Here is a 144,179-nt window from a genome sequence, read left to right as displayed (position 1 = left end):
GATATAATAAAAGATAGAAACTACAAAATGAAGCACTATTCAAACATTTGCTGCATGAATTGCCAAGAATGTGATCAATTCTTTACACAGGAGAATATAAAATCTACCTAAATTTAGCCTCAATTGGGCCTCTTTTTTTCTTAGATGGACAAATTTTATACTGAAAATGCTTCTATTGTGACCAAATATTGCCTTACTCCATAAACAGAACAAACTTAACCAGACAATTTCCCAATTTAATAGATTATGTCTTGAGAAATACCCAAGGGATACATTTAGGGAATTACAAAGCAAAAAAGGCAAATATTTCAGTTAAAAATATTTGTCGCGACTTGAATTCTTGTGTTTCCAATTGAATTAATCATTGCGAAAGGTGAAAACAAATACAAAAGAACTAGAGTTAGGTGCATTTTATACAATATAGTTAATATTGAAATCCTAGAATGAAGTTTTATATCATTACCCATCAATTTGACTTATTATGATGACTCAGCACTTTTCTCAACACAGTATTGGTCTCAGTGAAAAATTTCTATTCTTGGTGATAAAAATCAAACGTATTAATCAAAAGCTTCAAAATAGTGTAATATAACTGAAGTCTGATTGATTTTGATTTCCCTTGCTATCTTCAGTATACTGTGACATAAGGATATAAAGAATTCTTATGACACCATTAATGCTATACTGGGTTATTGTGAAAACCTTGGCTATAATAAATTCTTGTATGTCCCCATTACCTAAAGAAACATGGACTATTTCATGTCCCCACCCCTATATGCTGGTTTACCTCTTTCTGTACTTCTTTCAGATAAGGCTTAATAAACAACCTGTATCCAATCATATCTTATCTTATTTAAAAAGAATAATAAACAGTACCATTCAAACAGATAAAAATGACAATTCCATTCAATTTGTATTCAATTTATCCAAAATTTACAACATAAGCACAAATTCAAGATTTTTCATACTAATCTCCATTCCATGCTTTAGTATATGCCATATTGTGGTTCAAAATTTCAGAACTTGTTATAAAATCCATTATTCTGTCTTGGGATGATAAAAACAAAGATATTAGACACTTATAACATTAAATATGCAAAATACTCAACTGTAAAGTTGCCTTTCTTGCCTGTATCAGTCTATGAAAAAGCTGAATTATGTCCCTTGGGAGTATTCATTTCCAACAAAAGTCTTTTCAAACAGTAGAAAATGAAAAATTATATATGCTTGATATAATAAAAGATAGAAACTACAAAATGAAGCACTATTCAAACATTTGCTGCATGAATTGCCAAGAATGTGATCAATTCTTTACACAGGAGAATATAAAATCTACCTAAATTTAGCCTCAATTGGGCCTCTTTTTTTCTTAGATGGACAAATTTTATACTGAAAATGCTTCTATTGTGACCAAATATTGCCTTACTCCATAAACAGAACAAACTTAACCAGACAATTTCCCAATTTAATAGATTATGTCTTGAGAAATACCCAAGGGATACATTTAGGGAATTACAAAGCAAAAAAGGCAAATATTTCAGTTAAAAATATTTGTCGCGACTTGAATTCTTGTGTTTCCAATTGAATTAATCATTGCGAAAGGTGAAAACAAATACAAAAGAACTAGAGTTAGGTGCATTTTATACAATATAGTTAATATTGAAATCCTAGAATGAAGTTTTATATCATTACCCATCAATTTGACTTATTATGATGACTCAGCACTTTTCTCAACACAGTATTGGTCTCAGTGAAAAATTTCTATTCTTGGTGATAAAAATCAAACGTATTAATCAAAAGCTTCAAAATAGTGTAATATAACTGAAGTCTGATTGATTTTGATTTCCCTTGCTATCTTCAGTATACTGTGACATAAGGATATAAAGAATTCTTATGACACCATTAATGCTATACTGGGTTATTGTGAAAACCTTGGCTATAATAAATTCTTGTATGTCCCCATTACCTAAAGAAACATGGACTATTTCATGTCCCCACCCCTATATGCTGGTTTACCTCTTTCTGTACTTCTTTCAGATAAGGCTTAATAAACAACCTGTATCCAATCATATCTTATCTTATTTAAAAAGAATAATAAACAGTACCATTCAAACAGATAAAAATGACAATTCCATTCAATTTGTATTCAATTTATCCAAAATTTACAACATAAGCACAAATTCAAGATTTTTCATACTAATCTCCATTCCATGCTTTAGTATATGCCATATTGTGGTTCAAAATTTCAGAACTTGTTATAAAATCCATTATTCTGTCTTGGGATGATAAAAACAAAGATATTAGACACTTATAACATTAAATATGCAAAATACTCAGCTGTAAAGTTGCCTTTCTTGCCTGTATCAGTCTATGAAAAAGCTGAATTATGTCCCTTGGGAGTATTCATTTCCAACAAAAGTCTTTTCAAACAGTAGAAAATGAAAAATTATATATGCTTGATATAATAAAAGATAGAAACTACAAAATGAAGCACTATTCAAACATTTGCTGCATGAATTGCCAAGAATGTGATCAATTCTTTACACAGGAGAATATAAAATCTACCTAAATTTAGCCTCAATTGGGCCTCTTTTTTTCTTAGATGGACAAATTTTATACTGAAAATGCTTCTATTGTGACCAAATATTGCCTTACTCCATAAACAGAACAAACTTAACCAGACAATTTCCCAATTTAATAGATTATGTCTTGAGAAATACCCAAGGGATACATTTAGGGAATTACAAAGCAAAAAAGGCAAATATTTCAGTTAAAAATATTTGTCGCGACTTGAATTCTTGTGTTTCCAATTGAATTAATCATTGCGAAAGGTGAAAACAAATACAAAAGAACTAGAGTTAGGTGCATTTTATACAATATAGTTAATATTGAAATCCTAGAATGAAGTTTTATATCATTACCCATCAATTTGACTTATTATGATGACTCAGCACTTTTCTCAACACAGTATTGGTCTCAGTGAAAAATTTCTATTCTTGGTGATAAAAATCAAACGTATTAATCAAAAGCTTCAAAATAGTGTAATATAACTGAAGTCTGATTGATTTTGATTTCCCTTGCTATCTTCAGTATAGGGAAAACGGTACTATTTATTTTGCCATAGTGGACAATACTAACGCTTTCTAAATTTACCCCTTTTTATAATAAAAACCTGGACAAAACAGTTATGTGTGGTGTTAGTACTTTATTACTCTGTTTTAAAAATTGAAGCCAAATAGTATCATGACCAACTTCCAACGGAGCTTGTTTATGTTATCCATGCCCACCGTCATTTTACATTAAATTTATGAAATTTTGGAAGTCTTTTCGAATAATTCTCTAGAAAATATTTCAATGGGTTTCAAAATTTATATTGTAAATATACACACTGCAGTTATTCATAGATAAATAAAAAAATATATTGTACCCTTACATCCAATCACAGCGCTCCTAAGCTGACTTCCTTCACCTGCCTTGGGTACACAAAAGGCCAACCTAATGCTAGGAAAATGTAATAGTACCGTTTTCCCTATACTGTGACATAAGGATATAAAGAATTCTTATGACACCATTAATGCTATACTGGGTTATTGTGAAAACCTTGGCTATAATAAATTCTTGTATGTCCCCATTACCTAAAGAAACATGGACTATTTCATGTCCCCACCCCTATATGCTGGTTTACCTCTTTCTGTACTTCTTTCAGATAAGGCTTAATAAACAACCTGTATCCAATCATATCTTATCTTATTTAAAAAGAATAATAAACAGTACCATTCAAACAGATAAAAATGACAATTCCATTCAATTTGTATTCAATTTATCCAAAATTTACAACATAAGCACAAATTCAAGATTTTTCATACTAATCTCCATTCCATGCTTTAGTATATGCCATATTGTGGTTCAAAATTTCAGAACTTGTTATAAAATCCATTATTCTGTCTTGGGATGATAAAAACAAAGATATTAGACACTTATAACATTAAATATGCAAAATACTCAGCTGTAAAGTTGCCTTTCTTGCCTGTATCAGTCTATGAAAAAGCTGAATTATGTCCCTTGGGAGTATTCATTTCCAACAAAAGTCTTTTCAAACAGTAGAAAATGAAAAATTATATATGCTTGATATAATAAAAGATAGAAACTACAAAATGAAGCACTATTCAAACATTTGCTGCATGAATTGCCAAGAATGTGATCAATTCTTTACACAGGAGAATATAAAATCTACCTAAATTTAGCCTCAATTGGGCCTCTTTTTTTCTTAGATGGACAAATTTTATACTGAAAATGCTTCTATTGTGACCAAATATTGCCTTACTCCATAAACAGAACAAACTTAACCAGACAATTTCCCAATTTAATAGATTATGTCTTGAGAAATACCCAAGGGATACATTTAGGGAATTACAAAGCAAAAAAGGCAAATATTTCAGTTAAAAATATTTGTCGCGACTTGAATTCTTGTGTTTCCAATTGAATTAATCATTGCGAAAGGTGAAAACAAATACAAAAGAACTAGAGTTAGGTGCATTTTATACAATATAGTTAATATTGAAATCCTAGAATGAAGTTTTATATCATTACCCATCAATTTGACTTATTATGATGACTCAGCACTTTTCTCAACACAGTATTGGTCTCAGTGAAAAATTTCTATTCTTGGTGATAAAAATCAAACGTATTTATCAAAAGCTTCAAAATAGTGTAATATAACTGAAGTCTGATTGATTTTGATTTCCCTTGCTATCTTCAGTATACTGTGACATAAGGATATAAAGAATTCTTATGACACCATTAATGCTATACTGGGTTATTGTGAAAACCTTGGCTATAATAAATTCTTGTATGTCCCCATTACCTAAAGAAACATGGACTATTTCATGTCCCCACCCCTATATGCTGGTTTACCTCTTTCTGTACTTCTTTCAGATAAGGCTTAATAAACAACCTGTATCCAATCATATCTTATCTTATTTAAAAAGAATAATAAACAGTACCATTCAAACAGATAAAAATGACAATTCCATTCAATTTGTATTCAATTTATCCAAAATTTACAACATAAGCACAAATTCAAGATTTTTCATACTAATCTCCATTCCATGCTTTAGTATATGCCATATTGTGGTTCAAAATTTCAGAACTTGTTATAAAATCCATTATTCTGTCTTGGGATGATAAAAACAAAGATATTAGACACTTATAACATTAAATATGCAAAATACTCAGCTGTAAAGTTGCCTTTCTTGCCTGTATCAGTCTATGAAAAAGCTGAATTATGTCCCTTGGGAGTATTCATTTCCAACAAAAGTCTTTTCAAACAGTAGAAAATGAAAAATTATATATGCTTGATATAATAAAAGATAGAAACTACAAAATGAAGCACTATTCAAACATTTGCTGCATGAATTGCCAAGAATGTGATCAATTCTTTACACAGGAGAATATAAAATCTACCTAAATTTAGCCTCAATTGGGCCTCTTTTTTTCTTAGATGGACAAATTTTATACTGAAAATGCTTCTATTGTGACCAAATATTGCCTTACTCCATAAACAGAATAAACTTAACCAGACAATTTCCCAATTTAATAGATTATGTCTTGAGAAATACCCAAGGGATACATTTAGGGAATTACAAAGCAAAAAAGGCAAATATTTCAGTTAAAAATATTTGTCGCGACTTGAATTCTTGTGTTTCCAATTGAATTAATCATTGCGAAAGGTGAAAACAAATACAAAAGAACTAGAGTTAGGTGCATTTTATACAATATAGTTAATATTGAAATCCTAGAATGAAGTTTTATATCATTACCCATCAATTTGACTTATTATGATGACTCAGCACTTTTCTCAACACAGTATTGGTCTCAGTGAAAAATTTCTATTCTTGGTGATAAAAATCAAACGTATTAATCAAAAGCTTCAAAATAGTGTAATATAACTGAAGTCTGATTGATTTTGATTTCCCTTGCTATCTTCAGTATACTGTGACATAAGGATATAAAGAATTCTTATGACACCATTAATGCTATACTGGGTTATTGTGAAAACCTTGGCTATAATAAATTCTTGTATGTCCCCATTACCTAAAGAAACATGGACTATTTCATGTCCCCACCCCTATATGCTGGTTTACCTCTTTCTGTACTTCTTTCAGATAAGGCTTAATAAACAACCTGTATCCAATCATATCTTATCTTATTTAAAAAGAATAATAAACAGTACCATTCAAACAGATAAAAATGACAATTCCATTCAATTTGTATTCAATTTATCCAAAATTTACAACATAAGCACAAATTCAAGATTTTTCATACTAATCTCCATTCCATGCTTTAGTATATGCCATATTGTGGTTCAAAATTTCAGAACTTGTTATAAAATCCATTATTCTGTCTTGGGATGATAAAAACAAAGATATTAGACACTTATAACATTAAATATGCAAAATACTCAGCTGTAAAGTTGCCTTTCTTGCCTGTATCAGTCTATGAAAAAGCTGAATTATGTCCCTTGGGAGTATTCATTTCCAACAAAAGTCTTTTCAAACAGTAGAAAATGAAAAATTATATATGCTTGATATAATAAAAGATAGAAACTACAAAATGAAGCACTATTCAAACATTTGCTGCATGAATTGCCAAGAATGTGATCAATTCTTTACACAGGAGAATATAAAATCTACCTAAATTTAGCCTCAATTGGGCCTCTTTTTTTCTTAGATGGACAAATTTTATACTGAAAATGCTTCTATTGTGACCAAATATTGCCTTACTCCATAAACAGAACAAACTTAACCAGACAATTTCCCAATTTAATAGATTATGTCTTGAGAAATACCCAAGGGATACATTTAGGGAATTACAAAGCAAAAAAGGCAAATATTTCAGTTAAAAATATTTGTCGCGACTTGAATTCTTGTGTTTCCAATTGAATTAATCATTGCGAAAGGTGAAAACAAATACAAAAGAACTAGAGTTAGGTGCATTTTATACAATATAGTTAATATTGAAATCCTAGAATGAAGTTTTATATCATTACCCATCAATTTGACTTATTATGATGACTCAGCACTTTTCTCAACACAGTATTGGTCTCAGTGAAAAATTTCTATTCTTGGTGATAAAAATCAAACGTATTAATCAAAAGCTTCAAAATAGTGTAATATAACTGAAGTCTGATTGATTTTGATTTCCCTTGCTATCTTCAGTATACTGTGACATAAGGATATAAAGAATTCTTATGACACCATTAATGCTATACTGGGTTATTGTGAAAACCTTGGCTATAATAAATTCTTGTATGTCCCCATTACCTAAAGAAACATGGACTATTTCATGTCCCCACCCCTATATGCTGGTTTACCTCTTTCTGTACTTCTTTCAGATAAGGCTTAATAAACAACCTGTATCCAATCATATCTTATCTTATTTAAAAAGAATAATAAACAGTACCATTCAAACAGATAAAAATGACAATTCCATTCAATTTGTATTCAATTTATCCAAAATTTACAACATAAGCACAAATTCAAGATTTTTCATACTAATCTCCATTCCATGCTTTAGTATATGCCATATTGTGGTTCAAAATTTCAGAACTTGTTATAAAATCCATTATTCTGTCTTGGGATGATAAAAACAAAGATATTAGACACTTATAACATTAAATATGCAAAATACTCAGCTGTAAAGTTGCCTTTCTTGCCTGTATCAGTCTATGAAAAAGCTGAATTATGTCCCTTGGGAGTATTCATTTCCAACAAAAGTCTTTTCAAACAGTAGAAAATGAAAAATTATATATGCTTGATATAATAAAAGATAGAAACTACAAAATGAAGCACTATTCAAACATTTGCTGCATGAATTGCCAAGAATGTGATCAATTCTTTACACAGGAGAATATAAAATCTACCTAAATTTAGCCTCAATTGGGCCTCTTTTTTTCTTAGATGGACAAATTTTATACTGAAAATGCTTCTATTGTGACCAAATATTGCCTTACTCCATAAACAGAACAAACTTAACCAGACAATTTCCCAATTTAATAGATTATGTCTTGAGAAATACCCAAGGGATACATTTAGGGAATTACAAAGCAAAAAAGGCAAATATTTCAGTTAAAAATATTTGTCGCGACTTGAATTCTTGTGTTTCCAATTGAATTAATCATTGCGAAAGGTGAAAACAAATACAAAAGAACTAGAGTTAGGTGCATTTTATACAATATAGTTAATATTGAAATCCTAGAATGAAGTTTTATATCATTACCCATCAATTTGACTTATTATGATGACTCAGCACTTTTCTCAACACAGTATTGGTCTCAGTGAAAAATTTCTATTCTTGGTGATAAAAATCAAACGTATTAATCAAAAGCTTCAAAATAGTGTAATATAACTGAAGTCTGATTGATTTTGATTTCCCTTGCTATCTTCAGTATACTGTGACATAAGGATATAAAGAATTCTTATGACACCATTAATGCTATACTGGGTTATTGTGAAAACCTTGGCTATAATAAATTCTTGTATGTCCCCATTACCTAAAGAAACATGGACTATTTCATGTCCCCACCCCTATATGCTGGTTTACCTCTTTCTGTACTTCTTTCAGATAAGGCTTAATAAACAACCTGTATCCAATCATATCTTATCTTATTTAAAAAGAATAATAAACAGTACCATTCAAACAGATAAAAATGACAATTCCATTCAATTTGTATTCAATTTATCCAAAATTTACAACATAAGCACAAATTCAAGATTTTTCATACTAATCTCCATTCCATGCTTTAGTATATGCCATATTGTGGTTCAAAATTTCAGAACTTGTTATAAAATCCATTATTCTGTCTTGGGATGATAAAAACAAAGATATTAGACACTTATAACATTAAATATGCAAAATACTCAGCTGTAAAGTTGCCTTTCTTGCCTGTATCAGTCTATGAAAAAGCTGAATTATGTCCCTTGGGAGTATTCATTTCCAACAAAAGTCTTTTCAAACAGTAGAAAATGAAAAATTATATATGCTTGATATAATAAAAGATAGAAACTACAAAATGAAGCACTATTCAAACATTTGCTGCATGAATTGCCAAGAATGTGATCAATTCTTTACACAGGAGAATATAAAATCTACCTAAATTTAGCCTCAATTGGGCCTCTTTTTTTCTTAGATGGACAAATTTTATACTGAAAATGCTTCTATTGTGACCAAATATTGCCTTACTCCATAAACAGAACAAACTTAACCAGACAATTTCCCAATTTAATAGATTATGTCTTGAGAAATACCCAAGGGATACATTTAGGGAATTACAAAGCAAAAAAGGCAAATATTTCAGTTAAAAATATTTGTCGCGACTTGAATTCTTGTGTTTCCAATTGAATTAATCATTGCGAAAGGTGAAAACAAATACAAAAGAACTAGAGTTAGGTGCATTTTATACAATATAGTTAATATTGAAATCCTAGAATGAAGTTTTATATCATTACCCATCAATTTGACTTATTATGATGACTCAGCACTTTTCTCAACACAGTATTGGTCTCAGTGAAAAATTTCTATTCTTGGTGATAAAAATCAAACGTATTAATCAAAAGCTTCAAAATAGTGTAATATAACTGAAGTCTGATTGATTTTGATTTCCCTTGCTATCTTCAGTATAGGGAAAACGGTACTATTTATTTTGCCATAGTCGACAATACTAACGCTTTCTAAATTTACCCCTTTTTATAATAAAAACCTGGACAAAACAGTTATGTGTGGTGTTAGTACTTTATTACTCTGTTTTAAAAATTGAAGCCAAATAGTATCATGACCAACTTCCAACGGAGCTTGTTTATGTTATCCATGCCCACCGTCATTTTACATTAAATTTATGAAATTTTGGAAGTCTTTTCGAATAATTCTCTAGAAAATATTTCAATGGGTTTCAAAATTTATATTGTAAATATACACACTGCAGTTATTCATAGATAAATAAAAAAATATATTGTACCCTTACATCCAATCACAGCGCTCCTAAGCTGACTTCCTTCACCTGCCTTGGGTACACAAAAGGCCAACCTAATGCTAGGAAAATGTAATAGTACCGTTTTCCCTATACTGTGACATAAGGATATAAAGAATTCTTATGACACCATTAATGCTAAACTGGGTTATTGTGAAAACCTTGGCTATAATAAATTCTTGTATGTCCCCATTACCTAAAGAAACATGGACTATTTCATGTCCCCACCCCTATATGCTGGTTTACCTCTTTCTGTACTTCTTTCAGATAAGGCTTAATAAACAACCTGTATCCAATCATATCTTATCTTATTTAAAAAGAATAATAAACAGTACCATTCAAACAGATAAAAATGACAATTCCATTCAATTTGTATTCAATTTATCCAAAATTTACAACATAAGCACAAATTCAAGATTTTTCATACTAATCTCCATTCCATGCTTTAGTATATGCCATATTGTGGTTCAAAATTTCAGAACTTGTTATAAAATCCATTATTCTGTCTTGGGATGATAAAAACAAAGATATTAGACACTTATAACATTAAATATGCAAAATACTCAGCTGTAAAGTTGCCTTTCTTGCCTGTATCAGTCTATGAAAAAGCTGAATTATGTCCCTTGGGAGTATTCATTTCCAACAAAAGTCTTTTCAAACAGTAGAAAATGAAAAATTATATATGCTTGATATAATAAAAGATAGAAACTACAAAATGAAGCACTATTCAAACATTTGCTGCATGAATTGCCAAGAATGTGATCAATTCTTTACACAGGAGAATATAAAATCTACCTAAATTTAGCCTCAATTGGGCCTCTTTTTTTCTTAGATGGACAAATTTTATACTGAAAATGCTTCTATTGTGACCAAATATTGCCTTACTCCATAAACAGAACAAACTTAACCAGACAATTTCCCAATTTAATAGATTATGTCTTGAGAAATACCCAAGGGATACATTTAGGGAATTACAAAGCAAAAAAGGCAAATATTTCAGTTAAAAATATTTGTCGCGACTTGAATTCTTGTGTTTCCAATTGAATTAATCATTGCGAAAGGTGAAAACAAATACAAAAGAACTAGAGTTAGGTGCATTTTATACAATATAGTTAATATTGAAATCCTAGAATGAAGTTTTATATCATTACCCATCAATTTGACTTATTATGATGACTCAGCACTTTTCTCAACACAGTATTGGTCTCAGTGAAAAATTTCTATTCTTGGTGATAAAAATCAAACGTATTAATCAAAAGCTTCAAAATAGTGTAATATAACTGAAGTCTGATTGATTTTGATTTCCCTTGCTATCTTCAGTATACTGTGACATAAGGATATAAAGAATTCTTATGACACCATTAATGCTATACTGGGTTATTGTGAAAACCTTGGCTATAATAAATTCTTGTATGTCCCCATTACCTAAAGAAACATGGACTATTTCATGTCCCCACCCCTATATGCTGGTTTACCTCTTTCTGTACTTCTTTCAGATAAGGCTTAATAAACAACCTGTATCCAATCATATCTTATCTTATTTAAAAAGAATAATAAACAGTACCATTCAAACAGATAAAAATGACAATTCCATTCAATTTGTATTCAATTTATCCAAAATTTACAACATAAGCACAAATTCAAGATTTTTCATACTAATCTCCATTCCATGCTTTAGTATATGCCATATTGTGGTTCAAAATTTCAGAACTTGTTATAAAATCCATTATTCTGTCTTGGGATGATAAAAACAAAGATATTAGACACTTATAACATTAAATATGCAAAATACTCAGCTGTAAAGTTGCCTTTCTTGCCTGTATCAGTCTATGAAAAAGCTGAATTATGTCCCTTGGGAGTATTCATTTCCAACAAAAGTCTTTTCAAACAGTAGAAAATGAAAAATTATATATGCTTGATATAATAAAAGATAGAAACTACAAAATGAAGCACTATTCAAACATTTGCTGCATGAATTGCCAAGAATGTGATCAATTCTTTACACAGGAGAATATAAAATCTACCTAAATTTAGCCTCAATTGGGCCTCTTTTTTTCTTAGATGGACAAATTTTATACTGAAAATGCTTCTATTGTGACCAAATATTGCCTTACTCCATAAACAGAACAAACTTAACCAGACAATTTCCCAATTTAATAGATTATGTCTTGAGAAATACCCAAGGGATACATTTAGGGAATTACAAAGCAAAAAAGGCAAATATTTCAGTTAAAAATATTTGTCGCGACTTGAATTCTTGTGTTTCCAATTGAATTAATCATTGCGAAAGGTGAAAACAAATACAAAAGAACTAGAGTTAGGTGCATTTTATACAATATAGTTAATATTGAAATCCTAGAATGAAGTTTTATATCATTACCCATCAATTTGACTTATTATGATGACTCAGCACTTTTCTCAACACAGTATTGGTCTCAGTGAAAAATTTCTATTCTTGGTGATAAAAATCAAACGTATTAATCAAAAGCTTCAAAATAGTGTAATATAACTGAAGTCTGATTGATTTTGATTTCCCTTGCTATCTTCAGTATACTGTGACATAAGGATATAAAGAATTCTTATGACACCATTAATGCTATACTGGGTTATTGTGAAAACCTTGGCTATAATAAATTCTTGTATGTCCCCATTACCTAAAGAAACATGGACTATTTCATGTCCCCACCCCTATATGCTGGTTTACCTCTTTCTGTACTTCTTTCAGATAAGGCTTAATAAACAACCTGTATCCAATCATATCTTATCTTATTTAAAAAGAATAATAAACAGTACCATTCAAACAGATAAAAATGACAATTCCATTCAATTTGTATTCAATTTATCCAAAATTTACAACATAAGCACAAATTCAAGATTTTTCATACTAATCTCCATTCCATGCTTTAGTATATGCCATATTGTGGTTCAAAATTTCAGAACTTGTTATAAAATCCATTATTCTGTCTTGGGATGATAAAAACAAAGATATTAGACACTTATAACATTAAATATGCAAAATACTCAGCTGTAAAGTTGCCTTTCTTGCCTGTATCAGTCTATGAAAAAGCTGAATTATGTCCCTTGGGAGTATTCATTTCCAACAAAAGTCTTTTCAAACAGTAGAAAATGAAAAATTATATATGCTTGATATAATAAAAGATAGAAACTACAAAATGAAGCACTATTCAAACATTTGCTGCATGAATTGCCAAGAATGTGATCAATTCTTTACACAGGAGAATATAAAATCTACCTAAATTTAGCCTCAATTGGGCCTCTTTTTTTCTTAGATGGACAAATTTTATACTGAAAATGCTTCTATTGTGACCAAATATTGCCTTACTCCATAAACAGAACAAACTTAACCAGACAATTTCCCAATTTAATAGATTATGTCTTGAGAAATACCCAAGGGATACATTTAGGGAATTACAAAGCAAAAAAGGCAAATATTTCAGTTAAAAATATTTGTCGCGACTTGAATTCTTGTGTTTCCAATTGAATTAATCATTGCGAAAGGTGAAAACAAATACAAAAGAACTAGAGTTAGGTGCATTTTATACAATATAGTTAATATTGAAATCCTAGAATGAAGTTTTATATCATTACCCATCAATTTGACTTATTATGATGACTCAGCACTTTTCTCAACACAGTATTGGTCTCAGTGAAAAATTTCTATTCTTGGTGATAAAAATCAAACGTATTAATCAAAAGCTTCAAAATAGTGTAATATAACTGAAGTCTGATTGATTTTGATTTCCCTTGCTATCTTCAGTATACTGTGACATAAGGATATAAAGAATTCTTATGACACCATTAATGCTATACTGGGTTATTGTGAAAACCTTGGCTATAATAAATTCTTGTATGTCCCCATTACCTAAAGAAACATGGACTATTTCATGTCCCCACCCCTATATGCTGGTTTACCTCTTTCTGTACTTCTTTCAGATAAGGCTTAATAAACAACCTGTATCCAATCATATCTTATCTTATTTAAAAAGAATAATAAACAGTACCATTCAAACAGATAAAAATGACAATTCCATTCAATTTGTATTCAATTTATCCAAAATTTACAACATAAGCACAAATTCAAGATTTTTCATACTAATCTCCATTCCATGCTTTAGTATATGCCATATTGTGGTTCAAAATTTCAGAACTTGTTATAAAATCCATTATTCTGTCTTGGGATGATAAAAACAAAGATATTAGACACTTATAACATTAAATATGCAAAATACTCAGCTGTAAAGTTGCCTTTCTTGCCTGTATCAGTCTATGAAAAAGCTGAATTATGTCCCTTGGGAGTATTCATTTCCAACAAAAGTCTTTTCAAACAGTAGAAAATGAAAAATTATATATGCTTGATATAATAAAAGATAGAAACTACAAAATGAAGCACTATTCAAACATTTGCTGCATGAATTGCCAAGAATGTGATCAATTCTTTACACAGGAGAATATAAAATCTACCTAAATTTAGCCTCAATTGGGCCTCTTTTTTTCTTAGATGGACAAATTTTATACTGAAAATGCTTCTATTGTGACCAAATATTGCCTTACTCCATAAACAGAACAAACTTAACCAGACAATTTCCCAATTTAATAGATTATGTCTTGAGAAATACCCAAGGGATACATTTAGGGAATTACAAAGCAAAAAAGGCAAATATTTCAGTTAAAAATATTTGTCGCGACTTGAATTCTTGTGTTTCCAATTGAATTAATCATTGCGAAAGGTGAAAACAAATACAAAAGAACTAGAGTTAGGTGCATTTTATACAATATAGTTAATATTGAAATCCTAGAATGAAGTTTTATATCATTACCCATCAATTTGACTTATTATGATGACTCAGCACTTTTCTCAACACAGTATTGGTCTCAGTGAAAAATTTCTATTCTTGGTGATAAAAATCAAACGTATTAATCAAAAGCTTCAAAATAGTGTAATATAACTGAAGTCTGATTGATTTTGATTTCCCTTGCTATCTTCAGTATACTGTGACATAAGGATATAAAGAATTCTTATGACACCATTAATGCTATACTGGGTTATTGTGAAAACCTTGGCTATAATAAATTCTTGTATGTCCCCATTACCTAAAGAAACATGGACTATTTCATGTCCCCACCCCTATATGCTGGTTTACCTCTTTCTGTACTTCTTTCAGATAAGGCTTAATAAACAACCTGTATCCAATCATATCTTATCTTATTTAAAAAGAATAATAAACAGTACCATTCAAACAGATAAAAATGACAATTCCATTCAATTTGTATTCAATTTATCCAAAATTTACAACATAAGCACAAATTCAAGATTTTTCATACTAATCTCCATTCCATGCTTTAGTATATGCCATATTGTGGTTCAAAATTTCAGAACTTGTTATAAAATCCATTATTCTGTCTTGGGATGATAAAAACAAAGATATTAGACACTTATAACATTAAATATGCAAAATACTCAGCTGTAAAGTTGCCTTTCTTGCCTGTATCAGTCTATGAAAAAGCTGAATTATGTCCCTTGGGAGTATTCATTTCCAACAAAAGTCTTTTCAAACAGTAGAAAATGAAAAATTATATATGCTTGATATAATAAAAGATAGAAACTACAAAATGAAGCACTATTCAAACATTTGCTGCATGCATTGCCAAGAATGTGATCAATTCTTTACACAGGAGAATATAAAATCTACCTAAATTTAGCCTCAATTGGGCCTCTTTTTTTCTTAGATGGACAAATTTTATACTGAAAATGCTTCTATTGTGACCAAATATTGCCTTACTCCATAAACAGAACAAACTTAACCAGACAATTTCCCAATTTAATAGATTATGTCTTGAGAAATACCCAAGGGATACATTTAGGGAATTACAAAGCAAAAAAGGCAAATATTTCAGTTAAAAATATTTGTCGCGACTTGAATTCTTGTGTTTCCAATTGAATTAATCATTGCGAAAGGTGAAAACAAATACAAAAGAACTAGAGTTAGGTGCATTTTATACAATATAGTTAATATTGAAATCCTAGAATGAAGTTTTATATCATTACCCATCAATTTGACTTATTATGATGACTCAGCACTTTTCTCAACACAGTATTGGTCTCAGTGAAAAATTTCTATTCTTGGTGATAAAAATCAAACGTATTAATCAAAAGCTTCAAAATAGTGTAATATAACTGAAGTCTGATTGATTTTGATTTCCCTTGCTATCTTCAGTATACTGTGACATAAGGATATAAAGAATTCTTATGACACCATTAATGCTATACTGGGTTATTGTGAAAACCTTGGCTATAATAAATTCTTGTATGTCCCCATTACCTAAAGAAACATGGACTATTTCATGTCCCCACCCCTATATGCTGGTTTACCTCTTTCTGTACTTCTTTCAGATAAGGCTTAATAAACAACCTGTATCCAATCATATCTTATCTTATTTAAAAAGAATAATAAACAGTACCATTCAAACAGATAAAAATGACAATTCCATTCAATTTGTATTCAATTTATCCAAAATTTACAACATAAGCACAAATTCAAGATTTTTCATACTAATCTCCATTCCAGGCTTTAGTATATGCCATATTGTGGTTCAAAATTTCAGAACTTGTTATAAAATCCATTATTCTGTCTTGGGATGATAAAAACAAAGATATTAGACACTTATAACATTAAATATGCAAAATACTCAGCTGTAAAGTTGCCTTTCTTGCCTGTATCAGTCTATGAAAAAGCTGAATTATGTCCCTTGGGAGTATTCATTTCCAACAAAAGTCTTTTCAAACAGTAGAAAATGAAAAATTATATATGCTTGATATAATAAAAGATAGAAACTACAAAATGAAGCACTATTCAAACATTTGCTGCATGAATTGCCAAGAATGTGATCAATTCTTTACACAGGAGAATATAAAATCTACCTAAATTTAGCCTCAATTGGGCCTCTTTTTTTCTTAGATGGACAAATTTTATACTGAAAATGCTTCTATTGTGACCAAATATTGCCTTACTCCATAAACAGAACAAACTTAACCAGACAATTTCCCAATTTAATAGATTATGTCTTGAGAAATACCCAAGGGATACATTTAGGGAATTACAAAGCAAAAAAGGCAAATATTTCAGTTAAAAATATTTGTCGCGACTTGAATTCTTGTGTTTCCAATTGAATTAATCATTGCGAAAGGTGAAAACAAATACAAAAGAACTAGAGTTAGGTGCATTTTATACAATATAGTTAATATTGAAATCCTAGAATGAAGTTTTATATCATTACCCATCAATTTGACTTATTATGATGACTCAGCACTTTTCTCAACACAGTATTGGTCTCAGTGAAAAATTTCTATTCTTGGTGATAAAAATCAAACGTATTAATCAAAAGCTTCAAAATAGTGTAATATAACTGAAGTCTGATTGATTTTGATTTCCCTTGCTATCTTCAGTATACTGTGACATAAGGATATAAAGAATTCTTATGACACCATTAATGCTATACTGGGTTATTGTGAAAACCTTGGCTATAATAAATTCTTGTATGTCCCCATTACCTAAAGAAACATGGACTATTTCATGTCCCCACCCCTATATGCTGGTTTACCTCTTTCTGTACTTCTTTCAGATAAGGCTTAATAAACAACCTGTATCCAATCATATCTTATCTTATTTAAAAAGAATAATAAACAGTACCATTCAAACAGATAAAAATGACAATTCCATTCAATTTGTATTCAATTTATCCAAAATTTACAACATAAGCACAAATTCAAGATTTTTCATACTAATCTCCATTCCATGCTTTAGTATATGCCATATTGTGGTTCAAAATTTCAGAACTTGTTATAAAATCCATTATTCTGTCTTGGGATGATAAAAACAAAGATATTAGACACTTATAACATTAAATATGCAAAATACTCAGCTGTAAAGTTGCCTTTCTTGCCTGTATCAGTCTATGAAAAAGCTGAATTATGTCCCTTGGGAGTATTCATTTCCAACAAAAGTCTTTTCAAACAGTAGAAAATGAAAAATTATATATGCTTGATATAATAAAAGATAGAAACTACAAAATGAAGCACTATTCAAACATTTGCTGCATGAATTGCCAAGAATGTGATCAATTCTTTACACAGGAGAATATAAAATCTACCTAAATTTAGCCTCAATTGGGCCTCTTTTTTTCTTAGATGGACAAATTTTATACTGAAAATGCTTCTATTGTGACCAAATATTGCCTTACTCCATAAACAGAACAAACTTAACCAGACAATTTCCCAATTTAATAGATTATGTCTTGAGAAATACCCAAGGGATACATTTAGGGAATTACAAAGCAAAAAAGGCAAATATTTCAGTTAAAAATATTTGTCGCGACTTGAATTCTTGTGTTTCCAATTGAATTAATCATTGCGAAAGGTGAAAACAAATACAAAAGAACTAGAGTTAGGTGCATTTTATACAATATAGTTAATATTGAAATCCTAGAATGAAGTTTTATATCATTACCCATCAATTTGACTTATTATGATGACTCAGCACTTTTCTCAACACAGTATTGGTCTCAGTGAAAAATTTCTATTCTTGGTGATAAAAATCAAACGTATTAATCAAAAGCTTCAAAATAGTGTAATATAACTGAAGTCTGATTGATTTTGATTTCCCTTGCTATCTTCAGTATACTGTGACATAAGGATATAAAGAATTCTTATGACACCATTAATGCTATACTGGGTTATTGTGAAAACCTTGGCTATAATAAATTCTTGTATGTCCCCATTACCTAAAGAAACATGGACTATTTCATGTCCCCACCCCTATATGCTGGTTTACCTCTTTCTGTACTTCTTTCAGATAAGGCTTAATAAACAACCTGTATCCAATCATATCTTATCTTATTTAAAAAGAATAATAAACAGTACCATTCAAACAGATAAAAATGACAATTCCATTCAATTTGTATTCAATTTATCCAAAATTTACAACATAAGCACAAATTCAAGATTTTTCATACTAATCTCCATTCCATGCTTTAGTATATGCCATATTGTGGTTCAAAATTTCAGAACTTGTTATAAAATCCATTATTCTGTCTTGGGATGATAAAAACAAAGATATTAGACACTTATAACATTAAATATGCAAAATACTCAGCTGTAAAGTTGCCTTTCTTGCCTGTATCAGTCTATGAAAAAGCTGAATTATGTCCCTTGGGAGTATTCATTTCCAACAAAAGTCTTTTCAAACAGTAGAAAATGAAAAATTATATATGCTTGATATAATAAAAGATAGAAACTACAAAATGAAGCACTATTCAAACATTTGCTGCATGAATTGCCAAGAATGTGATCAATTCTTTACACAGGAGAATATAAAATCTACCTAAATTTAGCCTCAATTGGGCCTCTTTTTTTCTTAGATGGACAAATTTTATACTGAAAATGCTTCTATTGTGACCAAATATTGCCTTACTCCATAAACAGAACAAACTTAACCAGACAATTTCCCAATTTAATAGATTATGTCTTGAGAAATACCCAAGGGATACATTTAGGGAATTACAAAGCAAAAAAGGCAAATATTTCAGTTAAAAATATTTGTCGCGACTTGAATTCTTGTGTTTCCAATTGAATTAATCATTGCGAAAGGTGAAAACAAATACAAAAGAACTAGAGTTAGGTGCATTTTATACAATATAGTTAATATTGAAATCCTAGAATGAAGTTTTATATCATTACCCATCAATTTGACTTATTATGATGACTCAGCACTTTTCTCAACACAGTATTGGTCTCAGTGAAAAATTTCTATTCTTGGTGATAAAAATCAAACGTATTAATCAAAAGCTTCAAAATAGTGTAATATAACTGAAGTCTGATTGATTTTGATTTCCCTTGCTATCTTCAGTATACTGTGACATAAGGATATAAAGAATTCTTATGACACCATTAATGCTATACTGGGTTATTGTGAAAACCTTGGCTATAATAAATTCTTGTATGTCCCCATTACCTAAAGAAACATGGACTATTTCATGTCCCCACCCCTATATGCTGGTTTACCTCTTTCTGTACTTCTTTCAGATAAGGCTTAATAAACAACCTGTATCCAATCATATCTTATCTTATTTAAAAAGAATAATAAACAGTACCATTCAAACAGATAAAAATGACAATTCCATTCAATTTGTATTCAATTTATCCAAAATTTACAACATAAGCACAAATTCAAGATTTTTCATACTAATCTCCATTCCAGGCTTTAGTATATGCCATATTGTGGTTCAAAATTTCAGAACTTGTTATAAAATCCATTATTCTGTCTTGGGATGATAAAAACAAAGATATTAGACACTTATAACATTAAATATGCAAAATACTCAGCTGTAAAGTTGCCTTTCTTGCCTGTATCAGTCTATGAAAAAGCTGAATTATGTCCCTTGGGAGTATTCATTTCCAACAAAAGTCTTTTCAAACAGTAGAAAATGAAAAATTATATATGCTTGATATAATAAAAGATAGAAACTACAAAATGAAGCACTATTCAAACATTTGCTGCATGAATTGCCAAGAATGTGATCAATTCTTTACACAGGAGAATATAAAATCTACCTAAATTTAGCCTCAATTGGGCCTCTTTTTTTCTTAGATGGACAAATTTTATACTGAAAATGCTTCTATTGTGACCAAATATTGCCTTACTCCATAAACAGAACAAACTTAACCAGACAATTTCCCAATTTAATAGATTATGTCTTGAGAAATACCCAAGGGATACATTTAGGGAATTACAAAGCAAAAAAGGCAAATATTTCAGTTAAAAATATTTGTCGCGACTTGAATTCTTGTGTTTCCAATTGAATTAATCATTGCGAAAGGTGAAAACAAATACAAAAGAACTAGAGTTAGGTGCATTTTATACAATATAGTTAATATTGAAATCCTAGAATGAAGTTTTATATCATTACCCATCAATTTGACTTATTATGATGACTCAGCACTTTTCTCAACACAGTATTGGTCTCAGTGAAAAATTTCTATTCTTGGTGATAAAAATCAAACGTATTAATCAAAAGCTTCAAAATAGTGTAATATAACTGAAGTCTGATTGATTTTGATTTCCCTTGCTATCTTCAGTATACTGTGACATAAGGATATAAAGAATTCTTATGACACCATTAATGCTATACTGGGTTATTGTGAAAACCTTGGCTATAATAAATTCTTGTATGTCCCCATTACCTAAAGAAACATGGACTATTTCATGTCCCCACCCCTATATGCTGGTTTACCTCTTTCTGTACTTCTTTCAGATAAGGCTTAATAAACAACCTGTATCCAATCATATCTTATCTTATTTAAAAAGAATAATAAACAGTACCATTCAAACAGATAAAAATGACAATTCCATTCAATTTGTATTCAATTTATCCAAAATTTACAACATAAGCACAAATTCAAGATTTTTCATACTAATCTCCATTCCATGCTTTAGTATATGCCATATTGTGGTTCAAAATTTCAGAACTTGTTATAAAATCCATTATTCTGTCTTGGGATGATAAAAACAAAGATATTAGACACTTATAACATTAAATATGCAAAATACTCAGCTGTAAAGTTGCCTTTCTTGCCTGTATCAGTCTATGAAAAAGCTGAATTATGTCCCTTGGGAGTATTCATTTCCAACAAAAGTCTTTTCAAACAGTAGAAAATGAAAAATTATATATGCTTGATATAATAAAAGATAGAAACTACAAAATGAAGCACTATTCAAACATTTGCTGCATGAATTGCCAAGAATGTGATCAATTCTTTACACAGGAGAATATAAAATCTACCTAAATTTAGCCTCAATTGGGCCTCTTTTTTTCTTAGATGGACAAATTTTATACTGAAAATGCTTCTATTGTGACCAAATATTGCCTTACTCCATAAACAGAACAAACTTAACCAGACAATTTCCCAATTTAATAGATTATGTCTTGAGAAATACCCAAGGGATACATTTAGGGAATTACAAAGCAAAAAAGGCAAATATTTCAGTTAAAAATATTTGTCGCGACTTGAATTCTTGTGTTTCCAATTGAATTAATCATTGCGAAAGGTGAAAACAAATACAAAAGAACTAGAGTTAGGTGCATTTTATACAATATAGTTAATATTGAAATCCTAGAATGAAGTTTTATATCATTACCCATCAATTTGACTTATTATGATGACTCAGCACTTTTCTCAACACAGTATTGGTCTCAGTGAAAAATTTCTATTCTTGGTGATAAAAATCAAACGTATTAATCAAAAGCTTCAAAATAGTGTAATATAACTGAAGTCTGATTGATTTTGATTTCCCTTGCTATCTTCAGTATACTGTGACATAAGGATATAAAGAATTCTTATGACACCATTAATGCTATACTGGGTTATTGTGAAAACCTTGGCTATAATAAATTCTTGTATGTCCCCATTACCTAAAGAAACATGGACTATTTCATGTCCCCACCCCTATATGCTGGTTTACCTCTTTCTGTACTTCTTTCAGATAAGGCTTAATAAACAACCTGTATCCAATCATATCTTATCTTATTTAAAAAGAATAATAAACAGTACCATTCAAACAGATAAAAATGACAATTCCATTCAATTTGTATTCAATTTATCCAAAATTTACAACATAAGCACAAATTCAAGATTTTTCATACTAATCTCCATTCCATGCTTTAGTATATGCCATATTGTGGTTCAAAATTTCAGAACTTGTTATAAAATCCATTATTCTGTCTTGGGATGATAAAAACAAAGATATTAGACACTTATAACATTAAATATGCAAAATACTCAGCTGTAAAGTTGCCTTTCTTGCCTGTATCAGTCTATGAAAAAGCTGAATTATGTCCCTTGGGAGTATTCATTTCCAACAAAAGTCTTTTCAAACAGTAGAAAATGAAAAATTATATATGCTTGATATAATAAAAGATAGAAACTACAAAATGAAGCACTATTCAAACATTTGCTGCATGCATTGCCAAGAATGTGATCAATTCTTTACACAGGAGAATATAAAATCTACCTAAATTTAGCCTCAATTGGGCCTCTTTTTTTCTTAGATGGACAAATTTTATACTGAAAATGCTTCTATTGTGACCAAATATTGCCTTACTCCATAAACAGAACAAACTTAACCAGACAATTTCCCAATTTAATAGATTATGTCTTGAGAAATACCCAAGGGATACATTTAGGGAATTACAAAGCAAAAAAGGCAAATATTTCAGTTAAAAATATTTGTCGCGACTTGAATTCTTGTGTTTCCAATTGAATTAATCATTGCGAAAGGTGAAAACAAATACAAAAGAACTAGAGTTAGGTGCATTTTATACAATATAGTTAATATTGAAATCCTAGAATGAAGTTTTATATCATTACCCATCAATTTGACTTATTATGATGACTCAGCACTTTTCTCAACACAGTATTGGTCTCAGTGAAAAATTTCTATTCTTGGTGATAAAAATCAAACGTATTAATCAAAAGCTTCAAAATAGTGTAATATAACTGAAGTCTGATTGATTTTGATTTCCCTTGCTATCTTCAGTATACTGTGACATAAGGATATAAAGAATTCTTATGACACCATTAATGCTATACTGGGTTATTGTGAAAACCTTGGCTATAATAAATTCTTGTATGTCCCCATTACCTAAAGAAACATGGACTATTTCATGTCCCCACCCCTATATGCTGGTTTACCTCTTTCTGTACTTCTTTCAGATAAGGCTTAATAAACAACCTGTATCCAATCATATCTTATCTTATTTAAAAAGAATAATAAACAGTACCATTCAAACAGATAAAAATGACAATTCCATTCAATTTGTATTCAATTTATCCAAAATTTACAACATAAGCACAAATTCAAGATTTTTCATACTAATCTCCATTCCATGCTTTAGTATATGCCATATTGTGGTTCAAAATTTCAGAACTTGTTATAAAATCCATTATTCTGTCTTGGGATGATAAAAACAAAGATATTAGACACTTATAACATTAAATATGCAAAATACTCAGCTGTAAAGTTGCCTTTCTTGCCTGTATCAGTCTATGAAAAAGCTGAATTATGTCCCTTGGGAGTATTCATTTCCAACAAAAGTCTTTTCAAACAGTAGAAAATGAAAAATTATATATGCTTGATATAATAAAAGATAGAAACTACAAAATGAAGCACTATTCAAACATTTGCTGCATGAATTGCCAAGAATGTGATCAATTCTTTACACAGGAGAATATAAAATCTACCTAAATTTAGCCTCAATTGGGCCTCTTTTTTTCTTAGATGGACAAATTTTATACTGAAAATGCTTCTATTGTGACCAAATATTGCCTTACTCCATAAACAGAACAAACTTAACCAGACAATTTCCCAATTTAATAGATTATGTCTTGAGAAATACCCAAGGGATACATTTAGGGAATTACAAAGCAAAAAAGGCAAATATTTCAGTTAAAAATATTTGTCGCGACTTGAATTCTTGTGTTTCCAATTGAATTAATCATTGCGAAAGGTGAAAACAAATACAAAAGAACTAGAGTTAGGTGCATTTTATACAATATAGTTAATATTGAAATCCTAGAATGAAGTTTTATATCATTACCCATCAATTTGACTTATTATGATGACTCAGCACTTTTCTCAACACAGTATTGGTCTCAGTGAAAAATTTCTATTCTTGGTGATAAAAATCAAACGTATTAATCAAAAGCTTCAAAATAGTGTAATATAACTGAAGTCTGATTGATTTTGATTTCCCTTGCTATCTTCAGTATACTGTGACATAAGGATATAAAGAATTCTTATGACACCATTAATGCTATACTGGGTTATTGTGAAAACCTTGGCTATAATAAATTCTTGTATGTCCCCATTACCTAAAGAAACATGGACTATTTCATGTCCCCACCCCTATATGCTGGTTTACCTCTTTCTGTACTTCTTTCAGATAAGGCTTAATAAACAACCTGTATCCAATCATATCTTATCTTATTTAAAAAGAATAATAAACAGTACCATTCAAACAGATAAAAATGACAATTCCATTCAATTTGTATTCAATTTATCCAAAATTTACAACATAAGCACAAATTCAAGATTTTTCATACTAATCTCCATTCCATGCTTTAGTATATGCCATATTGTGGTTCAAAATTTCAGAACTTGTTATAAAATCCATTATTCTGTCTTGGGATGATAAAAACAAAGATATTAGACACTTATAACATTAAATATGCAAAATACTCAGCTGTAAAGTTGCCTTTCTTGCCTGTATCAGTCTATGAAAAAGCTGAATTATGTCCCTTGGGAGTATTCATTTCCAACAAAAGTCTTTTCAAACAGTAGAAAATGAAAAATTATATATGCTTGATATAATAAAAGATAGAAACTACAAAATGAAGCACTATTCAAACATTTGCTGCATGAATTGCCAAGAATGTGATCAATTCTTTACACAGGAGAATATAAAATCTACCTAAATTTAGCCTCAATTGGGCCTCTTTTTTTCTTAGATGGACAAATTTTATACTGAAAATGCTTCTATTGTGACCAAATATTGCCTTACTCCATAAACAGAACAAACTTAACCAGACAATTTCCCAATTTAATAGATTATGTCTTGAGAAATACCCAAGGGATACATTTAGGGAATTACAAAGCAAAAAAGGCAAATATTTCAGTTAAAAATATTTGTCGCGACTTGAATTCTTGTGTTTCCAATTGAATTAATCATTGCGAAAGGTGAAAACAAATACAAAAGAACTAGAGTTAGGTGCATTTTATACAATATAGTTAATATTGAAATCCTAGAATGAAGTTTTATATCATTATCCATCAATTTGACTTATTATGATGACTCAGCACTTTTCTCAACACAGTATTGGTCTCAGTGAAAAATTTCTATTCTTGGTGATAAAAATCAAACGTATTAATCAAAAGCTTCAAAATAGTGTAATATAACTGAAGTCTGATTGATTTTGATTTCCCTTGCTATCTTCAGTATACTGTGACATAAGGATATAAAGAATTCTTATGACACCATTAATGCTATACTGGGTTATTGTGAAAACCTTGGCTATAATAAATTCTTGTATGTCCCCATTACCTAAAGAAACATGGACTATTTCATGTCCCCACCCCTATATGCTGGTTTACCTCTTTCTGTACTTCTTTCAGATAAGGCTTAATAAACAACCTGTATCCAATCATATCTTATCTTATTTAAAAAGAATAATAAACAGTACCATTCAAACAGATAAAAATGACAATTCCATTCAATTTGTATTCAATTTATCCAAAATTTACAACATAAGCACAAATTCAAGATTTTTCATACTAATCTCCATTCCATGCTTTAGTATATGCCATATTGTGGTTCAAAATTTCAGAACTTGTTATAAAATCCATTATTCTGTCTTGGGATGATAAAAACAAAGATATTAGACACTTATAACATTAAATATGCAAAATACTCAGCTGTAAAGTTGCCTTTCTTGCCTGTATCAGTCTATGAAAAAGCTGAATTATGTCCCTTGGGAGTATTCATTTCCAACAAAAGTCTTTTCAAATAGTAGAAAATGAAAAATTATATATGCTTGATATAATAAAAGATAGAAACTACAAAATGAAGCACTATTCAAACATTTGCTGCATGAATTGCCAAGAATGTGATCAATTCTTTACACAGGAGAATATAAAATCTACCTAAATTTAGCCTCAATTGGGCCTCTTTTTTTCTTAGATGGACAAATTTTATACTGAAAATGCTTCTATTGTGACCAAATATTGCCTTACTCCATAAACAGAACAAACTTAACCAGACAATTTCCCAATTTAATAGATTATGTCTTGAGAAATACCCAAGGGATACATTTAGGGAATTACAAAGCAAAAAAGGCAAATATTTCAGTTAAAAATATTTGTCGCGACTTGAATTCTTGTGTTTCCAATTGAATTAATCATTGCGAAAGGTGAAAACAAATACAAAAGAACTAGAGTTAGGTGCATTTTATACAATATAGTTAATATTGAAATCCTAGAATGAAGTTTTATATCATTACCCATCAATTTGACTTATTATGATGACTCAGCACTTTTCTCAACACAGTATTGGTCTCAGTGAAAAATTTCTATTCTTGGTGATAAAAATCAAACGTATTAATCAAAAGCTTCAAAATAGTGTAATATAACTGAAGTCTGATTGATTTTGATTTCCCTTGCTATCTTCAGTATACTGTGACATAAGGATATAAAGAATTCTTATGACACCATTAATGCTATACTGGGTTATTGTGAAAACCTTGGCTATAATAAATTCTTGTATGTCCCCATTACCTAAAGAAACATGGACTATTTCATGTCCCCACCCCTATATGCTGGTTTACCTCTTTCTGTACTTCTTTCAGATAAGGCTTAATAAACAACCTGTATCCAATCATATCTTATCTTATTTAAAAAGAATAATAAACAGTACCATTCAAACAGATAAAAATGACAATTCCATTCAATTTGTATTCAATTTATCCAAAATTTACAACATAAGCACAAATTCAAGATTTTTCATACTAATCTCCATTCCATGCTTTAGTATATGCCATATTGTGGTTCAAAATTTCAGAACTTGTTATAAAATCCATTATTCTGTCTTGGGATGATAAAAACAAAGATATTAGACACTTATAACATTAAATATGCAAAATACTCAGCTGTAAAGTTGCCTTTCTTGCCTGTATCAGTCTATGAAAAAGCTGAATTATGTCCCTTGGGAGTATTCATTTCCAACAAAAGTCTTTTCAAACAGTAGAAAATGAAAAATTATATATGCTTGATATAATAAAAGATAGAAACTACAAAATGAAGCACTATTCAAACATTTGCTGCATGAATTGCCAAGAATGTGATCAATTCTTTACACAGGAGAATATAAAATCTACCTAAATTTAGCCTCAATTGGGCCTCTTTTTTTCTTAGATGGACAAATTTTATACTGAAAATGCTTCTATTGTGACCAAATATTGCCTTACTCCATAAACAGAACAAACTTAACCAGACAATTTCCCAATTTAATAGATTATGTCTTGAGAAATACCCAAGGGATACATTTAGGGAATTACAAAGCAAAAAAGGCAAATATTTCAGTTAAAAATATTTGTCGCGACTTGAATTCTTGTGTTTCCAATTGAATTAATCATTGCGAAAGGTGAAAACAAATACAAAAGAACTAGAGTTAGGTGCATTTTATACAATATAGTTAATATTGAAATCCTAGAATGAAGTTTTATATCATTACCCATCAATTTGACTTATTATGATGACTCAGCACTTTTCTCAACACAGTATTGGTCTCAGTGAAAAATTTCTATTCTTGGTGATAAAAATCAAACGTATTAATCAAAAGCTTCAAAATAGTGTAATATAACTGAAGTCTGATTGATTTTGATTTCCCTTGCTATCTTCAGTATACTGTGACATAAGGATATAAAGAATTCTTATGACACCATTAATGCTATACTGGGTTATTGTGAAAACCTTGGCTATAATAAATTCTTGTATGTCCCCATTACCTAAAGAAACATGGACTATTTCATGTCCCCACCCCTATATGCTGGTTTACCTCTTTCTGTACTTCTTTCAGATAAGGCTTAATAAACAACCTGTATCCAATCATATCTTATCTTATTTAAAAAGAATAATAAACAGTACCATTCAAACAGATAAAAATGACAATTCCATTCAATTTGTATTCAATTTATCCAAAATTTACAACATAAGCACAAATTCAAGATTTTTCATACTAATCTCCATTCCATGCTTTAGTATATGCCATATTGTGGTTCAAAATTTCAGAACTTGTTATAAAATCCATTATTCTGTCTTGGGATGATAAAAACAAAGATATTAGACACTTATAACATTAAATATGCAAAATACTCAGCTGTAAAGTTGCCTTTCTTGCCTGTATCAGTCTATGAAAAAGCTGAATTATGTCCCTTGGGAGTATTCATTTCCAACAAAAGTCTTTTCAAACAGTAGAAAATGAAAAATTATATATGCTTGATATAATAAAAGATAGAAACTACAAAATGAAGCACTATTCAAACATTTGCTGCATGAATTGCCAAGAATGTGATCAATTCTTTACACAGGAGAATATAAAATCTACCTAAATTTAGCCTCAATTGGGCCTCTTTTTTTCTTAGATGGACAAATTTTATACTGAAAATGCTTCTATTGTGACCAAATATTGCCTTACTCCATAAACAGAACAAACTTAACCAGACAATTTCCCAATTTAATAGATTATGTCTTGAGAAATACCCAAGGGATACATTTAGGGAATTACAAAGCAAAAAAGGCAAATATTTCAGTTAAAAATATTTGTCGCGACTTGAATTCTTGTGTTTCCAATTGAATTAATCATTGCGAAAGGTGAAAACAAATACAAAAGAACTAGAGTTAGGTGCATTTTATACAATATAGTTAATATTGAAATCCTAGAATGAAGTTTTATATCATTACCCATCAATTTGACTTATTATGATGACTCAGCACTTTTCTCAACACAGTATTGGTCTCAGTGAAAAATTTCTATTCTTGGTGATAAAAATCAAACGTATTAATCAAAAGCTTCAAAATAGTGTAATATAACTGAAGTCTGATTGATTTTGATTTCCCTTGCTATCTTCAGTATACTGTGACATAAGGATATAAAGAATTCTTATGACACCATTAATGCTATACTGGGTTATTGTGAAAACCTTGGCTATAATAAATTCTTGTATGTCCCCATTACCTAAAGAAACATGGACTATTTCATGTCCCCACCCCTATATGCTGGTTTACTTCTTTCTGTACTTCTTTCAGATAAGGCTTAATAAACAACCTGTATCCAATCATATCTTATCTTATTTAAAAAGAATAATAAACAGTACCATTCAAACAGATAAAAATGACAATTCCATTCAATTTGTATTCAATTTATCCAAAATTTACAACATAAGCACAAATTCAAGATTTTTCATACTAATCTCCATTCCATGCTTTAGTATATGCCATATTGTGGTTCAAAATTTCAGAACTTGTTATAAAATCCATTATTCTGTCTTGGGATGATAAAAACAAAGATATTAGACACTTATAACATTAAATATGCAAAATACTCAGCTGTAAAGTTGCCTTTCTTGCCTGTATCAGTCTATGAAAAAGCTGAATTATGTCCCTTGGGAGTATTCATTTCCAACAAAAGTCTTTTCAAACAGTAGAAAATGAAAAATTATATATGCTTGATATAATAAAAGATAGAAACTACAAAATGAAGCACTATTCAAACATTTGCTGCATGAATTGCCAAGAATGTGATCAATTCTTTACACAGGAGAATATAAAATCTACCTAAATTTAGCCTCAATTGGGCCTCTTTTTTTCTTAGATGGACAAATTTTATACTGAAAATGCTTCTATTGTGACCAAATATTGCCTTACTCCATAAACAGAACAAACTTAACCAGACAATTTCCCAATTTAATAGATTATGTCTTGAGAAATACCCAAGGGATACATTTAGGGAATTACAAAGCAAAAAAGGCAAATATTTCAGTTAAAAATATTTGTCGCGACTTGAATTCTTGTGTTTCCAATTGAATTAATCATTGCGAAAGGTGAAAACAAATACAAAAGAACTAGAGTTAGGTGCATTTTATACAATATAGTTAATATTGAAATCCTAGAATGAAGTTTTATATCATTACCCATCAATTTGACTTATTATGATGACTCAGCACTTTTCTCAACACAGTATTGGTCTCAGTGAAAAATTTCTATTCTTGGTGATAAAAATCAAACGTATTAATCAAAAGCTTCAAAATAGTGTAATATAACTGAAGTCTGATTGATTTTGATTTCCCTTGCTATCTTCAGTATACTGTGACATAAGGATATAAAGAATTCTTATGACACCATTAATGCTATACTGGGTTATTGTGAAAACCTTGGCTATAATAAATTCTTGTATGTCCCCATTACCTAAAGAAACATGGACTATTTCATGTCCCCACCCCTATATGCTGGTTTACCTCTTTCTGTACTTCTTTCAGATAAGGCTTAATAAACAACCTGTATCCAATCATATCTTATCTTATTTAAAAAGAATAATAAACAGTACCATTCAAACAGATAAAAATGACAATTCCATTCAATTTGTATTCAATTTATCCAAAATTTACAACATAAGCACAAATTCAAGATTTTTCATACTAATCTCCATTCCATGCTTTAGTATATGCCATATTGTGGTTCAAAATTTCAGAACTTGTTATAAAATCCATTATTCTGTCTTGGGATGATAAAAACAAAGATATTAGACACTTATAACATTAAATATGCAAAATACTCAGCTGTAAAGTTGCCTTTCTTGCCTGTATCAGTCTATGAAAAAGCTGAATTATGTCCCTTGGGAGTATTCATTTCCAACAAAAGTCTTTTCAAACAGTAGAAAATGAAAAATTATATATGCTTGATATAATAAAAGATAGAAACTACAAAATGAAGCACTATTCAAACATTTGCTGCATGAATTGCCAAGAATGTGATCAATTCTTTACACAGGAGAATATAAAATCTACCTAAATTTAGCCTCAATTGGGCCTCTTTTTTTCTTAGATGGACAAATTTTATACTGAAAATGCTTCTATTGTGACCAAATATTGCCTTACTCCATAAACAGAACAAACTTAACCAGACAATTTCCCAATTTAATAGATTATGTCTTGAGAAATACCCAAGGGATACATTTAGGGAATTACAAAGCAAAAAAGGCAAATATTTCAGTTAAAAATATTTGTCGCGACTTGAATTCTTGTGTTTCCAATTGAATTAATCATTGCGAAAGGTGAAAACAAATACAAAAGAACTAGAGTTAGGTGCATTTTATACAATATAGTTAATATTGAAATTCTAGAATGAAGTTTTATATCATTACCCATCAATTTGACTTATTATGATGACTCAGCACTTTTCTCAACACAGTATTGGTCTCAGTGAAAAATTTCTATTCTTGGTGATAAAAATCAAACGTATTAATCAAAAGCTTCAAAATAGTGTAATATAACTGAAGTCTGATTGATTTTGATTTCCCTTGCTATCTTCAGTATACTGTGACATAAGGATATAAAGAATTCTTATGACACCATTAATGCTATACTGGGTTATTGTGAAAACCTTGGCTATAATAAATTCTTGTATGTCCCCATTACCTAAAGAAACATGGACTATTTCATGTCCCCACCCCTATATGCTGGTTTACCTCTTTCTGTACTTCTTTCAGATAAGGCTTAATAAACAACCTGTATCCAATCATATCTTATCTTATTTAAAAAGAATAATAAACAGTACCATTCAAACAGATAAAAATGACAATTCCATTCAATTTGTATTCAATTTATCCAAAATTTACAACATAAGCACAAATTCAAGATTTTTCATACTAATCTCCATTCCATGCTTTAGTATATGCCATATTGTGGTTCAAAATTTCAGAACTTGTTATAAAATCCATTATTCTGTCTTGGGATGATAAAAACAAAGATATTAGACACTTATAACATTAAATATGCAAAATACTCAGCTGTAAAGTTGCCTTTCTTGCCTGTATCAGTCTATGAAAAAGCTGAATTATGTCCCTTGGGAGTATTCATTTCCAACAAAAGTCTTTTCAAACAGTAGAAAATGAAAAATTATATATGCTTGATATAATAAAAGATAGAAACTACAAAATGAAGCACTATTCAAACATTTGCTGCATGAATTGCCAAGAATGTGATCAATTCTTTACACAGGAGAATATAAAATCTACCTAAATTTAGCCTCAATTGGGCCTCTTTTTTTCTTAGATGGACAAATTTTATACTGAAAATGCTTCTATTGTGACCAAATATTGCCTTACTCCATAAACAGAACAAACTTAACCAGACAATTTCCCAATTTAATAGATTATGTCTTGAGAAATACCCAAGGGATACATTTAGGGAATTACAAAGCAAAAAAGGCAAATATTTCAGTTAAAAATATTTGTCGCGACTTGAATTCTTGTGTTTCCAATTGAATTAATCATTGCGAAAGGTGAAAACAAATACAAAAGAACTAGAGTTAGGTGCATTTTATACAATATAGTTAATATTGAAATCCTAGAATGAAGTTTTATATCATTACCCATCAATTTGACTTATTATGATGACTCAGCACTTTTCTCAACACAGTATTGGTCTCAGTGAAAAATTTCTATTCTTGGTGATAAAAATCAAACGTATTAATCAAAAGCTTCAAAATAGTGTAATATAACTGAAGTCTGATTGATTTTGATTTCCCTTGCTATCTTCAGTATACTGTGACATAAGGATATAAAGAATTCTTATGACACCATTAATGCTATACTGGGTTATTGTGAAAACCTTGGCTATAATAAATTCTTGTATGTCCCCATTACCTAAAGAAACATGGACTATTTCATGTCCCCACCCCTATATGCTGGTTTACCTCTTTCTGTACTTCTTTCAGATAAGGCTTAATAAACAACCTGTATCCAATCATATCTTATCTTATTTAAAAAGAATAATAAACAGTACCATTCAAACAGATAAAAATGACAATTCCATTCAATTTGTATTCAATTTATCCAAAATTTACAACATAAGCACAAATTCAAGATTTTTCATACTAATCTCCATTCCATGCTTTAGTATATGCCATATTGTGGTTCAAAATTTCAGAACTTGTTATAAAATCCATTATTCTGTCTTGGGATGATAAAAACAAAGATATTAGACACTTATAACATTAAATATGCAAAATACTCAGCTGTAAAGTTGCCTTTCTTGCCTGTATCAGTCTATGAAAAAGCTGAATTATGTCCCTTGGGAGTATTCATTTCCAACAAAAGTCTTTTCAAACAGTAGAAAATGAAAAATTATATATGCTTGATATAATAAAAGATAGAAACTACAAAATGAAGCACTATTCAAACATTTGCTGCATGAATTGCCAAGAATGTGATCAATTCTTTACACAGGAGAATATAAAATCTACCTAAATTTAGCCTCAATTGGGCCTCTTTTTTTCTTAGATGGACAAATTTTATACTGAAAATGCTTCTATTGTGACCAAATATTGCCTTACTCCATAAACAGAACAAACTTAACCAGACAATTTCCCAATTTAATAGATTATGTCTTGAGAAATACCCAAGGGATACATTTAGGGAATTACAAAGCAAAAAAGGCAAATATTTCAGTTAAAAATATTTGTCGCGACTTGAATTCTTGTGTTTCCAATTGAATTAATCATTGCGAAAGGTGAAAACAAATACAAAAGAACTAGAGCTAGGTGCATTTTATACAATATAGTTAATATTGAAATCCTAGAATGAAGTTTTATATCATTACCCATCAATTTGACTTATTATGATGACTCAGCACTTTTCTCAACACAGTATTGGTCTCAGTGAAAAATTTCTATTCTTGGTGATAAAAATCAAACGTATTAATCAAAAGCTTCAAAATAGTGTAATATAACTGAAGTCTGATTGATTTTGATTTCCCTTGCTATCTTCAGTATACTGTGACATAAGGATATAAAGAATGCTTATGACACCATTAATGCTATACTGGGTTATTGTGAAAACCTTGGCTATAATAAATTCTTGTATGTCCCCATTACCTAAAGAAACATGGACTATTTCATGTCCCCACCCCTATATGCTGGTTTACCTCTTTCTGTACTTCTTTCAGATAAGGCTTAATAAACAACCTGTATCCAATCATATCTTATCTTATTTAAAAAGAATAATAAACAGTACCATTCAAACAGATAAAAATGACAATTCCATTCAATTTGTATTCAATTTATCCAAAATTTACAACATAAGCACAAATTCAAGATTTTTCATACTAATCTCCATTCCATGCTTTAGTATATGCCATATTGTGGTTCAAAATTTCAGAACTTGTTATAAAATCCATTATTCTGTCTTGGGATGATAAAAACAAAGATATTAGACACTTATAACATTAAATATGCAAAATACTCAGCTGTAAAGTTGCCTTTCTTGCCTGTATCAGTCTATGAAAAAGCTGAATTATGTCCCTTGGGAGTATTCATTTCCAACAAAAGTCTTTTCAAACAGTAGAAAATGAAAAATTATATATGCTTGATATAATAAAAGATAGAAACTACAAAATGAAGCACTATTCAAACATTTGCTGCATGAATTGCCAAGAATGTGATCAATTCTTTACACAGGAGAATATAAAATCTACCTAAATTTAGCCTCAATTGGGCCTCTTTTTTTCTTAGATGGACAAATTTTATACTGAAAATGCTTCTATTGTGACCAAATATTGCCTGACTCCATAAACAGAACAAACTTAACCAGACAATTTCCCAATTTAATAGATTATGTCTTGAGAAATACCCAAGGGATACATTTAGGGAATTACAAAGCAAAAAAGGCAAATATTTCAGTTAAAAATATTTGTCGCGACTTGAATTCTTGTGTTTCCAATTGAATTAATCATTGCGAAAGGTGAAAACAAATACAAAAGAACTAGAGTTAGGTGCATTTTATACAATATAGTTAATATTGAAATCCTAGAATGAAGTTTTATATCATTACCCATCAATTTGACTTATTATGATGACTCAGCACTTTTCTCAACACAGTATTGGTCTCAGTGAAAAATTTCTATTCTTGGTGATAAAAATCAAACGTATTAATCAAAAGCTTCAAAATAGTGTAATATAACTGAAGTCTGATTGATTTTGATTTCCCTTGCTATCTTCAGTATACTGTGACATAAGGATATAAAGAATTCTTATGACACCATTAATGCTATACTGGGTTATTGTGAAAACCTTGGCTATAATAAATTCTTGTATGTCCCCATTACCTAAAGAAACATGGACTATTTCATGTCCCCACCCCTATATGCTGGTTTACCTCTTTCTGTACTTCTTTCAGATAAGGCTTAATAAACAACCTGTATCCAATCATATCTTATCTTATTTAAAAAGAATAATAAACAGTACCATTCAAACAGATAAAAATGACAATTCCATTCAATTTGTATTCAATTTATCCAAAATTTACAACATAAGCACAAATTCAAGATTTTTCATACTAATCTCCATTCCATGCTTTAGTATATGCCATATTGTGGTTCAAAATTTCAGAACTTGTTATAAAATCCATTATTCTGTCTTGGGATGATAAAAACAAAGATATTAGACACTTATAACATTAAATATGCAAAATACTCAGCTGTAAAGTTGCCTTTCTTGCCTGTATCAGTCTATGAAAAAGCTGAATTATGTCCCTTGGGAGTATTCATTTCCAACAAAAGTCTTTTCAAACAGTAGAAAATGAAAAATTATATATGCTTGATATAATAAAAGATAGAAACTACAAAATGAAGCACTATTCAAACATTTGCTGCATGAATTGCCAAGAATGTGATCAATTCTTTACACAGGAGAATATAAAATCTACCTAAATTTAGCCTCAATTGGGCCTCTTTTTTTCTTAGATGGACAAATTTTATACTGAAAATGCTTCTATTGTGACCAAATATTGCCTTACTCCATAAACAGAACAAACTTAACCAGACAATTTCCCAATTTAATAGATTATGTCTTGAGAAATACCCAAGGGATACATTTAGGGAATTACAAAGCAAAAAAGGCAAATATTTCAGTTAAAAATATTTGTCGCGACTTGAATTCTTGTGTTTCCAATTGAATTAATCATTGCGAAAGGTGAAAACAAATACAAAAGAACTAGAGTTAGGTGCATTTTATACAATATAGTTAATATTGAAATCCTAGAATGAAGTTTTATATCATTACCCATCAATTTGACTTATTATGATGACTCAGCACTTTTCTCAACACAGTATTGGTCTCAGTGAAAAATTTCTATTCTTGGTGATAAAAATCAAACGTATTAATCAAAAGCTTCAAAATAGTGTAATATAACTGAAGTCTGATTGATTTTGATTTCCCTTGCTATCTTCAGTATACTGTGACATAAGGATATAAAGAATTCTTATGACACCATTAATGCTATACTGGGTTATTGTGAAAACCTTGGCTATAATAAATTCTTGTATGTCCCCATTACCTAAAGAAACATGGACTATTTCATGTCCCCACCCCTATATGCTGGTTTACCTCTTTCTGTACTTCTTTCAGATAAGGCTTAATAAACAACCTGTATCCAATCATATCTTATCTTATTTAAAAAGAATAATAAACAGTACCATTCAAACAGATAAAAATGACAATTCCATTCAATTTGTATTCAATTTATCCAAAATTTACAACATAAGCACAAATTCAAGATTTTTCATACTAATCTCCATTCCATGCTTTAGTATATGCCATATTGTGGTTCAAAATTTCAGAACTTGTTATAAAATCCATTATTCTGTCTTGGGATGATAAAAACAAAGATATTAGACACTTATAACATTAAATATGCAAAATACTCAGCTGTAAAGTTGCCTTTCTTGCCTGTATCAGTCTATGAAAAAGCTGAATTATGTCCCTTGGGAGTATTCATTTCCAACAAAAGTCTTTTCAAACAGTAGAAAATGAAAAATTATATATGCTTGATATAATAAAAGATAGAAACTACAAAATGAAGCACTATTCAAACATTTGCTGCATGAATTGCCAAGAATGTGATCAATTCTTTACACAGGAGAATATAAAATCTACCTAAATTTAGCCTCAATTGGGCCTCTTTTTTTCTTAGATGGACAAATTTTATACTGAAAATGCTTCTATTGTGACCAAATATTGCCTTACTCCATAAACAGAACAAACTTAACCAGACAATTTCCCAATTTAATAGATTATGTCTTGAGAAATACCCAAGGGATACATTTAGGGAATTACAAAGCAAAAAAGGCAAATATTTCAGTTAAAAATATTTGTCGCGACTTGAATTCTTGTGTTTCCAATTGAATTAATCATTGCGAAAGGTGAAAACAAATACAAAAGAACTAGAGTTAGGTGCATTTTATACAATATAGTTAATATTGAAATCCTAGAATGAAGTTTTATATCATTACCCATCAATTTGACTTATTATGATGACTCAGCACTTTTCTCAACACAGTATTGGTCTCAGTGAAAAATTTCTATTCTTGGTGATAAAAATCAAACGTATTAATCAAAAGCTTCAAAATAGTGTAATATAACTGAAGTCTGATTGATTTTGATTTCCCTTGCTATCTTCAGTATACTGTGACATAAGGATATAAAGAATTCTTATGACACCATTAATGCTATACTGGGTTATTGTGAAAACCTTGGCTATAATAAATTCTTGTATGTCCCCATTACCTAAAGAAACATGGACTATTTCATGTCCCCACCCCTATATGCTGGTTTACCTCTTTCTGTACTTCTTTCAGATAAGGCTTAATAAACAACCTGTATCCAATCATATCTTATCTTATTTAAAAAGAATAATAAACAGTACCATTCAAACAGATAAAAATGACAATTCCATTCAATTTGTATTCAATTTATCCAAAATTTACAACATAAGCACAAATTCAAGATTTTTCATACTAATCTCCATTCCATGCTTTAGTATATGCCATATTGTGGTTCAAAATTTCAGAACTTGTTATAAAATCCATTATTCTGTCTTGGGATGATAAAAACAAAGATATTAGACACTTATAACATTAAATATGCAAAATATTCAGCTGTAAAGTTGCCTTTCTTGCCTGTATCAGTCTATGAAAAAGCTGAATTATGTCCCTTGGGAGTATTCATTTCCAACAAAAGTCTTTTCAAACAGTAGAAAATGAAAAATTATATATGCTTGATATAATAAAAGATAGAAACTACAAAATGAAGCACTATTCAAACATTTGCTGCATGAATTGCCAAGAATGTGATCAATTCTTTACACAGGAGAATATAAAATCTACCTAAATTTAGCCTCAATTGGGCCTCTTTTTTTCTTAGATGGACAAATTTTATACTGAAAATGCTTCTATTGTGACCAAATATTGCCTTACTCCATAAACAGAACAAACTTAACCAGACAATTTCCCAATTTAATAGATTATGTCTTGAGAAATACCCAAGGGATACATTTAGGGAATTACAAAGCAAAAAAGGCAAATATTTCAGTTAAAAATATTTGTCGCGACTTGAATTCTTGTGTTTCCAATTGAATTAATCATTGCGAAAGGTGAAAACAAATACAAAAGAACTAGAGTTAGGTGCATTTTATACAATATAGTTAATATTGAAATCCTAGAATGAAGTTTTATATCATTACCCATCAATTTGACTTATTATGATGACTCAGCACTTTTCTCAACACAGTATTGGTCTCAGTGAAAAATTTCTATTCTTGGTGATAAAAATCAAACGTATTAATCAAAAGCTTCAAAATAGTGTAATATAACTGAAGTCTGATTGATTTTGATTTCCCTTGCTATCTTCAGTATACTGTGACATAAGGATATAAAGAATTCTTATGACACCATTAATGCTATACTGGGTTATTGTGAAAACCTTGGCTATAATAAATTCTTGTATGTCCCCATTACCTAAAGAAACATGGACTATTTCATGTCCCCACCCCTATATGCTGGTTTACCTCTTTCTGTACTTCTTTCAGATAAGGCTTAATAAACAACCTGTATCCAATCATATCTTATCTTATTTAAAAAGAATAATAAACAGTACCATTCAAACAGATAAAAATGACAATTCCATTCAATTTGTATTCAATTTATCCAAAATTTACAACATAAGCACAAATTCAAGATTTTTCATACTAATCTCCATTCCATGCTTTAGTATATGCCATATTGTGGTTCAAAATTTCAGAACTTGTTATAAAATCCATTATTCTGTCTTGGGATGATAAAAACAAAGATATTAGACACTTATAACATTAAATATGCAAAATACTCAGCTGTAAAGTTGCCTTTCTTGCCTGTATCAGTCTATGAAAAAGCTGAATTATGTCCCTTGGGAGTATTCATTTCCAACAAAAGTCTTTTCAAACAGTAGAAAATGAAAAATTATATGTGCTTGATATAATAAAAGATAGAAACTACAAAATGAAGCACTATTCAAACATTTGCTGCATGAATTGCCAAGAATGTGATCAATTCTTTACACAGGAGAATATAAAATCTACCTAAATTTAGCCTCAATTGGGCCTCTTTTTTTCTTAGATGGACAAATTTTATACTGAAAATGCTTCTATTGTGACCAAATATTGCCTTACTCCATAAACAGAACAAACTTAACCAGACAATTTCCCAATTTAATAGATTATGTCTTGAGAAATACCCAAGGGATACATTTAGGGAATTACAAAGCAAAAAAGGCAAATATTTCAGTTAAAAATATTTGTCGCGACTTGAATTCTTGTGTTTCCAATTGAATTAATCATTGCGAAAGGTGAAAACAAATACAAAAGAACTAGAGTTAGGTGCATTTTATACAATATAGTTAATATTGAAATCCTAGAATGAAGTTTTATATCATTACCCATCAATTTGACTTATTATGATGACTCAGCACTTTTCTCAACACAGTATTGGTCTCAGTGAAAAATTTCTATTCTTGGTGATAAAAATCAAACGTATTAATCAAAAGCTTCAAAATAGTGTAATATAACTGAAGTCTGATTGATTTTGATTTCCCTTGCTATCTTCAGTATACTGTGACATAAGGATATAAAGAATTCTTATGACACCATTAATGCTATACTGGGTTATTGTGAAAACCTTGGCTATAATAAATTCTTGTATGTCCCCATTACCTAAAGAAACATGGACTATTTCATGTCCCCACCCCTATATGCTGGTTTACCTCTTTCTGTACTTCTTTCAGATAAGGCTTAATAAACAACCTGTATCCAATCATATCTTATCTTATTTAAAAAGAATAATAAACAGTACCATTCAAACAGATAAAAATGACAATTCCATTCAATTTGTATTCAATTTATCCAAAATTTACAACATAAGCACAAATTCAAGATTTTTCATACTAATCTCCATTCCATGCTTTAGTATATGCCATATTGTGGTTCAAAATTTCAGAACTTGTTATAAAATCCATTATTCTGTCTTGGGATGATAAAAACAAAGATATTAGACACTTATAACATTAAATATGCAAAATACTCAGCTGTAAAGTTGCCTTTCTTGCCTGTATCAGTCTATGAAAAAGCTGAATTATGTCCCTTGGGAGTATTCATTTCCAACAAAAGTCTTTTCAAACAGTAGAAAATGAAAAATTATATATGCTTGATATAATAAAAGATAGAAACTACAAAATGAAGCACTATTCAAACATTTGCTGCATGAATTGCCAAGAATGTGATCAATTCTTTACACAGGAGAATATAAAATCTACCTAAATTTAGCCTCAATTGGGCCTCTTTTTTTCTTAGATGGACAAATTTTATACTGAAAATGCTTCTATTGTGACCAAATATTGCCTTACTCCATAAACAGAACAAACTTAACCAGACAATTTCCCAATTTAATAGATTATGTCTTGAGAAATACCCAAGGGATACATTTAGGGAATTACAAAGCAAAAAAGGCAAATATTTCAGTTAAAAATATTTGTCGCGACTTGAATTCTTGTGTTTCCAATTGAATTAATCATTGCGAAAGGTGAAAACAAATACAAAAGAACTAGAGTTAGGTGCATTTTATACAATATAGTTAATATTGAAATCCTAGAATGAAGTTTTATATCATTACCCATCAATTTGACTTATTATGATGACTCAGCACTTTTCTCAACACAGTATTGGTCTCAGTGAAAAATTTCTATTCTTGGTGATAAAAATCAAACGTATTAATCAAAAGCTTCAAAATAGTGTAATATAACTGAAGTCTGATTGATTTTGATTTCCCTTGCTATCTTCAGTATACTGTGACATAAGGATATAAAGAATTCTTATGACACCATTAATGCTATACTGGGTTATTGTGAAAACCTTGGCTATAATAAATTCTTGTATGTCCCCATTACCTAAAGAAACATGGACTATTTCATGTCCCCACCCCTATATGCTGGTTTACCTCTTTCTGTACTTCTTTCAGATAAGGCTTAATAAACAACCTGTATCCAATCATATCTTATCTTATTTAAAAAGAATAATAAACAGTACCATTCAAACAGATAAAAATGACAATTCCATTCAATTTGTATTCAATTTATCCAAAATTTACAACATAAGCACAAATTCAAGATTTTTCATACTAATCTCCATTCCATGCTTTAGTATATGCCATATTGTGGTTCAAAATTTCAGAACTTGTTATAAAATCCATTATTCTGTCTTGGGATGATAAAAACAAAGATATTAGACACTTATAACATTAAATATGCAAAATACTCAGCTGTAAAGTTGCCTTTCTTGCCTGTATCAGTCTATGAAAAAGCTGAATTATGTCCCTTGGGAGTATTCATTTCCAACAAAAGTCTTTTCAAACAGTAGAAAATGAAAAATTATATATGCTTGATATAATAAAAGATAGAAACTACAAAATGAAGCACTATTCAAACATTTGCTGCATGAATTGCCAAGAATGTGATCAATTCTTTACACAGGAGAATATAAAATCTACCTAAATTTAGCCTCAATTGGGCCTCTTTTTTTCTTAGATGGACAAATTTTATACTGAAAATGCTTCTATTGTGACCAAATATTGCCTTACTCCATAAACAGAACAAACTTAACCAGACAATTTCCCAATTTAATAGATTATGTCTTGAGAAATACCCAAGGGATACATTTAGGGAATTACAAAGCAAAAAAGGCAAATATTTCAGTTAAAAATATTTGTCGCGACTTGAATTCTTGTGTTTCCAATTGAATTAATCATTGCGAAAGGTGAAAACAAATACAAAAGAACTAGAGTTAGGTGCATTTTATACAATATAGTTAATATTGAAATCCTAGAATGAAGTTTTATATCATTACCCATCAATTTGACTTATTATGATGACTCAGCACTTTTCTCAACACAGTATTGGTCTCAGTGAAAAATTTCTATTCTTGGTGATAAAAATCAAACGTATTAATCAAAAGCTTCAAAATAGTGTAATATAACTGAAGTCTGATTGATTTTGATTTCCCTTGCTATCTTCAGTATACTGTGACATAAGGATATAAAGAATTCTTATGACACCATTAATGCTATACTGGGTTATTGTGAAAACCTTGGCTATAATAAATTCTTGTATGTCCCCATTACCTAAAGAAACATGGACTATTTCATGTCCCCACCCCTATATGCTGGTTTACCTCTTTCTGTACTTCTTTCAGATAAGGCTTAATAAACAACCTGTATCCAATCATATCTTATCTTATTTAAAAAGAATAATAAACAGTACCATTCAAACAGATAAAAATGACAATTCCATTCAATTTGTATTCAATTTATCCAAAATTTACAACATAAGCACAAATTCAAGATTTTTCATACTAATCTCCATTCCATGCTTTAGTATATGCCATATTGTGGTTCAAAATTTCAGAACTTGTTATAAAATCCATTATTCTGTCTTGGGATGATAAAAACAAAGATATTAGACACTTATAACATTAAATATGCAAAATACTCAGCTGTAAAGTTGCCTTTCTTGCCTGTATCAGTCTATGAAAAAGCTGAATTATGTCCCTTGGGAGTATTCATTTCCAACAAAAGTCTTTTCAAACAGTAGAAAATGAAAAATTATATATGCTTGATATAATAAAAGATAGAAACTACAAAATGAAGCACTATTCAAACATTTGCTGCATGAATTGCCAAGAATGTGATCAATTCTTTACACAGGAGAATATAAAATCTACCTAAATTTAGCCTCAATTGGGCCTCTTTTTTTCTTAGATGGACAAATTTTATACTGAAAATGCTTCTATTGTGACCAAATATTGCCTTACTCCATAAACAGAACAAACTTAACCAGACAATTTCCCAATTTAATAGATTATGTCTTGAGAAATACCCAAGGGATACATTTAGGGAATTACAAAGCAAAAAAGGCAAATATTTCAGTTAAAAATATTTGTCGCGACTTGAATTCTTGTGTTTCCAATTGAATTAATCATTGCGAAAGGTGAAAACAAATACAAAAGAACTAGAGTTAGGTGCATTTTATACAATATAGTTAATATTGAAATCCTAGAATGAAGTTTTATATCATTACCCATCAATTTGACTTATTATGATGACTCAGCACTTTTCTCAACACAGTATTGGTCTCAGTGAAAAATTTCTATTCTTGGTGATAAAAATCAAACGTATTAATCAAAAGCTTCAAAATAGTGTAATATAACTGAAGTCTGATTGATTTTGATTTCCCTTGCTATCTTCAGTATACTGTGACATAAGGATATAAAGAATTCTTATGACACCATTAATGCTATACTGGGTTATTGTGAAAACCTTGGCTATAATAAATTCTTGTATGTCCCCATTACCTAAAGAAACATGGACTATTTCATGTCCCCACCCCTATATGCTGGTTTACCTCTTTCTGTACTTCTTTCAGATAAGGCTTAATAAACAACCTGTATCCAATCATATCTTATCTTATTTAAAAAGAATAATAAACAGTACCATTCAAACAGATAAAAATGACAATTCCATTCAATTTGTATTCAATTTATCCAAAATTTACAACATAAGCACAAATTCAAGATTTTTCATACTAATCTCCATTCCATGCTTTAGTATATGCCATATTGTGGTTCAAAATTTCAGAACTTGTTATAAAATCCATTATTCTGTCTTGGGATGATAAAAACAAAGATATTAGACACTTATAACATTAAATATGCAAAATACTCAGCTGTAAAGTTGCCTTTCTTGCCTGTATCAGTCTATGAAAAAGCTGAATTATGTCCCTTGGGAGTATTCATTTCCAACAAAAGTCTTTTCAAACAGTAGAAAATGAAAAATTATATATGCTTGATATAATAAAAGATAGAAACTACAAAATGAAGCACTATTCAAACATTTGCTGCATGAATTGCCAAGAATGTGATCAATTCTTTACACAGGAGAATATAAAATCTACCTAAATTTAGCCTCAATTGGGCCTCTTTTTTTTCTTAGATGGACAAATTTTATACTGAAAATGCTTCTATTGTGACCAAATATTGCCTTACTCCATAAACAGAACAAACTTAACCAGACAATTTCCCAATTTAATAGATTATGTCTTGAGAAATACCCAAGGGATACATTTAGGGAATTACAAAGCAAAAAAGGCAAATATTTCAGTTAAAAATATTTGTCGCGACTTGAATTCTTGTGTTTCCAATTGAATTAATCATTGCGAAAGGTGAAAACAAATACAAAAGAACTAGAGTTAGGTGCATTTTATACAATATAGTTAATATTGAAATCCTAGAATGAAGTTTTATATCATTACCCATCAATTTGACTTATTATGATGACTCAGCACTTTTCTCAACACAGTATTGGTCTCAGTGAAAAATTTCTATTCTTGGTGATAAAAATCAAACGTATTAATCAAAAGCTTCAAAATAGTGTAATATAACTGAAGTCTGATTGATTTTGATTTCCCTTGCTATCTTCAGTATACTGTGACATAAGGATATAAAGAATTCTTATGACACCATTAATGCTATACTGGGTTATTGTGAAAACCTTGGCTATAATAAATTCTTGTATGTCCCCATTACCTAAAGAAACATGGACTATTTCATGTCCCCACCCCTATATGCTGGTTTACCTCTTTCTGTACTTCTTTCAGATAAGGCTTAATAAACAACCTGTATCCAATCATATCTTATCTTATTTAAAAAGAATAATAAACAGTACCATTCAAACAGATAAAAATGACAATTCCATTCAATTTGTATTCAATTTATCCAAAATTTACAACATAAGCACAAATTCAAGATTTTTCATACTAATCTCCATTCCATGCTTTAGTATATGCCATATTGTGGTTCAAAATTTCAGAACTTGTTATAAAATCCATTATTCTGTCTTGGGATGATAAAAACAAAGATATTAGACACTTATAACATTAAATATGCAAAATACTCAGCTGTAAAGTTGCCTTTCTTGCCTGTATCAGTCTATGAAAAAGCTGAATTATGTCCCTTGGGAGTATTCATTTCCAACAAAAGTCTTTTCAAACAGTAGAAAATGAAAAATTATATATGCTTGATATAATAAAAGATAGAAACTACAAAATGAAGCACTATTCAAACATTTGCTGCATGAATTGCCAAGAATGTGATCAATTCTTTACACAGGAGAATATAAAATCTACCTAAATTTAGCCTCAATTGGGCCTCTTTTTTCTTAGATGGACAAATTTTATACTGAAAATGCTTCTATTGTGACCAAATATTGCCTTACTCCATAAACAGAACAAACTTAACCAGACAATTTCCCAATTTAATAGATTATGTCTTGAGAAATACCCAAGGGATACATTTAGGGAATTACAAAGCAAAAAAGGCAAATATTTCAGTTAAAAATATTTGTCGCGACTTGAATTCTTGTGTTTCCAATTGAATTAATCATTGCGAAAGGTGAAAACAAATACAAAAGAACTAGAGTTAGGTGCATTTTATACAATATAGTTAATATTGAAATCCTAGAATGAAGTTTTATATCATTACCCATCAATTTGACTTATTATGATGACTCAGCACTTTTCTCAACACAGTATTGGTCTCAGTGAAAAATTTCTATTCTTGGTGATAAAAATCAAACGTATTAATCAAAAGCTTCAAAATAGTGTAATATAACTGAAGTCTGATTGATTTTGATTTCCCTTGCTATCTTCAGTATACTGTGACATAAGGATATAAAGAATTCTTATGACACCATTAATGCTATACTGGGTTATTGTGAAAACCTTGGCTATAATAAATTCTTGTATGTCCCCATTACCTAAAGAAACATGGACTATTTCATGTCCCCACCCCTATATGCTGGTTTACCTCTTTCTGTACTTCTTTCAGATAAGGCTTAATAAACAACCTGTATCCAATCATATCTTATCTTATTTAAAAAGAATAATAAACAGTACCATTCAAACAGATAAAAATGACAATTCCATTCAATTTGTATTCAATTTATCCAAAATTTACAACATAAGCACAAATTCAAGATTTTTCATACTAATCTCCATTCCATGCTTTAGTATATGCCATATTGTGGTTCAAAATTTCAGAACTTGTTATAAAATCCATTATTCTGTCTTGGGATGATAAAAACAAAGATATTAGACACTTATAACATTAAATATGCAAAATACTCAGCTGTAAAGTTGCCTTTCTTGCCTGTATCAGTCTATGAAAAAGCTGAATTATGTCCCTTGGGAGTATTCATTTCCAACAAAAGTCTTTTCAAACAGTAGAAAATGAAAAATTATATATGCTTGATATAATAAAAGATAGAAACTACAAAATGAAGCACTATTCAAACATTTGCTGCATGAATTGCCAAGAATGTGATCAATTCTTTACACAGGAGAATATAAAATCTACCTAAATTTAGCCTCAATTGGGCCTCTTTTTTTCTTAGATGGACAAATTTTATACTGAAAATGCTTCTATTGTGACCAAATATTGCCTTACTCCATAAACAGAACAAACTTAACCAGACAATTTCCCAATTTAATAGATTATGTCTTGAGAAATACCCAAGGGATACATTTAGGGAATTACAAAGCAAAAAAGGCAAATATTTCAGTTAAAAATATTTGTCGCGACTTGAATTCTTGTGTTTCCAATTGAATTAATCATTGCGAAAGGTGAAAACAAATACAAAAGAACTAGAGTTAGGTGCATTTTATACAATATAGTTAATATTGAAATCCTAGAATGAAGTTTTATATCATTACCCATCAATTTGACTTATTATGATGACTCAGCACTTTTCTCAACACAGTATTGGTCTCAGTGAAAAATTTCTATTCTTGGTGATAAAAATCAAACGTATTAATCAAAAGCTTCAAAATAGTGTAATATAACTGAAGTCTGATTGATTTTGATTTCCCTTGCTATCTTCAGTATACTGTGACATAAGGATATAAAGAATTCTTATGACACCATTAATGCTATACTGGGTTATTGTGAAAACCTTGGCTATAATAAATTCTTGTATGTCCCCATTACCTAAAGAAACATGGACTATTTCATGTCCCCACCCCTATATGCTGGTTTACCTCTTTCTGTACTTCTTTCAGATAAGGCTTAATAAACAACCTGTATCCAATCATATCTTATCTTATTTAAAAAGAATAATAAACAGTACCATTCAAACAGATAAAAATGACAATTCCATTCAATTTGTATTCAATTTATCCAAAATTTACAACATAAGCACAAATTCAAGATTTTTCATACTAATCTCCATTCCATGCTTTAGTATATGCCATATTGTGGTTCAAAATTTCAGAACTTGTTATAAAATCCATTATTCTGTCTTGGGATGATAAAAACAAAGATATTAGACACTTATAACATTAAATATGCAAAATACTCAGCTGTAAAGTTGCCTTTCTTGCCTGTATCAGTCTATGAAAAAGCTGAATTATGTCCCTTGGGAGTATTCATTTCCAACAAAAGTCTTTTCAAACAGTAGAAAATGAAAAATTATATATGCTTGATATGATAAAAGATAGAAACTACAAAATGAAGCACTATTCAAACATTTGCTGCATGAATTGCCAAGAATGTGATCAATTCTTTACACAGGAGAATATAAAATCTACCTAAATTTAGCCTCAATTGGGCCTCTTTTTTTCTTAGATGGACAAATTTTATACTGAAAATGCTTCTATTGTGACCAAATATTGCCTTACTCCATAAACAGAACAAACTTAACCAGACAATTTCCCAATTTAATAGATTATGTCTTGAGAAATACCCAAGGGATACATTTAGGGAATTACAAAGCAAAAAAGGCAAATATTTCAGTTAAAAATATTTGTCGCGACTTGAATTCTTGTGTTTCCAATTGAATTAATCATTGCGAAAGGTGAAAACAAATACAAAAGAACTAGAGTTAGGTGCATTTTATACAATATAGTTAATATTGAAATCCTAGAATGAAGTTTTATATCATTACCCATCAATTTGACTTATTATGATGACTCAGCACTTTTCTCAACACAGTATTGGTCTCAGTGAAAAATTTCTATTCTTGGTGATAAAAATCAAACGTATTAATCAAAAGCTTCAAAATAGTGTAATATAACTGAAGTCTGATTGATTTTGATTTCCCTTGCTATCTTCAGTATACTGTGACATAAGGATATAAAGAATTCTTATGACACCATTAATGCTATACTGGGTTATTGTGAAAACCTTGGCTATAATAAATTCTTGTATGTCCCCATTACCTAAAGAAACATGGACTATTTCATGTCCCCACCCCTATATGCTGGTTTACCTCTTTCTGTACTTCTTTCAGATAAGGCTTAATAAACAACCTGTATCCAATCATATCTTATCTTATTTAAAAAGAATAATAAACAGTACCATTCAAACAGATAAAAATGACAATTCCATTCAATTTGTATTCAATTTATCCAAAATTTACAACATAAGCACAAATTCAAGATTTTTCATACTAATCTCCATTCCATGCTTTAGTATATGCCATATTGTGGTTCAAAATTTCAGAACTTGTTATAAAATCCATTATTCTGTCTTGGGATGATAAAAACAAAGATATTAGACACTTATAACATTAAATATGCAAAATACTCAGCTGTAAAGTTGCCTTTCTTGCCTGTATCAGTCTATGAAAAAGCTGAATTATGTCCCTTGGGAGTATTCATTTCCAACAAAAGTCTTTTCAAACAGTAGAAAATGAAAAATTATATATGCTTGATATAATAAAAGATAGAAACTACAAAATGAAGCACTATTCAAACATTTGCTGCATGAATTGCCAAGAATGTGATCAATTCTTTACACAGGAGAATATAAAATCTACCTAAATTTAGCCTCAATTGGGCCTCTTTTTTTCTTAGATGGACAAATTTTATACTGAAAATGCTTCTATTGTGACCAAATATTGCCTTACTCCATAAACAGAACAAACTTAACCAGACAATTTCCCAATTTAATAGATTATGTCTTGAGAAATACCCAAGGGATACATTTAGGGAATTACAAAGCAAAAAAGGCAAATATTTCAGTTAAAAATATTTGTCGCGACTTGAATTCTTGTGTTTCCAATTGAATTAATCATTGCGAAAGGTGAAAACAAATACAAAAGAACTAGAGTTAGGTGCATTTTATACAATATAGTTAATATTGAAATCCTAGAATGAAGTTTTATATCATTACCCATCAATTTGACTTATTATGATGACTCAGCACTTTTCTCAACACAGTATTGGTCTCAGTGAAAAATTTCTATTCTTGGTGATAAAAATCAAACGTATTAATCAAAAGCTTCAAAATAGTGTAATATAACTGAAGTCTGATTGATTTTGATTTCCCTTGCTATCTTCAGTATACTGTGACATAAGGATATAAAGAATTCTTATGACACCATTAATGCTATACTGGGTTATTGTGAAAACCTTGGCTATAATAAATTCTTGTATGTCCCCATTACCTAAAGAAACATGGACTATTTCATGTCCCCACCCCTATATGCTGGTTTACCTCTTTCTGTACTTCTTTCAGATAAGGCTTAATAAACAACCTGTATCCAATCATATCTTATCTTATTTAAAAAGAATAATAAACAGTACCATTCAAACAGATAAAAATGACAATTCCATTCAATTTGTATTCAATTTATCCAAAATTTACAACATAAGCACAAATTCAAGATTTTTCATACTAATCTCCATTCCATGCTTTAGTATATGCCATATTGTGGTTCAAAATTTCAGAACTTGTTATAAAATCCATTATTCTGTCTTGGGATGATAAAAACAAAGATATTAGACACTTATAACATTAAATATGCAAAATACTCAGCTGTAAAGTTGCCTTTCTTGCCTGTATCAGTCTATGAAAAAGCTGAATTATGTCCCTTGGGAGTATTCATTTCCAACAAAAGTCTTTTCAAACAGTAGAAAATGAAAAATTATATATGCTTGATATAATAAAAGATAGAAACTACAAAATGAAGCACTATTCAAACATTTGCTGCATGAATTGCCAAGAATGTGATCAATTCTTTACACAGGAGAATATAAAATCTACCTAAATTTAGCCTCAATTGGGCCTCTTTTTTTCTTAGATGGACAAATTTTATACTGAAAATGCTTCTATTGTGACCAAATATTGCCTTACTCCATAAACAGAACAAACTTAACCAGACAATTTCCCAATTTAATAGATTATGTCTTGAGAAATACCCAAGGGATACATTTAGGGAATTACAAAGCAAAAAAGGCAAATATTTCAGTTAAAAATATTTGTCGCGACTTGAATTCTTGTGTTTCCAATTGAATTAATCATTGCGAAAGGTGAAAACAAATACAAAAGAACTAGAGTTAGGTGCATTTTATACAATATAGTTAATATTGAAATCCTAGAATGAAGTTTTATATCATTACCCATCAATTTGACTTATTATGATGACTCAGCACTTTTCTCAACACAGTATTGGTCTCAGTGAAAAATTTCTATTCTTGGTGATAAAAATCAAACGTATTAATCAAAAGCTTCAAAATAGTGTAATATAACTGAAGTCTGATTGATTTTGATTTCCCTTGCTATCTTCAGTATACTGTGACATAAGGATATAAAGAATTCTTATGACACCATTAATGCTATACTGGGTTATTGTGAAAACCTTGGCTATAATAAATTCTTGTATGTCCCCATTACCTAAAGAAACATGGACTATTTCATGTCCCCACCCCTATATGCTGGTTTACCTCTTTCTGTACTTCTTTCAGATAAGGCTTAATAAACAACCTGTATCCAATCATATCTTATCTTATTTAAAAAGAATAATAAACAGTACCATTCAAACAGATAAAAATGACAATTCCATTCAATTTGTATTCAATTTATCCAAAATTTACAACATAAGCACAAATTCAAGATTTTTCATACTAATCTCCATTCCATGCTTTAGTATATGCCATATTGTGGTTCAAAATTTCAGAACTTGTTATAAAATCCATTATTCTGTCTTGGGATGATAAAAACAAAGATATTAGACACTTATAACATTAAATATGCAAAATACTCAGCTGTAAAGTTGCCTTTCTTGCCTGTATCAGTCTATGAAAAAGCTGAATTATGTCCCTTGGGAGTATTCATTTCCAACAAAAGTCTTTTCAAACAGTAGAAAATGAAAAATTATATATGCTTGATATAATAAAAGATAGAAACTACAAAATGAAGCACTATTCAAACATTTGCTGCATGAATTGCCAAGAATGTGATCAATTCTTTACACAGGAGAATATAAAATCTACCTAAATTTAGCCTCAATTGGGCCTCTTTTTTTCTTAGATGGACAAATTTTATACTGAAAATGCTTCTATTGTGACCAAATATTGCCTTACTCCATAAACAGAACAAACTTAACCAGACAATTTCCCAATTTAATAGATTATGTCTTGAGAAATACCCAAGGGATACATTTAGGGAATTACAAAGCAAAAAAGGCAAATATTTCAGTTAAAAATATTTGTCGCGACTTGAATTCTTGTGTTTCCAATTGAATTAATCATTGCGAAAGGTGAAAACAAATACAAAAGAACTAGAGTTAGGTGCATTTTATACAATATAGTTAATATTGAAATCCTAGAATGAAGTTTTATATCATTACCCATCAATTTGACTTATTATGATGACTCAGCACTTTTCTCAACACAGTATTGGTCTCAGTGAAAAATTTCTATTCTTGGTGATAAAAATCAAACGTATTAATCAAAAGCTTCAAAATAGTGTAATATAACTGAAGTCTGATTGATTTTGATTTCCCTTGCTATCTTCAGTATACTGTGACATAAGGATATAAAGAATTCTTATGACACCATTAATGCTATACTGGGTTATTGTGAAAACCTTGGCTATAATAAATTCTTGTATGTCCCCATTACCTAAAGAAACATGGACTATTTCATGTCCCCACCCCTATATGCTGGTTTACCTCTTTCTGTACTTCTTTCAGATAAGGCTTAATAAACAACCTGTATCCAATCATATCTTATCTTATTTAAAAAGAATAATAAACAGTACCATTCAAACAGATAAAAATGACAATTCCATTCAATTTGTATTCAATTTATCCAAAATTTACAACATAAGCACAAATTCAAGATTTTTCATACTAATCTCCATTCCATGCTTTAGTATATGCCATATTGTGGTTCAAAATTTCAGAACTTGTTATAAAATCCATTATTCTGTCTTGGGATGATAAAAACAAAGATATTAGACACTTATAACATTAAATATGCAAAATACTCAGCTGTAAAGTTGCCTTTCTTGCCTGTATCAGTCTATGAAAAAGCTGAATTATGTCCCTTGGGAGTATTCATTTCCAACAAAAGTCTTTTCAAACAGTAGAAAATGAAAAATTATATATGCTTGATATAATAAAAGATAGAAACTACAAAATGAAGCACTATTCAAACATTTGCTGCATGAATTGCCAAGAATGTGATCAATTCTTTACACAGGAGAATATAAAATCTACCTAAATTTAGCCTCAATTGGGCCTCTTTTTTTCTTAGATGGACAAATTTTATACTGAAAATGCTTCTATTGTGACCAAATATTGCCTTACTCCATAAACAGAACAAACTTAACCAGACAATTTCCCAATTTAATAGATTATGTCTTGAGAAATACCCAAGGGATACATTTAGGGAATTACAAAGCAAAAAAGGCAAATATTTCAGTTAAAAATATTTGTCGCGACTTGAATTCTTGTGTTTCCAATTGAATTAATCATTGCGAAAGGTGAAAACAAATACAAAAGAACTAGAGTTAGGTGCATTTTATACAATATAGTTAATATTGAAATCCTAGAATGAAGTTTTATATCATTACCCATCAATTTGACTTATTATGATGACTCAGCACTTTTCTCAACACAGTATTGGTCTCAGTGAAAAATTTCTATTCTTGGTGATAAAAATCAAACGTATTAATCAAAAGCTTCAAAATAGTGTAATATAACTGAAGTCTGATTGATTTTGATTTCCCTTGCTATCTTCAGTATACTGTGACATAAGGATATAAAGAATTCTTATGACACCATTAATGCTATACTGGGTTATTGTGAAAACCTTGGCTATAATAAATTCTTGTATGTCCCCATTACCTAAAGTACTTTATTACTCTGTTTTAAAAATTGAAGCCAAATAGTATCATGACCAACTTCCAACGGAGCTTGTTTATGTTATCCATGCCCACCGTCATTTTACATTAAATTTATGAAATTTTGGAAGTCTTTTCGAATAATTCTCTAGAAAATATTTCAATGGGTTTCAAAATTTATATTGTAAATATACACACTGCAGTTATTCATAGATAAATAAAAAAATATATTGTACCCTTACATCCAATCACAGCGCTCCTAAGCTGACTTTCTTCACCTGCCTTGGGTACACAAAAGGCCAACCTAATGCTAGGAAAATGTAATAGTACCGTTTTCCCTACATGTCTATATGTACACATGATATGTGCTTGTATTGTAATTACTTTTATCATTTTATTAATGAAAAGGTTATAAATAGCTCTTCAACTGTTTCACGGTAGGTATAGTGTCCGGCTGGGATCGTGGTTTTTTGAGTGATTTGATCGGGTTTTTCCGAGTGTGACCACTTTTTTTTCGAGTGAATATGATAAAAAATGTAAACAAACCGACTTCCTTTCTGGTAAAACGTGAAAAAAGATGCTAGAACCTTATATACAAGATCATAGAAGGTAAATTAGTAATTTTGATAAAAAGTTATTATCAACCCTAAATTATTTTGTTCTAAAAACGTTTAATATAGCCTTACAATGCTTCATTCCAAAATATAGTTTAAAGCCATTTTTATACACATACCAATGCAAATGTCAACGGAAATGTGCACATGGAATCTATGTATACTTAGATAAACAAACACTTTACAAAAATTCTTGTTTTTGCATTGAAAAGGACATTTTGGAGAGTAAATTCATTTTTATATGTCCGTTTTTATTTTCGAGAGCAGTCCGTGTTTTTTCGAGTGTGTCCTTGTTTTATCGAGTGAAAGAACAAAATTCCTATGGCTTAAAATGTAATATGTCAGTGCATTTACGTTTAAAAAAACAATGAAAAGGTTCAAATAAAGTACTTTTCAACGCAACGCGCCGGAAACAGTGCATTATTTTCGCCATGTTTTCTGCAGTTTATGTTCAGACCTTTAAGTTTTTGAAGTATACTGATATTTCTATATGAAGATAACATCAAAAGCAAAATATTCTTAGCTTGAAAACGTGTTTCTCTGAACAGTTAGATTAAAGGCTATTTGAAATTTCCTGATATTTTGTCATAGGGGGACACATATTCGCCGTTTTTATACATCTATTTAAAACCAAATAACTGCAGCTTTAAACAATATTTATCAAATCAATTTCATTATAGATGAATAGCAGACATTTCAAAGGTGTTAAGAACTTAAATTTAGGGCAATCAGTCAAAGAATTACTAAGAAATCTTTTTTTTTTCATTCAGGAAATTGGCCGAAAATCGTTGTCCGTTTTTCGGTCCTTTGCGGTAAGTGCCGAAATTTTTTCTAAGTTTAAAAAAAAATCACATTTGTTATAAAAATATAATTTACCGGCATATTTCTTCCATTTCAGCAATTCTTTGAAGTTTCTACACCTCAAAATCATAAAACGGCGAAATTGTGTCCCCGGCGAATATGTGCGCCCCACTCTATCAACACGTACATTTCATAAAAAGTCATCCTTCATTTGCATTCAGAAATCTTCATGTTAGTGTACCGATATGGATTTCATACAGTAAATATTTAGTGATGTAAACAATCTTTATGTGAGCTCATACATGTTGGACTTAGACGTACGTACACATAGTGTGTAAAGCAGGAATATGTGTTTTTTGACAGAAAATATGATTTTTATCCTTAATGTTTCATTTACTACATTGTATGTGTCTTGATGGAAATATTAGCTATCTTGGTGTAATCAGGAAAGTACAGAATTTTACACCGGTGTTGAAAATATATACACCCTGAAGCGCAGCCGAAGATCGTATACATTACCAACACCGATGTAAAATTCCATACACCCCTGACTGTACCGAGATAACGAATTTATTTCTTATTTAGCGTTCGTTTACTTATTTTATTCCCGGGAATAAAATTGGAAAAAAAAATCTTATGACCAACTTCAAGTACACATTTTCAACACCGACTTTGCTGTATATTTTTAAAATATTATCTATTTAATTTTTTTTATATTTGTGGAAAATTTGAAAATTTTATGTTTTGGGGAATATTGGAGAATACTTTTTTTTCTTCACTCGGATTTTTTTTTTATCAGCATCCAAAATTGTAATTTTCATAATTTTGGCAAACATTTTTTTTGGAAAATTTTGGCATATTTGTTTTATCCCCTGGTAAACTAGGGTGGGGTGTTATTTACACCAGGGTAATTACCCAATCAGACTCCAAGATTCTTGCATTCTTGCATCATAAGAAATAATGTTTTATCGTTCTAGAAAATGAAATCAAGAACAATGTTCAATTGCGCCTACTGTGAAGAGGAGTCTGATCAAGCGAAAAAAAAATTGACAATGTATATTTGTGAGGTGAACGCATATTATATACACATTTTTTTTTTTTTTTTATAATATCAAAAGGATCGTATTGAAGCTTACAGATTATTTATTTCGTTGTTTATTGAATACATTGGACAAGTCCCCGAGTTTATCATCATCTCAGTAGTCAGTACTTCGGTATTGACATGATTTAAAACAAACCTTTCTAAAATTATTTACCTCCAATGGGGACAGTGGAATAGAAATATGGTCACTTAAGTCCTCTTCCGACCGACCCTTGTCAAAGTGGGACGTCCGTTTGGCTGTGTGTGATGTTAAAGTACGCAGCCACGTCAAGTCAGAATGGGGCGTGTAGAGAGAGTGATACGCTCATTGCACGTTGAGAACCCTTGCAACAGCTCTTTGAAGGGTCCGTAGGTGGCCTGTTGCAAGCCAAAATTTCTGTCCATATCCAATATACTCACGTTTTTAATGGCAGTCTAAATTTTAGTAGAATATTTGGGTTTATATTGAATTTTTCTGATTGTTTACTCCCCCTTCCTAAGTTTGCTTGCTCCTATTTTTTTCGTCAATTAATATCATTTCATATCAATCAAAAATTATTATTGACTGTAAAAACAAAGGTAGCATGCAATGAAATTTAAAAAAAATCTGAGTTTCTGTACTCGGTTCTTAATTAGATATAAGAAGATGTGGTATGATTGCCAATGAGACAACTCTCCATTCAAGTCACAATTAGTAAAAGTAAACCATTATAGGTCAAAGTACGGTCTTCAACACGGAGCCTTGGCTCACACCGAACAGTAAGCTATAAAGGGCCCCAAAAATTACTAGTGTAAAACCATTCAAACGGGAAAACCAACGGTCTAATCTATATAAAAAACGAGAAACGAGAAACACATATGAACCACATCAACAAACGACAACTACTGAACATCAGATTCCTGACTTAGGACAGGTGCAAACAAATGCAGCGGGTTTAAACGTTTTAATGGTACCAAACCTTCACCCTTTTTCTGAAACAATAGTGTAACATCACAACATAGAAAGACACACTATAAAATATCAACTGAAATTATAGCTTAACTCAATCAAAGGACAATCGGTTCTTAAGACCGTTTTAAAACGGACACATTGATTTCCTAAGTATATATCGTAATACTGCTAGGTTATGGTAAAATGTTCTCAGAACAGAAAGTTATCATTAAATTGAAAAGATTAAATTTTATCAACTTTGTAATATTTTTTTTTGTGAATTATTGGGAATATATAATATAGTCCCTCACTTAATTACAGTTATAAACTAGAAAAAGTCAGTTTTTAAGGTCAAGAATGCCATATATTTCATTCGCATTTTCTTTAAAAAAACCCAGACGTTTTAACTGTTGCTCTCGAAAAAACACGGACAATGCAAAACACTGAATTTTAGGTTAAATACAACGAAATTATGCGTCTTTTGTGTTTAAAACATGTTTAGTATTCAAAATAAGATGGACAGTCATGAATAAAACTATTATAATTGCGAAATAGCAGTTAATTGACATGATCGCATGTTTTATCACTCGGAAAAACCCGATCTACACTTGCAAAAAGTGGACCTATTAACTCGAAATACTTTCAAATAGTCGACTTTGGGCGTTCCTGATGAAGGTAAATCCAGAAAAGCGCTTTGGACGCATTAGAATTATATAAAGTGTTGTTTCCATTTTTTTATATCATACTATGCATGGTTTTTTGTCTTGTTTCTCTCTCTCTCTCTCTCTCTCTCTCTCTCTCTCTCTCTCTCTCTCTCTCTCTCACTTGCTTGATTATGCTTATTTATCTTGCTTGCTTACTTGTGTGCCACTATAGATGTTATATGTGAATGCCTGTCTGTCCATGAAGAAGAAGAAAAAATAAACTATAAAACAATAACTAAATTGGGCCATTTCTTTGAGATGCCCTCGGGCAAAAGTTGCATTATATATTGTTTAAATTGATATGAAGTCCCGACAAATGAAAATAGATATCTTCACTACAGTAGATGATTTCAAATGTGTAACTGAGCAGTGTTGAGTGAAGGGTAACACATATAATTTCGGTATTTGTTAATTTTTCCCTCCCGCAGTGATTAAAGGATTGAATCTCATAATTTAGAAAAGAAAAAAAAATCTGATACAAAAGATGCCTACAATTTATATATACATGAGGGTCTGGATTGGGTGGGTGGTGTGTGTGTGTGTGTGGGGGTGGGTCCTTCATTTCTGTATTCTTTAATGTTTTAAGCAATTTTTCTCTATTCTTTATATTTTTTGGGCCATTTTTCTCTATTCTTTTTTTTTCTGCCCAGTATTCTCTATTCTGTAGTAAACCCCCATCTACACCCTCATATATCGATGTGCTACTAGACTTTAGAACTTCCCCATTTGGACATTTTGTCTGTTATTTTCTATGGGTAAAAACAACCACTGTTGTCCAATTGTTATGATGAACCTTAAAAGTTCAGTAGCAAATATTTCATGCGGAATAAGGACTAGAATACATCAGTAAATTAGTATTGACCGAAATCCAACGGTTTGATAAATTTGAGTGCATCCTTAATATGGAACATGAAAAGGGAATGAAGGATGTCGTACAAAAATAAAGCTGAACAAAGGCCAACATCTTAAGATAGGCTATGAAAGCCACGTCAGACGAATTTGTGTTACAATTGATCGAAACAATGTAATTTTGATTATACCTTGACATTGTAAATAGTGATACTTTGTTTTTTCCACTTAATCCTATTTGAACCCTCTGATTCTGAAGGGGCGTGTCAAATTAGTCATGCTCTATTAACTTTGAGTAAAAAGAACCAGGTCGAAAATTTCAGTTCTGATATATGTCAGTCTTATAAATGGAAGAAGTGATTGGTTCGGGCTTAAACCTTAAAAGAATGTTAAAGATGTATATATAAAATTGTACAGTAAAATCCTTATTAGCCACAATATACGAATACTACATGTAAATTCTAGTGAATTAAATCTTTTTACAAACTGTAGTTTGCATTATTATCAGAGTAAATAATTACCTTGTACATGTTATGCCTTGAGGGACATTTCATTAAAAATTGGTATCTTCCGGGTTCAGTCCTACATCTAAACCCGTTTAGAGTGAAATTTCTTATCTTTTTTCAGTTTTAAAATGGCCAGGAATAGCTGTAAATCTGTCATGGCATGCTGATTAAGCATACATACTATGTTGAAACCAAAAACTGAGTGCTTAAACGCTTTAGAGGTTTTTTTGTCCGTTTCTAAATATAAATAAGAAGATGTGGTACGAGTGCCAACGAGACAACTCTCCATCCAAGTCACGATGTATAAAAAGAAAACAATTATAGGTCAAAGTACGGCCTTCAACACGGAGCTTTGGCTCACACCGATCAGCAAGCTATGAAGGGCCCCAAAATGACTAGTGTAAAACAATTCAAACATGAAAACCAACGGTCTAATCTATATAGAAAACGAGAAAGGAGAAAAACTTATGAACCACACCAACAAACGACAACCACTGAACAACAGGCTCCTGACTTAAGACAGATGCATACAAATGCAGCGGGTTTAAACGTTTTAACAGGCGTCAACCTTCACCATAACCTGAAACAGTAGTGTAACATTACAACACAAAAATACACACTATAAAATATCAATTGAAATGGCTTAACTCGATCAATAAGACATACAAACAAAAACAAGTAAACATACACTGAACGAATAAGTTTGATTTATGACACAATATAGATACAATATTAATAAAAAAAGATGTAGGAACAATGTCAAAATGACAACTTTAACCTGGGACAAAATGGCGTTAAATAAAATAACGTACACAGGTAAATTTAAATATAATAATTTTGTTGTTAGGAGTACGAAAACATTTTTTACAAAATAAATAAATTTGTTGTTCACAGTACGAGTACAGAAGTGAAAATTTATCTTCATACTAAATACTTTTCAAAGGTGGTACTTATTAAAAATAGTGAGACGAGATATAACACAAAATAAGTAAACATTGAGTAACAGAAATGCATTACAAATTGTGTCAACAGGTCAAATTACAAGAAAGTACGATTTGAGAGTACTCGCAGTTACTGAAAGCTAGTTAAAAGCCAAAAACAATTAATAATAAAAAATCATGCATCAGAGACTAAAATCAATTAAAACACATCCCAGGGATTTAGTGTTTTAACGCCATGGACAGTCAAAGAAGACTTGTGCAATGCCAAAATAAAAGTATCGACAGGCAGTAGGATAGTTAGGATTTAACCTTATAATAAATATGTATCATGTAATTTATAGATAAAGCAATCTCTAATAGAAAATAAACGTGGATGTGTGTTTATACATCCCAAAAACCATTCGAAAAGAATACAAATTTAGTTATGTTTTAATTTGTTGATGACAAAATCGATGTTAGTGCCAATGTAAACAATATTTAAAGATCTTATTACACCATTAATACGATAACCTTTACTAATAAGTTTGTTTAAAGGTTCGATGAGTTTACACGGATCACGTAGTGACTTCCGCGCTTTTAGTACAATTATATTACCGAAAAATTTAGGATGTGAAATACCGTTTATAATAATTTTTCTACAGGTACAGCCAAATTTACTTATCAAATCTTTGTATCTATGAAAGAATTTAGTAAATGTTTTAAATAATTTATGGTAACGAAATCCCTGACTTAATAATTTACCAGTGATGCATGGATTACGTTCATTAATATCTATGACATAACTACACACACAGGCATAGCGAACGAGTTGGGATATATAAAGACCACTTAAAGACAGAAGAACATCTAAATGACAAATTACATATCTAGTAATAAAAAATAAGTATTTAAAAGAATGATGAAATTGAAAAGGAACTTCAGTTTTACATATTATACAAATTTTATATACATTTGATATCCAAATATAAACCACTTTTAATATCCTATTCTAAGACTTACATAAGAACATAAAATTGATAGGTTCCAGTTTCACTATTTTTTTTTTAATTGACTAAATATAATGCAACATTTTCTTGATGTGTCGACTCCACTGAAAAAAAGAAATTGTATGCCCTCTTCTTCATATTATATTACATATAAAAAAAAAAAATACAAAAAGTCAAAAACAACATTACACAAAAATCATTGACAATCATTGACCAACACGAATCCCACTAAAAATGGCGTTTATTAACTATTTTCGATTATCGCATATACATGTCTTTTATGATTATAAACCCTTAATAGGTCATTTCAGAATCTAATGCATTCTAGGAAATATTTTCAAAAGCGTACACCAGATCGTTACGATGGGCTAACCATATCCTAAACAATGGAAATTCAACCAATGACGTGACGTTGTTTTCATTTTGGGGTACGAACAATCAAATTACCCAGAATGCATTAGATTCTGAAACTTCGAATTGCTTCCTTCAAAACTTGGATTGTCTGCAGAAATATAGTTTCTTATAGAGTATTTTGATATAATAAGAATACATGTAATTAAAGGTGTTTTATAATATTTTTTGATAAAATTAGAAAATAAATATGTTATAAAGAGCAGATAAACAAATTAAACATGTAATTAAATGAAATAAATGGTTGATATTCAAATAAAATAATGGAGTTATTAAATGTTAATACAATAGTTGCCTCAAGCAAAACCTGATAACTATTGATTAACTTTTGACCTCGTCTTCGTGTATTTCAAATGTATGAACCCCTTATCTTACGGATATTTAAAAAAAACCTCCAAAGTACCTTTACAATTACCACAGAAAACGATAATGACAGAGCGGCAGTATGGTAACTTAATTGAAAATTGTAATTATTTAAAATAACAAACCACTTATATTAAAACAAAGTATTGCTTCTCAGTTGTTTTCAACATATTTTGAAATTGATTGTACAGCTTTTCTTTTTTAAATAAAATACATACATTTATATTAATTGAGATTTTCGACCAATCCTTCCTGTTTTAAACAGATTTACGTTCTCTAAATTAAATTATATATACATAAATACAAAATGATAATTCATTTTTTTTTGCGTTTTTCAAAAACGTTTTGAGATTATAGTTTGCACTTCACAGTGATTTTAACTTCGACATTTCACAAAAATGAACTAGTAAATGAACTAATAAACTCCAGTAAGCAGTTGATTGACAATATAATCCAGTTCTAGAAGTCGGTCTATGTCAGGCTCATGTATACTATAGTACCAATGACGCATACAATCGTCAACAGAAGATTTGGTGACGTCACTGTTACTCCATTACCTAAACAAAACAAAAAAAACCAAACAAGTCCAATATTTAAAATGTAGTTAAGTTGTCATGCATGTAAATATTCATTTTGGAAGTACTAGTATGGTTTACCATGCAGGAAAGAAGTGTTATTTCAATGTCAGATTTTTTACGGAAATAGTATGTACACAACTACATTCTTTGATTCTTTCTTCCCGGTTTAACCGATTTATTGATAAAAGACCTAATAATTAAACTGGTGTTTTTTAATCATTCTGTTATTATTAGAAATTAAAAGGCCTTGCTTGAAGGAATTTAGCTATCAGTTCTATTACTGCCGTATAATTAAAAAAAATATTAGGTATTATTAAGTTAAATCAGATGATTATTTCCCTTGGAAATTATGAGAATGTAAGAAGGTACATGTACATCAAAGAAAGCTTTGATTGTTTCGGGTTTTGTAAAAAAAAAACCAAACCGACATTTGACAAAAAACTTTAAAATTTACAAAAAAAAAAAAAAAATTAATAAAACTACAGCTAAGAAACATTGTTTTATTTAATGCTATTTTGCCCCTGTCCTTTTTCTTCAGCGAGAACATAATAACAAAACTATTCAAACCTGTAAACTGTTTCCCGTTGAAAACAAAATTTCGTTCAGAAGTGAATGGTTATTCCCCATATGGTTCAAGTATACTTGACTCTGCTTTTTGGCCTTGACACAATCATACAATCACATGTACTACTGCCACATTAAAACCAAGCTTATTTTTTTATGAATAGCATTGTGTAATAAAACTGGTCAAAAGTAGGAAATCTTACATTTTCCGTTTTCATCAGCGCCATTTTTACACTGACATTTAAATACATCATTCACTTTCTTGCATTCAGCGTTATCAACACATTCATTTACATGTCCATTTTCCATACAGATAATATCGTGAAGCTTTCCTGAAACATATACAATATACAGTAGAACCACGTTCTACAATGCTAAAATACTAAATATATCAGGTGGTTATCCCTAAAAATCATTGTTGCAACGTGAGCTGCAAAACTAAACAAAATGAATGATATATTTAAGGTTATATATAATTCTTTTTTTATATTTAACTTTACAACAGACGTTCTCCATCATCTAAAAACAAAAATTCTTAAATTCTTACATTGAAGAACAAACATTTGCTGACGTAATTTTGTAGATCTAGAATTGTTGGACTAAATTTGAGACGAATATATATATATACGTCTAAATATTTGACAACTTTACGACAAACGTTCTCCATTGGATAACCTGTGGTTATACAGGACTAACCCCATAGTTATATATATTTCGTCTCAAAGTAAGCCCAACAATGTTAGCGTTAGCAAATGTTTGTTCTTCCCTCTAAGTAGGCTTCATTGATACGATCACTCCAATGTTTAGAGAATTATGTTTGACGAAGTACGGAAAACCCATTGATATATATACATGTATGTACAAGGCAATGCACTAAAAAAATAAGATATGTCATTTTTAAATAAGTAAATTTTAATCAACTTCTTTTCTTTTGTTTTCTAGAATTGATTCACCTTAATAGTAAACTGACGGTGTCTTTTTTTCTGTTCATAACAACCTCTTGAGAAATTTCAAACATAATGATGAAAGCTTATATCTAATTAGCATTTACCGTTTTCTTTGTTGGAAAATGTACCATAAATACAAAGCATAAATAACAAATGATGGTTTGATTCGATACACGAGAAGAATTGAAGCCCCTTTAACCTACCTACAATTGTATATCCCTGGGTTGAATGATCTCAAATTCATTTATTCCGCAGATTCAAAAGTTAAAAAAGTCATCTGAAAAATTGGAACTCGTCCTTTCTGTCGTATTTATCAGAAATAAATGGGCGCAAGACGTTTGCGCTTTTTTTTTTACCTGTAACACGAAGGGACATTTGCGCTTTAAAATTTGATACACCTGCACAAAATTGACAGGACATTAGCGTGTTTTACCGTTGATAATTTACCTGTTCACTTATTCTTTGAAAGTTCTTCCGAACAAACAACAAAATCAGAAAAAATATTCGGGTAAACCAGACATATAATAAAAAAATATAGTATATGTTTCTGGGTAAACGATAGAGAAAACGAAACTTTTATGGATAGACCATTTAAATTTTGCCCTGAATTCTCCAATTTGCTTTATAATTCGTGGATTTAAAATTCGAAACTATATTCTTCTTGTGTTTATTCTGTTGCATGAATAGTCCGAGGAATTGTACCGTCATAGTTTATCGAAGCTTGTTTCAATTTAGTTGACTTTTAGAAAGAGTCATGGTTGTTATAAGGAATTTACTTCCATCCATCCTCTTGAGGAAAGCTTGATTCTTTTAGCAGTATATAAATATGATTATGAATGTTTTGTGTTTTGTGTTTTTTTTATATTAAATGATTTTTTAAACTTTTTTACCATGATAACTCATATGTTATGGTGATAAGGCACAAATGTCCTATTGAAAAAGTGCAAATGTCCTAAATATTAAAGCGTCGGTAGTGTTAATTAAGGTAACAATCTATTGTCAAATAATCATTTAAAAAAATTAACGCCATTAGGGACGATGTTTCGTTCCGTTTTTGTTAATTTTCCTTTTTTTTGACGGCCATGTTTCTTCAGTCCCTTCAATCGGTAGGTCTATTCACAACTCGTTCGCTATGACCGTGTAAGTTTTATATGAACGGTATATATAAATAAATGTACGGTATACTTTTGTACCGTTACTTACCTATTCACGATAAATGTTTCTATCGTGAATAGGTAAGTAACGGTACAAAAGTATTATGATCGGATCTGGGATTGGACCGTGAATAATATTATATGCAATTCAACTTCAAAATCTTGGAAAAATTTCGATATATTATCAAAAAGCGAAATTGAAGAAAATGTGTCAGTCAAAATTGTTCGACATAATGATCAATATTTGAATATCATAGTTTAAGAGTTCACCGTTTTGAAAAAAAATATAAAAGACAAATTGAATTCAAGGAATTAATTGGCAAAGCAACGGACTGAACTTGCATGACTTATTCCGGTTTACCCTTGTGAAAAATGGCTTTGATGGTTCAATGCCATTGAATCGGTTGAATCGGAATCTTATATAGCGCAACGCCGACTAATCGGTGGAGCTCTATATTAATCAATGTATGTCCGTCCGTCCGTCAATTTTTTTTATAACGTATGAAAAGTCGATGATTTAAAAAGTATAAATGATTATACTCGGCTTATGAATATTGCGTTTATATAATGAGTCACAATTAAAAGGGGACAACAACTATTCGCTGAGGGAGCATTGAGCTTTAATTATTATCCAACAGGTGCACCAATGCAAGTGGACATGATACCCCATCAGAAATCAGAAATAATGTCCTGCATGTTATTGAATGAACAAAACATATCATTCAACAATATATATATATAAGTATTGCAGGAAAAGAGTAAACAAATAAACTAATTTAAAAAAGAACCGTACACGCGTCTGATACTTGTAATAGAGCCAGTTACAACCATAGTATTAGTTTTATACAATCACTAAGGGCAATAGCCATCTATTTGATTGTGTTCAAAGGTATGATGGTCTCTATCAAAGACATTATTTCTTACTACTTTTGGATTGTTGAATCAAAATCGTCGAATAATCAATAGATACGAATGCAATCACTTAGATTTTGACGATTTAAGTCTAGACAAGCGCTTCGGAAGGACAATTCATTTATATAGTGTTATTTCCTATAGTTCAAGAACAGTTGATCTAAAAATCGTTAAAATTGATGCATAGCTGATCTACATTATCACAATACTAACACAGGTTGAAATATTTGGTAAGAATTTGTTAAAGTATTTATCGTATAATTACTGTCTAAAGAAAATTTCTTGCGTCTGAGGCGCTTTAATTAATCTATCTTCAGTAGGAACATTCAAAATAAAAATTGATTAAATACTTAATGGCTGAAAACTTGAATATCCCAAGATATAATCTGATCGAAGGACGGACAGGAAGACTGAAAACAGTATTAATACCACAATATCTCCGTTTACCACGGACATATACAATAAAGTCACATATTTAGATGCAATGTTTTACTTATTATATTAATACGTACTTGCAAGACACGTGTTGATTGAAGGATAGCTATCACTGTTACACATGCACTTATTGGGTCCGGATCCGTGTTGTTTACATACAGCCATTGAAACAGCACACGGTTTGTCTTTTTCAATTGTGCATTCCAAATTTAGAGCTATTTCTGGTAGAGAAAGCATTAGTATTAGATCGCTACTTCATTTTTTGATATCGTTGAGTTTATATAATATTTGTACACCTGATATTATTCGTTACACCGTGTACTGTTGACCTTGTACGATATATATGGAGTTCGATTGAACCCCCTATTGAATTTACTGACTCCTTATATATCGTATTAGGTCACCAGGACACTGTGTAACAAATTTATCTTACCGACTATCTTAACATGTGGCATTTAGACTAGTGGCCTATCAAAGTGATCATGTCTTCAATATTAATAACATACTTCCATTGGTCTGTACAAAAACAAATGCCAACAATAACAACTTGTTAGCTTTAATGTGTTTTCTGCATTTATTGCCAGTCGTTCGTCATCAATTTCTGCATCTGTTGTTTGGGCAAAACGTTTCAGATTTTTCTTCAACGTCATGTTGTTTTTAAAGAGGAACGTTACACTGCTACTTTCCGTATATTAAAATAAAACACGCCCACTAACCCAATATTAAATATACAGGGTCTCCACGTGTTTGCTTTTAACCAATGATATTCCTAGAAATGTATAGGAGGTAAGATAAAAGATGTATATTGTGGTTTGCAATACTTAAAGGATTATCTATTATGAGAGTCACTACTAGTATTGTGCTACGGAAATTGTTTAAAATAGTAAAATCTTCAATCCTATATTTATTTTTTTTCTGTCGTTTGATTGCAGTCTTAAAGTGAAATAAAACATTTATGAATTTGATACATCAGAATCGCTTTAATGAATGTACCATCATCATTTTGATTCTTCCTTATTCATGAATTTATAAACGAAAATTAAAAAAAAGTATGTTTTAAAACATGTCAGTGGCGAAGCACTGACTACTGTGCGGTTGCTATCCTCAGTGATTTTATGTTCAACAGAAGCGGTGTATGCCAATTAATCACCTCTACATTTCACTATTTTGAGAAAATGAACATGTTTATCAAGCAGATAACAAGTATTACACTGGCATTTCCCTAAACCTCAGAAAAATAATCATAATGTTGTTTTTTTTCATTCTCGTTGATCGTTTGCACGAATTAGTTTACAGCTTGCAAACCAGTAATGAAAAATGAAAAAAAAAAGAAAAATAAACCCATCCAACCTGTCCCTCATTAACGGAAACACGTTACCCCCTTTAACTGTAATTCACACTGATGGTTACTGTGTGTTGTTAACAAGACACGCCCGTCGAAGAGCTGTCGTTTGTATATTTCCTGTTGGTCTATAACCTACAATTTGTAGGGTTAGGCTATATTTATAGCATAAATGAAAACCCTAGCCAGGATAGAGGTCCGCCTTTTTGAAATTTCGTATCTGCCACAATGGCAAAATCACCCACTTTGGCCTCAATATTCTCAATCTTTATCAATATTGCAACTGTTTTTCGTACTTGCGATGTTATCTATGATTATAAATTGTAGGATTTTGAATCTGAAATTGATCAAAAGCCTGCAAAATGTCGAAAATCGCAATCATTTGGATGGTGTCGAGCTATATCCTGTCAACGCTTCCACCATTTTGTACTAGACTGGAATCATATGATCAAAACAATCTTTAAAAATATCAACCAATCAGATTGCCTGTTACAAATGACATTGGTTTCTGATGGTAAAGACGAAATGTCGTATGAACAGACATTTTTTTTGGGGGAAAAGGGTAAGTAAATTCTAAAATTATGCTTCAGGTGTTACGATACATGGTGAAATCGTTTCTTACACTTGTTTAAACAACAAAATACAATGCAGACATCATTGAAAACTTAAATTAATGACGAATTTAATGAATTTAAGATTGGCCACATGTGACTATGCGCTTTTTTGCGCTGAGCCATAAAAAAAAATGGAGACCTTTTTTTTCGGAGAATGTTTTGCTCGAGTTATCGTCAATTACATATTTCCGGTTTCTGTTTCCAAATATCATATTATGAGAAATAGGTATTCAATAGGTTTAAAGAGGTATAATACAACATGTTTGGGGTTGTTTTGTGTAGAAATCAGTACTATTTCTGTTACTGAACAAGATCATCTGCTGGCTAAATGGTATATAACCAAACACAACTCGAAGAGTCAGCATTTCCGATCGATAACAGTATATCACTTCAAGCACTTGTAACTTATATAATGCTTAGCTTATCATATTTGTGTTATTATTTGTTTGAGATGAAGAACAACACAATAAAATGATAATACATTTAATAAATATTTCATAGTTGTCAGAATTTATCTTTACGTTGAATGTTGCACCCAGACTCAGGCTGTTAGAGTAAAATGCAGAGATAATGTGCCCAACCGTAGTAAAAGCAATATAAATTCAATGAATAATTTCTGTTCTGACATTTTATTATACCCCGCTCTAAAGGGGGGTGAGGGGGGGGGGGGGGGGGGTATACTGTTTTACCTTTGCTGTATGTGTGTTTGTCTGTCCGTCCGTTCGTACCTCTGTCTGTCCATTAAAACGACATGTTTTGTCATTCTTTTTTTCTGCAACTTCTCATCACAGGCGCTTGACATATGTCACAAGCCTTCTATAGGTACGCTTTATCGTGGGATACGTTTTTGGACCAAGTCGACATCACCTTCCTGTTTGACGACTGTTTAGTTTTCAACCTTGGCTTTTGACACACAACGTTTGTGGGACCTTGTTTGAAAATTCATAATTATGTGACAGTATTAATTGTATTTGCGATTCTCCTTACAGTTAGATAACACGGATACTGCAGATACAGATAGTGACGTAACGGTTTGGGAAATAAGTGACGAAAGGGATTCTGATATCATAGGCCCATCACCAGGTAAAAGCATATCATTTTTTCCACAAGCTGAAAAAAAATACTTGCTCAGAGCATGTAGATACAGTTCTGAGAATCATAAAGGTGCATTTGCTTTAACATGAGATCTCACATAATTTTGTTGTTCATACCCTTATTTTGAATTCAAAGACAAACTAGTCTTAGCAAATTATTTTTGTTTCCATTGTATATTGTGAAAAATTCATATAAAATGGGGGTGGGGGGTTTGTGTGTGTAGAAACCTTAGAAGAACGATGTATATTTATTTTATTACAGCACAAAAGGTATCTAGGTCACCATTTGTCCCGTCACACGTATTTGCTAAGCGAAGACGGTTAACGGTATGTTGGATGTAGATTTATATTGTACTTTAGAAGCTTGCTTTAGTCCTGTATATTCTGCAATTAATCTTACTGCATTAGTTAGTGTGTTCTCAATCAAATTTAACCACTGTCAACTTGTTGCAGCTGGTTCATGCTGTGCTCAGATAGCCCATTATTTTCAATCAACAAAACTTACTAATTCAATGACACTAGCACTGCACAAATCTGTATTGGCTACTGACCTATTTGATGTCTTGCATGTTGTGCCAAAATGAAAAAAAATACTTGTGTTTAGGTTTTCCCTACCTGCTGTTTTATATGCCTCAAACTCCGACTCTAAGAGTTTTTATTGGCACTTTTTGTAGTAATTTTTGAAAAATTACAGGTGGTCCCATGTACTCAAGGTAAAAAAATTGTGAAATGAAATAAAAATCCTAGCTTAGTAGCTACACGATTTTTCTATAGGAGGAAATCCTTTGAACACACATATGTTTTTTATTTGGCCTTGTGTGGTATGTAGTGACTGAATAGAAAAAGGAGCTTTATTGTAAGAGGCAAACATATACTTCCTCTTAAACTGTTTTCTCTGTGTTGAAGATCTCATTGCAATTTTTTAGATAATAAAAATAATAAAAGCGCTGGTCCTTGTGCTGCAACTTTGGTTATGTGCATGTTTTGATTTTCTGTCAGGGTCATGTTCACCATATCATTCTACCCCATTATAAAAACCTACAGTCACTTTGCATGAATGAACATAAATAATCGCATAACATTGTATATTATTATAGCAAAACAAGTATTGTGTTGCATGTGTAGCTTAATGGGTAAACGGACAACCATATACATACTCATTACTAACTACACTACAGTCAGCAAGAATTTTGCTTTACCTGCTGTCCTTTCTTGTCCACTTTAATTCATTTCTTAAATACAACAAACACGTCATTTTCTAAGAGTTAAAATATTTAGTTTCTTTTTAAATTACAGTATTATCCTTCTAAAATAATTATTTAAATCGTTTGTTCATAATTAATATTTTTTATGAAATTTAATATCTTTGCTCATTTTTGTTCATTTCCACGGTGGGCAAAGGGGAAAACTAAATACCTGCTGACTGTAGTGTGTGACTGCTTCACAGTAGATGCTTAAGGGGAAGACCATTTGTTTCTACGGGGCTGGTTCTTTTGATCAGGTCAGAATATTTATTATACAAAATTCCGAGTCAAAAAGTTTATTTTTAACTGCTAAAGAGAAGGAATATTTATCTTTATTTTACTGTCGTTCTTTAGAATTTTGAGGCCAGGCTATTTGTCTTATTTTAAAGGAGGTTGAGGGCAGTATATTTATATACAAAATCTGCCTACAGCCCCCTCACAATACAATGGTCGTCCCTTTTATTCACTTGCACTAGCTTTAAAACTGGCACAATTTCTGTATATCAGTTTGATATATCCAGCTGCACTCAAACTGACATTCACATACCCTATACTAACAATGAAAAGAACTTTGCACATATAACATATGTGATTCATTTATTACTGAAAACACTCTGCGTGATGATGATACCCCCGTAATTGTTGATAGTGAAGTTCAGACAATTCAAACGGGAAATTTTCTTGAGGATAAAGAAACCCAGCCTGAAATTATCAGATCAACAAATTTTGTTTGCATCCATTTTTACAGAAAACTTTGAAAATGAAGGTTTAACTCAATCTTGCCAAACATTAGTCACTGGTGATAACTTTGAGTTTGAAACATTATAAAAGTAAAATGGCTACAAGCAATATAGAAATTTAGAATTTTATGGTGTTAAATGTAGAAAAAAAGGCCATTGAATATATTCAAAACAAATGTAACCAAAATATTCTAGTTAATATAGCTGTGAAATTACTTCTATAAAGAGTTCCATAAAGCGAGTTGCTAAAGAAAACCAGAAACACCACACAAACAAATCACAAAAGAATGGACAGCAAAAATTAGAGGAATTTGAAAATTCAGAATTTGCTTTCCCCAAACTATTTGGCCACAAACGTAAATCTCCTGTAGACACCGATACAGTGGCAGTTGAGAGCACCAAACGCTAAATTTCGTGATGTATTACAAAGCTATATGAACATAGCAGTTGACTGTAAAAGAAGCAAACTTGCTCAGAGAAGAAAATACTCGGTTAAAACAGACTCCTTAAGTAATAAAACACAAGCGAATGAATAAATGGAAACAAAGGGCAATCACAGCTGAAAGATCTCTTTTGAGAGAACAAAAATCATTTAAAGCAGTGACGTCAAATGTCAAAAGTAATTAAGAAGCTTAAATTAAAACTAAAGTACCGTGAAACACAAAACAATAAAATGCAAGAAAAAATACTATCATTACAGGAGACTAATATAAAGTAACAAAACGCCTATTTAGAAGCTAAATTAGCATTAAAAGAAACTGAAGTTAAAGACTTAATAGCGGAAAGAGATTGGTGAAGTGAACTTGTTGATTTTTAACATAGTTACATATGATGAGGACAGAAAATGTTTTACACCAGACCTCCAGCAGTGTGTTTATGGTGTGCTGAATTGCAATGTCTCCTGTAGCCAAATTACCCCTGTTATACAACATGCCTTACAACTAACAAACCGACAATTAACAAAATTAGTGTCAAGAAGTACAGTTAACAATATGAATGTTCAGCGGATTGTTCTCAGTCATATACAATTGAGTGAGGAATTTAAGGAAAAACAGAACACATGTCTTCTCGGAGATGAGACTTCAAAATATAGACACAAATATCAAGGCATCCATTCTTTAGATGCTGATGGTCGAATTTGTCCTCTGGGTGTTCGTGAAATGACAACAAAGGCTGGACAAAGTGTAATAAATGTTTTAAAAGAGATTTTATCCGCTTTTGATGATGCATCAGAGAGAAATGACAATGAAATATAAAAAGAAATATTAATAAATATATCATCCACTATGTCAGATAGAGCAGCAACCCAGTTGAAGTTTAAAGAACTCTTGGAAGAATATCGAACAAGTGTCTTAAAAGAAAAAAATGGTAGATACATGGGAAACACTTTCATTAAATGAACAAGAGGCAATTTCAAAACTCAGTAATTTCTTTTGTAGTTTAAACTTATTGGTACATATGGCTGAAGCTGCTGCTTCAACATTGAAAGAAAGTGATAAGGGTTTCTTTGGTACCGAACACCCAAATCTTAGATAAAAGTTTTTCAAAAGCCACTGAGCCTGGGGCGGTAAGACTGATACGGATAGCTAGCAAGGCGTTTGCTCGTGGAGGAGACGAGAAAAACGGTGCACACCTTCATTTTGAAACATACATAGACAATTTTCTAGCCACTCATAAACTTAGAAGCATTCCTCCTGAAAGATACAGAGGCAACAGATTCAACATAATATTTGCAGCAGCTAGTAATGTTTTTTTCTAAGCAGATAAAATATCTGCATATTTAGAGGCCGGGGCTTCCAACAGACTCCTTCTGGCTCTTCAGTTTGACTTGCAAATTCCTGAGTATCTAGCTGGTTGTAAGGCTCTTGGATTAATATCAGAAATTATTACTATACCTCTTTGGTTCTGTTTAGAAGTTTCTAACATCAGCATAATGGATATAGGGGTACATTTTAAAGAACTGGTCGCTTACCTTGAAGAAATGGATTACCAAAAGTTTGTAGAAGGAAAATACTTAATGACCCGTGTTGATAGACAAAAAGTTTTGAATTCTAGAATAGTTGTATCTTTAGTAAAGCCTTGGGAGCATGATGACAAGGTTCATTTCATACTTCAGATGCTAATTACTGCATTAACAGGAGTCGTAAAACGGCTACTTGCAGATCATTTTGTTGGCGGGAAATGGGACAATCCCAACGAAGATCAGAAATATAAAACATTGGCAGCACCAAAACACAACAAATTTTGTGAGTCCGTTTCCGGATATTTAGACAGATTTATCAGAGAAAACCCAAATTCTACAGTATTATCAATGGGATCATATGTGTTATTTTGTCACAACAAAACACTAGAATGGTTGTCAGATAAACAAGCTGGAGAGAGACACACTTTATTGGAAATGGCTAGAAAGGATGAGAAAAAAAGGAGAGAAAAATTTAAAGCAAGGAAAAAAGTCATAGAACTAGCACGACAACAGATTCTTCAACAAAAAATACAGGAAACAGAGAAAAAGAATGAGGCTAAACTGAAAAAAGTAGAAAATTATACAAATCAAGTGTTGATTTTGGGTTTATGGCAGAGTGAAGAAGAAGTTGACCAATCTTTGTTACGACTAAAAACCAAAATAGACAAAATAGAAGTAATCACAGCACAGTTAAACTTCAGAAAATATGTATTAAAACAAACCGTTGATGATCAGTCTAATGTCTATAATCAGTCAAGTATTGTAAATGGAAAACGTCAAAAGTTTACTATCGTTAAATTCACTTCAAATATAAAGAAACTTGTAAGACGTGCATATACAATTCAAATCAATAAAAATGACAATGACACTATTAGTGTTGGTAAAAAGGTGAAACATGGATTTGAAGAATCTGCAAACACCAAGTGGTATTTTGGGCAAGTCATATCACAGGTAATTAAAATGAGAATGGTGGAAGTCCGTGTTGAAGGTGTTACTGCAAATTTAAAGATGAAGAACAGCAATATCAAAAGCACTTTTCCTTATGCCATGGTTGTCAGCAGGGTTTAAGAACATCCGTTGTTTGACCTGCTAGTCAAATGCGTTTTGTTAAAATATACTTTTTCACTGTTTTGGTCTTTTGAAAATGTTGTTTGTGCTGTATTTAGACCCCTCTACCAAGAAATTTGTTTTGCATGCACACGTATAAAAAATGCGGTTTTTATCCAACGCAATCAGGTTTGAACGTTGTTTTGAATTTAGACTTGTAAATATATATATATATTATTCAGTTTGGGTTATTTTGGGAAGAAAACGAAAATAAAGGCGTCCGGATATTGTTTCCGTCATCGGACGGACTTTTAGGTCATAGACAAGACTTCCATTTAGGACTGTTTTAAAATTAAACATAATTTTCATAAGTACCTGGGGACAAGACAATTATTTTCTTGTTTTTTCTGTATACTATGAAAATACATATGCTGTATATAAAGTGTATTTGCTATTTACTATCAATTCAAAGTTTACTATCTACGGCGTTCACTGATACATCATATAGAGAGCAGTCATTTGACAGTAAACTTGGAATTGATAGTAAATAGCAAATACACTTTACTTATAGTATATGTTGTTCATAGTATACAGAAAAACGCGAAAATAATTGAAATTAACAGAAAATAAAAAAATAAGAGACTTTGGAAAAAAGGGGAGGATTGACACAAATTGGCCTGTCCCCAAGTACCTATGATTTTTGATACCTTTCCTGAAATTCTCCAGTCATAAAATCTTTTACAAAAATTCATCATACAATAGTTCATATACTTTCAACCACGCTCTAAATGCCCGCGATTTCGCGGGTGTGTTCTAGTTTATATATATAAGGATAGGCCGAAAAAAATAGGGTCGGTCTGGTTAGCGTAAACACAGATATTTCTTTAAGGTCATTTAATCAAAACTTTATATTGCACATTTTCTTGCAGGTTCCGGGATTTCCTAGTTGGTACAATATAAAATATTCTGGTGATCTTGCCATCTACACCTACACACTCTTGGAGGACTATAAAAAGGGGGATTTGAGAATAGTTGTTTGAATGTGGATCATAATAGCATATGATGAACATAACATTTATCAAGTATACTGTATTTCTGTAGACATTTCTTTTATTGCTGTCCATTATGGAATAAATTAGTGAATTGTATGCTGATATTGTCTTTTGCTAATTGGTCATACCAGCAAGCAAATTTTTTTTTTTGTGGGGGGGGGGGGGGGGCATATTAGAATCATCCTATCCGTCCGTCAGTCTGTCGATGTACCTTGTAATCACAACACCTAAACGGCAAGTCGGATATTGATGAAACTTTTCACAATGAAGAACACTTTCTGGGGATGTGCATGAAGGAAGATAAACCAAGTCCTAAATTTTGAAAGGGCAAAAACGAATTTACTTATTTTAATAATGCAATGTATGGTAATAGTCTCATAAGCGCAACTCCTCCTAAACCATTTAATGGATTTCAATAAAACTTTACCTTAAGGTAGTATACTATGTGTAGATGTGCAGGAAGAAATATTAATTTATTCTGAAAACTTTAACTTGAGAAGATTGAAATATGAGAATTAATGGGCAGCTGGTGGTATCCTAAGTGATTGGGATCACAGTTCTATTTTTTTTTGGCATTTTCTTAATAAATTATCTCCCCTTAAAACACAATATCTTTCTTATTTTTAGTTCACAGTTAAAAAAAACTTGGTTTCTAATTATTTCTTCAAGTGTCTGGTACAATAGATATACAATTAAACTGAATTTTATGTGCAGCATGACATAGCATTTTGATTCTTCCAAGCCTATATGTAAAAACTCCAAAATCGGCAGACAGATTTTCCAAAACTGATAGCTTCAAATGTCCATATCATTTTTTTTATTTTTAGGCCTAAATCAACAAATTTGGTACCAAATGACTTCTATTGACGCAGGCTTTCCAAAAATATTCAACTTGCTAGGATCCCAGTCAAAAAGGGAAAAACCCCTGTCATGGCTAATATATGTATACATTTTTATTTACCCATGACCATAAACCTTTAGTATTATACTTTTCGAGGAGATAGTTTTCTTACTTTTCCGGTACTTCTCCGTCAAGCACGTGGTATAACGGATCCTACCAAATCATGGGGTAACCTCAGGTGCTTCGGAAGAGTCAGAAGCTCCTGCTTCACTATTTTCACCCGCCGTGTAAAACAGTAAAACAATCGGCGACTTCCCAATCGAGGGAAAATGGATTGAATTTCTACGCGTGGAACATATTCGTGATCATCTGTTACACAGATGTTCTATTACTGTCATCTAAATAATGATGGCGTCCATTAAACATTTGACAAAATGACGCCAACTTAACAATTATGTACGCTTGGTTTAATAGATTCATTGTCAGCAGTAACCCTTTATGAAAGTAATCATGAAAGTAACGCAATCCACATCACAGCAAACCAGGCATTGCTAGAACATTGCTACATAAAGAACTGGAAAGTTGAACTTATCTCTTTTGTTGTAAATTTTAGTTATCAACTGACTCTCATTGTTTTTGTTCTAATATTGTAATTTGTTAAACCATATACTCTCTTTAACAGGTCGTCTGATTGACCTTTCGATAGCTTAAACTTTCTTATTCAACAACAAAAGCATCCTTCATATAAATGTCTCTAAAATTAGTGCCAGTCATGACCTGTTTGTATTTATTTCATTTCAAAGGATTGATTTGATTTGATTTGATTTTTGGTGTTTTAACGCCACTTTTAAGCACCGCTTTTGGGCTTTTTCGTGGCGGCCAGTTTTTATTGGTGGAGGAAGCCGGAGTACCCGGGGGAAACCACCGACCTTCGATAGGAAATCAAAGGATTGACGACTATATCTATGTTCAAAAAGCAATAAAAATCTTTCAAAGCATTCTGAGTGTTAGAGGTAAAACCTGTTACACTATTCACAATTAAGCATAACATAGCTTTACAAAATGTACTTTTATATGCAATATATATGTTTTTTTAAAGACTATATCGACAATTAACACTTTCAACGTGGAAAATTTTTAGCTTTGATATAAACATACTGCCAAAGCCCACAGCGTTAATTATGTATTTTTTAGTAATGGAATTTGATTTGATAGTCATATTAATTTGGTAGAAATATTAAGCTTAATATGTCATCGAAACATTTTATATAAAATTATGAAGTAAATTTACGTTCCAAAAACGTCCGTACCAAAATTTCCTATAATGAATCTATTTTGAAAAACATTTTCAACTTTATAGATGTGCTTAATAAATTATAACAATAATATTGGAAAAAAAGATGGCTTACTTTGTTTACAAGTATTATCAGTAGAATCAAAGAACTGGTTAGTAGGTGAATCACACTGACATTTATCTGCTGTACATTTCAGGGAATATAAGCAGGTACCATCCCCGATAGATGTTACGCATACTCCGCCAAATCCTACCTCTGAAAGAAAAATGTCATTTCTGGAATTATGACAAGAATAATTGTTGTCTGATATTATCTGATTCTTATTCAGTTGAAATCAGAACTTCAATTTTCCCACCAAACAGCTGTCAACGTAAGCAAAACGTTTGATGGAGAAATAGTTTCTAATAAAACTTTTTAGTGTTTTTAATTGGTTGTTGTTGTTTTCTTTTGTGTGTAGTGGGGTGGTCATTTTGAAATAAAAAAAATATAGAAAAACCAAAACCCATTGTAAAGCCCCGGTCAATTAAAGGGGCATTAGTTGTCAAATTCATGTTCACCGATTTGACTCAAATTTTCATATTCGACTTATAACATACTAAAACGTATATCCAAAAAGAAAAGTTTGAAATAAACAATTTACTCGATATTATGTATCAGCATTTCGTGTGTATTTTAGTATAGACGCCATTTAATTAACCATCGAGGTGACCTTCCGAAGACTGCCGACGGTCATATAATCCGATATAAACATAAACATTGATATAAATATATAGCGAACTCGTGAAATTGGATTTTTTTTAAGGTCTGTTTGATTTCATATTATAGGTTAAAACAATATGTTAATAATCGTTTTTACCTGTATAAGAATGAGTTTTTTTAGATCGAATCAGTCAACCAAATGGTTTACCCTTGCTTACTATCAATGTTAACATTCTTTTCCTTTTAATAGCTGAACACGCATAGTTCATGCGTAACCCATCTCTAGCTAAGGGGTTCAATTGAAGTTCACATGAATACGGATTTAATGAGGTCGAATTATTCACTTGCAAGTGAATAATTCACTAGTAATGTTTCTTTGCTTATTTTGAAAAAACTGAACCAAATTGGCTGCTAAAAGTGAATTGTTATTTCACTATTTCACTTTCATTAATGATCGAACCAAAAAAAAAATTCTATATCTCCTAGATAATGCCCATATAACAGTTTATATTGTTACTCTTCTTCCAGACCGTTTAAATTAAATGGTTGTATCCACACTTAATTCATGAAGAAGTCATTTGTTCCATATCTAACGCAGGGAATGGCCAACCTAGACCTAACATTATTGAATGACTTCGTAAAATCTATATTTCGACATTATTTCGGAATGGTATTGGTCATTTTTGTATTTGTTTATATTTGCATGCATTTTTATGCACCAAATATAACGGTACATGTTCCGGTTCTTTTTCGTGAGTCACTTGTGTATTACGTGACTAGTAAGCACCACAAGAAATAAATAGCTAAACACATGCACCGTATGGGAGGTTCTCTTTAAATACGGAATTTTTTTTTATAAAATAGGCGAAATAAATGGATCTAGCTTTAATTTGATTACTGTTTTTTTTGTTTAATTTCTTTTAAAATACAACACTTCCATTGAGATTATCGGGGGTAAAAAAAAAGTGCCCCTCCCAACTTTTGTGTATTGTTTCAGATTCACCACTTCGTCTAGATTGTGCTTTGTATGCATTGTTACGTTGAAAAAATTTTGTGGGTAGTATATATTTACGAATCACTGGTTTTGTAATATTCATATATATAATTACTTAAAACGGCATGATACAATATATGAACCTTCATTATAATTTTAGTTGTTATTTTCTTCACCAGAGACCCATATAAGCAACAGTGGTAAATTTGAATGGAATATCATGTCTAATCAAATAAGCGTAATAAACAATCGGCAAAATCAATAGCAATACAACACAAACTAACAGTAGTCTTTGGCTATACAGAACACATTAAGAACGTCAGAGGCTCACAGAGGGAAAATAATGACGTGTATCCGTCAATAATACGTTTTTAATTTAAAACCACGCGATTTACACATCTTATACTTAATTAATGTCTTAAAGTGTTATTAAAAACTGTTGCATACACGATAACATTATTTTCACAGCAAATTACAAATCCTTCACGTAAGCGGAAAATATATATTCGGCACGGTAAATATTTAACAAATACTCGGCACTGGAACAAAACTTTAAGGCAAGGGTAATCCGTAATATATGTGTAATTCAGGTTTCAGACAGGGTATATAATGTGACATTCCTGGCTTAGAGGCTTCGGCTCAGGGAATATAAACTCTAAGTCGGGAATGTCACATTATATACCCTGTCTGAGACCTGAATAACATATACTATATGTTAGACTTGGATCGACGTCCGAATAATTATCGACGTCCGTTCCTAAAATCGACATCCAGTGTTCGCAAATCAGTGTCCAATATTTGTACTTTCTAATCGACGTCCAATGTGACTTCATGTATTACCAAAACGACGGCCTGATTTATGTGCAAAGAAAATATGATAAACAGCAACATACGACAACCAATGAATTGCAGGCTCCTAACTTGGGACAGGCACATTTTTTGTTTTTGTGCATTTCTTTGTGTTTTGATTTTCAATACACGCGAAAAGAACATGAACTCCTTTACGTTGATTCACATTGATATCGTGCGGGTCGAGTACAGGAAATAATTGAGAGATAAATTTATAAAAGAAATCATTTAGTAATCACTTTGTCATAATGACATGATTGCTGAAAAAAAATGGTTGTATCAACACGAAATTCACACAGATGTTAGTTGTCTTTTGTTCCTTACTTAAAGCAGGGAATGGTTTGCTGGACCTAACATTATTGAATGACTTCGTAACATCTATGTTTCGACTTTATTTAAGAGTGGTATTGTTCATTTTTGTACTTGTTGATATTTACTTGCATTTTAACGCCCCACATATAACGGTGCATGTTCCGGTTCTTATTTCATGAGATACTTGTGTAATACGTAACCGGTAAGAGACAAAAGACATAAATAGCTGAACACATGCACCGTATAGAAGATTGTCTTCAAGACCTTTCTTACAGTTAGCAGGTATTTCAAACTAAGTTATCTTGTTCCAATCAAATGTGTTTCATGATTATACAAACGATTTCATAATTTAATCGAGTCCTCATATCAAAATGCGGTTTGCTAGGCATTAAACATGCACTGACCATGCTGATCATTTCAACGCATTGTATCCAGTATTTTTTTCTTCAGCGAGTACTAACGGACAAATTTTATTATACATGTAATTGATGCAAAAATGCACCTACGTTAAATATATATTACTCTATTTTTATTCGTTTTTATATGTGTTATATCATTGTTTTTGTAATATTCATATACCTACTTAAAACGGCATTTCTTATTTAACAACAGATTGAACAGTTTGTCATCATTCAGTTATTTTTACGTTCTTTTCTGATAGATTTTATATGATGTATTGTATACATACTGGCAACGCATGCGCCATTAACGTCCTTGTAATGGGTTGTTTTACATAGACATTTATTAGCATTGTTACTGTCTGCTTTACATTCAGCGCTGGCGTCTAGGCATTGGTCAGTAGGTACAGGTGTACAGGTAGCTTCTAATGCAATCTCTGAAATGCAAACATTTAAAACGATGAATAAAAAATGACAAAAAGAACATGTAGCATTTTACTTCTCGTCTATGTTGCAGATGGTTTGTTTTATTATGCCCCACCTAGGGGCATTATGTTTTTCGGTCTGTGCGTCAGTTCGTTCGTCCGTCCGTTTGTCCCGCTTCAGGTTAAAGTTTTTAAAGTGTTTGCATTTGTTTGTTTATATATTTCCATATTTCCAAAACAGCATTTGATTATTTTTATTTGAGATAATAAAAAAAAATCAACAAATACTCTATTAAAGCAAATGTGTCCTTCACAAACTCAACATTGGGATATTCGAGTATGTATTGTTATATAATTTGATACACGTGAATTACTTTGATATATTTTTTTGTAAAAGATGATCAGTTTTTTTTCTAAAATAATCAACATACTCTTATGACAATAGAAAAAGAAACAAAGATAGCTTACTTTGTTTACAAGTATTAACAGTAGAATCAAAGAACTGGTTAGCAGGTGTTGCACACTGACATTTATCTGCTGTACAGTTCAGGGAATATAAGCAGGTACCATCCCCAATAGATGTTACGCATACTCCGCCAAATCCTACCTCTGGAAGGAAAGTTTCATTTCTTTAATTATGAAAAAAGTTAATTCTTTTCTGACATTTTCTTAATTTGTTTTATTAGTTTATAATTATTTTTTTTCTTTTTTTCTTTTTTTTTCTTTTGTGAGTGTGTATGGGTTGTCATTTTGAAATAAAAAAAAATAGAAAAATTAAAATTCATGTATGCCCCTGTCAATTTACAGTTTAAATTCTTACTCTGCTTCAAGAAATCAATAGCAATACAACACAAACTAACAGTGAGTTTTTGAATCGACATTAAACCCATAAAACCCAGAACTTATCAATACATTGTTTTTAATTGTTTTCTCAATCCAGAAACTAAAAACGTATTTCGGTATTTAAACTGAAAATGATAACATAGTTTTTTTCATGGTTATTCGTAATCAAAATACATTTTTCAATATTTTTTTTTGTTCGTACATTTTATGGATTTCATTTTTCATCAAACGCATATTGAGCATGAATATGATGTATTGTATACATACTGGCAACGCATGCACCATTAACGTCCTTGTAATGGGTTGTTTTACATAGACATTTATTAGCATTGTCAGTGTCTGTTTTACATTCAGCGCTAGCATCCAGGCATTGGTCAGTCGGTCCAGGTGTACAGGTAGCTTCTAATGCAATCTCTGAAATGCACACATTTAAAGCGATGAATAAAAAATGATAAAATAACATGTAGCATTTTACATCTGGTCTATGTTGCAGATGTCTCTCTGTTTGTTTGGTCTTTTTTATTTGTAAGGATACACTGCATTGACCGAAAGCTGTACATGACGTTTCAGTGGCTATTTAAAAAGAAGATTACATATAAGTATTGTCATTTGTTTGTTCATGTATTTCCCAAATTTTCAGAAAGATGGATTTGACTAAACAGAAACTTTTCAAAAGCAAATCAGTTTTTTTGTTATTAATTTGACCTAGTAATAATCACAAATATAATGTTAGATACTTTGATACAGATGAAATACTTTGATATACTACGGATTACAAATGTGTCGAGTTTTGTGATTATATAACAACACAGAGATGTCAGCATATATCTAGGAAGGAAACTGCCGGGGTATATACGACGTTTTTAACCCCAATTGGAACCTCAACAACGTTACTATGTGACGTAGTCTTTGGCTATACAGAACACATTAAGAACGTCAGAGGCTCACAGAGGGAAAATAATGACGTGTATCCGTCAATAATACGTTTTTAATTTAAAACCACGCGATTTACACATCTTATACTTAATTAATGTCTTAAAGTGTTATTAAAAACTGTTGCATACACGATAACATTATTTTCACAGCAAATTACAAATCCTTCACGTTAGCGGAAAATATATATTCGGCACGGTAAATATTTAACAAATACTCGGCACTGGAACAAAACTTTAAGGCAAGGGTAATCCGTAATATATGTGTAATTCAGGTTTCAGACAGGGTATATAATGTGACATTCCTGGCTTAGAGGCTTCGGCTCAGGGAATATAAACTCTAAGTCGGGAATGTCACATTATATACCCTGTCTGAGACCTGAATAACATACTAGTATACTATATGTTAGACTTGGATCGACGTCCGAATAATTATCGACGTCCGTTCCTAAAATCGACATCCAGTGTTCGCAAATCAGTGTCCAATATTTGTACTTTCTAATCGACGTCCAATGTGACTTCATGTAAAAGATGATCAGTTTTTTTTCTAAAATAATCAACATACTCTTATGACAATAGAAAAAGAAACAAAGATAGCTTACTTTGTTTACAAGTATTAACAGTAGAATCAAAGAACTGGTTAGCAGGTGTTGCACACTGACATTTATCTGCTGTACAGTTCAGGGAATATAAGCAGGTACCATCCCCGATAGATGTTACGCATACTCCGCCAAATCCTACCTCTGAAAGTAAAGTTTCATTTCTTTAATTATGAAAAAAGTTAATTCTTTTCTGACATTTTCTTAATTTTTTTTATTAGTTTATAATTATTTTTTTTTATTTTTTTATTTTTTTTTCTGTTGTGAGTGTGTATGGGTTGTCATTTTGAAATAAAAAAAAAATAGAAAAATTAAAATTCATGTATGCCCCTGTCAATTTACAGTTTAAATTCTTACTCTGCTTCAAGATTGTTGAAATTACATGGTTGTATCCACACTTAATTCATAGAGATGTCCGTTGTCTCTTGTTCCATATTTAACGGAGGAAATTGCTTACCAGGACCGAACATTATTAGATGACTTCGACACATCTATGAGAGTGGTATTGTTCATTTTTTGTATTTGTTAATATTTGCTTGCTGTCTAATTCGCCAAATATAACGTTATGTGTTTTTGTTCTTTTTCATTTGTCATTTGAGTAGTACGTCACCAGTACGGTTTAGTCTTAGTTATGCACTGAGTAAGCTGAGTATGTAAAAACAATACATACGATAATTTCTCATGAGTCTCTTGTGTATTACGTCACCAGTAAGTGACACAATATATTAATAACTGAACACATGCAACGTATGGGAGATTCCCTTAAAGACCTTTCTTACGGTTAAAAGTGTGTTTCAAACTATGTTTTCTTGTACTGAGTAAAAGTGTTCGATCATAATACTAAAGATTTCATAAATAAACAGATTCCTCATATCAGAATACTTATTAACCGTTTAGTCGGCTTATGCATTAGTCATGCACCGAGTCTGATGAGTATTTAGAAGCAGAGCACCCTGTAAATGATCCTGCATCGAGTGCTTTTTCTTAATACAAATTGGCGAAACAAACGCATCTATTTTAAATTATAAATTACTGCTTTTTTTTTTATTTCTTTTTGTATATTTACGAATCACTTTTTTTGTTATACTTATACAATTACTCAAAACTGCATAATACAGTGTATGAACCTTCATTGTGATTTTTATTATTATTTCCTTTACCAGAGACCCACATAGATAGCGCTGTTAAAATTTGAGTCGAATATCAAATCAAATCAAATAAGCGTTATTAACAGCCGACAAAATTGATAGCAATACAATACAAAATTACATTGAGCTTTTGAATTGATATATCTATACTACTAAAGGAAGAGACCGATTTCATTGAGCCGCAACTCCTCTGAAACCATACAAAGTCGGAAATATTTGTGATATCACGTATAAATGTAGTGTTTTGTACTTCCTAAATTTGTCTTTGAAACAATCTTTTTTCCACAGAAAACGCCAATTTTTGAGAAAGTATCAAATTCGGAGACCGTTAACAATCCGTGTCTTATACGCTTTCGCGCATGCTTAGTCGACGTACTGCCCGACAACTCGGCACACTGCCAACTCGCACCACTCAAACACGCTCACTAATTATTACAACTTGCATCACTTTATCAAACTCGCAATGTAATTGCATTATTCGAACATTTATGAATTCTGGCCAGTCAATTTAGCGTCTCATTCATTAGTTACATGTCATCTGTGCATTTGAAGGTAAATAGCGCCAATGAAAATGACAAGTTTATTAAAAGTTACAAATGTTTGGGTTAAGAATCATCAGGACATTTATTCAGTTTGTGAGTCAATCGCCCCAGTTTACACATCAATGACCTCTAGCTACTCGTTTGGTCAGTGGAGATGAGTTGGCAGTGGATATACATTACGTCTACCAGAATATTCGTCTATTTTGCAGGTACAACATGAACTGATCTGAATCCTATAATTATGTTCATCCAACGGTAATTTTAAACCTTATGTACTCGGTTTCATTATCTTTAGAAACAAATTTCGATAAAAAATGTTATTTTTTGTATTCGTTTATTTTTCAAATCTTTAATTTTATCTCATATTTTTGATATAAGCAAGACAAGAAATACATAAAAGCCATCTATATTTCTCAAAGGAATGATCCTGGATTCACATAATTTACCCTCTATTCCATATTATACTAGTATTTTAAAATATGACTATATAAAAGAATGAAATTAATACTATCTGATTTAAATATATTTATATATTCTCAATAAAAAAAAAAAAAAATAAATATGTTGCCGGTCATTTGGGGTTCAATTTCACAAAGACGTGACGATCTTTCGCTGTTTGTTTCGATAATTTTTTCCCTATATATCTTGAGATTTGCCGTAAACATAATGATGAAGTATCTGATGGCAGAAACTTCTTTGCCAACGATATATTTTACATCATTTTCACAACTGAATTAATGGTTGGCTCTTAATATTCACCGAAATTTACGGAATACAAATTTTCTGTCCTCAGTAATGCTCCATATCATATAGACTATGGTCATGTAGCAAAAGCAATGTTTTTGGCAGTTAATAAAAGTATAAAGCCAAAAATTTATCTTTTCGCGCAACACTGGTAGACAAACAATAACTAAATACACGTCATGAGATCTATCCTGAGATGCTTATAATATGTTTTTCTAAAGTTAGGCAATGGAATTGTATGAATTATGAATGTCAACATTTGATGTGAATAAAGCTTGTTATACCATATTGGTATAAGTTGGGTTTTTTTCTCTCGGAATATGAATTAAAACAATTACTGTCTTTTGTTTCGATAAATATGAGATTCAATTGACTTTTAGAAAAAAAACGAATATTTACTTCTGCCGTTGACCTCAGTGAATATCAGTTTTTCAAACGTCAATAAAACCACATATTTACCTCATCCAAAGACAGTCACTATAATATTCCACTTAACGTTTTAAAGTGTGTTCAAGAACGGGAACCTGTCGTGGATTTAAATGTGACGTAACAAACGTAAACGTCACACTACTACTGACGTCAATCGAAATAAAACCGTTATATTATTTAAACTAGATATTGTTGTTGTCACCACAGCTAATTTTATTATATTTCATACAACACTAACGATGTATCTGTACCTCAAATTAACCTTAAGTTTTTACTCTCAATGGGCCGAAAAATATTGGTCCTGTGGCATTTTCGAGAAATCACAAAGACCAAAATTTTGTCCTATCACCTGTGCATACACTTTTGATTATAGTATCCAAAGCTTATGTCCTGCCAAGTTATTTAAGAGTTGAAAAGGGAGAATATAGTCAGGTGGCAATGAACATCTCTGGATCGAAAAAAACATACAACACCTTGCCAAAAGAAAAATAAGACATGCAAAGAACCAATAGTCCACAAAACACTGCATAGAAAATGCATATTTAGCAACACAAACCAAATAAAAACGTGGGTTGAATGCAGGTGTTCCAGAATGGTAAGCTTTTCCTGCAAAAATAGACACATATGTTGTGTTGCTCATGGAAAGTAAAAATCTGGTGATTATTTCCCAGAAATTGGTGACATTATAGAAAATAAATGGCAGGGATTGTAACACAGATAGTCCGAAACGGTCAACAAATTTACAAACGCTTTCGGACAAAGTTCAACGAGACTACTTCAACTCTAACATTTAAATGCTTTGGTTCAATAGCTTCTTTGTAAGCAGTAAACCTCTATAAGAAAAATAACAATATGGAGAAATTGTATAAATCTCCTTTATCGTAAAGTTTAAATCTTATAAAATTGACAAGAGCGCTATTTTGGCAATTGCACGTGACATGGCAACTGATAAATGTGCCATTTGATTTAAGTATTATACTATTATGTATACAAGTCACTTACTTTTTGTACATGAAGTTAGTAATACACTAGATTTCTAATGAGTTCTCTATGTACTGTGTTCTGCACTCGTTTGTCCTTTTGTCTTCTTTATTTATTTGCCATGGCGTTGCCAGTTGTCCTTCGAATTATGAGTTTTGAATGGCCTCCTGTTATCTTGCGCTACTTTTTCCAATGATCATTTGTTATTAACATACCAGGCAATAAAAAAATCAATTTTTATTTTTTTAATCGTGTGGTTTGCATACAAATCTTAATAAGCAATGTCTTTTCGTAGCACGATCCTTCATACTTACTAATTGTACAGATATTGTTGGTGTTTTTGAAATAACCTGTTTTACATGTACATAAACTAGTTTCACACTCAGCATTGGCATCACTACATTGACCTACAGCTGTACATGCAGTTCCAGTAGCTATTTCTAAAAGTAAAAACAAATATAAATAGTTCCTTCTGCATCTATCATTACACATTGTACATTTTATTTAATACAAAACTTTATATACGTTTGTCATTTTACTAATGGTCAGATGTTCTACTGACGTAATCGTATTATGCCTGTGATCATATATGTTTAATTTTTTAAAGGACTTGATAAATATATCTTAACCCTCTTACTGCGGGAAGGACATATGTGTCCTCTCCTGGCTTACTGCGGGAAGGACATATATGTCCTTTGTGTATGCAAATACAGCTGTTTTCCACAGCATGTGCTAAACTATACCCCCTCCCTCCTTTATTGCATAGATTATAAATATTAGAATTATTAGAATATTTGTTTTTTTTTTATTGTTCTTTTTCTTAAAACGTCATGATTACGTCATAACTTATATGACGTCATAAGACGTCGCAATCGAGTTGACGGTAAAATAGAGCTAACAAAATTTAGCAATGAGCGATTTTGAATCCGAAGAATCCATGGAATATGAATCCGAAATGTCCGAAATTGATACAGATACAGATTCAGATTTAGAGAATGAAACGTTGAATCCTGGTCCATGGTTTCCAGTATTAAACACTGAAGAGTTTTATATGCCAGAAATGCAGGAATTTCGTGGAAATCGTTTTGGACCAGTAGACATTCGGCCGGATGATAAAGCACATGAAATATTCCTATCCATGTTGACGGACCCAGAAAATGTAGAGAACAATGTGGTGGACGTTCTTGTGAAAGAAACAAACAGATACGCTGAACATCGGGCCCCGGCGCCATAAAACTATTTGAGTATTTTTTTTTTGCTCAGCCTGAGAATTTTCTCATTTTTTTATTCTCAGCAAAAAACACCGCCATAAAAAAATTCTCAGATATTTTTTTACTCAAAGTTAAGAATATTCTTAAATATTTGAGTATAGCCAAAACCATACTTAAGTATAAAAAAAAATTCTTACATGTTGCTATTGAGGGTATTTTGATATAAAAAATTACACTGTTAATATGGTTTTTGTTCAAATTTTGTTAAAATTTGCATTGAAGAACGTCACTAATCTGCACAAATAAAAATGTATCCGAAAAAAAACATACACATCTTTACTCAGTCCAACATTTTTTGTTTGGTTAACGTTGTCTTTTTCATATATTTTTTAAGGATAAATACTCAATATCAATTTTGTCAATAACAGTAAAAATTGAGGTTTCAGGCTTATTCCAGGGTTCATAATTTGTTGATTTATTTAAAATAATCAATCATACTATTGTTAGAACAATAAAAAAGTACATACGGTGCTGTGATACTATGAATTTTAGAAAAGATTGAAAGACTTTTTAAATCTAGTGTGAAATAGCTTCACTGCTCCTTTGTTGTTGTATGAAATCACCCACATTTTAGTGGGCATCGGATATTTGAGCGAAAATAATGATGTGATGGGATGCCAGAATCTAAAAATAATTGGAAGCCAACATCCAAATGCTGAGGTATTCAATATAGAATTGAAAGAATTACATCAGCATCTATCAAAGGTGAAAATGCCATTTTAATATTTTTCTTCATTTTCTCTAAAATATGCTATAAACAGAAATGATAATGTTTTTTTAAAACAAAACAATCTAACAACTACAAAAGTTATTTAATATAATCATGAGAGCATCCAATATCTTTTATAACCAATAAAATCCATATGCAGCATCTGCTATTCATAGAAATAAATGAATAAGTATGATTTTTGTAAAATGAGCATAAGTATGTTGATACTATCAAAAAATGCAATTCAGTAGAAATATTCCAAATATGGCCGTAACATTTTCTTTGAACATTGAAAAATTTAGTAGCATACAATATAATTTGACCTTTAGAAATCAAAATATGTCTTATAATTCTGTGATAGCATATGAGAATTAAAAATTTGTTGGTTGTAGCATATTAATCTTACCAAATTTTAAAAAGGAGATCACAAAAAAGCGACCAATTAAACAGCTTCTCATTGTAGATACTCCTACTCTGGTAGTATTATGCATTATATATCCCGCTTGAGTATCAGGGGATCTTAATTTGAAATTACCCAAGATAGACGAGGTGATTTACAGAATAGAAAATACCCCCCCCCCCCCCCCCAAAAAAAATAAAGAAAAAAATGTGCAAAAAAAAATTAAAGAAAAAAGACTGAATAATTGGGTGCTAAAATGTATAATTTTTTTATATAAAAATTAAGAATAAGGTAAAACGAATGAAATATTGAACTGGTCGTAATCGGAATTGGTCAATTGATGTACGTAAGCGATGCAATTTCTGTACATTCGTAAGCATCAGTATTTGCTCCAAAATCACGATCTTGCATGAGGAGCTAACAAATCTTGACGTATCATTTCGTCCCCTATTGCAGTCAAAGTCAACCTTGCATCCTTCTCATGTATTGTGTCAGAAATGATTACACATTACAACACTGATAAAACAGTTCGTGACAGAGGTCAGACCAAGATGACCATTGACAACAAATAGCTCTGCAATAGTGGAAAACAAATTGAAAACAACAAATCAGAAATATGACCAAAAGCCTTAAGGACTTTAAAATAATACTAGCCAATTAAATGAGTCGAAGGTCAACTTTGCCCGATGGAGTTGAAATCTCAGTTTCTTTATATTTTCAAAATTTATAAATGAACAATTAACGGGAATTAGATAGAATTGCAGAATCAAAAAGTCTCTTTCGCCAGCATGCTTACTACGTCTTCGGTTTCAGATTTGTAAGATCCATAATTCATTGCAATTTAAAAACTTCAATTGTTTGGTAAGGGCTATTTGACTGATACTCGAGGACGGATAACTTTGTCTTTGAATTTTTGGGGGGTATAGCATTTTTTGTTCATTACCAATAAATGTTAAATATATTTTAATATTCTCCCAAATAGTTGATAAATAGGCAATATTTTATATTTTGTTGGACAGTTGGTCTGTCAAGGATACAATATAGTTCAGGAGGTCGATTTTTTTTCCATTAGTTTTCAGATCTCTCTTAAAAAAACTACTTTTTACAAATTACTACAGCTACCTTAATTAGATTGCAGTACTGGTACCTCATGTCTACAAACCAAATACATGTAATGCCACCCTATCTACTGATTATTATCTCAGATATCCAAATTATTACAAAGAAAGTAAAATAATTTCCCCCGTTTGGTTTTAAACAGATATTAGTCAAAATTGATAAATGTATCATTTTTGCAGTACAGTGACAGATTCGGGGCAGGGGAAAAGGGGGGTGGGTGGGTTGTATTACGGGGTAGTGTCGTCATACATATGTCTTTGATACAGAAAAAAAATCTATCATGTCAAAATCATGATACAGAAGGAAATTTCCATATGCATGATTAGAAAACAATAATCATTTACAGAATAAACAGTTCTTACTGGATAGAGAAAAATGGCCAATAGAATTAAAGAATATGGAAAATAGAACACGCTCCCCCCACTCCCCCTTTCTACTTATGAAGACCCTCATATATCATTGTGACGGATAGTTTTGTTTGTTCTATTTAACTGTTTTTATTTTCGAAAAAAAATATTTGTACAAGGTGTTGTTGATAAATGTAATGGACAATACCGGTATATGTTATGCCTTCTCACACGACGTCGTACTTTCATTTTCTCTTCCTGTGCAATATATTAAACTCATTATGAGGAGCAATTTTTATGACTACTTGCATAATTGTTAAATCGTATTCAATTCTGTATCAAATTTATATTAATTTCAAAAGTTAAAATTATTTACTGGCATTCATAATGATATAAAAATATCCGGTTTGTTGTTTTTTTTTTTTTGTTGTTATGTTTTTTTTTTTTTTTTTGTTTATTTGTAGATCTGAGAAAAAAGCAGCTCTGTTTCACTTTAATAAACAATTGGCTTACAATTGTCACATGGTGCCTTCTTATGTCGCCTGAATACATAATGTATGTCATTGATCCGTAATATGTTTATTTGGCATACCATACTCAATAGAAGTGCGGACGTGAAAGAAAGCACTCTTCACGTAAACGTCAACGAAGGTTACATTCCAAGGAGATTACATTTCGAAGATTTCGCCATTTATAAAACATAATCATTAATACGTGTATCTTAAGACAGAAGTTGTATGAGAAATATAAAAAGTAATATATATTTATAACAAGCTACGGGTTAATAACTCAAATATTTCAAGATCTTTCTCTTATAATTTCAAACAATTCAATTGTCCACAAATTATTTGTGACTTTATATCCTGTGACTTTTTGTCAGGACTGTGGCTTTCTGTCCATTTACCGATGCTTACAAAATGCTACTTGTCATTTCATCTATCATAGATTCTTTTTATGTTTTACAGTGTTGCTAAGGAGATAAAACCTGCGTTTTTGCGAAGTTAGGTACATTTTTTAGTTTTCAAACATCTATTTTACCGCTTACATCACTGAGAAAAAAATTCTCAGCTGAGAAAAAAAATTCTCAGCTAAGAATATTCTCAAAGTTGAGAATATTTTTTTATGGCAGAGAAAAAAGTTCTTATTCTTAGCTGAGTAATATAATTCATTCTGAGAATATTTTTTTACTCAGAAAATAAAAGTTTTATGGCGCCGGGGCCGGATATCAATGGGAAATCTGAAACCACGATCAAGGCTCCATATGTGGCGTCCAGTATGTAATGAAGAAATGAAAGCTTTCCTCGGACTCTTGTTGCTAATGGGCATAATTCAGAAGCCAACATTAACTTCGTATTGGGAAACTCAGGACAAGTTGTGGTTGAGAAGAACTCCTTCCTTCCGTTCTGTGATGGCAAGGGACAGATTTTTAGCCATTCTATCTAATCTACACGCAAATAATAACCAGACAGCACTGCCAAGGGATCATCCACAATATGACCCAATGTACAAAGTTAGACCAGTTATTGATGTATGCAACACAGCATTTAGGAAGAATTACAGGTACAGCATTAATGTTTCTTTAATATGATCTCATTAACATCCGATGAAAAAGTACGTCTATAAATTTCCAGTGGCAAATATTACATACACACCCGGACAAAAGTCGATTGCAAAAGATTAACATAAACAAAAAAGTAAATAAATCGGTTAAATAACTACACGAACAAAAAAAATACACAGTAGCTATACTAGTAATTCAATACCAATTGGCATTAATCCGTGTCACCAACATAGACGTTTTTCCATACGGAAGAGTTAGATTTCAAGAACACAAAAAGGTTAGTTTTATCCGATGTGTATTTTACTAAATGAAATATGCCATGGCATTAAGGTCGATTCATTTCCTCTATTTGTAGTCAGACAATAGTTACTTTTCGCACCGCTTTTTCAAGCACGTGCAATATATCTATCTATTTTTGTCAAATACGCGTGTATATCATGTATATTAAAATACAATCCTCTTTTCTTTGTTGTTTTATAAAGTTTATAATTAATTAGACCACGACATGTAACTTTATTGCACTATGTAATTGAAAATATTAAAAAAAGTCGATTGAAAAATATAGTGATTTTCATTAGAAATATTTTCTCCGTCAGGTTAGGAAGAGATATTTGTGTAGATGAACGAATAGTAGGATTTAAAGGTAGACATAATATCGTCCAATACATTTCAAAGAAAAAATCTCATCAGTGGGGAGCCAAGGTATGGGTTCTTAGTGAATCTGATACAGGATATACTGAGCACGTACAGTTATACTATGGAAGACGTAACCGTCAGCAGCCATATCCTTATGGAGTTGGCTATTCAGTTGTAACAGAGTTAATAGAGCCACACTATAATAAATTTCATCATGTAACAACAGACAGTCTTTTTACCAGTCCAAAACTCACTCACGACTTACTTGGTAATGGCACTTACTCGACCGGAACAGTCATAGCAGGCAGAAAGGGAATGCCATTGAGTTTCAAAACCTTAAAAACCCCTAAAGGAACGGTCAATGCTAAGAAGCAGGGAAATGTACTGGCAATTCATTGGTCTGATCGTCGACAGGTGCGATTTCTTACATCGTCTGATCATTGCAGGTTTGTTATGTTCATTTAAGCTATGTTTAGATAAGCTAAATATAAGAACCTTTGAATTCATAATTGAAGTTTTAATAACTTTGTAATTTGATGTATAGAGTGTTCAGAAAATACTAATGATAATAATAATAAGAATAATATTAATGATAAAAGTAATAATAATAAAAGAAATAGTAAACAACAACAACAACAACAACAATAACAATAATGATAATTGATGATGATAGTTATAAATTAAAAAAAATTAAAACGAAGATAATTTATGATGATAATAATAAATAAAGAAAAATAAAAATGGTGACGATTTTCTGTTGTAGCATATACAGGCAAATCTGTAATATGAAAGTAAAGTTATAGTCTATTATGAATCTGATTTGATAAGTTATTTTTATTGCAAGGTTGGAAACTGCTTCAAATTCTAAGGGAAAGGAAAAAGTCGCTCCGGGAGTTGTCCATACTTACAATGAAAACATGGGGGGAGTAGATTTAGGAGATCAACTTATCTCAGTTTATGATCCAGACATACGTTCAGTGAAACTTTGGAAAAAGATTCTTGTTAATCTTTTATTGACTGCTTGTGGTTAGTATTTTAATCATTTATAATACAATTATTTTTTCAATAATAAAATGTGCCATCTAACAAGAAAAAAAAAACCGAATGGCAATTATTTATTGTTCATATATATATATATATATATACGTATACAAAGTGATTCCGATAACCAATCGTCAATGAATTTACGACTACCTACTGCATCTGCTCAAATGATCATTGCGGTAGAATACCAACGTCCGTCTTATTAGCAAACATTTCAACATGCATATGCTATTTTATCCTGCAATCGACCTTTCTATTATATAAATACAGGTGTACAGATAACACGAAGCGATATACGTATACTAGACGTATATAGTCTCCTGGTATCCTGCTTCTGTTGCGAGCGAACGGTTATGTCAAATTACTGTTTGGGGTCCTCATTCCGGTCCGCGTTTTAGTCATGTCGATTTCTTTCAAAAACAAATTCAACGATTGGGATGGGAAAAAAAATGAACAAAATTAATTGCAGGATAAAGACAATAACTGTTTAGTGTCTTTAAATATCAGCTGTATTTATACTCGGCTCAAAACAGGAGTAATAGCTCGCTTAAGCTCGTATTACACCTGTTTCTTAGCCTCGTACAAATACAGCTGATATTTAAAGACACTGAACAGTTATTGTTTATATATTCGTTATCCTTATCATTAAAGTAGTATCTTAATAAGCTGAGTTCAGGATGCCAAAAATATAACGTTACTGTATAATATAAAAAATAAGGAGCTGTGGTATGATTGCCAAAGAGACAACTATCCACAAAAGTTCAAATGAAGTGGATGTACTAAGCAATCATAGACAATCGTAATTCCTTCAACAATAAGAAAAACCCATACCGTAAGGTCGGCTGTAAAAGGCTCCGACAAGAAAATATGAAACAATTCGATTGAGAAAACTGTCGGCCTAATTTATAACAAAACAGTTTACGAAAAACAAATCTGAAAAACATGAACCAACGACAACCAAAGACAACCACTGAACTACAGACTCCTTGTTTGAGCAGGCACAGGAAGAATGTGGCGGGTTTAAACATGTTTAAGAGTGCTTTTTATGATATAACTATGATACATTTCATGTACGAACTACAATATTGGTATTGCTCATAAAGTCCAAATGTCGCTGCACGACAGTCACACAATGACGTAATCGCTGAAACGATTTTGGACGAAACTTAATTATGTAAAATATTTCCAAAGAATTCAAAACTATTATTTAGCTATATATATATTATACAATTCCTGCTTACAGTGAATGCATATATTTGCCACAAGAGATCATTCCTCTTGGGGAAAAAGTTAACCCATCTCCAGTTTCAACAGGAAATTGTGACTGGCTTAATTGGGGAGCATAACATTCAAAGTCGAGTTTTGGGTAGGAATGGAGAAGAAATGGCTCGTAGAGCAACATCAGAGCATTTCCTGTTTGAAATCCCTCGAAGAAAGAGGAGGAGTTGTGTTTCCTGTCATAAACGGAAGGTTAGAACTTGGTGCCAACAGTGCAGAGAAGGTCTCTGTCTAGGAAAGTGTTTCAAGGACTATCACAAACACAAGCAACGTCAACACGAAGAGTAAAATAACTTGTGAAATTCATTAACTACTGTGTTGTTTGCTGTATTACTAGATGTATATATACGATGTGTTACGATTGGTGATGTGAACTGTCATTGAACCGAATTAAAAATTTGGAAAAATGTATGTTTTTTTCTGTTGACCAAATAAAGATACAGCTACATGCCCCCATCTTAAAATCATGACATAAGAAAGATAAATTGTATAGGGTTCAAATAGTTCTTTTAACGCTTTCGTAAGTGAACAGAATACGTTTCATGTGGTTGCATTACGTTTCGGAAAAAAAGTTCTGTTTTTCTTCTTAGCATTGCAAAGTGCTTGACGTTACTTAATTGAAAAGAGCCAAACTTGCTGAAGACGTGACGTTCTTACCTTATGACGTTAAATGATGTCATATTAGCAACGTTATTTTAAAAAAAATAAACGTGATTACTATATATCTTATTATGTCATTAATTATCAATTGAAAATACAAGATTTTATAACAATTGACTTAAAATGATATTTGGTACTGAAATTGTGCCGTTTCTGGACAGTGTTTTGTAAAACGGCCCGCACTAAGAGGGTTAACGTCATGGCAAACATGACGTCATACGAATGAAACCTTTCAAGTTGGAGGTTTTTTCGTTAGTTTGTAAACTTCAAAATCGAATAATATCTCATTAAAATGGAGTAGTATTTCATTTTCGATTTTATTGCATTATTCCAACATTTTCGAATTCCGGCCAGTCAATATAGCGTCTCACTCATTAGTTACATGTCATCTGTGCATTTGACGGTAAATAGATGCCAATGAAAATAGAATGTTTATTAAAAGTTACAAATGTTTGGGTTAAGAATCATGAGGACATTTATTCAGTTTGTGAGTCAAACGCTCCAGTTTACACATCAATGACCTCTAGCAGCTCGTTTGGTCAGTGGAGATAAGTTGGCAGTGGATATACATTACGTCGACCAGAATATTCGTCGATTTTGCAGGTACAACATGAACTGATCTGCATCCTATAATTATGTTCATTCAACGGTTTTTTTTTAAACCTTATGTATTCGGTTTCATTATCTTTAGAAACAATTTTTCGATAAAAATGTTGTTTTTTTTTTATTCGTTTATTTTTCAAATCTTGAATTTAATCTCATATTTTTGTTATAAGCAAAACAAGAAATACATAAAAGACATCTATATTGCTCAAAGGAATGATCCTGGAGTACATATTTTACCCTCTATTCCATGTTATACTAGTATCTTAAAATATGACTATATGTTGCACTTTGTAACTCTTGTTATCTTGCGCTTCTTTTTCCAATGATCATTTGTTATTAACATAACAGGCAATAAAAAATCAATTTTTATTTTTTTAATCGTGTGGTTTGCATACAAATCTTAATAAGCAATGTCTTTTCGTAGCACGATCCTTCATACTTACTAATTGTACAGATATTGTTGGTGCTTTTGAAATAACCTGTTTTACATGTACATAAATTATTTGCACACTCAGCATTGGCATCACTACATTGACCCACAGCTGTACAAGCAGCTCCAGTCGCTATTTCTGAAAGTAAAAAAAGAATATAAATATTTCCTTGTGCATCTATCATTACACATTGTACATTTTATTTAATACAAAACTTTATATACGTTTGTCATTTTACTAATGGTCAGATGTTCTACTGACGTAATCGTATTATGCCTGTGATCATATATGTTTAATTTTTTAAAAGGACTTGATAATATATCTTAAGTTGTTGACACTACACCAAGTTTTCAATTTAAACGATTTACTCATGTTTGTGCTGGTATTATATTATTTCAAGACTGTTTCTCGTTTTTTATATAGATTAGACCGTTGGTTTTCCTATTTGGATTGTTTTCACTAGTCTTTTTGTGGCCCTTTATAGTTTGCTGTTCGGTGTAAGCCAAGGCTCCGTGTTGAAGGCCGTACTTTGACCTATAATTGTTTACTTTTTACACATTGTGACTTGAAGGGAGAGTTGTCTCAATGGCACTCATACCACATCTTTTTATTTCTATGTACTTGTATTAATTCTAACGTTGACACTCTCTCAAGACGGTTTTGAATGTTTTGTTTAGGCTTCAACGAAACTGCAAGCAAAAGACAAACATATCCGGGAACCAGTACGATTTTAATATGCAAGTACATGTATGTCGAATTTTTGCAGCACAAATCAGGATAAGGTTTAGTTTGGACATGACATGAAAATGACTGTCATTTTATTTGAACATATGAAAACATAGCTATGAATGCTTGAAATTGCTGAATTAAACATAGAATGCAATGAGGCTATAAATTTGTGGTTTTATTCCAAAAACTGCATTAGATACCGACAAAATATTATTACAAAATTATAAGCTATCGGTGTTTGGTGGTGTTCATGTTGCTCAGTCTCGGTTTTCTATGTTGTGATTCTTGTACTGTTGAATGACCTTTTTCTTTCGTTTCTTGCCATGGCATTCTCAGTTTGTGTTTTTTTTTTTACTTGAGTTCGAATATCCCTTTGGTATCTTTCACCTCTCTTTAATTGAAGTAATTTCCCTTTTTGGTTATATAATCTATGGTTTATTTGTTATAACTTCATACACGTATTCGATAAAGCTATGGGGTCCTTTTTAAATTAACCGCCAGTAAAACGGATGTATCCATGTTTGCACAAATTTCATTCAAATTGCGAAGAAACCATATATTATTGAAATCAGCATGAAATAAGCAATCGTAGAGACACCTGATTGTATGTTGTGTAAACGAAAGTAGTAAAGTATCTCTTTATTTCAACCAATTATACATAAAAACCATAGATGTTTGTATTCAGTGTAATGTAAGCTTTTATATGACACCGGAAGTGACTATTTAAACCCGGAAGTGGCATATATTATCTCCTTATCTCTAGTTGTAACATTATCACATATTCTTATGTTTTATAGTTAATGTGAAGTGACTTTATAGTGATAGAATCAATCCTAAATCAAGCACACTTTCATGCCAGATCTCATTTAAGGGACAAAAAACGATTTCCAAAATCTATATTTGTCAAGTAAGTGAAAATTAAAACAATTTTATAAAATGTTAACTGATTTAATATCAGTTGTCAATTATCAGACAAAAAAAAATTCTTCCTTACCACTCTTACATGTATGTCCATATCTGCCACACAAGGTTTTCAGACAGGAATTTTAATACTATTAAAATGGAAATTCTAATATGAGGTTCTTCTTTCACTGTAGAAACAAAGCCATGTTCTCATTCCAGTAGAACATGTGCTCATATTCTCATTCCAGTAGAACATGGGCTCCACTTGGTTGACGTCACAATTGAAGTTGCAATGTCAGTTGTATTTTGAACAACGCCGGAGAACAAAATGGACATTTGAGTTGGTGTTGCATTGCTTTCTTAAAGTAAGTTTACATGTACCTGTCCAATTTTTATCATGAAGCAGTTGATTTTCTACAACGTTTTGACTGCATCGAATCAAAATGGCTGCCTTTCGAACGTGTATTATAGGTCCACTTCGAAGTACAAAAGTTTTAAATGTTCTTTTTTGAATCGAAATAATTCTAGCATGTCATGATCTATGCTCATTTTAACATAAGTAGGCATTATATTTGTCAACATTTTACACCTCGCTTACGTTCGTTATAACGATATTGACAAATATAATGTCTACTCTTGTTAAAATGAGCATAGAGCATGGCATGAACGAATTATTTCTTAAATAAAATTACTGGTCCTTAACTTTTTTTGTTGAGTATAATTATATTTACTTCTTTAATATTGAAGGTGTTGTAATAATGCTACATAACAATTGAGAAATTGAAATCATCCCTTTTGTTGTATTTCAAAACAATGAAAACGTATACATGTAAAATATATGAGTGCTATCTTCATACGTATCTTTGGCTACATACAAATTTCAACTTGATCTAAGCATCAAAACCTGATGTATACAATTTACTTACTTTGTATGCACGAAGACACACTGGCTTTGTAATGAGTTCCAGCACATTGGCATGTACCACCGGTACATACTGAGTTAGGCACTGAGCATTCATTTCCGTTCTGACAAGCTTCATCAACATTTACAGCTGAATTAAGATAACAGCAAATTATTACTTAACGAATCACTTATTACTTTGCAGTAGAATAACACGTCAAAAGTACTGTTGTTTTTTCTAAGGTAAATCGGTATCTCGTCATAATATTGCAAACGAATTTTAAAATAAACATGTTGCATAACTGTTGAAAGTTCTAACATTTATAAAAAAAAAACTGTACAGGTCTCATTCACAACTTACAAAAGCTTGACATAGATTTAGATCTTTCCATTAATACACATTCAATAAAAAGAAGGAAAAATAATGGAAATATCTTAATTACTTTGTGTCTTTGTGGTTAACAATACAATTTTATGTAAATTTTAATCAAAATGTAAGAATATTTGGAATTTCAATCATTTGTTCGATCAGTGTGACAGAAAGTTATAAAAGCAAAAATTGTAAAAACTGTGTCATCCTTTTAAAATTGTGCTGATTATATTGAAATAGTCATTCAGATAACATAATTTAATCACTAAAAGCATATCACTACAAACCAGTAAAAGTCTGAAATGGCCTATATTTGTACTCGACTGTACTGATTTTTACTCGACCAGTCTGAATTGGTCTGAAATTTACTTGATAATACTCGACTGTAGTCTGAACCATACTTAACGGTCTGAACTTGTACTCGACCTTTACTCGACCAGTACTTAACCATTTTATTTTCGTCTGAACCATGCTCGACCTAGTCTGAACCATGCTCGACCTAGTCTGAACCTTACTCGACCTAGTCTGAACCATACTCGACCTAGTCTGTACCATACTCGACTAAGTCTTAACCAATCTAGACCTAATTTTTGTATCTATCTATTGTATTTCATCAATTTAGGAACTGTTTTTAACAGCTATTTCCCCTGGCTAGAAATTTGAACAACAATTTGAAATTTAAAAATGTATTCAATATGGCATTGAAACCAAAATTTCACAATAAACATAATATAAATTCAACACCATATTTAACAACACTTACATATATATATCACCTTTAAAATAAAAATAAAACAAGCTGATCAAATAATCTCAAAACTGAATTGTGACTAATATTTTCAATGTTATTCAAATTTTTTTGAATGTTTCAGATATATTTTATGGTTACTGGACAATTTTCACTATTTACTTAAGCCTTTTAAAGATCTACGGTGTCAGTTGAGTTTAGTTAATAATGCAGTGAACATTTTTTTTATTAAAATATATTTAAAATAGTATATAAAGCAACTTAATAAATTTCAAAAATCACACCTTTGTTTTGTAAAACAAGGAATTTGATATAATTATGATAATAGAACTTCCAGAGCAATCCTTGATAACCATTTAAAAAAGGAAATGTGTTCCAAAGTTGCAGAAAAAATTTATTTCAATTAAATTTAAATAACTTTTGTCAAAATTAAAGACATGGCATACAAGAAGCACTTTAATAAGGTTTATTTACCTCAGTACATGTGTGTTTTACAGGTAAAAAGAAAGCCCTTTTTTTCTAAAACTCGTGTATTACTATTATCTAGTGAATTCAAAAGGCCTTGCGATTTAAGTTTTACAGGATGTTGCAATTTTTAATGAATGCTAATTAGAAATTAATACTCTCTGACCAGGTATGATCTTTTTAATGAGTTTGCCCAACAACAAATGGAAGTTTTTAACGACCTTGACTGGCTATACAGCCCTTGCACGGTCGGCCCTGGCTTGCGCCTTTTTGGGCATTAAATAATTTAATTTTTACCATATGGTAATAATTGGTATTATGCCCCAAGCAGGAGGTATTACTTTATACTTTGCAACTAATCAGAAGAAAAATTTTATCTATTTCTTTTTTTATCCCTTTTTGATATACATTATATATAATATATCCCAAATTATAATAAGAATAGATATATTTCTAATATAAGGTTAAACAATTTCAGTGATTTTTTGGCTGTTGTTACCTCATTAAAAAGATATTTTTATAACTATTGTATGTAACCATGAAACCTATATAGTTTTTCTTTAGGAATTTAGGAAAATTAAGTTTAAAAAAAAAAAAAAACACATGCCAAACAAGAAGCACCTTAATAAGGTTTTATTACCCTCAGTAAAGGTGTGGTTTTTAGTTAAAAGAAAATCTTTTTTTTAACAAAACTCTAAAACTTTCAAATTATTATAATTAAATTATTATATAAGATAATTTAATTTAACTATCTCTATTTGATAAATCTGAGAATCATGTAAGGATGTAAAAATATATTTTTTATATATATCTTTATTTTATTGTGGCTGTTGTCATGTCAGAAAAAAAGAAATTAATTTTAACAGCTAAAATAAAAAAAAAAGTATAAGTTTTTTGGTCAAGTATGGTTCAGACTGGTCGAGTATTGTTCAGACCTTTGGTCGAGTATGGTTTAGACTGAAAAAATTGGTCGAGTACAGGTCGAGAATGGGTTAAGACTGTTTCAGACTGGTCGAGTAATATTTCAGACTATTTTCAATGGCAAAGATAAGGGTCAAGTACAAATCAGTACGGTCGAGTATGGTTAAGACTGGGGTCGAGTAATGTCGAGTAAAATTCAGACCAATTCAGACTGGTCGAGTAAAAATCAGTACAGTCGAGTAGAGATATAGGCCATTTCAGACTTTTACTGGTTTGTAGTGTATATAATAGTTGTGATGATACAGTGATGTTCTTAATACAGATAAACCTAACTTTTTTACACATAGTATTCGGTTGAAGTAATTACAAGCAACTACATTATCCAAACAGGTATTTTATTCTCTAATTGAAGCTTTTGGGCAGTTTTTGCAGTAATTTCCTAATTGAAAGAAGATTGAAGGCCTAAAGCAAAAATGTAAAACCAATTAAAAAATGACTCCAATTACGAATGCCGATATTTGACAGACTAATGTCTTATGTACATCTAAAGTATGTTATTTTGAAAGATTGATGATATTTGTTGACATCCAAATTCTAATTGACCGAGCAAAGCTTTATCTTACCGTATACTAGTACGTTTTAACGAACTTTGATTGAAATTTGACATAGGAAAAGAAAAATGGATACTAGCATCATACCTGAACATAACTCGATAGTTATAAGGTAAAGTAGACAAATAACCAACTGTACTGACTTCTTGACTGACTTCTTCACCTGAAATTTAAGGTAATAATTCTCAATACGACTAAACATTTACAATTATAATGGTATCGTGCATTTCAATTACGGACAGTTACACCACTGTCCCAGGTTAGGGGGAGGGTTGGCGCCTTCAAACTAGTTTAATCCTGCCACATTCTGTCTGTGCCTGTCCCAAGTCAGGAGCCTGTAATTCAGTGGTTGTCGTTTGTTGCTGTGTAACATATTTGTTTTTCGTTAATTATTTTGTACATAAATTAGGCCGTTAGTTTTCTCGTTTGAATTGTTTTACATTTGTCATTTCGGGGCCTTTTATAGCTGACTATGCGGTATGGGCTTTATTCATGGTTTTGAAGACCGTACGGTGAACTATTGTTATTAATTCCTGTGTCATTTTGTCTCTTGTGGAGAATTGTCTCATTGGCAATCATACCACAACTTCTTATTTTTATACCTCTACCATAGTTGTGATTGTGTACTTTTCATTACATGTTCTAGTTTGTCTCGACACTGGTATGATGAAGACAGTGATTATCATATTAGGCTACTTTTCATTCATTATTTGTTATTCATCTTTTTGTGGATTATACATTGTTGTTATATTAAACATTTTGCATATTTAATGAATAGTTGATCTAAGCTTATGTTATAGAGGGGAACCTCCATTCTAATAATTAACATTGTTATCTTTGAAACTGTCCTTAAAAAAAAGTTAGATTCCATCTTCCTTCATTTCACTTTTATTTTAAATATAATTAATAATATTCTATTGCAGATGTCATATATATGAGTATTCCTAACAGTAAAATACGTTGCTAATCTAATCATGATCATGCTTTATGACAATAGAAAATTCTCTACTTTTGTTAAAACTGTCATATTTAACAAACAAACTAGAAAACACTAATCAAAATGATAATTATTTCAGAGAATGTGGTAATATTGTTATGTGTATTGTGATTCTATGGCATACACTAAAAAATGGTGATATTACCCCACTTATATGTAACAAATAGACGTATTTACACTTGTATGCAAATTTGTCCGCCATTACTTAAAATCACACAAGTTCTCGTAAAATTTGACATCACAATTTAAAAAAAATTGACGTCATAATTAAAAAGTGATTGTTGCATGACGTCAGAAGGATATTCGGAGACAGATCTAAGGTCATACGGAGACAAAATTCAGCTAAATTACATTGTATGGGGGTTTATGTTGCTCAATCTTTTCTGTTAAGTGCTTTGTGGACTTTATTTGCTTAAAATGGAAGACCTAAAAATTGAGAATGGAAATGGGGAATAATTGTTTATTTAACAGACTGGGTGTGCAAATTTATTGATAAAACTGAAAATCGATTTTGTACACGCAACATATGTCGTCTGTACACAAAATCAATGGTTTCGTGTTTTATAAAACATAAATAACGACAAAACATAGATGAAATTTGAACTGACATTTTTATAATTACATGCTTATTGATATCCTTTGATACAATAGGTTTAAAATTTGCCATACATACATGTAGATTTAATCAAAAGTGCAGTGAAATGTCGTAGTACAAAATTTAAAGTTTTCACACAAAAGCATACATTACTTATATTTATTTTTTTTCAGTCTTAAAGGAAGAGAGTTTTTTTCAATTTCTATTGACCACAAAATGTATTGCAAAATTGTATTTATAGATTTTAAAAGATTGATAATAAATAAATGGAGAGTGTGTCCCATAGACACAGATGATGCCCCCCGCTTGCATATAACGTTGTAAAGGGACATAATTGAAGAACGGTAAAAGTGACGCCACCAATTCGAACTTAATCTATGTTTTGTGGTAATAAGCATTGTGTATAAGTTTTATAACATTTGGTTGAGGCAAACTTAAGTTAGAGAACGGAAACCAATTTCGGAACGTACGTACGTACGGACGGACGGACTGACGTACAGACGGACAAGGGTAATACTTAATGTCCCATATGTTGACGCAGGAGCATAATTCATTTCAAGTAGGTATAAAAAATGGGAAAAGGAACATTCTGTCGTGTGTCATTTCGTTTCGTCATACTTAATGTTGTTTTCCACTTCTGGGGCACTTTACAGGAACCCCAAAGTCAATGTAGTAATGCTGTAATAGTTTTATTGTCTCTTTGTCATCTGGAACGTCGCAATATATTCAGAATCAAGATTATGTGTTTTAACCCAGAAACATTTATGGTGAAATGATGTACCGGATCGTAAAATATTATGTTAATTGTGAGTTTCTGTATATTGTGTTTCAATTTTTTTACGAATATAACACATAATCAACCTTGTGCTTATGAATCTGCATCGACATGTATAACATACGAGCATTAAATGTATAAACAAGTTGCTTTCTTTAAAAAAAAAGAAATGCAATCGTGAACTTTAATACATGTTTGGAATGAAAGATCAGATCATAATTGTTTTATAAAGATGCATGATTTCACCTCATTTCTTTTTTATATAAGATGTAGATAAACTGACATGGATTCTTAATGAAACTGATGTTCTATGTTGGGCATAATTTTCTAAATATATTTTCATAAAAACATTACAACATGATAAATAAGAAGCAACCACGGTATGTTAATTCCTTTCTGAGGTGCTATTTTGGGAATAGAGGTAGCTTCCTGGCTGAAGTCGAAATGTAACTGTGAAAAGTCTTTGTTGTAAAGAAGTTTAATGAAATGAATCATGATTATTAGTTTTTGTTACCAGTTTGAAAATAGTTCAGACCTTATTTTTTTTTACTTCATATAAAATTAGAAGATGTGGTATAATTGCCAATGAGACAACTCTCCACAAGAGACCAAATGACACAGAAATTAACAAATATAGGTCAAGGTACGGCTTTCAACAATGAGCAAAGCCCATGCCGCATAGTCAGCTATAAAAGGTCCCGAAATGACAAATGTAAAACAATTCAAACGAGAAAACTAACGGTCTAATTTATGTATACGTTTTAAATAAATAGAGAGTCATCACCTCAATTAACTCCAAAGAATATCACTCAATGTCTGTAAATCGTTTCATATCTATAGAATTATTTTAAGGACTCAAACGCATATTCATTTATGAACTGTTTCGATATGACATATAATTTCTGCATTTAACACACCTAAAACATGTAAAAGGTGTCTTTAAATTTCGTCATAATTTCCAGGGTTGACTAGTATTTTAAAATAAGATTAAGTATAAAAAATCTCCACCAGAGACCAAGTGACGTAGAAGTTAACAACTATTGTCACCGTACGGCCTTTAACAATGAACAAACTCCATTCCGCATAGTAAGCAACAAAATGCCCCGAAATGATTAATGTATTTAACAATTCATATGAGAAAACTAACTGCCTGATTTCATTGCGTTGTCTTTTATTCTAATTATTGCCTTGTTTCCCTTATTTTAATTTGATACAAATGTAGAGCCTTAATTAATATAAATATAAATTCATTATCTTATCTCTGACTGTATCTATCATCACTCAGTCCCTATAAAAGACAATCTTTATTTTATCTCTGACCCTGTATTATTTCACTCCTGCTATTGCATAATTTATGCATAATCAACTTTTCTATTATCCGTCATCTCAGATATCAAGTCCTAAAATTTAATTATTCTTTCAGAACCATCATCATACCGCTAAACATATTTAATAAGTTAAATGTTTATTAAAAAATTAAATGTTTCGTTGTAGCATCTCATATCTGCATTTTACACATCTCAACGATTCTTCAAGGTTCAGTTTGTTTTTCTTTAATGTATTGTCTTTTTATTTCAATTTGAATTATGATAACGATAAAAGATACGTTGTTCCAATATTTTACCAATTAAATAATATGATTATAAGAATTCCATTTTTGGTATTTTAATTAAAAAAGGAACAATATTTAAAAACTCCTTAATTACTTCATAAACGGACTTAGCTCTTTTTTAATTTCGCTAAAATGGCTCAGTTTAAAAATCTTAAAAACGCCTAACCATTGACGGTAATGTTTTCGCTTAAAAATCTAATGTCTAATGTTTACACAGCTTGTATTTCAGAAAACTTAACATATGCGACTATAATTCAATTGACTACTGATGTAAAATATCAATCAGTCTCGATTAACACTTATCTCTATAGCAACTGTAAGACGCTTATACATATTCATTAGGTCAATTAATTACCTATTACGCAGGTGGCCACAGAAAAGAATAGATGTATTCCGAAAAGACAATTGGCATTTCCGGTATTCCGAAAGACTACAACATCAATTAATATATATGCGTGAACCCTCAGGGGTTCAGGGGTTCACGCAAAAAACTATAGCTAGTCGTCTAAGGTGTCATTTTTTTTTGGCATTTTAGCACTACCTTTCGAAAGCTTCCATACATTTGTAGTTTGAATTGAATGAAGTTTAAGACTAATCAATGGTGAAATTCGAAAAGTAAATAATAGAACGAAATTGTTTTAAGTATCTTGATTATTTAATTAAATACTTGTACGAAATTCAAAAAGAGAGAAGAACTGATTTAAAAAAAAATCAGTATTCAAAACATACAATTGCCTTTGTAAGTTTATGATATGAAAGCTGTTATTGCATGAAAGGAGAAAGGGACATTCAGGGATGCTTATAATATTTTATACTGTGTATGAAATCGTAGCGACGTCAACTATCGCTTGGGGGAAATTAACGGGAGATAATAACTCCGCTTAAACTCATGACCATAATCTTTCTTGCGTAAGTTCGCGTAATAGGCAGTTGACAAAGCGTCGTTTTGGGAAGGTAAAGTGTGCTAGGAAAACATATAGTTGGTTTATAAACTAGCTAACTATAAAACCAGGTTTAATCCACCATTTTCTACATAAGGAAATGCCTGTACCAAGTCAGGAATATGGCAGTTGTTTTCCTGTCGTTTGAGTTTTGCTCGCATAAAAAAACCGGACTCAACCGATACGTATATCTTTAAAAAAAAAAAGATAACAAAAATACCGAACTCCAAGGAAAATTCAAACGGAAAGTCCCTTATCAAATGGCAAAATCAAAAGCTCAAACATATCAAACGAATGGAAAGCAACTGTCATATTCCTGACTTAGTACAGGTATTTCCTTATGTAGACAATGGTGGATTAACCCTGGTTAAAATGCGGAAAAAGAACTTCCGTATTTTGGCTATATATAGTTCGTGTTTCATTTGAGAAATTTTAGTCATTATCGAAACTAGAAAATAAGATACACAATGCTCACAATACACAACAATCAAGAACAGGAAAATATATAAAAATGTATTATAAAATAACAGCTGCAAATCATATATGAATCTTTTTATGGAGATAATTGAAGAGCATACACAAAAGAAATACACGATAGTCAATTTAGAAAAAAATGTTAATTCAGTTTGCATTTTAGTTTTTGATATAACGACGATTTAGCGATATAATGTCACAGATACAATTTCTATGCATTATGCTATTTTATTAAAATTATAGATTGATGTTTGATACCTTTATATCAGGTTAGTATCTTCACAACGTTTTTGTACTAGATCAACTTAATAACCCAATTGGACAATTTTCATTCGGATTTCAGAAATATTTCAATTGATATGCCTATGCGAAAGGATCGTGGTATGTCAATCAGTGTTCTGTGTTTTCATTGGATTGAATTAAACCTGTTTGTCTCTCTATTCACCACTTTCTTATCAATTCACGTAATTTGTGTCTTTTGATTAATTTGATCGTCAACATTTGGCAATGGATCAATTCTATTTTGTTCCTAGAAAATACAGAACAATAATGTTTGGTTTAACACGGCATATATTTCATTTTACTGTAAATTGGATAATAATAAAATGATATTTCACTTCTACCATCACTACTGTCTTCATGTAAAGTTGGACAAAATATGATTGATTGGTGTTTGATTAGTATCCACTATTTCATGCATACTCAGGACGATTAGCACAGCATAACATCATTATGATCTTCATGTCATGCCTAATTCAGTTGGTTAAGTTTTCATTTGAAAATGTTTGTCAAATTAATTCATCAGAAACCACCTTTAAAGTCTGAAGTGTCAAGTGTCAAGTGTCAACATTGTTACTATAACGATTTCCAAGTGCTCTCATAAACGTTTTTAGATCACGTTTGTAAATCTTCCATAAAATTTGGAAAAGAAAAGCTACGGTAAAATATATATTAATCATTTTTTAATAGTACATGCATGGGGCAATTTTATCATGTTTATCAAGCCTATACAAACTGTTTTCTGAAAATTCAATGAAATATTCGTCTCTGTTGGTGGGTTGATGATAATGTTGTTGGTTTTCTATCTTTTTCAATCATGAAATATCTGTTTTGGTTTTGATTTGTCTTTCAAGAGGATCTCATATAATTTTATAAAAGAATAAACAATAAGTTGTGTTTATCATTGTTTTGAATTTAGAAATGGTTGACGCAGTTGTTTAAATGTTTACAAGTGATTTTTCTCTCATCAAAAGTCAATGGTATATTACTGACCTTTACCAATTTTGATTTTTTCTGTGCAATTTTATAAGGTGATATGTGGATTGATTGGTTGATTAACAGATGCCTAGCAGTCATGGCAAATATTACAAAGCATATCCAGAATGATCAGAATGTATGATATGATTTTCTGCTCCAAACACGTGTTTCTGGGAAAAATCATCATTAGATAAACTGTAGACCATCATTATATACACTGTAGACCATCATTAGATAAACTGTAGACAATCATTAGATACACTGTAGACCATTATTAGATACATCGTAGACCAGCATTAGATAAACTGTAGACCATCATTAGATAAACAGTAGACAATCATTAGATACACTGTAGACTATTATTAGATACACCGTAGACCATCATTAGATAAACAGTAGACCATCATTAGATACACTGTAGACAAGAAAGTTGGATTGGCATATAAATGTCATATGGATATTCCATGCTTTACACTGTGACTAACTCGTCATATGCTCTAAGTTACAGTCTGACGAAAGACATTTTACCATACCTCGACACATGTTTCAGACAACAACAACCCGACTAGAGTTTGCTCTTCAAAATGTGAATATGACACATGTACGGTGCATGTATATGCAATACAACATTACATTAATAGACACTGGGTGTTTTAGAAACTACAGGGAACTTTTCAAGTACAATGAAACTGTCTGCTTTAGCTTTGACAGGTCTTAGATCAAAATAAAATAAAACAAATATAACAGTGTCAGTAATTAAAACATAGGAAACAATGGCATTTGAGCTATCTAAACTAATATATATATATATATATATATATATATATATATAGATATATGTTTGGGCATATATATATATATATATATATTTATGTTCTTACTGGTAGTTTTCATTCTATCAAAATGTTTTGTTTTATGAAAATAAGGAGATTTGGCATGATTGCCAATGAGACAATATTCGCTAGAGTTCAAAAGCAAAGATATAATCAATCATAGGTCGCCGCACGGTGTTCAACAACGAGAAAACAACCAATACCGTATAATCAGCTATAAAAGGCCCGGACACGAAAATGTGAAACATATCAAACAACAAAATTAACGGCCTAGTTTTTAAAAATACAATTTACGAAAAACAAATATTACAGATATGAACCTACTACAATTACTTAATCACAGGCTCCTGACTTTATTTAGGTAGGTACATACAGAATGTGGCGGGGTTAAACATGTTTGTGTGCGCACAACCTTTTTTTGTTATATTTTATTTTGTTGCTGTTTTAAGTTTTTATTATTGTTGTTAATATTGTAATAATTGCTGTTGAAGTGAACTATTTCAAAAGTTTATCCGTTTATCATAATTTTATAACAAAAGATCACTAAATGAACGACTGTATTAGTCACATGCCCCACCCTGAAATCCAGTCGAACATTCGAAACCGCCATGCATCAAATATTATCCAACTTTTTTTTCTTAATTCAAACTCACCATCATGGCAAATTTTAGAAAATAATCCGAATCCTTATAATAATGAACTTTGGTTTACTATAAAAGATACCACAACATGTATGTCATCAACGTGTTAATTGTATGTTAAATGACACATCTTTACTGATGAATTTGAGACAAAGAGAGGAAAGCTGTTACCCGCTGTTTACAGTTTAAAAAAATCTGTAATGTAATTTCAATCAATATCTAGACTAAGTATTTAAACCAGCATCCTTGAAATGGGATATTTCAATCAAGGATAGTACACGAACGAGGTGAACCTCATTAATAGGTATTTTTTTAGGCAATAAAGTAGAGACAAATACGAAAATATTATACAGATCTTTAAAAGTTGCTTTTAAATTTATTTACAACTTTTCTATATTCTGGACAGTACAGTTTATGCAAAACGAACTCCAACCAACCAAAAAAAAAAAAAAAAAAAGAAAAAAACAAGCGTAGGTATCTAGTGATCCATATTTTGTGAGTGCCGCGACTTTTATGACTAGATTTGAAAACCTCAAAATAGAAGAGTAACAATGTGCAATGGCGTGTCATTGTTTACGTCTGGGAGTGGTTTTGCTTTGACAAGTGACGTTAATTGACAAATTGGAAGTTAAATGATTTATAAAATCGTAAAAAACACTGCATTTTTCAACTACTTAGTGCAAATCATGAAAAATAATCATCATTTTGACAGACATTATTCTTTTTTTCAGCCTTTTGATAAAACAACGATTTTTTTCCGATGCCGCGTGGCAATGTTTGACCACCGTTTATTATTCTTTAGTGATATTTTTATGTCGATATACCAAATGACAGCTGTGACAAAGATGTTATCAAAATTAAAATTGAATAATATATTTTATGTTTATTTCTGTGTCAATTTGTTGTGTGGTTTTAAATACTAATGTGGGAACATTCTAAAAATCCATTAAACTTTTATTTTATACAATACATTTTGTTGACGATGATATAAATTTAAATACGGAAACATTTAAATCTTATATGAGTGGGAATTAGACAAGAATAATTTTATTTTTTCTTCTTCTTCTATAATCAGCATATAATTAAAGTGAATATATAGTTCGACTTTAGATTGCTTTATTTGCAATTGGTAATTGAAAAAATAAATTAAAAAATTTGGAAACCAGTTACTTGTATACACATATACTTAAACGCCAGATTCCATTACAGATAACACGACCATAGGAACACTAAAAAAGAATACATGGTCTTAGATAACCATGAAATTATATGTTCGATATAATAAACATTATAGAACTTGAAGGTAATAATATATATGGGAAAAGGCAATGATGAACGCCCTGTGAATGTTCGTTTATCTATTTGTAAGGCCATGGAACGAGTACTCAATTTGATTGCTTAAAGGTTTGAATTTCAAGAAACCACGGTCATTATGACTGCTCTGTGCTTTCAGTACTGCAGAGGATTTGCGTCTGTTTATATAAATAACGTACTCTCAATTTTGTTTGAAAATCGGTTCCATAGTATTTGGTTTTTGAAGTGATTGGAAATACCTAACACAGAATGGTGAGTGACGATCTTTGCGAAGAATGTGCATGCATGTTGAAATGAATCACTAATTATTTATTTATATTTGCTGATAATGCACAACTGTTGCAAGTTTCATTAAACCCGAAGAAAATATCAGGTCAACCCTACCTTTTTATTTGATAGATAAAAATAATATAAACATATTTGATTTATTTTAACAGTTCTGTAAATTGAATTTAGGTATGCACTTATATATATAAAAATGAGAAGATGTAGTATGATTGCCAATGAGACAACTCTCCACAAGAGACCAAATGACACAGAAATTAACAACTATAGGTCACCGTACGATATTCACAATGAGTAAAACCCATACCGCATAGTCAGCTATAAAAGTATGTTTGTTTGGTTTGTTTTTCATTTGCAACTTCGCCAATAGATTTGCAACCTGAAAATACACAACGAACAATCATTTAGAATATTAAAATTAACTTGATTTCCTGTCTTTTAAATTGGTGTATATACTGTAATATGAACAACAGAGCAACAGAAAAGTTTTATACATTGTTTATTTCAGAAAAGATTGTCAGTACTTTCAGTTGTCTGTCTTATGAGCTTTGTAAACCTCATTTTATGTTCAGGTAAGAAACAACAGTATCTCTGTTGTTTTCTATATTGTGCGGATCATGTGACTAACAAATAAGTAGCAGAACATATAAAGATACTGTCGACTAAAATATAGGAGATTTCCGAAGGGATAGAGTCTTTTAAGTCTTAGTTACATGATTTTTTATTAGTTGTTATTGGCTTTGAACTAGCTTTCAGTAACTACGAGTACTCTCTTATCTGTACGTTGTGTCTTTTGTGTTTTTGTTATGTATTTTATGTGCTTTATATCGATCTGATCAGTTAAGACCTTATCAACTGACGTTAAGTTTGTTCTTATGTTGTACTGTTACACCCATGTTAGGGGGAGGGTTTGGCTTCAGCAAACACGTTTAACCTCGTAACATTCTGTTTGTGCCTGTCCCAAGTCAGGAGCCTGTAATTCAGTGGTTGTTGTTTGTTGCTATATATCATATTTGTTTTTCGTTTATTGCTTTGAACAAAAAATCAGGCCGTAAGTTTACTCGTTTGAATTGTTTTAAATATTTCATTTCGGGTCTTTCATAGCTTACTATACGCTATTGGTTTTTCTCATTGTTGAAGACCGAAAGGTGAACTATAGTTATTAAATTCTATGCCATTTGATTTCTGGTGGAGAGTTGTCTCATGTTTTTATGGCAATCATACTATATCTTCACATTATATATGTAGGACTCTAAAGTGTGATGGGGACGCTAAAGTACGATGGTCACACTAAAGTGCGATGGTCTGCGCTAAAGTGCGATGCCTCCATACGCAAAAGTCCGATGGTCCGCGAAAGTATGGACGTAAGAAACGTAGTTGGATTATGACGTTAGCAGTCGTTTATACAAACCAAAAATGTACATGCCGGAAGATAAATTAAGAATATTTGATTAACAACTTTTAAACCAAATGTCCATGACTTTATTTTAAACCTATCTGTGCTTTGTCGGCTGAAGCAAATGTGTGTTGTTTTTTTTCGGGTGCTGGAAGAAGGACTTGTGTTCTGCAGCTGACCATTTTACTATATAGATACAAAATAGTATACGCATAGGTATCCTGTATCCTGCTTCTATTGGAAGCGAACGGATACATTTGATTAAATCATTGTTAACGTTGCAGTTTACTTTGCGGTCCCCGTTAAAATATTGTCGATTTTATTGAAAAGTAACATCGGTAAAATAAAGGTACATGTTTTCAAGCGAAAATTATAAACTAAAACATAGTATGTACATTGTTAGTAAAATAAAACATGTATGTGTACTCGCTACAAAAAAGGGGAAAGCTCGGCGAATTTCGCCTTTCGCTCGCATTTAAATTAAAGCTTGTTCAAATAAATGTTATTGATATTCCGACAATGATCGAATTTTGTATTTGTAATTTACAAAGACGACTGTAAGGGGAGGTGTTCAGATTATTGATAGACTGTGTGAACGGCAAGCTACACCAATTATCCAAGTATTTAACATGATTGTTTAATACGCCCGAATTGTTAAAAAATCATTTACAGGAAATATAGTATTTTGTGACACCTTAATTACCTTTTTAGCAATTATTACGTGGTCACCTAAGCCTACCGGTAAATTATAAATTAAAGCCTGTCACATATGTTATACCTGAGCATACTAGCTTTTGAAAAAAAAGACTATTTTTTAACATCCATGTACTTTAACGTTTTAAGCTCTCGAACCTTATCCTATTGATCCATCACACTTTAGCGTGACATACCATCGTACTTTAGCAAACAAACAACCATCGCACTTTAGCGTGATTCACCATCGTACTATAGCGTAGACCATCGCACTTTAGCGTGACCATCGCACTTTAGAGTACCATCGCACTTTAGAGTCCTACATATATAAAATAGAAAGCCCCAAAGGATAACACCACGCCACAAAATGGCATGAATCTAAAACGACTCCGACATCTTACATGACATCATCTCTCTTACAAATTACCTCTGAAAGTAATGACTGAGACTCTCTTAAATGAAAACATGAACGTAATTTATATCTTTAAGGTAATTGTTGCTCGGTCTTTATTTTTTATGTTGAGTTTTGTATAATGATATTTGACTTTTGGTCGTTTTTAGTTTTTTGCCATGGCGTTGTCAGTTTGCCATCGAATAATGTGGTTGAATGTCCCTTTGATATCTTCTACCTATCCTTACAAATACATCGTCTAATTTACAACAATGTCTCATTATGAATGTTATTAGTAAATGAAATAAAGATATATGTCAGATTCGTGTTATTAAACAAGATTTTGTCATGAAGAAAACGTATCATTTGAAATTACATGTAACTTTATACAAAAGTATTGTCCTTTTGCGTGTTTTTATTAAAACTAGTGCTATTGACAAATTTTATCAGTATTGAGTTGTTTGCATTTATTTGCAGATACTACAGATTACTCGAATATATGTAAATACATACATTTTATCGAGAACAAGGTTAATTCGTCCCTTGTGATCTTACCCCCTATTCATTAACATACATGTTTTTCTATAACAAGGTTATATCGTCACTTGTGAAGTTTGCCATATATTTATTAATATACATTTGATCTAGATCTAGAAAAAGGTTATTTCGGCCAGTGTGAAGATGACCAAAAATGTAATCTTAGAAATACAGCATGCATTCAAGGACGTTGTCAATGTTTACAAACACATTACCAAGAAGGTGATTACACGTGCATTCCAAGTAAGTTTGGTTAAATTTATTAATTTGAATGGGTTATCAATTTAAAGAAATCATTATGCATAAATAATTACTTAAAAGTATAAATGTTCCCTTATTTTCCAAAACATTGAGGGTGTTAAAAAGTGCAGCAGGGGATCGATCTCGAACTAAAATAACTTTTTTCACAGTATTGCAACACTGCCAAAATAAATATTCACGAAAAGCTCAAAATTAGCAAAAGAATACCACAGTATTGCAACAAACATGAAATGCGAAATTGCTGTACTAAACAAATTTCTAATATTGATAACCATGAAAATTATTTGACGAAAAAGTATAAATTTTTGATAAATAATAAATTGTTATCTAACCAATCGGTCTAGAACAACAATAAATAATCCCCAAACTGGTAACTTGAAAATCTCAATAACTTTTATTCTAGAATGGTGACAATTACTTATTATTTAGACTATGATTTTTGTAGATTTGTTTACTTGTAATACCGCATGTCAACGTAAAGTGTTTCTACTTTCTATGACCAAAAGCATTTTATGCGAGACGACGCTCAGTGTCAAAAGTTTTGACAGTGCTAACATATACACGGGTACCCTAAGACATAAAGATGCGTACACTAATTAAGAAAAATCTAATAAAAGATTATATGTTATATATTTTGATTTACAATGATTAATCTTATTAATTTACAATGATTTATCTTATTCATTTACAATTATTTATCTTATTAATTTGCATTTTATAAATCAAATAAAACAACTTATATTTATCTTGCGTGTTTATTCCATTTAGAAATCTCTAACGGAGAATCCTGCTCTGAAACAGTTCAGTGCGATGACACAAATGCGGACTGTACAGATGATGTATGTAAATGTAAGACTGGATTCTTTGAAGATATCAACAAGGAATTCATGTACAAAGAGTAAGTTTATTCTGACTTTTAAATCTTTTAAACACACCAGTGTTTTATTCTCACCCGTATTTTTATGGCTATTTATACTAAATATGGCGGAAAAAAGCGTTATTGTTGTACTAATTGGTATTCACAGAAAACTGCTGCATAATATTTTAATGTACATATTCCATTAAAACGGACGCCATCCAAAATAATCTTTTTCACTGACCATTAAAACAATAGAATCACAGTAAGTATAAGAAATTTGTAGATATCCACACTCTTGTCTTTGATTCATACTCTACAGTTAGTTGGACAAATATTCATTAATTGGCTCTATATAAAAATGAGAAGATGCGGTATGATTGCCAATGAGACAACTCTCCACAAGAGACCAAATGACACAGACATTAACAACTTTTCTGTTTCATTTTAGTAACCCTGACGTATAATCGGCTTTGAACACTAATAGAAAAAAACAAAGGATATGGGATATCCATCCATGACACAAAATCAGTACATGCACAGCAAAAAACATACAAAAAAGCAAAGGAATAGCGCTTTTATTGCTGTCCTTCATCTCAAAGTCACAGTGATGCCTTTAACACGAAGTTAAATAAAACAACCTCTCACCTCACTGCATGTTTAAGACGGTCCAAGTTTAAGTATACAAAGGCTGTGAGGAAAGTCACTTCGAATTCCTTTTGGAACACTGAAATACTGCCGATTTTGGTAGGAATTCATATTGAACATTGCAATATTTGTGAATGCTTTTTGTTAGGGTTTTTTGTTCGTTTGTTGTTTTTGTGAAAGTCTGATATTTCAATCTTCTTTAACTGGAGTCATCACAGTTGTTTACATATAAACACAAAATGGTTTCGAAATTTCTGCCGAACACAGGGTTTTTGAAATAATAATAAACAAATTATTACAGCTTTCACAATGTTTCACTTAATTGTGGTCACACCTGTTGTTTTTGGTGGAATTCGTGTTTATGTCAAACATGGTAAAGGCCATTTGTGTCTGGGGTTAGCAAAACATTTTAATGAAGAGTTATTTTACAAACAAAATGATCGAATCAATGATATTCTATTCAACCACTATCCACTGGGCTGGTGATGCACAATCTCATCAAAGAGAAGAAGCTTATAAGCTAGAACGCCGAAGAAATTTTGATACTTAAAGAATATAATTTAAATTGCATTTCTATACATAAAGTAATATTTGTCATAGTCTCATACGTTTGAAATAAGGGGTGAATGTTCCAATCAAATTGGAAGTAAAAATATTTTAAAATTTTAGAAGAAGGCGTGGTTGGCTTCTGTCCTGATAATACGCATTATTGTTATATTGAAAACTCTGAGTGTATTGACGCCGTGTGTTATTGTCTTCAAACACATTATAAAGTTAATGACGAACTGTGTATTTCAAGTAAGTTGTGTAATGAGTAGATAACACTACTAATAAATAATACAAAACATTTTCATGATAAAAACAAGTTAGACCAGAGAGATTTACATACATATATTATATGATTTTAATTACGTTTCAGCCCCAAGGGTGACTGAAGAATATAAATATGGTCACTCTTGGTCTTCATCCGACCGGCAGTAAACCCCTTCCCAACGTTGGGACTCCGTTTGTCTGTTCGGGATGTTCAAGTACGCAGTCATGTCCGGTCAGAATGGGGACGTTAAATCCGATGCCTCGAGTAGAGAAAGTGTCACGCTCTTTGCTCATTAAGAATCCCCTTGCAACAACTCTTTGAGGGATCCGTAGATGGTCTACTGCAAGGCAAAATTTATGTCCCTATCCAATATACCCTCATTTTCCAGTGGCAGTCTAAATTTCTCTGACCTTCATCCACAGACGGCCTCTATTACTGGTTCTACCCATTGTTTTTATTGTTAATTTGTTCTCGTCCTGAACATGCATGAAATATTTGCCACTGGACGTTAAGCAACCAACAATGAATTAATCAATCAATAAATTACGTTTCCATGATCAATTATAAGGACAACCAAGTGATAGTTGGTAGAAAAAAATATATATAAAATTGAATAAAACATTTAACAAAGATTAGGTTTCTTTCAACTAATCAAAAAGACGTAGACACAAATATCAGCGTATACTTAGCATAGTTTTCCTTTCACAAGACTTAATGAATCTTGTAGTTATTGTCATTTGGAGCTGTATTAAAATTGGTAATGGTCATTTACATTGTATCTATCAACATTAGCAAGCATATACATGTAATGATCTTTCCATAGAAATGTCTTATATAAATTAAGGAGATGTAGTATGATTGCCACTGATACAGCTATACACAAGCAGTCGGTTTCACAAAAAAAAAACTTACACGATTAAGATTGATCGTAAGTATACTGAATTGTTCATGACTTTACGATCAATATTTGTCGTAAGTTTTTTTTGTGTGAAATTGACTCCAATTTAAGAGTTTAAGGGTTTAAGAATCTTATTATGTCCGATTTGAACGTTTTGGAAATCTTCTTTTTACTTGGATTGTGTGTTTTAAATTGTCGATGTCTAGACAAGTTTGAGGCGTTACTGTATCTCTGTAACCCACAAACAGATATAGAGGTCAATTTTTTGTTGTTCGTCAATTCTCCACTGAATATGTTAGTATTTTTGTGAAAATGCTGAAAATAAAATTAAGGATGTGGGTTAAAATGTGGTACATCAAGTGACAGCAAACGCACATGCTCAGTTAAACCTACCAACAATTTTCGAGAGAAAGAACGGAACTTTTTCTCCATTCGTCATGTATATCAGTGTCGATGCTGTATTACCGATCGTTGATTTGACTGTTGTTATCTTATATTTGAAACAAATGGGAACTCGCGATCGTCAGGCGTATACATATTGCACTTTGAGGATGCGTTGAAAATCGGCTGACCTTACACATGTACATGTACAATCAGTCATTAGATATGTTGAACTTAAACTGGAAAACACTTATTACCACGATAGGAAGTCACCATGTCAGCCTTTATATTTTTTTTTATTTATCTCTACGAGCTTATTTCATTTTCCTTAACTCTTTTCGTCATCGGGTTAGTCATTCTTATTTCAGATGTTATAAAGTGGAATAAATCGGAGCATGTACGAAACGGATATGAACTCAGCGCATGATATTGTTGCATAATTGAGCAAGTTAATAATTTTTGTGCAATTTGGTCCATTTTCAAGGGACTTTTTTGTATCTCTTTTTTAAATCATACATCATATTACTTATAATAAAAGTCTCATATTCTTATCTTAGTTATACCACGTTATTGACTGAATGGCAAAACATGTGTTTTATCACATACGTTAAACAAAATCTAAGGACGTATATTCGCTGTGTTATTGAAGCAATAGTATATAGACATGCATCAAACATTTATATGCACCTGAGATTACCCCAGGTTTATGGTAGGGTTCGTGTAGATCAGTCTTTAGTTTTCCATGTTGTGTTTTGTGTACTGTTTATCTTTTCGTCGTTTTTCGATTGTTGCCATGGCATTATCGGTTTGTTTTCGACTTATGATTTTGAATGTCCCTTTGGTATCTTTCGCCTCTCTTTTACATTATATTATATATTAATACATATTTTTTGTTTATATTTTGATAAAGAGAAGGCAAATGGTGCCGATTGTACGCATACTTACCAATGTAACGACACTCAAGCTGAATGTGTTGATCATGTATGTACATGTAAAGCTGGCTTATTCGAGGATACCAACAACGCTAATACGTGTACAGAAAGTATGTACATTTCTTTACATTGATATCATATCATTGTATATTTCTTTCTGGTTCCGTTAATTATTTATCTGATTCTGAATAATCAAAATTTTCTATCCTCATTTAAACAAATATTTGGTATTTTAGGGGTATAGACTTGTTTTTGCAGACGGGCTTTATTCTTAAAATAAATTTAGGTAAAAGAAGTTTACCAATGTTCAAATCAATTAAGAAGATACAAATGAAGGTTACATACAAGACTTGAGGGAATCATTTTGTATTTCAAAGGTGTGAGACCGGGTAGCACAGATAAAGCAGCTGTGCATATCTTCTTGCTGACTTGTTTTTTTTTATTCGTACAGGATAGATTTTTCATACTGAAAAACAAACTATTATCCCTTTATTTTCTTTTACGTTATGGTTGCGCTTTCACGAAATAAATAAAATGGCGACTGTGTTTTAACAGCTTTCCGGATGAGAATTGAACAGCAAATGAATCACTTCAGTGTTTCCTTGTGAAGTTTGCATATTTTAGTATAAAAAAAATCTTCCAACGGCTTCTGCATTTGGGGTTTATATAATAAATCTCTTATTTAATACAATATAACAGAGCTTGACACAATGTGTTTCCCATCTGGATTTGTTTGATAGAGGATTGCTGTATTCATAAAAGCTTTTATTTGGTAAAGATAAATTAATGTACCAGTCTTGTGTTACAACTCCAGTTTCCGGTGCATGTCAAAACATGGAGTGAAATAAAATAGTAAATTTTTTTCTGAATTTTTTCTGGACTCAATTTGTTCTGTTTGATTAAAAGCTTATGCTGAATTGAAACATCTATTTAGGTGTAAAAAAATGTTGCATCGTTTTTGGAATATTCAACCTGGAACGTCTTTTGTCTTAGTTTGTGGTGTGTTTTTCTCCTCTGTATGATTTTGTCTGTCCTTTGACCTATAACTGTTAATTTCCACCAGCGAACAACTTTTACTTTTTTATTCTCTCTTTCATTAGAGAAATAAATTTCCACATGTAAGTGCGAAATCATTTTAACGTGTTGTACCATTACCTGAAATGTTATTGGTTGGGACAACAAGAATAGCACGTAAAGTCCTTTCACGTTTAAATTAGAAGAGATCACTTTATTGGAACCCTATTTGTGATAATGGTAACAGATATATCTTAGGGGTCAACTAGCTTTTTTGAGAAACGTCGATGATTGTATACCACAAAAAAGATTTTAATTTTCAAATTACTTTCAATAAAACTAGATTTTACCATCCAATGTTTTGTTGCCATAAAAATGATGTCAGCAAGTTGTTTTTACAATTTCTCTTTACCTTAGCTGTAAGTAATTTGCTGGTAATCATATTTTAATTACATCTGTTCCACACAAGATTTTTTAATTGCAAAATACCGCATTGCATGATATTAGTCTATGAAACTAAGTTGATTTATTCTGGTTCATTCGAGATATTTGCTTATTTCAAATAAACCAGTTATCTATTAAATAGTGATACATAAGTCCTTTTGTCTCCGATTATGACTTTAACGAATGTGATTTATAACCGAATGATTACTTGCTAAAAGCAACACAAAGGACGTCACTAGTAAAGCTTGTTTCCTTAGTATATTCTGTTTTATTGTGATTTTTTTCTCTCTCCAAATTATCGTCATCTTTCTTTGCAGTTCTTTTCATACGCATAAATCTAACATACAACCTTCAGTTCTTTTTAAATTTTAACTCTGAGTATTGTGTAAAGCAATCTGAATTGTGTATATGATTACGTCTCAACTTTGTATAAGATACGAGAAAAAAGATGACTCGATTTGCGGTTAACCACTCAAATTATAGCACTGGGACTTTATTTTGTGTAGAACACCGCCACTGTCACGCGCATACTACTACTATAACAACCATTACCACTACGATAACTGCAACTACTAATTGTGTGATCATGAAAATAACTATCAATGCAGAATTAATTTTCATATCTATTGTTTTTAGAATTTGCATTAGGGAGTACATGTTCCAAAGAAAATTTAAACCAATGCGCTGACGTTAATGCTGAGTGCAGGGGCAATATATTTGATACAAATAAATGTCTATGTAAAACAACACATTACAAAGTAGGAAATGAATGTGTGCCAAGTATGTATAATGTATATAGAGTGTATGTACTAGTGGTATACTACTTTTGCTTTATTTATGTACAGGGCGAAGTGGCATAAATGTATGCACTGACAGGACAACATTTCATACATACAATATGTATATTTATGGTCAGGACGTTACTGCAAATTAGTATTTATGGACTGGGCGAAATTGCATATGGATGTAGTTGCATATATGTATTCATTTTCTGCATTAAGAAATGCCTGTACCAAGACAGGAGTATGACAGTTGTTTTCCATTCTTTTGATGTGTTTGAGCTTTTGATTTTGCCATTTGATAAGGGACTTTCCATTTTCAATTTTCCTTGGAGTATTTTTGTTATTTTACTCTATTCATACATAAGTCGGTGTAGTCGACTAGTGTACTAGAAGTGTGATGATTGCATGCGATGTTACGGACATGGATCAAAGTAAATTTTTTGTTTATAAAAATTCTTTCACTGCAAAAATACAATTAGTTCATCTATATCTATAATTGAATGACAGTCATTGGCATTTAGTAACAAGAAACAGTGTAGCTGCTTCCGTGATAGAAATACTGAAATATCTTTATTGGTCGTCCCCATGTTTTTACATTATTTACTTACGTTATGTTTCTAATCTCGAACTATAAAATGAATAGATCATTGTTTTATGTATTCAAGGACTTTCGGAGAATAAAGTGTGTGAAGAGGGAGGACATGAACATCAGTGTGTAGAAAAAACGGTTTGTAAAAAGGTGGATGGAATAAACAAATGCCAGTATAAAAATGGTAATGATTTTAATATGTATACTATGAATTAAAAAAACAATATATATTTAATAATCATAATCAAATCTAGAAAAAAGATGTATGTTTGCCTTAATAATATTATACCTATGCACTGCAGAATATATATTAATACAAATTAATAATTCGGTACAGTTGGAAGGCTTAATCAAATACAAAACAAAAAAATTGTTACAAAAAAATTCAAAACGAAATACTTAAATTGACAATTAAGAATTTTGTGTTCATTTATATCCTAGGTTAATTTTGCATAGAAGGAAACCAGAAATCAAGCTTGAGTGTATTCAAAATTTAAAAAAGCTAAATATTTTCAAAAGAAATAATGTTTTTAGTTTTAGACTTTTTAGATGATCTTATAGTTGATGTGTTTTCCTCGATTTTAGTTTGTAACCCGGATTTGTTTTCTCTCAATCGATTTATGACTTTTGAACAACGGTATACTAATGTTGCCTTTATTTATGATCAAAATACCCTTTCAAAACTAAAATTATTTTACTAGCCCGTTTTTATGGGATAAACCTAATCACAAAATTAGCGAAACAGAGGCTACGTTTTCAGAGGGTAGTGTGGGACACTAGCAGTCCACCATTATCAATATCGGTCAAGTGGTAGCAATATTACGCCGATTTCAGTGCGCACAGCACGCGTTACTTGAATAGCTTTTATCAGGTACCCCTGTTACCCAATGTTTGACAAATTAAAATACAAAAACTTTAGGTGCATCGAAAAGCTAAAGCGTATGAATACAATAGTTCAATCCGTCTTAAGTGAACATCGCTGTGTCAGTTTAATACAGCTACATTATAAATATATTGTAATTTATAGCAGTAACAAAGAATCGGCTATTGCTTGAAAAGTACTCTTAAGGAATAACATCACTAATTCATAGCTCCCTTGCATTCTATGTTAAATTCTGCAACGTCAAGCATGCATAGCTATTTTATCATAAGTTTAGATAAAGTGATAATCATTTCATGCCAAAACTATACCTTATCCTGACTTGTGCTAAAAAAATCTACATACCTTTATTTGCATATTAGAGCGCACTGGTTCCCTAAAGTTGGGTAGTACAAAAACAGGTATTTCTGATCTGAGCATCAGGGCAAATATGCCCTCCTATCTTAATTTCATATACTTTTTTATTATTCAAAAGAAACTTTTAACAATGGTTCTACAGTGATCCAAGTCCTTAAGCTTTCATTTGAAAACATAATTACCTAAATATTTCAATTATTGACAAAGTTACAGCTATGCGTAGGAACTATTTTGTTTAAAATATGTACTACTTTCATGTATGGTCTTTCTGACTGGGCCGAATTAGTGGTTCTATACCTTAAGGATGTGTGCCGATGTATTGGTAGTTATAGGTTAGCTTACACTACATTTTCATTATGTAAAGCTGCAACAGAAGATGAACATAATGTAATAACAAACGCATAAACCGTTTGTTCACCTAATTATGCTTTATTTTATTATTACTTTTACAAATTGATGCTGCCTTAAAATGCATGTTTACATGTTTTCAAAAGCTTCTTTTAAAATATCATGGCAGTGTTTGATATTTCTAGAGAATACATTAGGAAGTAGTTGTACAACAAGTAGCACAAACGATGTGTTTATTGACCAATGTGCGGTACCTGATGCTGAATGTAGAGATGATATTGATGGTACCATTAAATGTCTATGTAAAACAACGCATTACCAGACCAGCAATGACGTTTGTATTCCAAGTATGTAACTTTTGTAAATAATATAATCAAATACATGTTTGTGTAACGAGAGTTAACATCTTAAATTGAGTTTGAATTGCTAAGATGGGATCATGACATTCTTTTCCCTAATAACAGTTAACAAAAGGCTCAACAGAAAATAACTCAAGATTCAGTAACTCCACCAATACATTTGATCGAGATTAGGTGGATTTGATGGACAACAGGTTACTGCTTCACTCACCTAATATGTTAGTCATGACAAGCCTTCAACATGGAAATGAGAACAAGATTCTTGGCATATATCAACTGTGATATTTCTAAAAGTGACAATCAATTGGGAAAAAGAAGCCAGAAATTCATCTTAAAAATATCGGTACCTTTTTAAAACGTATGTCATAGGTATTCAAGACACTCAATCTTTCATTATTATTATACGGGAAATGACCTCCAAGTTATAAACGTTTTGCTTACCCTTCCGGAGCACCTGAGATCAACCCTATTTTTAGTTTTCCTGTTGTGTTTTGTGTACTTTGTTTGTCTATTGGTCTTTTTTTTTAGCCATACCTTAGTCTGTTTTGTTTTTGTAACACTGCAAGGATTAAATCAGAAACGCGATCTTAGCTTTGAAAATGTCCAATATGTCAAACAGATGTATCTGATAATTATATTATGATTAATACACACCAAACCCTGTAATAAGGTTTTACATTTTGTTGATAGCTTTCACCTAAAATTATCATTACAAGTGGAAAAAAACTGTGTAGTAAAATGTCAATATATGTGCTACATATGTTTAAATATTTAAATGTCAAAACACAATGAACATATTGAATTGCATTGAGTGATACAGTGTATCAATTTGCTAATATCCTTCTGAATAGAAAACAGTACCTCAATAGTGTTATTGTAATCTTATTGTTTAAGTTAAAAAAGAAGGATGACAATTGTTTTCCATTCGTTTGATGTGTTTGAGCTTTTGATTTTGATATTTTTGAAGGGACTTTCCGTTTTGAATATTTCTTTAAGTTTGATATTTTTTTATTTACTTTTTATCTTACCGACAACAAAAACACTCAATTAAGCATGGATGAACACTTTAGATGGCAATCAATTGAAATTGTTTTAAATAATATGCAAAATATAATATTGTCAATTAAATCTAAATACAGAAACTTCAACTGAAAAGGAATTCACAGTCACAACGGAATACAGCGATCCAAATACTAACTGCATCGAAAACCTTTGTCAATGTAAGCCTGGCTTCTTTAAAGACACCGACACAAACATATGCCATGCTAGTAAGTAATGTTAGTCTCTATCTTAACACAAGCCAACATGCAACACTTCAACGTTTTAAGATGATGTACAACACTTTACTCGCAGTTGTTTTGATGAATGTTTATCGAAAAGAAAGGAAACATAATCATTACAATGCAGGACTTTAAGTTAGTGCAATAACCTTTATCTTCTAATGAATCCACAATGCATTTCATCATAAAAATGGTAGCATACGCTATAAATTTATTACTTTGGGATATCATAAGGCATATTTTGTTAATAGTGAACAAAAGGGTAAAACATGCTACACAGAAGAACAAGTGATCAGTATGCTGGAGTTTCTTATCGACAACATATTTGTTGAATTTGGAGGTAGACTTTTCAACAAATTGTCGGCATTCCTATGGGAACGAACTGTGCGCCTCTCCTTGCCGACCTCTTCTTATTTTCATATGAATCGGAGTTCCTTCAGACCCTTGTCAAAAACAAGAAGATCAAAGAAGCCAGATTATTTAATTTCACTTTTAGTTATATTGATGATGTTCTTTCCATTAACAATCCGAACTTTTCTGATTGGGTTCCATTAATATATCCCCCAGAACTAGAAATTAAAGAAACAACAGTCACGGCTTCCTCCGCCTCATTTTTAGACTTATATCTCGAATTTGACATACACAGTCATCTCAGTACCAGAATCTATGACAAACGAGACGATTTTAATTTTAAAATTATAAATTTCATCCACCTTAGTAGCAATATATACCAACTTCACCTGCATATGGGATATACATTTCCCAACTTATTCGATATTCAAGAGCTTGCAGCTCCTACTCAGACTTTGTAAAACGTCACCAGTGTCTGAGCAGAAAGTTGATGAACCAGGGGTATGTCAAAGAACGTCTCGTCCTTTTTCTAAAAAAGTTCAGCGGAAGGTACCAAGACCTTGTTGATAAATATTCCGTATCAACTTCACAAATAATACATGATGGTCTTGAAGTATAGATTCTGCGTACTGACGTTGTTTATCATCTTAACAACGTGTTATATTGTTCTTTCATTTGTCTTTGTTCTATTATTAATATTACTTTTACTGTTTGGTTTGTTTTCTGTGATATCCATTTGACGTGGCTAGGTACTTATACATCCCGTCAATGTGTTTGTATCTTTCATTTTTGCTGGTGTGTTTTTTATATGCGACTTTTTGTGTTTCTGTGGTTCTTATTACGTGACTCTGTACATTATGTTATTGTTCTATTATATGTCATTATGTTATTGTTCTATTATATGTCATTATGTTATTGTTCTATTATAAATTTGAAAATACTTTGAACGACAAACGACAAATTTATTTTACTCGCGTAGTGGTATTAACCATATGTGGATTCTTAAAAATTCTAAAGAACTTCTGGACAATTTTAAATCTCGGTCTATTTCTGAAATTAATTCTAACATAACTTTTGATTTTTTAACCCTGTATACCAACATTTCCCATGTGAAATTATAAAATTGTTTTGAATAAACATTGAATGACAAAATTTCTTCTTATGTGACGTTTACATTTTCTGACGTCAGACACGCGAAGCAATGAATGTGGTTTTTAATTTGATGGATGCTTTTGTGCTTTTTTGTAAATAATTTATTTGTTTTGATATTGTAACATAGTGATGACTGCTGTGCCCATATTTTGACTATTTTATTTATAATGTCTGTTTTGTTCACGCATCGTTGTAAATATAACGGAATTTGATGAGACTGTCGTACAAGTGAGAGGTTTAGCGCTATAAAACCAGGTTCAATCCACCATTTTCTTCATTTGAAAATGCCTGTACCAAGTCAGGAATATGACAGTTGTTGTCCATTTCGTTTGATGTGTTTTGTCATTTGATTTTGCCATGTGATTAGGGAATTTCCGATTGAATTTTCCTCGGAGTTCCGTATTTTTGTGATTTTTCTTTTTGGTACATTTTATCTTCCCTCGACTTTTAGTAAATTTTATCTTTCCTCGACGTTTGGTACATTTTATTTCCACTCGACTGTTGGTAATTTTGATCATTCCTCGACCTTTGGTACATTTTATCTCCCCTCAACTTTTGGTACATTTTATCATTCCTCTACTTTTGGTTAATTTTATCATTCATCGACTTTTGGTAAATTTGATATCCCCTCGACGTTTGGTACATTTTATCTCCCCTCGACGTTTGGTACATTTTATCTCCCCTCGACGTTTGGTACATTTTATCACTGATATCCTGTGGTGTTTTTAGTTGATGGAATATGTTCGTTGTTGTTCTGTGGTTTGCATGTTGTGTCGACTATTATATTATTTGTTTGTGCGTTTCTCTGTTATGAATGGTCTTGTGTGTGTTTGTGCTGTATTTCTATCACGTAGTGTTTTAGCGATATTTGTTTAACATTGTCATAAAGCGGGAGGATTGACATTCCATGAAACCAGGTTAAACCAACAAATTTTTTCTTAAAATGTTCTGTACCAAGTCAGGAATATGGGAGTTGTTATCAAATAGTTCGTTTCTATGTGTGTTGACGTTTGTTTTTGTTGCACTTCGGTATTCCTGTTGTTCCTTTGTTTTCCTCTTATAGTTAATGTGTTTCCCTCAGTTTTCGTTTGTAACCCGGATTTGTTTTCTGTCAATCGATTTATGACTTTTGAACACCGGTATACTACTGTTGCCTTTATTTATCATTCATCGACTCTTGGTATCCTTACCAAAACAGCAACCTACTACAGTACATTGTTATTTTATTGTATTTTATAAATATCCAAATTTAATGTGTGTGCTTTCTTTTTAACTTTTGAAATATATTTGATTTATCACATATTTCATCCATTAAAAATCAAATTCATAGCATTGGATACTAACAACGTTTGTGTACAATGAACACATGTATTATAGCAAAACGTGTGCTTTCAATGCAGGTGAAAGAACAATTATTTTGGACTCCGTCAATTACTCAATCTTTAAAGATCTAAAACGCTGACATTAGTTGAATTCTAAACTCAAAGTAAAATCAGGGAATAACAATGTTGTTTTCCCTTTTCTAGAGATTGGACTTGAAACCAGCTGTCAACCGGAATCTATTGACCAATGCGCTGACAATAACGCAGAATGTGACAATGATATGTCAGGTGTTTTCAAATGTGTGTGTAAAACAACACATTATAACAGCAATAGCGAATGCCTACCCAGTATGTATAGTAAAAGCATAACTTTAATTGAATTTTGAATGTATAATGATAATAACTAATCACCCAGTTCATTAATTAGATTTTAGTTAGGGTCAACTAAATTTATACGATATATTTGGTTTACAGTTTGAATTAGAAGAAACACCGACATAGCTAGATAATACTATTAATTATCTAATTACTACCACATTTTATATTAATTAGTATTGTAATTTTCATTGTTATTAATGAATGTTATATGAGTATTATAAACCAAATCTTGAATCATATCCTAATTCTATCCTATTTTTGGGGAAATTTCAGAAATTCATATGTGACGTCACGTTTTTTTTATTTTTTGCGTTGATCTCTTTGGCTACCTCGGCTGTGAATTTTTATGTGCTGGTTTATGTTGTTTTATGTATCCGTTTTTATTCTGTAGTTAGTCACCACTTCGGTGTTATCATGCATATCTAATATATAGTCATTTTTATAATTTAGTGTTTGCAAAAGTATGAATTATTCTAAATACTAAGGATTTTCTTATCCCAGACATATAACCAAAGCCGTATTTGGCACAACCTTTTGGAATTTTGGTCCTCAATGCTCTTCAACTTTGTACTTGTTTTGGCTTTCGACCCCCTTTTTTGATCTGAGCGTCACTGGTTAGTCTTGTGTGGACGAAACGCGCGTCTTGCGTATTAAATTTTAAACCTGGTACCTTTTGTTAGCTATTATTCGTATGTTTCTCTGTCCTATATGTTCTCCCATTTATTTGTATTGTAGTCCTGTCATGTAATGTTGTCATTTTAATGTTATATTTAACATTGCCATAAAAGCGGGAGGTTTGGCTAGCCACACAATCAGGTTCAACCCACCATTTTTTTCTTAAAAATGTCCTGTACCAAGTCAGGAAAATGGCAATTGTTATCGTATAGTTTGTTTCTGTGTGTGTTGCATTGTCGTTTGTTGTTTGTTCACTTCAGTGTTTCTGTTGTTTCGTTGTCCAAATGTACTATATTGTATTGTTTATTTGCGTAATTCTCTGTCCGTAATGTTGTACTGTATTCATGTCATGTAATGGTGTCATTTTTGTGTTATATTTAACATTGCCATAAAAGTGCGAGGTTTGGCTAGCCACAAAACCAGGTTCAACCCACCATTTTTTTCTTAAAATCTCCTGTACCAAGTCATGAAAATGGCCATTGTTATATTATAGTTCGTTTCTGTGTGGGTTACATTTTAATGTAGTGTTTCTGTTGTGTCGTAGTTCTCCTCTTATATAATTATATGATGTGTTTCCCTCAGTTTTAGTTTGTAACCCGGATTTGTTTTTTTCTCAATCGATTTATGAATTTTGAACAGCGGTATACTACTGTTGCCTTTATTTATTGCTTTCTTTTGCGTTGACTTATATTGTGCGTTTTTGATTGTATAATTTCCTCTTCAACTAATTGTATGTGTGAAATGGGACAACGTTTATTATACACATAAATGGCGTTAACCATCACATGTTCATGTCCTTACCCAAAGTTAGGAATTTAATCAGGGAATATCGTAGTTTTTTAATATATCTGTCGTAGGGGATAACATATTAAGGTCACACATTTGGTTGCTCTATGGAATATATTCACAGGCGTTGTAGGATCAAGTCAGTCATATTGTTCATCTGATGATGGTACTTGTGTTTCGTTGCTATGATAATTCGATGACATTTAAAAATACTCGTTCTATAATCCACAAAGTTTAATTTCCAAAAAAAAACAGTTCCGTCAAAAAAAAAAAAAAAAAAAAAAAAATAGAAAAAAAGTAAATAACAAAAATACCGTATTTGTTCCAAGAAAAATTCTAAACGGAAAGTCCCTTATCAAATTCAGAAATCTCTAAATTATTTTAATGTGTTCTGGTTTTTGATATTGAAACAGTAAGTTGATAACAATATATTTTTTTTCAAAATTTAGGGAAGGCCGAAAACGATGATTGTGAAATTGGTGGACACGAACTCCAATGTGTTGACAATGCATCATGCCAAATCGTCAAAAATGTATACAAATGCATGTGTGATGAAGGCGTAAACTTTAACGGTGAATGTAAGATTATTCTTATTTCATTTTCAAGTACACAAAGTAAGCTCGAAAAAAATGAATACACATTTACAGTAACACTTGAGAAACTTTAAGAGTCAATGTATTACCAATTTTGGAAAATACGCATGAATTAAATCAGAATATATTTACTAAAATGTAATGTTCATGTCGTATTTTAATTGAATCATCTTGAACGTATCGACGTTATCGACGTTAATAAAAAAAAAATAAAAACATTTCTAGCATAAAGGGTAGCGGTAAAATATTGGCTTATGGCTTTTTAAAATTTTTTTTTTTTAGGAAAAACTGGATAAGGATTATTTAGTAGTCATTCGACTTTAAACAGACACATGCTATATATCTCACTGACATTACAGTCAGTTTTAAATAGTCCGATATTTCTTGAGCAAAGTCCCGTCGTGTTGCGTTTACACCTCCCTCTGCTCTATAACTACGAATATGTAGATAGTGCAAACCCTTGAGAACTACCTCTCCTAATGTATTCGTCTGATGTGAATTATTTTAATTTCTGTATCCAATATATTTTTCGAAGGTTTCCCTTTTTAATAGACCAAGTCGTGGTATGATCAATTCTAGTGATGATTGGTTTGTTGTGATCTGCCGTAGTATTATTGAGAGATCTCAAATCACGGCTATGAGGACGTAATAAATGGCTGTTTTATGACTTCACAACATCTATAATACAACATTACATTTTAAAATATGTACAATGCTTTTTATCTAATTTGCAGTTGTATTGCAGAATAAAGTATAAGTCATCTCAGTCGAATAGCTGTTGAAAGTCCAAGTATTCAGTAATACGAAACGATAATGAAGTATTAGTTAATGTAGAGACACAGAGACAAATCGTACGTCTTATGTAGTTTTCATTTTACTAGGTTGAATTGTTTACAATTGATAATATGGCTTCCCATTTACAGGTAATGGAGTAAACGAAATGTTACCAAGCCTTCTTTGTATGCTCCTGAATCTACTCGTCATGTTACACTGTATAGGGATGTAAATGGACAGGAATGGCAGTGATACTTCATCTTAACTCTGTCAGCTTCATTTTGTTCGTTATAGTTTTGATATTATTCAAGCCAGTGGCACTTTAAATTTGTATATACTTTCATGAGTGCGTATGAGAATATTTTACTCGATAACACATTTAATCAGAAAAGATGACACTTATTTGCTCGAGTGTACCTGGTAAATACCATTTCAGAAACTTAAGTTTGTATTATATTTGTTTATACATTTTTGTCAATAAATCAAGGTTAGCATTTGGTCGTCCATTTGTCTGTCTGTGTGTCCGGGACAAGTGAAACACAATTTCCCCCCAGTTTGGACTTTGGTGTTTGCTTGTGTATTCCTTGCATCGGCACTAAACACATTTATTTAAAAACCAGTTGTTGGCATGACACGGGTTATGTTCTTCTCATATATGTTATGATGGTATGATACTAAACCCCTAACGGGAAGGATTGTGCCTGATATTCATATGACATAATCTTTCAATCAGTTTAATTGAAGTCTGGAGCTGGCATGTCAGTTAACTGCTAGTAGTCTGTTGTTATTTATGTATTATTGTCATTTTGTTTATTTTCTTTGGTTACATCTTCTGACATCAGACTCGGACTTCTCTTGAACTGAATTTTAATGTGCGTATTGTTATGCGTTTACTTTTCTACATTGGCTAGAGGTATAGGGGGAGGGTTGAGATCTCATAAACATGTTTAACCCCGCCGCATTTTTGCGCTTGTCCCAAGTCAGGAGCCTCTAGCCTTTGTTAGTCTTGTATTATTTTTAATTTTAGTTTCTTGTGTACAATTTGGAGTTTAGTATGGCGTTCATTATCACTGAACTAGTATATATATTTGTTAAGGGCCAGCTGAAGGACGCCTCCGGGTGCGGGAATTTCTCGCTGCATTGAAGACCTGTTGGTGACCTTCTGTTGTTGTCTGTTCTATGTTAAATAATTGACTTGATTGCATTTCGTGTCTGGAAAATTACTTTTCACCTTGAATATACGCTTTTAATAGATTGCACACTAATGACGAGGTGTATCTTGGTATAAAGCGCGTCACTGTGTTTGATATCCTGTGGTGTTCTTCGTTGATGGAATTTGTTCGTTGTTGTTCTGTGTTTTGCATGTTGTGTCGACTATTATATTATTTGTTTTTGCGATTCTCTGTTATGAATGTTCTTGCGTGTGTTTGTGCTGTATTTCTGTCACGTAGTGTTTTAGCGATATTTTTTTAACATTGTCATAAAGCGGGAGGTTTGGCATGCCATGAAACCAGGTTCAACCCACCATTTTTTCTTAAAATGTCCTGTAATATGGAATATGGGAGTTGTTATCAAATAGTTCGTTTCTATGTGTGCTGGCGTTTGTTTTTGTTGCACTTCGGTGTTCCTATTGTTCCTTTGTTTTCCTCTAATAGTTGATGTGTTTTCCTCGGTTTTAGTTTGTAACCCGGATTTGTTTTCTGTCAGTCGATTTATGACTTTTGAACACCGGTATACTACTGTTGCCTTTATCTACCCTCTGAATTTGATAAAATCTCACAAGCTGGATGTACAAACACCGAGCCACGTCAAGAGTCATACGAACAAAAGGAACATTATAGTACAAAGACAAGTACAGAGAAAACTATTAAATAAATAAAATGATACATAAGACTGGAGTTATCAAGTCAGAGATTTCATTACCACAAATTACTGAAGATATTTACTAAATTCTTCTATAGATACAGATATTTGATTTGGAAGTTTAGTTATACCTGTAGAAGACTTATTTCAAACGGGATAGCACATCTTAATTTTTAACAGAGATGTTGTTTACTGATCCCGAAAATTTAGATACGATCCGTGTAAACTTATCCGGAAATGAATTTTATATTCAATGGTAAGAATATTAAAGTTACAGATTTTCATAAACACTTGGGTGTTTCATTTAGTAGAGATGCTAAATGGAACAACCATGTGGAAAGTATCATAAAAAATGTACCGAAACATTTGAATGTACTTAGAAAATTAAAGTACAGATTCAGTAGGAATAAATTAGATAAGCTATACTTGACTTTTATAAGACCGTTACTCGAATACCTCCGTGTTGTTTGGGATAATATGGGTGTGGGTTATTTTAACAAATTAGAGCAGCTGCAGCTTGAGGCAGCCATAATCGTAACAGGTCTACTTATTTTTACTAGTAGTAGAATTATTTATGATGAGATTGGTTGGGAAACTCTAGCTGAACGAAGAGAAAGAAGGAAGTTACAATTATTTTATAATATTCAACATAATAATGCACCAGCCTATCTTTGCAATTTAATTCCACCAACTATCCAAAGTACAGCTGTTTACCCCTTACGTAATGGGAATGATATAATATACCCTTTTTGTAGACTCTCATTGACCCAAGAATCCTTCATACCTTCAACTATACGAATGTAGAATAACCTTAATGTGGTGACCCGCAACATTGGCTCTTTAGGTAAATTTAAAACCGAATTAAAAAATCTTAAACCGAATTCAAAAGCCCAAGTACCTAAACACTATGAATTTGGAAATCGTAAACTCAACATCATTTTGACTCAACTTAGATGCTCAGCCTCCTTTTTGAATTATGAACTTAACAGAGTCAATATAATTTCAGATTAGTCTTGTAGCTGTGGTGCTAAGCGTGAAGATTCATTTCACTTCTTTTTTGAATGTCCTAATTATACGAATATAAGAATCAAACTATCTAACAATCTGAACTGTTTATCTGAGAACTCTCCACTAAATTTGAACATCTTAACCTCCGATGCTTCCCCATTAACTAATGATGAAAATGAAAGAATTTTAAAGAATGTATATGAATTTATTAAAGAGTCAAAGAGGTTTCTAATTGTGTAATATAGCACACTAAAGTGCATATACATGTATATTGTGTACAACCATTCACATCATCACACATCATCTTTTTACATAACCAATATATATGTTCATGGGAGAAGACATTATAAGTTTGATTAACTTGTGTCTCATCCCTGTTGCATATTTAAGCAAATGAAATATGTTTAAACTAAACTTATTCTAAAAGGCTTCGGACGCATGAAATTATTTAACGTGTTGTTTTCAATTTTTTACATCACTGGGTCGATACCTCTGCTGGTGGACTATCAGTCCCCGAGGGTATCATCAGCTCAGTAGTTAGTACTTCGGTACTGACATGATTTAACAAACTTTTCTAAAATTGTCCGTTTTTAAATTTTGAAATTATCAAGAAACTAAGGTTTCAACTCCCTCAGGCAAAGTTGACTTTGGATGAATTTGGCTATTTATTTTAGGTATTTTTTGTCATATAGCTCTTCAACGGTTTCGGTACTTATACATCCTCGGATTTCAAATGTTTGGCTTTGAGCGTTCCTGATGAAGGTAAATCCAGAAAAGCGCTTCGGACGCATGAAATTATTTAACGTGTTGTTTTCTAATTTTTACATCACTGGGTCGATACCTCTGCTTGTGGACTATCAGTCCCCGAGGGTATCATCAGCTCAGTAGTCAGTACTTCGGTACTGACATGATTTAACAAACTTTTCTAAAATTGTCCGTTTTTAAATTTTGAAATTATTAAGAAACTAAGGTTTCAACTCCCTCATGCAAAGTTGACTTTGGATGAATTTGGTTATTTATTTTAGGTATTTTTGTCATATAGCTCTTCAACGGTTTCGGTACTTGTACATCCTCGGATTTCAAATGTTTGGCTTTGAGCGTTCCTGATGAAGGTAAATCCAGAAAAGCGCTTCGGACGCATGAAATTATTTAACGTGTTGTTTTCAATTTTTTGCCAATTCAACACTGTAATCAAACCTTTGAATATTGTTTTTATTGATATTATTATTGATTTTGTTATCAGTAAATGAAATCCAAACTAGGTGTTACAGCATAACATATGAACAAACTAAAAACATAAGTTGAAAAGTCTATTCTATTACATTAACTCTAAATAACAAAAATAATATGACAATAACTTTTGTACCAGTTATGCAATATTGAAATCCCCTAGGACAGATTCTAATGGGAGCCATTTTTATATAATATATATTGTTTTTTTTTTGTGTGTGTTGGGGATAAATAATTAACCGTATGATGTTTTCTTCTGATACAATATTTTAGATATTTACATTTGTAGTACTACCATTCTGAGAAGGTTTTTCCCCTGAATGTTTTTACAGCAATATAAATATAATATTTCGAAGTCAACATTATATGTTGAACTGTGTTATATGAGTAAACAATTCCCTAATACCAAAAATAACTTTCCTTGCATCGATCTGTTTCAGGGTAAATCCACAGTTTGATAATTGGTTTGAAGTGCAATCTAAATATGTCTACTGTATACACATTCCCAAAAAGATATGCAATAAGCTTTCTTTGGTTTCAGTGCTAAAGGTGCACATTTCTGTTTCTGTTAATCCACATTTATAAGAAAAAAGTGTGTACCTATAAGTCTGGGTAATAACTTGAACTGACATTTTTAAAGTTTGGTGTTTTTGTTGTTTGAAATGCAGTTGAGTAGATTTTTACCCAATCTTCAATTTTAACACATAAATCCTCGGACCATTTGTAGTGTGATCTTGAAGAATTTTCTTTAAAAATTTTCTAGAAACAATCGATAAAAATATTTACATGGTATTTTTTTTTATCGTTTTTGGGTTTTTGTACAATAACATTTTCAATAAAATATAATCTACCGTGCACTGAAATTATTTGTTCTAGCTACTTGATTGCACTAACAAGACCATTAGATTAAAAAAATATTTGTATTAACTGTATGCTTAGATTTAAGCTGTTCAAATGTCAGTTTTTCATCTGAGATTAGATCATTTATAATAACATATACCCTCATTACAGTAATTTTTATAAATAATTGGGTTGCCTCAAGATGTTTATGACATTGTTTTTATTTTTCGCCTTTTTTGGTCTCAAATTGGACAGATTAAGAAAAATATCTCTCCAAAAAGGATTTAACTTTTTTGCGATAGTTTCCAAACCCTCTTTAGTCAGGTGCAAGATTTTATCACCCTCATATTTTTCTTAATAATAAAACCTTCGAAGGGGAAGCTTTTAGATTCAAGGGATCTAGCAATTTATATAGCCGTGACATTTTACGGGACATACTAAAACTTTCTATATGGGAGAATTTTAACCATCCTTCATCATAATTATTTATAATAACCCTCCTTTTTATTTTGTCTGGCTTTCATTCTCATAACATTTTGATGAAAATACCTTGTATTTCTTGCATAACCTATACTGATGGATTTGAAAGTATTGTCTGAACCTGAAACTACCTAGAACCTATCACATGTTTATTGTACCTTTCTACCATCTTGTAAATCAGTACTGCACGGCAACATGATAAAATTGTAATGTTCTACTTTTGGTAAATTCAGTACTGATTTTTTCAGTACTATAACAGTACTGTATTTTTTAGTACTGTAACAGTACTGATTTTTTCTGTACTGTAACAGTACTGATTTTTCTCTGTACTGTAACAGTACTGATTTTGTTCTGTACTGTAACAGTACTGTTTTTTTTTCAGTAATGTTTCAGTACTGATTTTTTCAGTATTATTTCAGTACTGTTTCTAGAAGGAGTTATTTCAGTGGTGATTCAATACTTACTTTTGATTGCTATTCCTTATTGATATTTCATCTTGTTTAAGTCACTCTTTCTGTGAAGTCTTTTTTGTTAATTTATTCTTTCCATAATGATAAATGAAAATAAGGAGATGTTGTAGGATTGCCAATAAGACAACTATCCAACTAGATAGACCATTACAATGTGGATATGAAGTACACTTTTGTTAATTCAGTTTCTAATATACCCATGTTTATAAATTGAGTGTGGTTTAAAATATTTGAGTAAATATTCCTTGGTGTTGCAAAATAAAATAGCGTCTGTAGGATTATTGAAATTACACATCACATTAGAGTTCCAGCGAGACTTAGATACGACCAATGTCAATCTTTTTTGAAAATTGTTTGAATAAGGTTCGTCTAGGATGGGTAATAGAATGGAGAATGGAAACGGGGAATGTGCCAAATAGACAACAACCTGATCAAAAAGCAGAAAAACAGCCCAACGCCACCAATGGATCAACACAGTGCGAAAATCCCACACTCGAAGGCGGGCTTAATCTGGCTCCTAAGCAATAATGTATACTTGTTCAGCAAAATGGACGCCACACTAAAATTGAAAGATTATGTCTTCATCGTATGAAAATCTACCACAATCCCTCCTAATTGTTCGGGGTTTAGTATCATGCCATCATAAATCATACAAGAAGAGCATAACCAATTTCATGCGAACAACTGGTTTTAGAATAATTGTGTGTATTTACAATGCAAAGACCATATGAGTGAAACAACATTATTCCAAAAAAAATACCCTTATTAATGCAGCATCAAATTATCTTAACCAAAATTTAATCTGACAGCAGTGGTACAAAAATCAGAAATTCTTCAAACCCTGAAGAAGTTCTGTTCTTTATACATGTCAGCCAGTTCATATGCAATACAATACTCAATTCCCATCTCCTGCAAAACAAGTATGATAATTTGTACCAGTTTTCAATGCACAGATATAGCGTTTTTGACATTTAGTAACAAATTCCTCTAAATCCTTTGCTAAGAGTCTTGAAACTTGGAAGTGATCCTGGTGTGAGCTTTTGCTCTGTGTTAAAAGGCCTCACTGTAGTTTTGTGATTAAGAGCAGCAATACAAACCTGTTCATATGCTTTGTTTTGTTATTTCTGTGTAGGGATTTATTTTATGTCATGAAGTAATACATTGTATCAAATCTTGCTATTTCAGTTAACTTGAGTTATCTGTTCATAATATTCATTAGTGTATTGTGAATAGTATCTGCATTGAGAGTTCCTTAGGTGTGAGCATATCTTTTTTATATCTGCAATGTGTCCTATTAACCCTAACTGCTGAGCTTATTTAACTAAAAAGTACATGCAATTTTGTAAATAGGAAGTTAAAGGAGGGTGAATTCTTAACTGCATTACTCAGTATAGCATGTTCACATGAAGACTGATGATTTTCAGGTAGCTCTTGATTTGTAGTTCCTCAGAAAATTGTGATGGAATTGAATATTACAGACGGACATACAGAGGTAAAACAGTAATAAAATCTAAATACTGATGTCCAACAGACTAATTTATGTCTGAAGGATGTTATTTGGTATATCTATAAACCTTTTCGATTTTTGAGCTCATATGCCAAAAAAGAGACCTTGTCATACCTTCTCCTTTCATGAAAAATGACTTAATCTATTATACTTCACCTTACAAGTTAGATGAATTTGAATTACTTTTTGAAAATTTTTCAATACTAGTACTAACAAAAGCTCCTGTTGTAAAACGTCACCATAGTGAATCCAAATTATCATGATTAATATTCTAATATTATTCCTGACAATTGTGGTCAGGTGGCTATATTTGTTGACCATTTAAATACATGTTTTGCTCATAAAAAATGATTTTTTTCTTGCGGAATAGAACAAGATGAGGATCTCAAATGTTTAATTTTCTTTTATCTACTATAAAAACCTCCATTGCAAGTACAATAAGAAATAATCCTACGACGGCACAAGAAACTGTTGATTTTAGTCATCATGTTATAAAAGTATAAAAGGAATCAATATCATACACCTGATCTAACAAGATACTTGAAATCTCTGCAATACTCACATTCACAACCATTCACACAACGTTTATTGGATAACAAAATATGGTACACTAAATGAAATACCCTGTCAGGTGTAGGTATTTGATCAAGAAGAATGTTTTCTTGCATTTTCTGAAAGAGATAAAAAAAAAAAAAAAGTATCAGATTATGCAGTAATAATATAACTTAAAGGCTTGCTTAATTCAACACTAGCATATCACTAGAAGCACTTCTTCACATTAAAGTTGGGATTAATTGATTTAATCATTTGAATAAATAATATGGTACATGTATCGTAAAAAAGCACAAAATAAATATTATTCACATCAATGTCATCTGGTATTGTACCAGAACCAGGATACTGCTTACAAGTAAAGACAACCCATACTTTAAAATGAATATGTATTCATCAAATATAGATGGATTAGTTTAAATCAATTTGAAAGTTGGGGAATCCTTTGGCACTAGTAGGTCTGACATATTAAAAAAAACAATTTTTTAACAAGTATTTGAAAAGTATATTATGGTCCGAAATGTAGATAAGTCAGTCAGGATATGTCAGCATCAAATTCCCAATTTAAAATCCTTAGATTTCTCTAAAAAAAATATATGTTGGCTACAGAAATATCCATTTTAATGATGTACATTGATAATAGGATCACCTACCTAAACAGTAGGGAAATGATTGATAGAGACAAGGTGAGCACTAAAAAGTAAAATGTTGTGTGGATGAATATATATTGAACTTTTCATGAATATAAATTTAACTTTTTATGAATATCTATTTAACTTTTATGAACAATCATTTATTTTTTTATGAACAATTATTTATTTTTATGAACATATATAAATCTTTTAAGAAGAATGTTTTTTTATGAACAATTATTTATGTTTTATGCATATACATTTTATTTTATGACTACATATTTTAGTTTTTGGAATATACATTTTTTTTATGAACATATATTCGATTTTACGAACAATTATTTAATTCTATGAACATATATTTTATTATTGTGAATATTGCAACGTTTGACACGCCATAGATATAAATGAGATGCAATATTTTTTAATCTACTCAAACAGTCCCACATAGTTTCTTTATTTATGACCTTCTTCAGTCACGAAGGCATACAACGGCATGACTGCAACCAAACAGAACATACAACATTATGACGTTATTTCTTTATTCTTTTATCAATTAATTACTTAGATTAAGATCCATAGGGAAAACTAAGCCTGACCAACAGCGAAAAAGTAAATAATGAATTGTAATTATGACCGTATAAATAAATATGTTATGTGAAAAATATGGGATTGTGATTGCTAAGCTGGAGATTGATGTTTTAGCTATTAGAACATGTGGATAGAAAAAAAACCAACTATTACTAAAGCATTATTCATAGTCAGTTACATTTATTCCTAAGTAGATAATTAGATATGTTCATATGTGGTCAATATTTCCTTGATAAGGATGTGCGCTATTTATAGATTATTACATGGCGTTTTCCACATCGGCCCTAGTATCACCCCGAGACACTCATATCGGACAGAGGGCTTTATAAATATCATATTTTCGTTCGGTTCCCATATCACCTTTCTATATATATAGCAAACCCTTTATATCTCCTTTTATTGATTTCATACAAGTCAAGAGTGATGTGAGCACTACAACAGTGCATGATAGTTTCTAGTGCCCCGTATATATGCTACTTCATGTAACGTCAAAGCTGAAAAGTAATGAATAAATACAAGACCTAAGTAATTAAAATGTGCTTGGTAAAAAAAAAATTAGGAAATTTTACTTACCTCCCTTTGCATACTATTTATATTCTATGAGCTGTATTGCTAAGGATAAAAGTTATTTTTATATTATATTCTAATGATTCCAACGGATTATGTGTATGAAGTACCGGTATGGAATCTAAATAAATACTGTGGTACAAATACTTGCAACATGTATTATTGATAAGACTACGTACCCAACAAAAACTACGTAATATGATAAAATAGGAACAATTTAGACAAAACAGTCATGACAAAATGAAGAGTCCACAAATTACTACATGTATGAAGAAAAATAATTATAAGAATAAACAGCACAAATACACCAAAAGCCAGGATATTCTGGTTGTCCTGAAGCGTCAGTAGCTTCTGCTCCTCTAGTGACGACAGTCCTGTTCTGTATATATAAAACACAATATCGGTTGGTTAAATATAGCCCTTAGACGCAAAAAAAATAAACCATCAGTAAAAATAATATTTTTAACCTTAAACTTTACCGGATGTAAAAGTTTGAAAATGATAACACGATTTTTTCAGTACATAAAATATAGAAAAGATTATTATCGGTAGAAACATCACAGAAAATGAAACTAATAAGAAAGCATAAAACACAACACATCTGAAAACTAAACCAAAAGCAACGCGGACCCTTCAAAGTTCCATGAAATGCAATGCTAAACATCGGATTCCAACATAACCCTTTCATATAGTGTTCAAGAGAGAGACAACAGATACCAAACGGATATTCAAACTCATAAGTCGTAAACC

The 144,179-nt window shown here is 31.2% G+C and overlaps 2 protein-coding genes across 14 annotated transcripts; one reads left to right on the top strand and one right to left on the bottom strand.

Annotated features, from left to right (window-relative positions):
• Positions 1-60,763: 60,763 nt before the first annotated feature.
• Positions 60,764-112,372, bottom strand: LOC127700676 (prion-like-(Q/N-rich) domain-bearing protein 25). Of its 13 annotated transcripts, none has more exons than XM_052204245.1 (13): positions 112,212-112,369; positions 104,162-104,237; positions 100,985-101,110; positions 98,439-98,564; positions 88,679-88,804; positions 84,524-84,664; positions 83,257-83,403; positions 82,615-82,755; positions 82,012-82,158; positions 78,584-78,724; positions 67,315-67,458; positions 63,993-64,121; positions 60,764-63,204 (listed from the first exon to the last, which is right to left on the bottom strand). In XM_052204245.1, the coding sequence occupies exons 1-13, from the start codon at positions 112,215-112,217 to the stop codon at positions 63,119-63,121; spliced, it is 1,536 nt and encodes a 511-aa protein (XP_052060205.1). In that variant the 5' UTR covers positions 112,218-112,369; the 3' UTR covers positions 60,764-63,118. The 13 variants fall into 13 exon arrangements, with proteins under 13 accessions (XP_052060205.1, XP_052060209.1, XP_052060211.1 ...); XM_052204249.1 differs by having other exon boundaries at positions 88,679-88,714; positions 98,475-98,564; XM_052204251.1 differs by lacking the exon at positions 82,615-82,755 and having other exon boundaries at positions 112,212-112,371.
• A 6,517-nt stretch (positions 112,373-118,889) lies between these two features.
• LOC127702879 (protein NEL-like) lies at positions 118,890-134,186 on the top strand. Its single transcript, XM_052207183.1, has 10 exons — positions 118,890-118,953; positions 119,250-119,378; positions 121,584-121,715; positions 123,700-123,843; positions 124,511-124,618; positions 126,205-126,366; positions 127,518-127,646; positions 130,688-130,831; positions 132,772-132,900; positions 133,839-134,186. Exons 1-10 carry the CDS (start codon positions 118,890-118,892, stop codon positions 133,919-133,921), a joined length of 1,224 nt encoding a protein of 407 aa, XP_052063143.1. The 3' UTR covers positions 133,922-134,186.
• The last annotated feature ends 9,993 nt before the right edge of the window (positions 134,187-144,179 follow it).

This window comes from Mytilus californianus, unplaced genomic scaffold (genome assembly GCF_021869535.1).
Source record: "Mytilus californianus isolate M0D057914Y unplaced genomic scaffold, xbMytCali1.0.p SCAF_5, whole genome shotgun sequence".
NCBI lineage: Eukaryota > Metazoa > Mollusca > Bivalvia > Mytilida > Mytilidae > Mytilus > Mytilus californianus.
The sequence above is the reverse complement of the archived record's forward strand: the minus strand, read 5'-3'. Positions and strand labels throughout refer to the sequence as shown.

Bases quoted from the DNA above. Each gene is read 5' to 3' on its own strand.
- LOC127700676 (XM_052204245.1), bottom strand. The intron at 98,565-100,984 runs GTAAGTAAATTG...TTTTACTTTCAG, and splicing joins TGTGTCTTCGTGCATACAAA to AAATAGCGACTGGAGCTGCT. The intron at 67,459-78,583 runs GTAAGCCATCTT...TTTCTCTACCAG, and splicing joins TGATAATACTTGTAAACAAA to AAATAGCTCTAAATTTGGAA.
- LOC127702879 (XM_052207183.1), top strand. From the start codon at position 118,890: ATGTTTCACTTAATTGTGGTCACACCTGTTGTTTTTGGTGGAATTCGT. The intron at 124,619-126,204 runs GTAATGATTTTA...TGATATTTCTAG, and splicing joins CAAATGCCAGTATAAAAATG to AGAATACATTAGGAAGTAGT. The intron at 130,832-132,771 runs GTATGTATAGTA...TTCAAAATTTAG, and splicing joins CAATAGCGAATGCCTACCCA to GGAAGGCCGAAAACGATGAT.